Genomic DNA, 105,609 nt, shown 5'->3' with positions numbered 1-105,609 from the left:
CTCCTCATGTAGAGGTAAGGGTTCTCCCTTGAATGACCTAAATTCATAATGTTTTATGATTGATACCATATATATTTTCATATTTGTGCAAATGGCTGTGTTGTTTGACACTCATATTTAAAATTATTTCTAAACAAGAAAATTAAATGGCTGTCAATCAACAAAGAGGTTACCCCAGTAGCAAATATGTTAAAGAATTTACCCGCATTGGGTGCAGATGACTGAACTGCTAACTTATTTGTGTCTGTGTGTCTGCAGGTATACAGACAAGGAGGCACACAAAGTTATGTACAATTGTTATTGGTTTGTCTCATAATGTTATGCAGATCACAAGTGTCATCTCATTTAAATCTCTAAAATCTTATAGGACCCAGAGGCCCCTACATTATAAACAAGGTATGTGTATGAAAACCGTTGTCAAATGTGATGTTTTTTCATACATTTTTACCACAAAAACCAAGGTATTGAATAGAGTTCTATAATTGTTTGTATTTACAGACTTCACCCTCCTTATACCTCTGATGACTATAACAGGAAACCTATGTGATCACCATGCACTGCAAAATCATTCTGGCTATGGATAGCCTACAGAGGACATCAACATGCCAGAGGATAAATCCATTGTACTTGGGGCTTTGTTGGGAGTTTACCTCATATTTAGATTTTTGAATTCTGCTTTGCCACTAAAATCATAATAAACATTGAAAACTTAAAGATTGTGTTATTGCACCAAATGGAACCTTTAAACTGCCTGCACTCAAAGCTCATCTATACACTGAGTGTACCAAACATTAGGAACACCTTTCTAATATTGAGTTGCAACTCCCAGTTTGCCCTCAGAACAGTCTCAATTCGTCGGGGCATGGACTCTACAAGGTGTCGAAAGCGTTCCACAGGGATGCTGGCCCATGTTGACTTCAATGCTTCCCACAGTTGTGTCAAGTTGGCTCAATGTTCTTTGGGTGGTGGACACGGGAAACTGTTGAATGTGAAAAACCCAGCAGCGTTGCAGTTCTGGACAAACCGGTGCGCCTGGCACCTACTGCCATACCCCGTTCAAAGGCACTTAAATATTTTGTCTTGCACAATCACCCTCTGATTGGCACACGTACTCAATCCATGTCTTCTCTCCTACATCTACACTGATTGAAATGGATTTAACAAGTGACATCAATAAAGAGATCACAGCTTTCACCTGGTCAGTCTATGTCATGGAAAGAGCAGGTGTTCTTAATGTTTTGGACACTGTGTTTTTATGTACATGAAAGGTCTATTTTACAGGTAGGCTACTGGGGTAATTATCCGCCCCTAAGAACAATGTGTAATTTCTGACGAAAAAGAAACATTTGGAAAAACATTGGTATGTGAATGAAGGTCATGCTTAGACGAATAAACTCCAAAGGGAAATAATAGCTACAGTTTACAATTTTTTTGTTATTTAATGAAATGTTTTTAGAAAAGTGGTATTTTTTTAAAGAACCGGGGTAACTGCCCCCCTCCCCACGGTGTAACTGGCCACCGAGGGTGCCAAATTACCCCGGTAGAAGATTATGGCATAGGGTTTCACACAGGTGTGTTAAAATCAATTTAATCTGTTTTATTTAGAAATGATTTAGTAAGTAATACTTAAAAGCTATGTCAAGATGTCTTATTTTAATTATTTAAATAAAATATGGGGAGTAAATGCTATTGCACATGCCACCATTAATATCCCCAATATGAGGAGATTTGATGTAAAGCTCCTCTTTTTTATCTCACCTGCACATTCATTTTCTTTGTTCTTTCTTTCTTTGTTCCTTTTCCATGCAACCCATTATGTAATTGCGCTAAATATTATTTGAATAACGCAAGATTGTAAATCCCAGCAGCCTTTCAAATGACATTCAGGAGCAAACGGTTTTCAAAGTTGTTTTTAATTCATAAAAAAATGTATTCATTGGAATACAATATTGGAATGGAATATAACTAATAACATTAAATAACATTGGAATATAACATTTAATAACAATAACTTCACAATAACTTCAATAATTAATTAACTCTCTTATGCTCTGCTATTGCACAATTCTAATTTGTACATACATTGTAGGTCACAAATAAAGCTATCCCAAGTAATGAGCCCACTGCCTGAACTGCTCAAACCTAATCCAGTCCCCACATGTGACTGAAAATGGGGAGAGATGCCAATTGAAAAACTCTCTCTTAAAAATGTAGCTAGCTATCTAGCTATACAGCTCCAGAGTGGCGCAGCAGTCTAAGGCACTGCATCTCAGTGCTAGAGGTGTCACTACAGACACCCTGGTTCGAATCCAAGCTGTATCACAACAGGCCGTGATTGGCCCAGCGTCGTCCGGGTTTGGCCGGTGTAGGCCGTCATTGTAAATAAGCATTTGTCCTTAACTGACTTGCCTAGTTAAATACAGGTTAAATATTTAAAAAAAAATATATGACATAAAATGCTGTTTAAAATCACTAAAAGGCTATAAAGTCAAATTAACTGTAATGCTATCAGTCACTAGTGGAAACATTTACAACTGCAATTAAGTTATGTTATGTATTTTACCTCAGACGATCTCGTTGTAAGGTTGATAGCTAACCCTCCTATCTGTTTATGCTAACTAGCAAGCTGGCTAGCATTTACTATTAGTGAAGTTGCTAGATAGCAAGTTAGCATAAACCAGCGCTAACTGGGCTGGTCATTGTCTAAATGACAGGTAGAAAGACATTCATAACCATAAAACACTCATTCAACATAATATTACTTACTAAAAAATTATTGAAATGTTTCTCTCTAAACAAGTGGATTATTTATTGTAAGGCTTTCCTACTTGTATATTTAAAAAACAATTATAGATCTAACTTCATTGGAATATATATATACAATATGTCTAAAATTGCAAAAATAATTGATCAATTTACCATAAAGTCATTTTGTTGATATCGCCAAAAGTGATGACACACATTTTTGTTGAGTAACAGCAGTGGCAGACAGGGAAAGTGTTGGGGAAATAATTTGGTGACATCTTGTGGTCTTAATGTAAATTACAGGGGAGGGGGGCATTTACCCTACACATTTACATTTGTGACACCATTTTATTGTGTAGATTACCGGCAGTTTCTGTTTATTCACAGGGGCCAGTTTGATCAAGGCTTTTCACTGATGCTCTGATCATCAACTAATTTACAAGTACAGTAATTGTGTAATAACAGATTGGTTGGTGTGTAACCCGTTTCCATCCATAGTTTTTATGCGAGTAAAGTCATACCTTATATTTTTTAAATCCTGACAGCTGTGATGGAAACAGGAAGTTTCGGTACAATTTATAAATGCCGACAGATAATTTGTTGGTTCGACATGGTGGGATCTTTTGTGTAGGTAAAATGTATTATGCGAGATAGCGCGGTGGAAATGTCTTTAGCTCAAATATTGATATAACCATCACATCGAAATTTGGGAGTCACGCAATGACATGGTGTAAGGTCCTCCCACTACGACTCCGTAAACCATGCAGTTTATTAGGCTACAGATTAAATAAATTATGAACTTCACAAGGTTGTGAAAGTGCACGATTATGAGCTTGAGTCTCCTTTCCAATAAATATACAGGGTCTTATTCTGGTGACATGATGGTCAATGCTTGACATAGTATCATCATGTACACTAGCCTAACCGCCAGAGTATGTGAGCAGGGCGGAAGCGCAGAGCGAGATTCCCAAACGCTGGAGCAGCCTTCTTGCCCACCCCAATTCCGCTACAGTATTCAGGGTATGCCTGGCATATGTAAATCACAGTTTATATGCGGTATTTATAGACTAGAATTATTTAATACAACAACATTTTGTTTAAATGCCGAGGCTTTATGTCCCTACCAGCCTAGTGTCGCACTCGCAAATGCTTCACAATGTATTTATTTGTAGGCTATAGCCTTGAAATAATATAAATAATATAGCCTAAATAATACATTTGTATTCCTTATTAGGCTCTATGTCTGGCTCCTGACCTATTTCGAGTGTTTATATGTTGTTTAATAATGTAACCTATTTGAAATGATGAGCACTTCTTACATTCACCTTTTCATGTTTATTAAAATACTTTTCATTCAAATGAAAATGCTACCCGCATTGTATCTGCGAGTTGTTGGCTATAGAGAGCATGTGCCAAGGCCAGAGTAGGCCCATTTGCTAACTAATAATTTTAAATGCTTTTCATTCAACAATACCGACCGTTTTTGGGACAAAACTATTCAGCACATGAAAACTTAAGCGAAAAAGTACATTTTATTGTGCACTACCTCATCACGCACTGATTTTTATACTGCAACAAGTCAGTTTGGTGGAAACACCACTGGTGGGAAAATATTAATATTTTGCATGAAAATCTGGATTGTGGACTGCCCAGCCAGCGCCTTGCTCAGACCATAGGGCTCAGACCGGTCATCTAGACATGTAGTTGAGTAGGCCTAGCTCCATTTTATGGGCATATGCTGTTCACAGCACTTCAGGTAAACTTCTCAGAGACCTACGGGAATTTCTGTTTGCTCAAAAATCACAGAAAACTTCCTTAGGTTCCTTTATACTGGTAGCCCTTTATTATTTTACACGTTTATAAAACAGCACAAATGATTTCTAATAAAGAAACACATTCAGTTTTTTTCTCATTAAAATTGATAAATAAAACAGACAGTATATGAAGGTGAAACCAAGCTATACAAACGTATCATATTGTGTTTACCCATGCAGGTACCCATGCAGGTCGATACATTTCAAATGTTTTAAATATAATATTAAAAAGAATTGACATCATTCATTTCAAAACAAGTTCCACATCTGTCCTCACTGCTGGCTGACATCCAGAGCAGGCTATGATGGTCATCTGCTGGTGTTTACAAGGTACTGAGAAACTCTTTGACCTGGAAGAAAACCACATAACAAGCTGTTAGCACATAATGAATATGGATATTAGTGTCAGTGTAAATGGTTTGTCAGGTCAGTGCAAGTGTTTGATGTGGACCCAATGTGGAGCTAAGCTTGGACGTGCCAAAGGATGACAGTGCTTCAACTGGACAGGAAGCAATAGGTGTGTGTGTTTTACTAATTGGCTTTATGATATCAGGCAAAGCATTGGTGTTTACCTTCAACGTGAAACAGCTACATTAGTAGCTCTTCAGGCCTCATTTCCATAAGTGAAACATGCGTGTGTGTGTGTGTGTCTTTATCAACATCCCTCTACTAATAACCTGGACTGTACTCAGTGATAACAGGATGTTTTTCACTACTACCGGTGTCCTCCAAACAGTATGTTTTCATAAATCACCTTAACAAAATAACAGCTAAATATAGTCACATCTTTCTATTTCTGAAAGACACTGCTTCATTAAAAATAATAACCAATTTCCATTTAAAGACATTGTTTAAAACAAATGGGTTTGACACAACTTCTTACCTTTCCACCATGTCAGCACCCTTGACCTTGTCCCATTTAAAAATGTTGTTGATATCCAGCGTCAGAATGGGTGTGTCAATCAGATACTCCTATATCATGCTGTGGGTAAGGACCAGGAGGGAATAGAGACATACGGTTAGTGACTTCAACAACGCAAATGCACGCACACACATAATGCTTATGCAATAAACATATTTTCTCAGGTCAGGCTATTTACTGGTTGTTTCCTTGTTATTTCAAGTACATTTCCATCTCTGTAAGGAAATTCACAGCTCAAAATAGACCTGAGAAACAAGCCTGTTTCCTGTCTCATACATCTCTAAAACATGTTAGTAGTATAGAAATGTCAAAATGTAAGCTTTTTATTTAATGCTCCCACACACACGCACGTCCGTACCTCAACCTACTCCCTTCCTTAACACTCCCTTCCTCGTTCACAATCCCATCAACACTTCCTTCCTCCCTCTCTCGCCGCATGGTTTTGTGCTGCAGCAAGCTCTCGTGTTTGAAGTGGAGTTTCTCCAGGTACTCCAGAGGAATGCCCTGCTCCTCCTCTCTGCCTCTCAGATGTAGCCTCTCCATGCACCTCTACACACAAACACACGAGAAGTACCATTTTAAATGCAGTGTTACTACACAGGTATGAGTGCACATTAATGTAAAATGTACATTTTTCTTTTTTTCATAAGGTGTTATGGCAGTACTAGTAAAAAGCCAATAGGCTACATTATATAATCTACTACAATGCAACTGATATGTTTTGCTACGATAGGTTTCTAACGAACATGTATCAAGGTTAAGTTAGTTGCTGACCTCTGGTGCGGCTTGAAGGTAGATGATGCCGTCCAGCTCGATGCATTTCAAAAAAACTGTTTGTGGAGCCAGCCGTGCCAGTCCTGGTAGATAGACCACTCTGACTCGTTCAGACTCTCATTCTCATACAGGTTCGCTGCAAAGACGTATCTGGACACAGACAGAACAACAACATAGGACAAATGAGAGGGGTGTGCTTAGAGGCACTTGTGGAAGCTGTACAGATACTAACACATACTTACAGCAATTCTTTTGAAGGGGAGAATTCTTTTCATGGTTATAGAATTCTAAACCCTATCCTTCGTATCATATTAAAGAAGACATGACTCTCCTGGTGAAATGTCTGGTTCGTCCATACCTGTTGCTGTAGACGGACCTTTCGAAGAACTGCACAGGGTTCTCTATCTCTCTGAGCTTCCTATTGGTGGCTTTCATCTGGGTTCAGACCAGTTGCAGAACCTACACATGTCTTGGAGTATGGCAGCAAGGCAGAGGCAGATGACTGGCACCACCACTCAGCTGGAGGAACTTCCAGAGCAAGAGAGAGATGTGTGTGCAGAGCTCTTTAAGGCTGCCATGGAGAATGTGCCATTAAACTGCAGGCTGTGATGGAAAGGCACCAGAGACTAGCTCTCTTTATATATTCAATCCAATATGAGTGGAAGGGTCCAGGAAAGAGAGGAAGGACTATGTGCGCATCATCCCTGCTTTGAGTGAGGTTTCTGAAGAGGAGTGGCACAACTACATGTCAATAAACAAAACTGATGCCAGACAGGTGAGAGCAGTGGACTGGTGGGCAGGAGCTGAAAGACAGGCTACAAACAAGGGCCCGCATTGCTTCTCTTTATTTGTGGCTCCCCACCATATCTGTGGATGTTGAGAAACTCTTCTCACAGTCCATGAATCTGTTAAATCAGAACAGGAAAAGCTTATCTGAGAACGTTATGCTTTTTATTGTCAAGTTCAACGGCAGTGCTCAAGAATGAAGTCCCTCACACGGTCTCACTCCTCTCCCTGCCCTGCTCTAGACATTGGACAGCACACCTCTCTCTCCCTCTTTCTCTCTAAATTGCTGTAGGTCATACTTACATCATATGCTTAGAGTGTATTGTATAGTATCTTGCTCACCTGGGAGGTGTGCCTTCTGAAGAACCATGGGTCAATTCAACAGGTTGCAAAGTTATGGGATGTTATAGCCAGAAATGTAATGTGTTGAACAGGTATTTAGGAAATGATGTTAGTCTTGTTTACATTCCTGTCTACGCCTCTCTAGGTTTCGTTTCATTATCGGATTGACTCTTCAAACACAAGTGATTCAAATGCAGATGTGAGTGCTCAGGGTATTATAAATCAAATTGTATTGGTCACATACTGTACACATATTAAGCAGATGTCATTCCTGGTGTAGCGAATTGCTTCATGTTACTAGCTCCAACAATACAGTAGTATCTAACAATTCACAACAATACACACAAATCTAAAAGTAAAAGAATGGAATTAAGAAACATATACACTGCCGGTCTTTCCCCCTTCTGATGACCAGGTGGCGAATCGCATCTCTGCATGTCTGGCAGACATATCAGTGTGGATGACGGATCACCACCTCAAGCTGAACCTCGGCAAGACGGAGCTGCTCTTCCTCCCGGGGAAGGACTGCCCGTTCCATGATCTCGCCATCACGGTTGACAACTCCATTGTGTCCTCCTCCCAGAGCGCTAAGAACCTTGGCGTGATCCTGGACAACACCCTGTCGTTCTCAACTAACATCAAGGCGGTGGCCCGTTCCTGTAGGTTCATGCTCTACAACATCCGCAGAGTACGACCCTGCCTCACACAGGAAGCGGCGCAGGTCCTAATCCAGGCACTTGTCATCTCCCGTCTGGATTACTGCAACTCGCTGTTGGCTGGGCTCCCTGCCTGTGCCATTAAACCCCTACAACTCATCCAGAACGCCGCAGCCCGTCTGGTGTTCAACCTTCCCAAGTTCTCTCACGTCACCCCGCTCCTCCGCTCTCTCCACTGGCTTCCAGTTGAAGCTCGCATCCGCTACACGACCATGGTGCTTGCCTACGGAGCTGCGAGGGGAACGGCACCTCAGTACCTCCAGGCTCTGATCAGGCCCTACACCCAAACAAGGGCACTGCGTTCATCCACCTCTGGCCTGCTCGCCTCCCTACCACTGAGGAAGTACAGTTCCCGCTCAGCCCAGTCAAAACTGTTCGCTGCTCTGGCCCCCCAATGGTGGAACAAACTCCCTCACGACGCCAGGACAGCGGAGTCAATCACCACCTTCCGGAGACACCTGAAACCCCACCTCTTTAAGGAATACCTAGGATAGGATAAAGTAATCCTTCTCACCCCCCCCCCCCCTTAAAAGATTTAGATGCACTATTGTAAAGTGGCTATTCCACTGGATGTCTTAAGGTGAACGCACCAATTTGTAAGTCGCTCTGGATAAGAGCGTCTGCTAAATGACTTAAATGTAATGTTAAATGTTCAAAAGTTTGGGGTCATTAGAAATGTCCTTGTTTTTGAAAGAAAATTTAATTTTTTTTCCATTACAATAACATCAAATTGGTCAGAAATGCAGTGTATACATTGTTAATGTTGTAAATGACTATTGTAGCTGGAAACAGCTGATTTTTTATGGAATATCTACATAGGTGCCACACATAATCCCTCTCCAGCCTCTAGGTCATTATCCCGCACACCGGTCACCATCGTCTCGCACACCTGCGCCTCATGACATTCACCTGGACTCCATCACTTCCTTGATTATCTTCCCTATATTTGTCACTCCCCTTGGTTCTTTCCGCAGGTGTTATTGACTCGGTTTTCATGTCGGTGCGTTGTTTGTGCTTCGTGTTTATTGTTGCTTTTATTTATTGAAACACTCACTCTCTGAACTTCTTTCCCGATTCTCAGCACACTCGTTACAATAGGCGTACAGAGGCCCATTATCAGCAACCATCACTCCATTTGTAATTATGTTAGCACAGCTGAAAACTGTTCTGCTTATTAAAGAAGCAATAAAACTGGCCTTCTTTAGACTAGTTGAGTATCTGGAGCATCAGCATTTGTGGGTTTGATTACAGGGTAAAAATGGCCAGCCACAAAGAACTTTCTTCTGAAACTCGTCAGTCTATTCTTGTTCTGAGAAATGAAGGCTACTCCATGCGAGAAATTGCCAAGAAACTGATGATATCATACAACGCTGTGTACTACTCCCTTCACAGAACAGCACAAACTGGCTCTAACAAGAATAGAAAGAGGAGTGGGAGGCCCCGGTGCACAACTGAGCAAGACGACAAGTCCATTCAAGTGTCTAGTTTGAGAAACAGATACCTCACAAGTCCTCAACTCGCAGATTCATTAAATAGAAGCCGCAAAACACCAGTCTCAAAGTCAACAGTGAAGAGGCGACTCCGGTGGCCTGCTCTGCTGGCCTTCTGGGCAGAGTTCCTGTCTTTTTCTAGTTTTCCCGGTTTTGACCATTCTGCCTGCCCTGATCCTGAGCCTGTCTGCCGTTCTGTACCTTATGGACTCTGATCTGGATTACTGACCTCTGCCTGCCCTTGAATTGTCATTTTGCCTGCCCCCTGTTCTAGTAATAAACTTTTGTTACTTCGACACTGTCTGCATCTGGGTCTTCTCCTGAATGTGATATGAGTAAAGCAGTATGGAAATATTATGACTAGTGTTCCATTATTAAAGTGGCCAGTGATTCCATGTCTATGTATATAGGGCAGCAGCCTCTAAGGTGCAGGGTTGAGTAACCGGGTGGTAGCCGGCTAGAGATGGCTATTTAAAAGTCTTAACGGTCTTGAGATAGAAGCTGTTTTTCAGTGTCTCAGTCCCAGCTTTGATGCACTTGTACTGAACTCGCCTTCTTGATGATAACGGAGTGAACAGGCCGTGGCTCGGGTGGTTGATGATCTTTTTGGCCTTCCTGTGACGTCGGGTGCTGTAGGCTATTGTGTAACACTTATGTCAATTAAATTCTTGAACCCTAGTTCATACATCAAAAAATATAACATTCAAGTTTATTACGGTCTGAGTTGTATAGGCTACATCAATTCGTTGGTTTTTCTTTGAATTTGAAATATTTAGCCTCCAGGCAGAAAAGAGCTGACTCGTCCCACAGCATATTTCTCACTCTTTCAATATCTCTCTAACTAAAAAGTATTTATTCATGACACTCTTATATTTATTTATTTGATTTATTAACTTCATATCTGATTGTACAGAAAGTAAAGTTAAATGTTCCAAATCTCAAGTAAGTGGGTGTAATGTCGTTTTACATGCAACAGGTCACCTTTATTTGTATAAAATTGTGTCCCATTCATGATGTACATAAACAGTTAAAGTTGGATGTTTACATACACCTTAGCCAAATACATTTAAAGTCAGTTTTTCACAATTCCTGACATTTAATCCTTGTAAAAATTCTCTGTCTTCGGTCAGTTTGGACCTAGGATCACCACTTTATTTTAAGAATGTGAAATGTCAGAATAATAGTAGAGAATTCACTATGGTGAATCACTAAAACAATACAGAAATACACTACGGAAAAAGAAGGAACAGCATGTCAGAAATCAGCTCAATGTAATTGAAGAATCCATAGACTCTAACCACTTCTGGGAAAATTGGAAAACACTAAACAAACAACAACACGAAGAATTATCTATCCAAAATGGAGATGTATGGGTAAACCACTTCTCCAATCTTTTTGGTTCTATAACAAAGAATAAAGAGCAAAAACATATACATGATCAAATACAGATCTTAGAATCAACTATTAAAGACTACCAGAACCCACTGGATTCTCCAATTACATTGAATGAGTTACAGGACAAAATAAAAACCCTCCAACCCAAAAAGGCCTGTGGTGTCGATGGTATCCTCAATGAAATGATCAAATATACAGACAACAAATTCCAATTGGCTATACTAAAACTCTTTAACATCATACTTAGCTCTGGCATCTTCCCCAATATTTGGAACCAAGGACTGATCACCCCAATCCACAAAAGTGGAGACAAATTTGACCCCAATAACTACCGTGGAATATGTGTCAACAGTAACCTTGGGAAAATCCTCTGCATTATTATTAACAGCAGACTCGTACATTTCCTCAATGAAAACAATGTACTGAGCAAATGTCAAATTGGCTTTTTACCAAATTACTGTACAACAGACCATGTATTCACCCTGCACACCCTAATTGACAACCAAACAAACCAAAACAAAGGCAAAGTCTTCTCATGCTTTGTTGATTTCAAAAAAGCCTTCGACTCAATCTGGCATGAGGGTCTGCTATACAAACTGATGGAAAGTGGTGTTGGGGGTAAAACATATGACATTATAAAATCCATGTACACAAACAACAAGTGTGCGGTTAAAATTGGCAAAAAACAAACACATTTCTTCACACAGGGTCGTGGGGTTAGACAGGGATGCAGCTTAAGCCCCACCCTCTTCAACATATATATCAACGAATTGGCGCGGGCACTAGAAAAGTCTGCAGCACCCGGCCTCCCCCTGCTAGAATCCGAAGTCAAATGTCTGCTGTTTGCTGATGATCTGGTGCTTCTGTCACCAACCAAGGAGGGCCTACAGCAGCACCTAGATCTTATGCACAGATTCTGTCAGACCTGGGCGCTGACAGTAAATCTCAGTAAGACCAAAATAATGATGTTCCAAAAAAGGTCCAGTCACCAGGACCACAAATTCAAATTCCATCTAGACACTGTTGCCCTAGAGCACACAAAAAACTATACATACCTTGGCCTAAACATCAGTGCCACAGGTAACTTCCACAAAGCTGTGAACGATCTGAGAGACAAGGCAAGAAGGGCATTCTATGCCATCAAAAGAAACATAAATTTCAACATACCAATTAGGATTTGGCTACAAATACTTGAAATCAGTCATAGAGCCCATTGCCCTTTATGGTTGTGAGGTCTGGGGTCCGCTCACCAACCAAGACTTCACAAAATGGGACAAACACCAAATTGAGACTCTGCACGCAGAATTCTGCAAAAATATCCTCCGTGTACAACGTAAAACACCAAATAATGCATGCAGAGCAGAATTAGGCCGATACCCACTAATTATCAAAATCCAGAAAAGAGCCATTAAATTCTACAACCACCTAAAAGGAAGTGATTCACAAACCTTCCATAACAAAGCCATCACCTACAGAGAGATGAACCTGGAGAAGAGTCCCCCTAAGCAAGCTGGTCCTGGGGCTCTGTTCACAAACACAAACACACCCTACAGAGCCCCAGGACAACAGCACAATTAGACCCAACCAAATCATGAGAAAAAAAAAGATAATTACTTAACACATTGGAAAGAATTAACAAAAAAACAGAGCAAACTAGAATGCTATTTGGCCCTACACAGAGAGTACACAGCGGCAGAATACCTGACCACTGTGACTGACCCAAAATTAAGGAAAGCTTTGACTATGTACAGACTCAGTGAGCATAGCCTTGCTATTGAGAAAGGCCGCCGTAGGCAGACATGGCTCTCAAGAGAAGACAGGCTATGTGCTCACTGCCCACAAAATGAGGTGGAAACTGAGCTGCACTTCCTAACCTCCTGCCCAATGTATGACCATATTAGAGATACATATTTCCCCCAGATCCACAAAGAATTCGAAAACAAATCCAATTTTGAAAAACTCCCATATCTACTGGGTGAAATTCCACAGTGTGCCATCACAGCAGCAAGATTTGTGACCTGTTGCCACGAGAAAAGGGCAACCAGTGAAGAACAAACACCATTGTAAATACAACCCATATTTATGCTTATTTATTTGATCTTGTGTCCTTTAACTATTTGTACATTGTGTATATATATATATATATATATATATATATATAATATGACATTTGTAATGTCTTTACTGTTTTGAAACTTCTGTATGTGTAATGTTTACTGTTCATTTTTGTTGTTTTTCACCTTATATATTCACTTTGTATGTTGTCTACCTCACTTGCTTTGGCAATGTTAACACATGTTTCCCATGCCAATAAAGCCCTTGAATTGAATTGAATTGAATGATTTACTTCAGCTTTTATTTCTGTCATCACATTCCCAGTGGGTCAAAAGTTTACATACACTCAATTAATATTTGGTAGCGTCGCCTATAAATTGTTTAACTTGGGTCAAACCTTTCGGGTATCCTTCCACAAGCTTCCCACAATAAGTTGGATGAATTTTGGTCCATTCCTCCTGACAGAGCTGGTGTAACTGAGGAGGTTTGTAGGCCTCCTTCCTCGCGCACACTTTTTCATTTCTGCCTACAACATTTCTATAGGATTGAGGTCAGGGCTTTGTGATGGCCACTACCTTTACTTTGTTGTCCTTAAGCCATTTTGCCACAACTTTGGAAGTATGCTTGGGGTCATTGTCCATTTGGAAGACCCATTTGCAACCAAACTTTAACTTCCTGACTGATGTCTTGAGATGTTGCTTCAATACATCCACATCATTTTCAATTCCTCATGATGCCATCTATTTTGTGAAGTGCCCCAGTCCCTCCAGCAGGAAAGCACCCCCACAACATGATACTGCCACCCCCGTGCTTCACGGTTGGGATGGTGTTCTTCGGCTTGCAAGCCTCCCCCTTTTTCCTCCAAACATAACAATGTTCATTATGGCCAAACAGTTCTATTTTTGTTTCATCAGACCAGAGGACATTTCTCCAAAAAGTACGATCTTTGTCCCCATGTGCAGTAGTCTGGCTTTTTTATGGCGGTTTTGGAGCAGTGGCTTCTTCCTTGCTGAGCGGCCTTTCAGGTTATGTCGATATAGGACTCGTTTTACTGTGGATATAGATGCTTTTGTACCTGTTTCTTCCTACAGCATCTTCACAAGGTCCTTTGCTGTTGTTCTGGGATTGATTTGCACTTTTCGCACCAAAGTACAGTCATCACTAGGAGACCGAACGTTTCCTTCCTGAGCAGTATTGAAGGCAGCGTGGTCCCATGGTGTTTATACTTGCACACTATTCTTTGTACAGATGAATGTGGTACCTTCAGGCATTTGGAAATGGCTCCCAAGGATGAACCAGACTTGTGGAGCTCTACATTTTTTTTTATGAGGTCTTGTCTGATTTCTTTTGATTTTCCCATTATGTCAAGCAAAGAGGCACTGACTTTGAAGGTAGGCCTTGAAGTCCATCCACAGGCACACCTCCAGTTGACTCAAAGTATGTCAATTAGCCTATCAGAAGCTTCTAAACCCATGACATAATTTTCTGGAATTTTCCAAACTGTTTAAAGGCACAGTCAACTTAGTGTATGTAAACTTCTGACCCACTGGAATTGTGATTCAGTGAATTGTAAGTGAAATAATCTGTCTGTAAACAATTGTTGGAAAAATTACAAGTCCTACCCGACTTGCCAAAACTATAGTTTGTTAACATGAAATTTGTGGAGTTGTTGAAAAACTAGTTATGACTCCAACCGAAGTGTATGTAAACTTCCAACTTCAACTGTACACCAAAGAATTCTGCATATTTTCAGCAGAAAACCGTTTTCAAAATACCCCTCAAGTCATGTCAAACTGTGTTGAATTGTTTTCAAATGTCAAAAGAAATTCCAGGGGAGGACCCCCTTCTACTGTTCGTCCCCCACAATATCTACACCACAATTTTGCCCTTGGTGCATATGTAGTATCGGGCTGCAGGCTAATCAGTACTGAGTAAACTGAGAGTGAGAGTGGTGCCAGGCTCTAGATTGGCAGAGAGAGATGAGTGATGGGAGAATTAACAGCTTATGGAATGTGTTTCTGGTTTGGGACAATGCCAATAACTTCAAAGTTTGATACAAGCAGTCAGTGCACCCATAATTTATAATTCCAAACCTCTCTCCAATTCAGTCATACCTGGGTGCGTCATGCCCTCTTGTGGTCAGTGTAGAAATGGAGAAGCAATTTCTTAATGAAAACATCCCAAGGTACATGTAGAGCCTGTCTGATTCTAATGATGGTTGGAGAGTGTTGGAGATGGGCATAGTATTTATTCACCATTTGGTGCAACTGTAATGTCAGTACACATCTTGATTTGAGATAAAATACAGAGGAAAAAACTAGCTATTTAGATTAAGGAACTGAAAGACTGTGTAAGTGAGAGACAGAGAAGAAAAGAGAGACATGTTTGACATGATTGAACTAGAGATTGCACCGGGGTAATGTATGGTGGGTGGGCAGCCGAGGGTGTATTGGTGTTTAGTAGTGGTGCCCTGCCCTGTCTCCATACTCAGCTGTTCAGGGTGGGGCCATCTGTCTAACAGACACTGTCCAGTGCAGAGTGGGACAGATGGCAGCTGCTGTATTCTAAACACAGCATGTATAGGCACATACACTAACACTTGACACACCTTTTCCCTCTTGCTCTCATCCAACACTTCCCACACTGCCCCTACTCGGATGGTATCGCGCCGTCCCAATCTTCGCTCTCTCTCCCCCGCTACTCTCTCCTCTTCCATCCTATCATCTCTTCCCTCTGCTCAAACCTTCTCCAACCTATCTCCTGATTCTGCCTCCTCAACCCTCCTCTCCTCCCTTTCTGCATCCCTTGATTCTCTATGTCCCCTATCCTCCAGGCCGGCTCGGTCCTCCCCTCCTGCTCCGTGGCTCGACGACTCATTGCGAGCTCACAGAACAGGGCTCCGGGCAGCCGAGCGGAAATGGAGGAAAACTCGCCTCCCTGCGGACCTGGCATCCTTTCACTCCCTCCTCTCTACATTTTCCTCTTCTGTCTCTGCTGCTAAAGCCACTTTCTACCACTCTAAAGTCCAAGCATCTGCCTCTAACCCTAGGAAGCTCTTTGCCACCTTCTCCTCCCTCCTGAATCCTCCTCCCCCATCCCCCTCCTCCCTCTCTGCAGATGACTTCGTCAACCATTTTGAAAAGAAGGTCGACGACATCCGATCCTCGTTTGCTAAGTCAAACGACACCGCTGGTTCTGCTCACACTGCCCTACCCTGTGCTCTGACCTCTTTCTCCCCTCTCTCTCCAGATGAAATCTCGCGTCTTGTGACGGCCGGCCGCCCAACAACCTGCCCGCTTGACCCTATTCCCTCCTCTCTTCTCCAGACCATTTCCGGAGACCTTCTCCCTTACCTCACCTTGCTCATCAACTCATCCCTGACCGCTGGCTACGTCCCTTCTGTCTTCAAGAGAGCGAGAGTTGCACCCCTTCTGAAAAAACCTACACTCGATCCCTCCGATGTCAACAACTACAGACCAGTATCCCTTCTTTCTTTTCTCTCCAAAACTCTTGAACGTGCCGTCCTTGGCCAGCTCTCCCGCTATCTCTCTCAGAATGACCTTCTTGATCCAAATCAGTCAGGTTTCAAGACTAGTCATTCAACTGAGACTGCTCTTCTCTGTATCACGGAGGCCCTCCGCACTGCTAAAGCTAACTCTCTCTCCTCTGCTCTCATCCTTCTAGACCTATCGGCTGCCTTCGATACTGTGAACCATCAGATCCTCCTCTCCACCCTCTCCGAGTTGGGCATCTCCGGCGCGGCCCACGCTTGGATTGCGTCCTACCTGACAGGTCGCTCCTACCAGGTGGCGTGGCGAGAATCTGTCTCCTCACCACGCGCTCTCACCACTGGCGTCCCCAGGGCTCTGTTCTAGGCCCTCTCCTATTCTCGCTATACACCAAGTCACTTGGCTCTGTCATAACCTCACATGGTCTCTCCTATCATTGCTATGCAGACGACACACAATTAATCTTCTCCTTTCCCCTTCTGATGACCAGGTGGCGAATCGCATCTCTGCATGTCTGGCAGACATATCAGTGTGGATGACGGATCACCACCTCAAGCTGAACCTCGGCAAGACGGAGCTGCTCTTCCTCCCGGGAAGGACTGCCCATTCCATGATCTCGCCATCACGGTTGACAACTCCATTGTGTCCTCCTCCCAGAGCGCTAAGAACCTTGGCGTGATCCTGGACAACACCCTGTCGTTCTCAACTAACATCAAGGCGGTGGCCCGTTCTTGTAGGTTCATGCTCTACAACATCCGCAGAGTACGACCCTGCCTCACACAGGAAGCAGCGCAGGTCCTAATCCAGGCACTTGTCATCTCCCGTCTGGATTACTGCAACTCGCTGTTGGCTGGGCTCCTGCCTGTGCCATTAAACCCCTACAACTCATCCAGAACGCCGCAGCCCGTCTGGTGTTCAACCTTCCCAAGTTCTCTCACGTCACCCCGCTCCTCCGCTCTCTCCACTGGCTTCCAGTTGAAGCTCGCATCCGCTACAAGACCATGGTGCTTGCCTACGGAGCTGTGAGGGGAACGGCACCTCAGTACCTCCAGGCTCTGATCAGGCCCTACACCCAAACAAGGGCACTGCGTTCATCCACCTCTGGCCTGCTCGCCTCCCTACCACTGAGGAAGTACAGTTCCCGCGCAGCCCAGTCAAAACTGTTCGCTGCTCTGGCCCCCAATGGTGGAACAAACTCCTCACGACGCCAGGACAGCGGAGTCAATCACCACCTTCCGGAGACACCTGAAACCCCACCTCTTTCAGGAATACCTAGGATAGGATAAAGTAATCCTTCTCACCCCCCCTTAAAAGATTTAGATGCACTATTGTAAAGTGGCTGTTCCACTGGATGTCTTAAGGTGAACGCACCAATTTGTAAGTCGCTCTGGATAAGAGCGTCTGCTAAATGACTTAAATGTAAATGTAACACATATATACCAGTGTTTCCCCTATATTAATTTAGCAGCAGAGGGACACATTTGTATTATTCATTTTTATAGAAGAAGTTTTCATTGTAAAATAAATCCCCATGCAGTCTTTGTAATTTAAATCATCCTCACTGTATGTCTAATCAATCACTGTATGTGTTTATTTAATGAAAAGAACTCAAAATATATTTGTAATAATTATTTCCCTGAGCATCCTTTGGCCCTTGAAATGCTCAGTCGGATCATGAGGGGGTGTTAGAAAACAAATTTTAAGATATTTACATACACAGTCCAGAGCCCAGTTCCGCAATAGTGGAACTTAAGGAACTTAAGCTTACGAGTGTTTTAACGATGCATCTGTCCTACAATGGTCAAAGATGTAGCATGCGTTTCCCAAAACACCAGAGAGAACATTCTCCAAGTGCATCGTTGAGACATAGTGTCAATACTGACAACATCAAAATAAAGGCTGCCTGGTTTTCAGATCAGATTTCTCAATTTAAATCATACCGTAACGTTATAATTATTCCACAATACTGATGACATATCAGCTCGTAGAAAGATATCACCTACGGCTGCAAACATTGAGGCGGCTTACCGCACTAAATCAAGACTTGGCACATTGTTGTTACACATCATGAAATATATTGAGGCAAGAATTACAGACAGAACCATGAAATACAGCCCCAGACCATTATTCCTCCTCCACGAAACGTTTCAGTTGGCACTACGCATTCGGGCAGGTTGCTTTCTCCTGGCATCCGCCAAATCCAGATTCGTTCCATGGACTGCCAGATGGTGAAGTGTGATTCATCACCCCAGAGAACGTTTCCACTGCTTCAGAGTCCAATGTCGGCGAGCTTCACATCACTCCAGCTGTCGCCTGACATTTCGCATGGTGATCTTAGGCTTGTGTGTGGCTACTCGGCCATAGAAACCCATTTCATGAAGCTCCCGAGGAACAGTTCTTGTGCTGATGTTGTTTCCAGAGGCAGTTTGGAACTCAGTAGTGAGTGTTGCAACCGAGGACAGAAGGTTTTTACACACTACGCACTCAGCGATCCCATTCTGTGAGCTTGTGTGGCCGAAAACTTGGTGGCTGAGACATTGTTGTTCCTAGAAGTTTTCACTTCACAATAAAAGCACTTACGGGGTAGCTCTAGCAGGCCAGAAATTCGATGAACTGACTTGTTGGAAAGGTGGTATCCTATGATGGTGTCACGTTGAAAGTCATTGAGCTCTTCAGTAAGGCCATCACTACCGCCAAAGTTTGTCTATGGAGATTGCATGGCGGTGTGCTCAATTTTATACACCTGTCAGCAACGAGTGTGGCTGAAATAGCCGAATATACTAATTTGAAGGGGTGTTCACATACTTTTGTATATATAGTGTAACTAGAGTATTGCTTAAAATTGGAACAGTAGTAGGCCATGGAGCTATCTAATTGTGCATCACTATGTTGATGAACAGTAAACAATGCAATATACGGTAAGAAGCTTTTAGCAATTTGATTAATTGTGCAAAACTAGCCAACTAAGCTAAATAATATGAGTTTTCTTGCTAACCCCATCCAAGGTGGTGACAATTTTATATTGTATTTACCAATTTTGCCTTCGTTTGAAATAAATGTTATTCTCTTCTCCATACTGTCGTTTAGTAGTCTATGACATCCTCTTTCCGGGGCATGCGTGACAGAGATATTTGTTCTATTTTTATGGAAATCCAAGGTTTCGTTACAGTTGTAGGGAGTGTAATACAGTTCTAATTGAGCTCTCGCTTTTGTAACAGTTTTGCTTCCATCCCTCTCCTAGCACCAGGGACCCTCTGCACACACCAACAACTGAAACCCTCGAAGCATCGTTGCTCCACAAAAGCTGCAGCCCTTGCGGAGCAAGGGAAGCAACAACTTCAAGTCTCAGAGCGAGTGAGGAAACCGATTGAAACTCTATTAGCGCGCACCCCACTCGCTAGCTAGCCATTTCACACCAGTTACACTTTGTGATGTTTGAAATTTTGGCGACAACAGCTGTCAGTCACATACTGTAGCCTATCATGGGTAAACAGTCCCTGTGGGGAGATGCTATACCACAGATAGAACAATGAGACAGATATTTCACCGGACATATAAATATGAAACATCTGTTTGGCATTTCCACTCACTACCCAATACAGTAGATAGAGGAAGCCCATTGCCCAGCAGTGGGATAAGATGGAATGAGAAGGATTTTGACCGTCATTCTGATAATTTACTGGTAATGAAACATTTTTAGCTAAATACAGTTTCTGTTCCCAAAACTACAATCTGTTAAGAACAGAGTGAACAAAGTTTTGTAGACTTTACCCTTTGCCAAAGTTTCAAAAAAATTGCATTGTGTAGGAGTGCAAAGGCGAATTGAGTTATTGCACACGCACACTTCTGAGAATTCATAGGCGAGCGAGTAAACTTCCACTGCCATCCATTCTATTGGCCAAAGTGCAATATTGGAAAATAAAATCGATGACCTACGATCAAGACTTTCCTACCAACGGGACATTAAAAACTGTAATATCTTATGTTTCACCGAGTTGTGAATGAACGACGACACGGATAATATAGAGCTGGCGGGATTTTCCACGCACCGGCAGGACAGAGAAGCTACGTCTGGTAAGACTAGGGGTGGGGGTGAGAGTGTCAATAACAGTTGGTGTGCAATGTCAAATAATAAAGAAGTCTTGAGGTATAGCTCGTCTGAGGTAGAGTACCTTATGATAAGCTGTAGACCACACTATCTATATTATTCGTAGCCGTCTATTTACCACCACAAACCAATGCTAGCACTAAGACCGCACTCAACCAACTCTATAAGGTCATAAGCAAACAAGAAAATGCTAATTCAGAAGCAGCGCTCAAAGTGGTCGGGGTCTTTAATGCAGGCAAACTTAAATCCCTTTTTACCTCATTTCTACCAGCATGTCACATGTGCAACCAGAGGAAAACAAAAACTCTAGACCACCTTTACTCCACACACAGAGATGCATACAATGATCTCCCCTGCCCACCATTGGCAAATCTGACCATAATTCTATCCTCCTGATTCCTGCTTACACGCAAAAACTAAAGCAGGAAGTGCCAGTGACTCGCTCAATATGGAAGTGGTCAGATGATGTGGATGCTACGCTGCAGGACTGTTTTGCTAGCACAGACTGGAATATGTTCCGGGATTTATCCAATGGCATTGAGGATTATACCACCTCAGTCATCGTGCATTGACGACGTCGTCCTCACAGTGACCATACGTACATATCCCAACCAGAAGCCATGGATTACAGGCAACATCCTCATCGAGCTAAAGGCTAGAGCTGCCGCTTTCAAACGCTTATAAGAAATCCCGCTAAGCCCTCAGACGAACCATCAAACAAGCAAAGAGTCAATACAGGACTAAGATTGGATCCTACTACACCGGCTCTGATGCTCGTCAGATGTGGCAGGGCTTGAAAACTATTACGCACTGCAAAGGGAAACCTAGAACATTCACAAAGCCACGGGGCCAGACAGATTACCAGGACATGTACTCAAAGCATGCACGGACCAAGTGGCAAGTGTCTTCACTGACATTTTCAATCTCTCCCTGACCGAGTCTGTAATACCCTACATGTTTCAAGCAGACCAACCCAGTCCCTGCACCCAAGGAAGCGAAGGTAACCTGCCTAAATAATTACCGCTCCGCAGCATTCACGTCGGTAGCCATGAAGTGGTTTGAAAGGCTGGTCATGGCTCACGTCACCAGCATCCTCCCGGGTACCCTAGACCCACTCCGATTAGCATACCATACCGCCCCAACAGATGATGCCATCTCAATCGCTCTCCACACTGCCCTTTCCCACCTGGACAAGAGGAACACCTATTTGAGAATGCTGTTCATTGACTACAGCTCAGCGAAAATACCTCTCTCTGCAACTGGATCCTGGACTTCCTGATGGGCCGCCCCCAGGTGGTAAGGGTAGGCAAGAACACACCTGCCATACTGATCCTCAACACTGGGGCCCCTCAGGGGTGTGTACTTAGTCCCCTCCTGTACTCCCTGTTCACCCACGACTGCATGGACAAACACAACTCCAACACCATCATTAAGTTTGCTGATGACACAACAGTGGAAGGCCTGATCACCGACAATGATGAGACAGCCTATAGGGAGGTGATCAGAGACCTGGTAGTGTAGTGCCAGGACAACAACCTGTCCCTCAATGCGAGCAAGACAAAGGAGCTGATCATGAACTACAGGAAAAGGTGGCCTGAACAGGCCCCCATTAAAATTGACGGGGCTGTAGTGGAGCGGGTCGAGAGTTTCAAGTTCCTTGGTGTCCACATTACCAACAAACTATAATGGTCCAAACACACCAAGACAGTCATGAAGAGGGCACGACAACACCTTTTCTCCCTCACGGGGCTGAAAAGATTTGGCATAGGTCCCCAGATCCTCAAAAAGTTCTACAGCTGCACCATTGAGAGGTTCCTGACCAGTTGCATCACTGCCTGGTATGGAACTGCTCTGCATTTGACCGTAAGGTGCTACAGAGGGTAGTGCGCACGGCCCAGTACATCACTGGGGCCAAGCTTCCTGCCATCCAGGACATACAGTATACACTAGGTGTCAGAGAAAAGCCCCCAAAATTGTCAGAGACTCCAGTCACCCAAGTCATAGATTGTTTTCTCTGCTACCGCACAGCAAGTGGTACTGGAGCACCAAGTCTAGGACCAAAAGGCTCCTTAACAGCTTCTACCCCAAGCCATAAGACTGCTGAACAATTAATCAAATGGTCACCGGACTATTTACATTGATTATTTACATACCCCTTCTATTTGTTTTGTACATTATTATCTATGCATAGTCACTTCACCCCAACCTACCTGTACAAATTACCTCGACTAACCTGTACCCCCGTATATAGCCTCGTTATTGTTATTTTATTGTGTTACTTTTTATTATTTTTTACTTTACTTTATTTGGTAAATATTTTCTTAACTCTTTCTTGAACTGCACTGTTCAGAAATCAGAAATTAAGATTAACCTTGATGCCTCAATCCATTAGTTTAGTTTAGTTCATGATTTCTCTTCCACACAAGGAGTACTCTGCATGGACTTCAGATGAGCATCGGTGAATGAGCCCAGTAACCTGCCAGTGGATGCCAAGTAAGCATTTCATGGTAAGGTCTCACTTGTTGTATTCGGTGCATATGACATATAAAGTTTTATTTGATTTGAACTGATTGACCAAACTCCAGCACAGTAGGTGGCAGCAAGCACCTTAAACTGACCACCATTACACCATAGAAGAAGAATCGAGTGGCGTTGTACAGATTCAGTTTAGTCATTCAGAGATCCTAATGAGCTCTTCCCAGTTAGGTAGTTTATGGCTAAAAACTTGGAACATGGCGTGGGAGTATTCAGAATAATTCTGTTTTTATCTGAGTAATTGTTGGGGGGTATCTACAAAAAATGTAACGTTAGATTGTAATGCCGTAGTTGTACATTTTCGGTGAAAATCCCTATGTCTGATATTGGATACACTATCTAGCTACTTCCCTCTCCTTACTGCAGCAAGCTGGAGCGAAGGACACTGTCTGTTTGTGTTGTCGGCATGCAGCGCAAAAATCTCAAATCAAATGTTATTCGTCACATGCTTCGTAAACAACAATGCAGAAAGAAAACAAATAAATACGCTTTTTGTATTCGACATGTAGGCGCAAGTCAGACAATTTTTATCCCCATAATGCTACACACCTACTTGACAAGTTATTCGCTCGAAAGCACACTATAGCAGGAACAGGTTTTAATTGGCTGATCTCTCAGGCTATAACCATCTATCTAGCTCAAACCTTAGAACTTCCCTTCTACATTGTGAACTTCAAAGCTCAAGTTGCTACACTCAGAGACGCAACATTGCGAGACTTCCAGGAACGCTTAAAAGAAACAGCCCAAACAGACCAGTTCGGCGCGAGAGACCATTAGACGTGTTTCTACGCATGAGCATTGCTTGCCAAGGTCGCCATGACATAGCCTACAAGTGTTATCAGCGATTTTTATTGGAGAAGCAGTTTCAGCCTATCTCCATGCTGTACGGTCTTTGGTGCAAGCAGAGGAAGTGTTTCAAGGCCCCCACCCCAGTCCATTAGCCAGATAATAATTTCACCCCAAAACTTGACAGGTCTAATTGGCAAAAAAAAACAGACCAGCCCATTTGGCATTTGACCGAAATGCCAGCCCACCCATTTTCACATATATGTCAGAACTCCGAATCAATTGGTCTTCCCCAAAATAATATGGTTAATGTGATAGGTTATTTTTGCCATTTTAGCCACACATTGTGTCTTAATTTAAGGTTAGGCATAAGGTTAGCAGTGTGGGTAGTGTTCGGTTTAAAACAGAAATAGGCAGAGTTTATGATTTTGTATGTGTTAACTAGTGATGACCCTCTGCTGCCTCGATTTAGAGCCACACCTCATAGTTGTGTGATTAGCGCAGAATTCAAATTGATTAGCATGTCACTCAGTAAATCCACACACCCTAAAATTCTAAACAGTCCCACACTGTTACCACGCTCTATAACGATTCAAGTCTGGGGACAGGTTAAACTGCAAAGGGCGGAAAGGGCTTATCAGGACGACTGACTGAAACGAATCCATTTGTCCCCACACGAGACTCTCAGCTGCGCGACATACGTCAACCATTTGGGCACGAGGCCTGTCTTGTAGAGCCTCACCCATCTCGGGTGTGGGTGCGGGAGATACTGTAGATCCGCCTAGATTTTTCCAGTTTGTGTGTATATACTGGTTACAATGTCCCTATACAGCATCTTTTCAACACATATGATCTGATCACCACAAAATACATTATGCTAGAAGTCTACTTTATTTTCCACAAAAGTGAGACATACTAGGCAATCTGGTCAAACACCTTTATTTGCCTTATAAACAGCATTCAGTATATTACAGTTCAGTAACTTTCAACAGCCTAATCAAATTCATTATTTACAACTCATTTATCAAAAGATTATATATATTACAGTAAAGGGAATATACAGTGCCTTCAGAAAGTATTTACACCCCTTGACTTTTCCCACATTTTGTTGTGTTACAGTCTGAATTTTAAAATGATTCAATTTAGATTTTGTTTCACTGGCCTACACACAATGCCCCATAATGTCAAAGTGGAAATATGTTTTTCGAAAATTTTACAAATGAAAAGTTGAATACTTATTGTCTTGAGTCAATAAGTATTCAAAACCTTTGTTATGGCAAGCCTAAATACGTTCAGGAGTAAAAATGTGCCTAACAAATCACATAAATTGCATGGACTCAGTGTGTGCAATAAGTGTTTAACATGATTTTTGAATGACTACCTCTTCTCTGTACCACATGCATACAATTACCTGTAAGGTCCCTCAGTCAAGCAGTGAATTTCAAAGACAGATTCAACCACAAAGACCAGGGAGACTTTCCAATGCACCGCAAAGAAGGGCACCTATTGGTAGATGGCTATTAAAAAAAAAACTATATAAAAAAAAACATTGAACAGCCCTTTGAGCATGGTGAAGTTATTAATTACACTTTGGATGGTGTATCAATACACCCAGTCACTACAAAATACAGGCATTCTTCCTAACTCAGCTGCAAGAGATGTAGGAAACCACTCAGGGATTTCACCACGAGGCCAATGGTGACTTTAAAACAGAGAGTTTAATGGCTGAGATATGAAGAAAAAAAACTGAGGATGGAATAAGTCAATCACCACCTTCCGGAGACACCTGAAACCCCACCTCTTTAAGGAATACCTAGGATAGGATAAAGTAATCCCTCTCACCCCCTCCCCTGAAAAGATTTAGATGCACTACTGTTCCACTGGAGGTCATAAGGTGAATGCACCAATTTGTAAGTCGCTCTGGATAAGAGCGTCTGCTAAATGACTTAAATGTAAATGTAAATGTTAAATGAATAACAACACTGTACTTACTCCACAATACGAACCTAACTGACAGAGTGAAAGGGAAGCCTGTAAAGACAAATATTCCAAAACATGCATCCTGTTTACGAGGCACTAAAGTAAAGTAATACTGCAAAAAATGTTGCAAAGCAATTAAACTTTTTGTCCTGAATACAAAGTGTTATGTTTGGGGCAAATCCAATACAACACATTACATTACTGAGTACCACTCTCCATATTTTCAAGCATAGTGGTGGCTGCATCATGCTATGGGTATACTTGTAATCGTTAAGGACTGGGGAGTTTTTCAGGATAAAAAAACAAAAACAGAATGGAGCTAAGCACAGACAAAACCCTAGAGGCAAACCTGGTTCAGTCTGCTTTTGACCAGACACTGGGAGAGGGCTCCCGAGTGGCGCAGCAGTCTAACGCACTGCATCTCAGTGCTAGAGGCATCACTACAGACCCTGGTTCAATTCCAGGCTGTATCACAACTGGCCGTGATTGGGAGTCCCATAGGGCGGCACACAATTGGCCCAGCAAAGTTAGAGTTTGGGTAGGCCATCAATGTAAATAAGAATGGTGTTCTTAACTTGCCTAGTTAAATACAAAAATAATTCACCTTTCAGCAGGACAATAACCTAAAACACAAAGCCAAATCTACACTGGAGTTGCTTACCAAGATGACATTGAATGTTCCTAAGTGGCATCGTTAAATCTAAATGAAAAAAAATGTCAAGACCTGAAAGTGGTTGTCTATCAACAACCAATTTGACAGACCTTAAAGAATTTTAAAAATAATAAAAATGGGCAAATGTTGCACAATCCAGGTGTGGAAAGCACTTACCAGAAAGACTCACAGCTGTAATCATTACCAAATGTGCTTCTACAAAGTATTGCCTCTGGTGTGTGAATACTTATGTAAATGAGATATTTCATTTGCAAAAAAAATATTAATTATGGGGTATTGTGTGTAGATGGGTGAGAATTATTATTTATTTTTAATCCATTTTGAATTCAGGATGTAACACAACAAAACGTAGAATAAGTCAAGGGGTATGAATACTTTCTGAAGGAAGAGTATAGACGGGATCAAATTCTGCTGCAATGTTCCCAGAGAAGCATGGCTTTGTTGCTTTACCACCTTATGATCAACACAATCACATTAAATTGTAATTTTCTAAAGCTATAAATCTAAATTAACAAATTAAACGCAATGATATAAGGGATTATGACATGGTGGAAAGGGGAGAAGTAACAACCTCTAAAAGAGACCTAATAACATTCTAAATCCTTTAATAGACCTACAATGACCAGTCCATGCCGGCTACCAAAATATGATATCACAGCAAATTCCTGGCCTTATTGTTGTATTTACAGTGTAGATTTCTGAACAGAAGTTAGTTATATCTCCATATCAAATCTTCCTGAAAAGTTGTCAAGATAAAATGGCATTTTAACAAAGCATTCCATTGCTTTCATGTCTTACTGCATACTCTAGTAGATCTATATTGAAGTCATCCAAAAGCAACGTCTCAGTCCCAACAACTACCTTTTAAAGTAACACCACTAACTATGAATAACACACGTAAAGAAAAGCATTTGTTCCCATCTGTGTGAATGGAAACTAGTAATCATTGAAATTTTGAAGAGTGGCATGACTTATTGCATAGTAAACATTTTCATTTTGGATTCCATCCCTCAGCAGTCTGCAGCACAGCAATACATTACTCAGACCTTACAAAAGGCATAAGGAATCATCACACTATTGAAACAGAAGCATATAGCACTGAATGTGCTATTATATTTCATTTGATGGCTTATTAGCCCAAACATTCTATGGGGAGAACATGAGAAACCAGGCTATAAATATGGCACTCTTGATCTCAAAGACAATATTTTACTTGTATACTGTATGTGGCCCATCAAATAAAGCTTTGGCAATTTGCTGGATTACCAGTATTGTATTGAAAACATACTTTTACAAAATGACCATATGTTTTGAGGCAAATCACAATGTGACCAATATGCTCAAATACTTATGTAGTCCCTTGAACTTTTATACCCTCTTAAAAATGTGCAATCTGTAGTGGTGAACTTCAATACGAGCAGATGATAAATGTTAATATACAGTTCCAGTCAAAAGTTGACACCTACTCATTCCAGGGCTTTTCTTTATTTGTACTATTTTCTACATTGTAGAATAGCAGACATCAAAACTATGAAAAAACATATGGAAACATGTAGTAACCACAACAAAAAGTGTTAAACCAAAGTATATTTTATATTTGAGATTCTTCAAAGTAGCCACCCTTTGCCTTGATGACAGCTTTGCACACTCTTGGCATTTTCTCAACCAGCTTCATGAGGAACGATTTTCCAACAGTCTTGAAGGAGTTCCCACATATGCTGAGCACCTGTTGGCTGCTTTTCCTTCACTCTGCGGTTCAACTCATCCCAAACCATCTCAATTGGGTTGAGGTCGGGTGATTGTGGAGGCCAGGTCATCTGATGCAGCACTCCATCATTGTCCTGTTGAAAAACAAATGATCGTCCCACTACGCACAAACAAGATGAGATGGCCCGTCGCTGCAGAATGCTGCGGTAGCCATGCTGGTTAAGTGTGCCTTGAATTCTAAATAAATCAGTGTCGACAGAAAAGCACCCCCACACCATCACACGTCCTCCTCAATACTTCACAGCGGGAATCATACATGCGCAGATAATCTGTTCACCTACTCTTATTGGTGTCCTTTAGTAGTGGTGTCTTTGCAGCAATTCAACCAGTCTCCTCTGAATAGTTGATGTTGAGATGTGTCTGATACTTAAACTCTGAAGCATTTATTTGGGCTGCAATTTCTGAGGCTGGTAACTCTAATGAAATTAGCCTCTGCAGCAGAGATTACTCTGGGTCTTCCTTTCCTGTGGCGGTCCTCAATGGAGCCAGTTTCATCATAGCACTTGATGGTTTTTGCAACTGCAGTTGAAGAAACTTTCAACATTCTCAATTTTCCAGATTGACTGACCTTCATGTCTTAAAGTAATGATGGACTGTTGTTTCTCTTTGCTTATTTGAGCTGTTCTAGCCATAATATCGACATGGTCTTTTACCAAATAGGGCTATATTCTGTATACCACCCCTACCTTGTCACAACACAACTGATTGGCTCAAACGCAATAAGGAAAGAAATTCCACCAATTAACTTTTAACAAGGCATATCTGTGAATTGAAATGCATTCCAGGTGACTACCTCATGAAGTTGGTTGAGAGAATGCCAAGAGTGTGCAAAGCTGTCATCAAGGCAAAGGGTGACTATTTTGAAGAATCTCAAATTAAATATATTTTGATTTGTTTAACACTTTTTTGGTTACTACATGATTCCATGTGTTATTTCATAGTTGATGTCTGCACTATTATTATACAATGTAGAAAATAGTAAAAATAAAGAAAAACCCTTGAATGAGTAAGTGTGTCCAAACTTTTGGCTGGTACTGTAAATATACAACACACAGAGGATGTCAATACATAGTTATTTCAGTTTTAGGGATCCGTTCAAATTAAAACCACATAGTACATCCAACTATAGAGCACATACCGGCTCAGACAGTAGTATAGAACTCCCCCATAGTATTACCCTAGTGCCTATAACAGTGCAAGACTCTTCCTTACTTACCTGGCTTTCTAGAGAACATGTTCGCAAAGTAAGCGTATGCTGTATACATATAGGCCAGGGCAGGGCAGAAGGGGTATCTGTGCAAAAAGAATAGTAGACTATCACAGAGTTAAAATGATCAGTCAGCCTGGGTTTATCTGTCCTTGGTGGTCAGCTTCTCAATCAAATCCTGTAGTGGGACCAGCTCTTTCCTTTCAATCAAGTTAAACTCCTGAAAAAGACAAAAAGAGAATACTTGGGTTAAAGCAGGCAATTGCTACAGATTGGTGGTGGATAAGGTGAGTTACCCCTTACCATTGCAAAGCACTTTGAGCATCTGGAAAAGCGCTGTATAAACCCAATTCATCGTTATAAAGATAATATCTCAGTCCTACTCAAAGGGTCATGGCCTCCAGTTCTAGGTCGCATAATCTGAGGATAGCCTGGTTGCAACCTTGTTTGAGTCAACATCAAACGAGCTAACTAAAGCAGATATGCTAGACTGGGAACCAGGTTTTACATCTTTATCTTTTAGCGTAGCCTTGCCAGTACTATAGAATTACCCAGTCGTGTAAAGTACTTAAGTAGAAATATTTTAAAGTACTACTTAAGTCATTTTCTTGGGGTATCTGTACTTTACTATTCATATTTTTGATAACTTTTACTTCACTATATTCCTAAAGAAAATGTACTTTTTACTCCATGCATTTTCCCTGACACCCGAAAGTACTCGTTACATTTTGAATGCTTAGCAGGACAGGAATATGGTCTAATTCACACAGACGTATCAAGAGAAGATCTCTGGTCATCCCTAATGCCTCGGATCTGGTAGACTAACTAAACACATGCCTCGTCTGTAAATTATGTCTGAGAGTTCGAGCGTGCCCGTGGCTATCCATAAAAATACAAAATTAACTTTATATTAAGCTTTGCTTAATTTAAAGGAATTTGAAAATATTTACACTTGTCCTTTTGATACTTACATGAATTATAGCAATTACATTTACTTTTGATACTTAAGTATATTTAAAACCAAATACTTTTACTCCAGTAGTATTTTACTGGGTGACTTCCACTCGAGTCATTTTCTATTAAGGTATCTTTACTTTTACTCAAATATGACAATTGGGTACTTTTCCCACCACTTCAATTACCAAGAAATTATAGGCCTATTTATTCCTGTGACGTTCATAGAGGTCGGTTTCAGTACTGAAATAGACTTGGGAACCAGGCTACATTGATAGTGGGCTCCAGTCCAGTACCTGAACGAAGAAGATGAAGTGTTTGAAGGAGGTGTTTAGGTGGGCCTCCTCCTGCAGCTGCATCACAGAGTCAAAGTGCTGGTGGTAGATGTGGGCGTAGACCCTGAACAGGCGCTTCAGGATGGTCTTAGCCACCGACATGAAGTTCCGCTTGAACGGGACACCTTGAGGGCAAAGACAAGGGTACAAAGTGTACAGATTAAACAGAGATGGGGTATTCTGATAAATTATGGTGTCACTTTACTACAAATGCAATGTGAAAGACATGGTTATGGAAAAACATGACAGACATGAACACATACCTATCTTAGATGGGAAGAGTGTCTCGTCATCGAGCTGGTCCTGCACCCAGGTCATTAGGTAATCAATGTACTTGGGAGCTGAGCATTTGATCGGCTTTTTGATGTTGGTTCCATCTGCCCAATGATACTCATATCTACAGAAGAGAAGTTTCATGAATGGCAATTATTACATTTTACATTTACATTTAAGTAATTTAGCAGACGCTCTTATCCAGAGCGACTTACAAATTGGTGCGTTCACCTTAAGACATCCAGTGGAACAGCCACTTTACAATAGTGCATCTAAATCTTTTAAGGGGGGTGAGAAGGATTACTTTATCCTATCCTAGGTATTCCTGAAAGAGGTGGGGTTTCAGGTGTCTCCGGAAGGTGGTGATTGACTCCGCTGTCCTGGCGTCGTGAGGGAGTTTGTTCCATTGTTCCATCCATTGTTCATAATTATCATTATGACATGACAAAAAAGCAAGCAAGCACATGCACGTACCTACACAACCACACCCACACTTACTTGGGCCCAGCAGACATGACAGGACAGCGCTCTTCAGTGCAGAAGTCTGTTATGGTACCATAGAGCATGTTGATCTGGTTGAAGAAATCTACAGCTGTGGAAATAAAGAAATAACAAGGACATGTGGCATCATGAGGGACATGTTAGCTGAGCTTCAGAGACTTTTATATCCTACAGACAACATTCATATTGAAGAAAATCAAAGTGCTAGTGTGTGATCTCAGATCTAATTAGTGTGTAGGCAGACATAAGGGGCACAAAGGCATTCTCACATTCCTCCACCCCTCCAGAGTCACCTCTCCTTATACGCAGTGTACTGCAAATTAAATCTTGCTCAGGGTCCCCAAATAGCTAGACTCATGTATTCCTCTCAAACACACATGAAATCAAATACCGTCTCATCTAATACACACTGAAGTCAGTAAATGAGCAATGTTCTGAAAGTTCCACCTGTCAAACAATCCTCCCATTCTATATTGAAACATGAGGAACAACTCCTCAGAAATTATTTAGTCATAGATTGAACTCTGTCTTAATGATGTTAGCGTAGCCTGGTTCTCTATTTGCTAATCTCACAGCAGAAACCTAACTAGTCGGTCCACTGAGTGACAGAGGTCATCTGTTTGTGTGTGTAAGAGAGAATGTGTTTGTGTGTGCCAGAGGATGTGAGATATCCGCCGGACGAGTCATTGGTCTTGGTGGAAGACCAGAGACAAACAAAGCACCAACAGGAGTGGACGATGAGCTCGGTTTAACAGTCAACGTTGTTTTTTAGGCCTACTATGTTAGTGGTGTTTATTGAATAGAGAAGCAGACTTGTTCCTTACTGTTGACAGCCACCCACTCGTTCAAGTCTTCCCCATCAGGCAGCATGACAGCCATGCGTAAATTCCCACTGCCCAGTGTAGCCTCTGCATGTTTCAACAGCTCATACTGGTGAGATCCCTCTGGGATGTTCTTCTTGGGCTTGAAGGTCTTGGAAGACCGATTGCCACTGTGTGAGAAATTAGATGAGTTGGATCGTGTGTCTCTCATAAAGGGAAACAAGAGAAGTGAAGTAGGGAGTGATACAGTAGACTACTCATTTATTTGATTGAAATAAATTGTTATGGAACAGGAAAGAGTATATAATCTGATTTCAACAATAACAAAAGCAGACCTCACACAATCTTAATAAATAGTAACAACCAAAGTGCTCTCATTGATACAGTCAGCTAACTAGCAAATGAGCTAACAATTTAGCTAGCTTTCATTCCAGTGTTTGACAAAGTTATGTAAATGGAAAAGAGACACTTCGACTGTAAAACGACTCCTCGACTCCTCTTTTAGCAAGCTAATATGGCCAGCTAATAACTAAGGCCTATGTAATTGCATCTCGCTAGTTAAATTAATGGCACAAAATTGCTAATGCTTTAAATACCCAAATGTACTATTTCCCTCTGTTGTGTAAGTAGCTACCTAGTTAACTAGCTATATATAATATTTATAATAGCTAACCTTGGCTAGCTAGACTAACTAACGTTAGTTAATCTAGACATTGTAAATTAGCAATTTATACAAGGCAGCGTTCAGCTGACGTTATAGACCTAGCGCTAGTTAAATTACCAAACCAACCAACAGTTTAGCCAGTTACACTCACTGCAGACACTCAGCTAGCTAGCCTGGCTTTACATGTTGTTAGCCAGCTAGCTAGTTAACCTAAAATAGTTAACTGTGTGTTAGCTTAGCTAGCTAACGTTAACATATTCAACAACGGTGGAAATTGTAACATTAACTTGATAAGGCAGGCACATTGAACAAGCACATCAAAATAATAATAACGAATACTCACAAAAGAAAGCTCATGTTTATCTTCTTTAAAGTTATACAATAGGAGCCTTCGCTAGGCCGTTGTGGAAAGAGATGAAGTCAAAACAAATGATTCCAGTCCAGTCAGTATAAGCACAGTGCCAGTGCCGTGGCTTGTCAAACTAGTCCAAATGTCACAGACTGCTTAAAGCGGCCCCTGGCCTGACACAAAACTTCGCCCTGCCATTAAAATGTAGCTTTGCATCAGCGAGCTCTGCAACATCTAGCTACCTAGCCACGGTAATATACATTCGACCGCCCTAAACGTTTGCTTATCTTGGTTGATTGAGTAACATTACTGTGAGATCTGGCAAAGTGCACAGCACACTTATTTTACAGCTCTCTTCAACGAGCCCTACTTGGAAATGAAATCTCGCGATAGAATCACATTAACGTTTTCTTTAGTACTCTGCTCGGACCAGCAGAGAGCAGTGTTGAATCAAAGTGAATTTAAATATGGTTAAATCGTTTTTCATTGGTAAAACTGGTGCTCTCAATTTTATGTTAGAATCACCGACAGTATTTAGCACTAGAACAAGTGATTCAATTGAGATAGGCCTTTATTAATCCTACTTTTGAAGCACATCTCCGGGAGTAGTTTTGGTCCATTGCCATCATGGGTTATAGATTGAAAAATGAAGGCGTTTACATATTTCAATAGGGACTCCTATTGGTCATATTTTTGCAACCCATTTACCAATCACAGTAGCTATCCTAAATTAATAGTATGTTAAATAATACACATTGGCTAATAAGCCAATTCAATTTTGTGACTGTTACCTCCCGTTTTAGTTATTGTGATGATAATTATTAGGTGAGAGTAGCTACAGTATAGCCTAGTTTTTGGCTAAATTATCTAGCTAGCTGCTCTGAGCATGACTTGCTAGAAAGTTGGAAATAAGTTGAGGCAAAAGTAACTGAACAAGACATGTTTTATTATCAGTTGAAGCAATATGTTTCTCCTGTCTTCAATGAAAAGGTCATATTAATCTCCCCAAATAAATACGATCTCTGACGAGACACGACTCTCCTCTATCTTGCGTAACAAACACTACACCTGTCCAACCAGTAGCGGATGAGATGTTCATAATTAAAACCATACATTTTTTCTTCTTCTTTTTCAGCAAGGTTTAACGACGGTTGGCATCGAATATTTTGCATTACCGCCCCAACCAACTAAACTATAGTATATATACAGTATATATATATATATAAATATAGTATATATATAGTATATATATATATATATATATATATATATATGCATTTGGAAAGTATTCAGACCCATTGACTTTTTAAACATTTTGTTACGTTACAGACTTATTATAAAATATATTAAATTAAATGTTTTCCTCATCAATCTACACACAATACCCCATAATTACAAAGCAAAAACAGGTTTTTATAAATGCTATGAGACTCGAAATTGAGCTCCGATTAATCCTGTTTCCATTGATCATCTTTGAGATGTTTCTACAACTTCATTGGAGTCCACCTGTGGTAAATTTCATTGATGGGACATGATTCGGAAATGCACACAACAGTCTATAAGTTCCCACAGTTGACAGTGCATGTCAGAGTAAAAACAAAGCCATGAGGTTGAAGGAATTGTCCATAGAGCTCCAAGACAGCATTGTGTTGAGGAAGGGTACAAAATAAATTCTGCAGTATTGAAGGTCCCCAAGAACACAGTGGCCTCCATCATTCTTAAATGGAAGAAGTTTGGAACCACCAAGACTCTTCCTAGAACTGGCCGCCAAACTGAACAATCGGGTGAGAAGGACCTTGGTCAGGTGACCAAGAACCCGATGGTCACTCTGACAGACCTCCAGAGTTCCTCTGTGGAGATGGGAGAACATTCCAGAAGGACAACCATCTCTGCAGAACTCCATCAATCAGGCCTTCATGGTAGAGTGACCAGACGGAAGCCACACCTCGGTAAAAGGCACATGACAGCCCGACAGACCATTTCTCTGGTCTGATGAAACCAAGACTGAACTCTTTGGCCTGAATGCCAGAAGCATGGTAGTGGCAGCATCATGCTCTGGGGATGTTTTTCAGCGGCAGGGACTGGGAGACTAGTCAGGATCAAGGCAAAGATGAACGGAGCAAAGTACAGAGAGATCCTTGATGAAAACCTGCTCCAGAGCGCTCAGGACCTCAGACTGGGGGTCGAAGGTTCATCTTCCAATGGGACAATGACACTAAGCACTGTCATGATGTGGCCCTTTCTGGGTGTAGATCTACTTTTGAGAATGTAGGAATGGTCTGTGGATGCTTAAGGGGCAGTTATGATAAGTGTGTTTCATTTGGTGATCTCATGAAGGACAGGAAACACACATAACGGTTTCCCTTGAAGTGTACATTTACCAGCTGTCAGGTTTACATCTAAATATTGTGAAAAGTATGTTATTAAACTATTTGTGAAAGATGTAATGTGATATTAATCTTCTAAATGAGAGCATGGATTTTCATACAAAGATTGACTAGTCAGTGGCCACGCCCCGTGAGCCCAGATATCACATTAGGCATCATGGACTGCCCTTTTCTACTGAAACGTATAAAACCCACTCCTGATGAAATTCACACCAGACCACGCAAACCTCGATGTAAGCTAAGGTTGCAAATGGTTGAATTTCTAAGACCAAAACATGCCGGGTGATGCTGGTGTGTGAAGTGGATTAAACTACGACTCTACCAAAGGACAAGACTATACCTCGTGGAGCATTGACTACACGACTGGAAATGGTTCATCTCTGAGACTTATCAATTCACTACAGAATAAGTGAGAAATTCTAGATGACACGAATTACTAGTCTGCAGCTAGAAATTACGTAAATTTGGGACGAGAATACAGACAAACGCCGAAACATCTAATATATGAGAACATTTCCCGAATGGTACTCTGAAGTATCCATTCTAACAACCACAAAAGACTTTGATCTTCGGGGAAATGCAACCAGAGAGACTGATGAACTCTCCAGCAGGCGGACCAGATTCCAACAGAGCAACGACATACGGGCATAAAAATGAATTGCATTTTCTTTTCAAATGAGCAGTCATTCATGTTTTTTTATTTATACCTTTATTTAACTAGGCAAGTCAGTTAAGAACAAATTCTTATTTTCAATGACAGCCTAGGAACAGTGGGTTAACTGCCCGTTCAGGGGCAGAACGACAGACTTGTACCTTGTCAGCTCAGGGGTTTGAACTTGCAACCTTCCGGTAACTAGTCCAACGCTCTAACCACTAGGCTACCCTGCCGCCCCGTGAAGTATTAGCAATTCTGTGAGTGTAGTAATCCTCTATGAGTTTCCCACTCTTTATCGGTCCACAACCCCTATCTTTTGTCTACCAATCCATCATATCGGCTTTGCCCGCTAGGGACTTTTTCTTTGTATCATTGTTAGCAACCCAATGTATAATATCTACTGTGTGTTTTCATGTATTTCTGTGATTTGAGTTAGTAAATAAATAGTTAAGCCAATTCTTCTATCGCTGATCCATAATTTAAGTTAGGGTTCGTGTTAGGGTTCATGCAGATAACCAAGAATTTTACGACGTTCAGATGAGACTGATAGAAGGTAAATTATAATGAATAATTGACTGCTATTGATATGAAAGAATCATCAGATCTTTAAGAGTGGATTCGGGAGAAAGTCACTCTATATAAACTAATGCTTCCGTGGTGCCCCGGTTTCCTAATGAGTTAGTTATTGCCTGATTAATTTAATCAAATAATGAAACGTTAGGTAATCGATTTGATAAAATAGCATGTCATCACATTAAGGATACTAGAGAAAAAACAGCACACAGCCAAGACAACACAGGGTTAGCTTCGGGAGAAGTCTCTGAATGTCCTTGAGTGGCCAAGCCAGAGCCCGGATTTGAACCCGATCAAACATCTCTGGAGAGACCTTAAAATAGCTGTGCAACGACACTCCCCAACCTACGTGACAGAGCTTGAGAGGATCTGCAGAGAAGAATGGGAGAAGCTCCACAAATACAGGTGTGTCGAACTTGTAGCATCAAGAAGACCCGAGGCTGTAATCGCTGCCAAAGGTGCTTCAACAAAGTACTGAGTGAAGGGTCTGAATTCTTATGTAAAATGTGCTATTTAAGTTTTTTATTGTGTGTAGATTGATGAGGAAAAAATACATTGTAATCCATTTTAGAATAAGTCTGTAACGTAACAAAATGTGGAAAAAGTCAAGGGGTCTGAATACTTTCCAAATGCAATGTATATTTGAATTACCCTACCAAGTAACCCTATACTCATTAAAACCCATCACCTTGTTCCACTACTTTAACCCTATTTGATCCTTCCCCAGGCCAACGGCCTGAGAGGACGCGACACTACCACTACCACTCAACACACGCTGTAACTCTTCTGAAGTCAAATCTCGTACCCCTAAATCTCGTACCCCTAAGTACTTCTCATTTATTTTCTGTGATTTACGCTTCCTTTTCTGCGGTACAGTTAATAACCATTGCTGTGAATGCTAAGGAGCCAACCTTACTGAAGTACAGTATATAAACACAGCAAAAAAAGAAACGGCCCTTTTTAAGGGACCCTGTCTTAATGAATTAATGAACATGCACCTGTGGAACGGTCGTTAAGACACTAACAGCTTACAGACGGTAGGCAATTAAGGTCATAGTTATGAAAAGTTAGGACACTAAAGAAGCATTTCTACTGACTCTGAAAAACACAAAAAGAAAGATGCCTAGGGTCCCTGCTCATCTGTGTGAACGTGCCTTAGGCATGCTGCAAGGAGGCATGAGGACTGCAGATGTGACCAGGGCAATAAATTGCAACGTTCGTACTATGAGACGCCTAAGACAGCCCTACAGGGAGACAAGACGGACAGCTGATCGTCATCGCAGTGGCAGACCACGTGCTACAACACCTTCACAGGATCAGTACATCCGAACATCACACCTGCGGGACAGGTACAGGATGGCAACAACAACTGCCCGAGTTACACCAGGAACGCACAATCTCTTCATCAGTGCTCAGACTGTCCGCAATAGGCTGAGAGAGGCTGGACTGAGGGCTTGTAGGCCTGTTGTAAAGGCAGGTACTCACCAGACATCACCGGCAAAAACCAACTATCGCTGGACCAGACAGGACTGGCAAAAAGTGCTCTTCACTGACAAGTCGCGGTTTTGTCTCACCAGGGGTGATGGTCGGATTCACGTTTATCGTAGAAGGAATGAGCGTTACACCGAGGCCTGTACTCTGGAGCGGGATCGATTTGGAGGTGGAGGGTCCGTCATGGTCTGGGGCGGTGTGTCACACCATCATCGGACTGAGCTTGTCATTGCAGGCAATCTCAATGCTGTGCGTTACAGGGAAGACATCCTCCTTCCTCATGTGGTACCCTTCCTGCAGGCTCATCCTGACATGACCCTCTAGCATGACAATGCCACCAGCCATACTGCTCGTTCTGTGTGAGATTTCCTGCAAGACAGGAATGTCAGTGTTCTGCCATGGCCAGTGAAGAGCCCGGATCTCAATCCCATTGAGTACGTCTGGGACCTGTTGGATCGGAGGGTGAGGGCTAGGGCCAACCCCCCCAGGAATGTCCGGGAACTTGCAGGTGCCTTGGTGGAAGAGTGGGGTAACAACTCACAGCAAGAACTGGCAAATCTGGTGCAGTCCATGAGAAGGAGATGCACTGCAGTACTTAATGCAGCTGGTTGCCACACCAGATACTGACTGTTACTTTTGATTTTGAGCCCCCCTTTGTTCAAGGACACTTTATTCCATTTCTGTCATTCACGTGTCTATGGAACTTGTTCAGTTTATGTCTCAGTTGTTGAATCTTCTTATGTTCAGACAAATATTTACACATGTTAAGTTTGCTGAAAAAAAACGCAGTTGACAGTGAGAGGACGTTTCTTTTTTGCTGAGTTTATCACTCATTGGCCTATCTCTCTGTGCTGGCACAGATCTACTATTCACAGGGATCCTCTCAGAATCATTCACCCTTGACCCGTCCTCCTCTACTTTCTTGACTGCCTCACCTTCTCCACTACTCTGACTCTAGCCACCTTAACCTGCCTCTCTCCCACCAGACACTTCCTATCCCCAGCAACATGTGCACCCCTACACAACTTTATCCACCAAAAATGACACAATCCTCTATCCCACACCTTCCTGCACACTTCCCACATCTTGGAATCTCCCTCCTACAGACTGCTGTGACGTTACCATAAATGTTGCACCAGAAACGGATTAGCTACAAAAGCTCTAAAAGGATAACTGATGAATCGAACATTGCCTTGTCCCAAAACTCAGAAGGACTGACAGTGACTCCTCTGTTTCACCATACGCACCCCCGGATCTTCGTCGCACTAAACCGCGGGCATCACAAACACCAGGAATATTCAACTTCAATTGCTCCACCTTCACACTTAACGCTACCCCAGAAATCACTCTTCAATGGTGCCCTGTTTCTCAGACCAAAGCAAGAAACAGATCTTGACCCAAGTTGCGTGACATGGAGTGCATGCTCCCTCTGATCAGAACAAAACACAAACAAATATCACAAGTCCACTACAGGTTAACTTCACTGATTCAACTGCCGTTCCCCCGGCACTACCTGTTCTCGATGGTCTCGCCCTTGGAAGTAAGTTTGACGACATCTGATGATAGCCGGGTGACTTTCTCTTCCAGTGTCACCACTTTGTAAGTGGACACTCTTACTGACAAGTAAGGATTTGCGCCGCCTTCCAGACTATTCAGACGTGTGCCTTGTTCTGCCAAGTCTTCTTTAACGGAGTCGATCTTTGTGCGACCTCAGTGGCGAGAGTGGCTATTTGTGCAGATAGGTCAGTGGATAGTGACTCCACCTTAGCTAGCACCGTCTGTTCAAACTTAATGATAACCGCCATTATCTAGGTCGGGGGGATCAGAATCTGTGTCAGTGTCCGGTAACACCGGCCTTTAGTAGAGGCCTGCTCTTTCGTGACTTGTGGACGTTGTTTTGACATTTTAAGATGAAAAGGGTAAAAATGTCAGAAGAAATGGCCAAATTAGTGAATTGGGTTTGATTCCTAATGAATGTTACAAAATTAACACGGATCAGAAGGTGTTGGTCAAGTATTAATAGTAAATTGTTTGCCCTGGACAGCACAGAGAAAACACGTCTTCACGAGTTCCTGTTCACCAGCGCCCCCTGTTGTTGTATTTTTTTATTTAAAAAACACATACAAAAATGTATGTAATCTGATTTTTCAGCAGGAGCTGCAGCACCCAAACTTCAGGCGGCTTTGGCCCCAATTGAACCATTCTTGGTCAGAGTGAAAAAATCTGAGGAGCAATAGGACCTTGCAGACTTCACAGCACAGTTGGATCATAAATGCGCCATGAATCCACATGAGTAACGTTAGCTTGTTGCGAAAACGGAATGTTCCTGCGCTGACAGCCCCATGTCAATAAATTACAGACAGTAGCTTTTGAGAAAGAAATCCCACAATATATCGGGAAGGTGAAACTATAATATGTAAAAGTCACACCGCTTAGCTAATGGCTTCTCTTCAACCGTGAAAAAAGACAACGTTCATTTACAGCGTGTGTTGACAGTTTTGCATTCTCCCTTTCATCTCATTGCAGCAAACCAAGATGGAGTGCGAGTGGAAACCAGACGACCAAGGACTTCAGCAAATTCTACAGCTTTTGAAAGAGTCCCAGTCTCCCGATACGTCCACTCAAAGATCCGTCCAGCAAGTATCCTTCGCTCTCGGCTAAACATGAAAGTTTGGACCTCACTGGGCGGTGTATTCGAGGTGTTTCTGTGGTAGTTTGTGTGGTTAGCTTGGCTTGGCAAACATTACACGCGGTTAGGGAACGCGCTAGGCTTCTGTTCTGTACCGGACTAGCGGATAGTATACTGCATGTAGTTAGCTAGCTACAATGTTACAAATGTACTTTTCTATTGAATCAGCCACACACTATGATGGGAATATTATAAATGGGGTGGCATGCAGTAGCTATCAGTCATTAGTTAAGCAAGTAGTCTTAAACAAATGTTTTCCCAATGATAGTTTAGTTTTCGTATAGTCTCAAATCCTTTGATCTCCGTTTAATGTTTAGTGTTGTTGAAATAATGTAACGTTATCGGTCACAGGGTAGTTACTAGCGATTGCTGACCCGTTGGGCTTAAATGCAACAAAGAAACTGCAAGCCTGTGTTTAGAACGAGTCATCCCCCTGTCGGCCCCCAGTATGCTTTCGATTCTCTCCCGTCGTACAATGATGTCAAAAAGGGGAAAGAGAGCTGAAAACAACGTTGTCATTTTGGTTTAATCTTCTGTCTTGACATCTTGTTGAACCTGTGAGTTTTAGGAACGTGACTTTTCAGCCAGCCACTCGCTCGTGGCAGTGATCATGTATACGAGCCTCGTTGTCACATTGTCATCATACAATACAGGTGTTACAGTATCAAGGTGCATTCGAATCATGAACGTTGGTGTGTGCATTCAATAACGGGCAAGACGTTATGTTGTGTTATAACGCTTTTATAGGTTACCTACTTAGTGTATGTGATGCAATATTGTGCATGTATGCAATGCAGATTAGAGTTCTTACTGATTGATGGTGTTTGTTGAATTGCCAAGTGCTTCTATTTGACTCATGCTCAGACTGCACAGCACCAGCCTGTTGCGCATCCTATGATAACTGTGACTGATTTCTGATTTTGTTATTCATGGTGTCCATTGATGCCCTCAACCATTTAACACTAATTGCTATTTAATATCAACCTTTACAAACAGCCTGTTTTTGTGTCTACAGCACACACTGCATGTCTACTTCTATGGTTGTGCGCCCAATGTAGGCTCTGTCCTTTCCTTAACCATATTTTCTTAAGAGACTGGAACAGCTCAACCATTACCCAGACTTCAACAACTACTTGATATTTGTGCTCACAAAGTTGAAATCAGAAGGTAAGATATTTAACCTTCCACTCTCATTCTCTATCTCCTATTTGTTCTATTTTACTGCTTATTGGCACAAAATACAACTGTAGGCTACAGAATGGTCGCTGGCAGTCACACAGGCTTATCTCGTCCACCAACCAGCTCTCTCTGCTAGCAAATTAACCTGGGGACGAGGTTACAGACAGGCTGATGTTCTGACCACCTAGTCTAGTGACGGGGGCTGCATGTCAGTCTGTTCTAGGAGTGGCAAACCCTGGAAGAGAACCCCACGGCTGGTGTCTGATGTCTTTATGACCTGCCACTGTCATTAAACAAAGCACGTGTGGCCATGTATACGGATGATTCAACAATATACAGTGGGGGAAAAAAGTATTTAGTCAGCCACCAATTGTGCAAGTTCTCCCACTTAAAAAGATGAGGCCTGTAATTTTCATCATAGGTACACTTCAACTATGACAGACAAAATGAGAAAAAAAATCCAGAAAATCACATTGTAGGATTTTTAATGAATTTATTTGCAAATTATGGTGGAAAATAAGTATTTGATCACCTACAAACAAGCAATATTTCTGGCTCTCACAGACCTGTAACTTCTTCTTTAAGAGGCTCTTCTGTCCTCCACTCGTTACCTGTATTAATGGCACCTGTTTGAACTTGTTATCAGTATAAAAGACCTGTCCACAACCTCAAACAGTCACACTCCAAACTCCACTATGGCCAAGACCAAAGAGCTGTCAAAGGACACCAGAAACAAAATTGTAGACCTGCACCAGGCTGGGAAGACTGAATCTGCAATAGGTAAGCAGCTTGGTTTGAAGAAATCCAGGCCCGTCTGAAGTTTGCTAGAGAGCATTTGGATGATCCATAAGAAGATTGGGAGAATGTCATATGGTCAGATAAAAGCAAAATATAACTTTTTGGTAAAAACTCAACTCGTCGTGTTTGGAGGACAAAGAATGCTGAGTTGCATCCAAAGAACACCATACCTACTGTGAAGCATGGGGGTGAAAACATCATGCTTTGGGGCTGTTTTTCTGCAAAGGGACCAGGACGATCCGTGTAAAGGAAAGAATGAATGGGGCCATGTATCGTGAGATTTTGAGTGAAAAACTCCTTCCATCAGCAAGGGCATTGAAGATGAAACGTTGCTGGGTCTTTCAGCATGACAATGATCCCAAACACACCGCCCGGGCAACGAAGGAGTGGCTTCGTAAGAAGCATTTCAAGGTCCTGGAGTGGCCTAGCCGGTCTCCAGATCTCAACCCCATAGAAAATCTTTGGAGGGAGTTGAAAGTCTGTGTTGCCCAGCAACAGCCCCAAAACATCACTGCTCTAGAGGAGATCTGCATGGAGGAATGGGCCAAAATACCAGCAACAGTGTGTGAAAACCTTGTGAAGACTTACAGAAAACGTTTGACCTCTGTCATTGCCAACAAAGGGTATATAACAAAGTATTGATATAAACTTTTGTTATTGACCAAATACTTATTTTCCACCATAATTTGCAAATATATTCATTAAAAATCCTACAATGTGATTGTCTGGATTTTCTTCTTATTTTGTCTGTCATAGTTGAAGTGTACCTATGATGAAAATTACAGGTCTCTCTCATCATTTTAAGTGGGAGAACATGCACAATTGGTGGCTGACTAAGTACTTTTTTGCCCCACTGTATTTAACTAGGCAAGTCAGTTAAGAACAAATTCTTATTTACAATGACGGCCTACCAAAAGGCCTCTTGTGGGGATGGAGACTGGGATTTAAAAAAATAATAGAAATAGAAATATAGGACAAAACGCACATCACAACAAGAGACAACACTACATAAAGAGAGACCTAAGACGACAACATAGCAAGGCAGCAACACATGACAACACAGCATGGTAGCAACACAACATGGTAACAACACAAAACAGGGTACAAACATTATTGGGCACAGACAACAACAGCACAAAGGGCAAGAAGGTAGAGACAACAATACATCACGTAAAGCAGCCACAACTATCAGTAAGAGTGTCCATGATTTCGTATTTGGATGAAGAGATTGAGATAAAACTGTCCAGTTTGAGTGTTTGCTGCAGCTCGTTCCAGTCGCTAGCTGCCGCGAACTGAAAGAGCAGCGACACAGGGATGTGTGCTTTAGGGACCTTTAACAGAATGTGACTGGCAGAACGGGTGTTGTATGTGGAGGGTGAGGGCTGCAGTAGATATCTCAGATAGGGGGAGTGAGGCCTGAGAGGGTTTTATAAATAAGTATCAACCAGTGGGTTTTGCGATGGATATACAGAGATGACCAAAACTAAGAGCATTGTAATTTGGTACAAATCATTCCCTATGTTCTTTACCTCAGCTGAATCTGGTAATGAATGGTGTGGCTGTTGAACAAGTTGAGGAGACTAAATTACTTTGTGTTACCTTAGATTGTGAACTGTCATGGTAAAAACATAAAGATTCAATGGTTGTAAAGACGGGTAGAGGTCTGTCTGTAATAGATGCTCTGCTTTTTTGACAACACACTCCAAAAAGCAAGTCCTGCAGGCTCTAGTTTTATCTTGATTAGTGTCCAGTCATATGGTCAAGTATTGCAAAGAAAAACTGACTTACGCTGCAGCTGGCCCAGAACGGAGCAGCACGTCTTGCTCTTAATTGTAATCAGAGGGTTAATATTAATACTATGCATGCAAGTCACTCTTAGCGAAAACTGTGACTGCGTCACTTTTTTTGTCATACTTTTTACCCCAATTTCGTGATATCAATTTGGTAGTTACAGTCTTGTTCCATTGCTGCAACTCCCATACTGACTCGGGAGGTGCGAAGGTCGAGAGCCATGCGTCCTCCGAAACACGACCCTTCCAAGCCGCATTGCTTCTTGACACACTGCTCGCTTAACCCGGAAGCCAGCCGCACCAACGTGTCGGCAGAAACACTGTACAACTGGTGACATGAGTCAGCGTGCATAAGTCCAGCCCACCTCAAGGAGTTGCTAGAGAGCGATGGGACAAGGACATCCCGGATGGCCAAACCCTCCCCACTGCGGTGCAGGGACTTAGACCGCTGCGCCACTCGGGAGGCGCGTCACTTGTTTTTGTAAGAAACGTGTTGGAAATTCCAAATTGTTAGCATTGTCAACTTACACACATACACTTACCCCACCAGACATGGCACCAGGGGTCTTTCCCCAGGTCCAGTACAGTATTATACAGTCATGAGTACATGGAACTCCCTTCCATCTTATATAGTGCAAATGGAACAGCAAAAAGTGAACAGCAAAAAAACAAAGTAACACCTCAATGCACAACGCCTCTTCCCCCATGTGACCTACTTGTGTGTATGTACTGACATGTATACCGAACAAAAATATAAACATAACATGCAGCAATTTCAAAGATTTTTAAAAATTGGTTACAGGAAATGAGTCAATTGACATAAATAAATAATGCCCTAATCTATGGATTTCACATGACAAGGCAGGGGCACAGACATGGGTGTGCCTGGGAGAGCATAGGCCCACCCACTTAGGAGCCAGGTCCAGCCAATCAGAAGAGTTTTCTTTTTCCCCACAAAAGGGCTTTATTTTAGACAAAAATACTCCTCCGCCCCCACCCTTTCCGCTGACGATCCCCGCAGGTAAATAAGCCGGATGTGGAGGTCCTGGGCTGGCGTGGTTACATGTGGTCTGGTTGAGGCTGGTTGGATTTACTGCCAAATTCTCTAAAATTACATGGTTGTGAAATGAACAAAATTTGAGAGAAATAAGATTTTTATGCGACTGGAACATTTCTGTGATATTTTATTTCAGCTCGTGGACAATGGGACCAAATACATGTTGCATTTTTATATTTTTGTTCAGTATATGTGTAACTCACACATGTTAATTATTTTAAATATATGTAAATTGAAAAGTATTTTGTCTGTAATGTTGTGTCAGACCCTTGTAAGACTAGCAGTTGCCATTGGCGTTGGCTAATGGGGATCTTAAAAAATCAAATGTCTTGTCACTGATGTGGCACCACACCACTAGAATATGATTCATTCAAATTTGAAAAAGAATCCCCGGCCGGGCACAACTCAACTCCTGACCTGCTGACAACCTGTTTTTTGTACAGTAGAATAGATGACCCAATGGTTTAGGCTGATGAGCCATTGCCTTTTGAGGATGGCATTTATTATACTGCTCTGGGTTGAGAGAGATGCAGCGGTAATCAAATTTGAGTGTACTTTTAATCAGAACAGAGGTAGACATTGGATCGAACAGCCATGAAGGAGAATTATCAGACAGTGAAATACCAATGGGTAATGCCCATTCAGTAGTATTAAGGGAAACTTGTTCCTTGCTGAAAATACCTTTGATAAAACAGAAATCATGACCGAGGCTATGACTTTGATTGTAGGCCTACTGTAGTTATGCTACACCAAGCTGAGCATCACAGTGTTAGGGGAATGAGTGAAAGAAAATTAACTTTTGAATCAGAGAAGCCAGTGAAAGCAGTGATTTGCCATTGGCTGATTTGCTGTTTGTATCCAGCTTTTCTAATGCCTTCTCAGCCTTTTGCTGAGGTCACGCTTTTTGGTTTTCTTCAGCATCAACAGGAATCTGGCTACAGGCTTCCCTTATTTTGGTTTAGCTAGTTGAGTGCCCCATGTACTGAGTAGAGGGGGTATGACATGTTTTTGTATGTTTGGGTTTTCTAGTAGTGTTGCAATATGAGACATGGCTATACAGCAACCCCATGCTCACTAATTGTTTAGCCTTTGTCTGTAGTGTACTTAATAGTGTATTCAAACTCCCTTCTACTATGAACAAATATAAAACGTAATATGCAATACTTTCAAAGATTTGACTGAGTTACAGTTCATATAAGGAAATATATCCATTAGACCCTAATCTCTGGATTTCACATGATTTGAGAATATAGATATGCATCTGTTGGTCACAGATACCTGAAAGGTAGGGGCCACAATTTTCCTTATGAAGCGCAACACATCTCAGTGGGTGATATGTCTGGTGAGTATGCAGGCCATGGAAGAACTGGGACATTTTCAGCTTCCAGGAATTATGTATAGATCCTTGTGACATGAGGCCATGCATCATGCTGAAACATGAGGTGATGGTGGCGGATGAATGGCACAACAGTGGGCCTCAGGATCTCGTCACGGTATCTGTGCCTTCAAATTGCCATCAATAAAATGCAATTGTGTTCATTAACCGTAGCTTATGTCTGCCCATACCATAACCCCACCGCCACAATGGGGCACTGTTTACAACATTGATATCAGCAAACCGCTCGGCCATGACGCCATACTGCCATCTGCCTGAAACAGTTGAAAACGGGATTAATCTATGAGGAGCACACATCTCCAGCATGCCAGTGGCCATCGACAGTGAGCATTTGCCTACTGAAGTCTGTTACATTGCCAAGCTCCGGTCAGGTCAAGACCCTGGTGAGGACGACGAGCACGCAGACAAGCTTCCCTGAGATGGTTTCGGACACTGCAGAAATGATTTTGTTGTGCAAACCCACAGTTTCATCAGCTGCCTGGGTGGCTGGTCTCATGATCCCACAGGTGAAGAAGCCAGATGTGTAGGTCCTGGGCTGGCATGGTTACATGTGGTCTGCGGTTGTGAGGCCATTTGGACGTACTGCCAAATTTTCTCAAACGACTTTGGAGGCCGCTTATGGTGGAGAAATTAACATTCAATTATTTGGCAACCGCTCTGATGGACAATTCTGCAGTCAGCATTCCAATTGCACTGTCCCTCAACTTGAGACATCTGTGGCATTTTGTTGTGACAAAACTGTACATTTTATTGTCACCAGCACAAGGTGCACCTCTGTAATGATCATGCTGTTTAATCGGCTTCTTGATATGCTACACCTGTCAGGTGGATGGATTATCTTGGCAAAGGAGAAATGCTCACTTACAGGGATGTAAACACATTTTAGAGAAATAAGCTTTCTGTGCATATGGAATATTTCTTGAATGTTTTTATTTCAGCTCATGAAACATGGGATCTATTTAGACGCCAATCAAATGCATCTTGTAAGTTAGGACAAGTTGTGTTAATTCTATTAAAACAACATTTTGGAGATAAATTAGAATAGTGTTAATTGGGAAAAATCTTAATTGAATGTTTAGTCCTAATTCAATTTATGCATTTCGGCTCATAGACTAATCGTATATTGACTTAAAAGAAAATGGAATTGACCCCTAAATCGATTGCCCCCACTCCCCCTTCTCTCCAGATGAGCCAACCCGGTCTCTGAGTGGTCTGATCCTGAAGAACAATGTGAAGGCCCACTACCAGAACTTCCCCAATGGAGTGTCTGACTTCATCAAGAGCGAGTGTCTGCAGAACATCGGAGACTCCTCACCCCTCATACGGGCCACTGTGGGTAAGTGTCATAGCCTGCATTTGTAAAAGAGAATGTTGTCCTCATTGAATTCTAGTGCTCTCCTCTAAGTGGTCACGTCCATGCTGGACAATTTGATCACTATAATCAAATACACTGTAAGCAGTGTAATAAAGGTTGATTAAGACAGAGCAGGGATCATCAATTAGAATCAGTCGAGGGCTGATTATTATAATTGTTTTCTTGAGTACATGGTCGGTGGGGAGGAACATAATTACAAATAATTTGTATACTGCAAATTGAAAGCAAGATGCTCAAACTGATATATTTGACTAAATCATAATGTCAAACCTTGCTTAAATTTGTATAAGATCACGTGTCTTTCTGTTATGCGTGGGAATACTTGAACAGATTTCCAAAATTAAAATCACTTGGAACTGATTTCCTGGCATTTTTACAGTCTCATGTCCAACAATAAATAAAACAAAAATGATATACAGTTGAAGTCGGAAGTTTACATACACCTCAGCCAAATACATGTAAACTCATTTTTTCACAATTCCTGACATTTAATCCTAGTAAATATTCCCTGATTTAGGTCAGTTAGGATGACCAATTTATTTTAAGAATGTGAAATGTCAGAATAATAGTAGTGATTTATTTCAGCTTTTATTTCTTTCATCACATTCCCAGTGGGTCAGAAGTTTATATACACTCAATTAGTATTTGGTAGTATAGCCTTTAAATTGTTTAACTTGGGTCAAACGTTTCGGGTAGCCTTCCACAAGCTTCCCACAATAAGTTGGATGAGTTTTCGCCCATTCCTCCTGACGGAGCTGGTGTAACTGAGTAGGTTTGTAGGCCTCCTTGCTCACACACGCTTTTTCATTTCTGCCCACAAATGTTCTATAGGCTTGAGGTCAGGGCTTTGTGATGGCCACTCCAATACCTTGACTTTGTTGCCCTCAAGCCATTTTTCCACAACTTGAAAGTATGCTTGGGGTCATTGTCCATTTGGAAGACCCATTTGTGACCAAGCTTTAACTTCCTGACTGATGTCTTGAGATGTTGCCTCAATATATCCACATCATTTTCCATCCTCATCTATTTTGTGAAGTGCAGCAGTCCCTCCTGCAGCAAAGCACCCCCACAACATGATCCTGCCACCCCCGTGCTTCACGATTGGGATGGTGTTCTTCGGCTTGCAAGCCTCCCCCTTTGTCCTCCTAACATAACGATGGTCATTATGGCCAAACGGTTCGATTTTTGTTTCATCAGACCAGAGGACATTTCTCCAAAAAGTACGATCTTTGTCCCCATGTGCAGTTGCAAACTGTAGTCTGGCTTTTTTTATGGTGGTTTTGGAGCAGTGGCTTCTTCCTTGCTGAGCGGCCTTTCAGGTTATGTTGATATAGGACTCGTTTTACTGTGGATATAGATACTTTTGGACCCGTTTCTTCCAGCATCTTCACAAGGTCCTTTGCTGCTGTTCTGGGATTGATTTGCACTTTTCACACCAAAGTACGTTCATCTCTAGGAGACAGAACGTGTCTTCTTCCTGAGCGGTATGAGGGCAGCGTGGTCCCCTGTTTATACTTGCATACTATTGTTTGTACAGATGAACGTGGTACCTTCAGGTGTTTGGAAATTGGTCCAAAGGATCAACCAGACTTGTGGAGGGCTACAATTGTTTTTCTGCGGTCTTGTCTGATTTCTTTTGATTTTCCCATGATGTCAAGCAAAGAGGCACTGAGTTTGAAGCTAGGCCTTGAAATACATCCACAGGTACACCTCCAATTGACTCAAATATGACAATTAGCCTATCAGAAGCTTCTAAAGCCATGACACCATTTTCTGGAATTTTCCAAGCTGTTTAAAGACAGTCATCTTAGATTATGTAAACTTCTAACCCATTGGTATTGTGATACAGTGGAATAATCTGTCTGTAAACAATTGTTGGAAAAATTACTAGTAGATGTCTTAACTAGAGGTCGACCGATTAATCGGAATGGCCGATTAATTAGGGCCGATTTCAAGTTTTCATAACAATCGGAAATCGGTATTTTGGGATACCGATTTGGCCAATTAAAAAAAAAATATATAATAATAAAATAAAACTTTTGATTTTTTTTTTACACATTTTTATTTCATCTTTATTTAACTAGGCAAGTCAGTTAAGAACACATTCTTATTTTCAATGACTGCCTAGGAACGGTGGGTTAACTGCCTCGTTCAGGGGCAGAACGACAGATTTTTACATTGAATCCCCCGAGCTGACAATCTTGCAACCTTATAGTTAACTAGTCCAACGCTCTAACCAACTGATTACATTGCACTCCATGAGGAGACTGCCTGTTACGTGAATGTAGTAAGCCAAGGTAAGTTGCTAGCTAGCAAACTTATCTTATAAAAAAACAATCAATCAATCATGATCACTAGTTAACTACACATGGTTGATGATATTACTAGTTTATCTAGCCTATCCTGCGTTGCATATAATCGATGCGGTGCGTATCGTTGCTCCAATGTGTACCTAACCATAAACATCAATGCCTTTCTTAAAATCAACACAGAAGTATATATTTTTAAACCTGCATATTTAGCTAAAAGAAATCCAGGTTAGCAGGCAATATTAATTCAATTGTGTCACTTCTCTTGTGTTCATTGCACACAGAGACAGTGTATATGCAACAGTTTGGGCTGCCTAATTTGCCAGAATTTTACGTAATTATGACATAACATTGAAGGTTGTGCAATGTAACAGGAATATTTAGACTTATGGATGCCACCTGTTAGATAAAATACGGAACGGTTCCGTATTTCACTGAAAGAATAAACGTCTTGTTTTCGAGATGATGGTTTCCGGATTCGACCATATTAATGCCCTAAGGCTCGTATTGCTGTGTGTTATTATGTTATAATTAAGTCTGATTTGATAGAGCATGATTTGATAGAGCAGTCTGACGGAGCGATGGTAGGCAGCAGCAGGCTCGTAAGCATTCATTCAAACAGCACTTTTGAGCGTTTGCCAGCAGCTGTTTATGACTTCAAGCCTATCAACTTCCAAGATTAGGCTGGTGTAACCAATGTGAAATGGCTAGCTAGTTAGCGGGTTGCGCGCTAATAGCGTTTCAAACGTCACTCGCTCTGAGACTTGGAGTAGTTATTCCCTTTGCTCTGCATGGGTAACGCTGCTTTGAGGGTGGCTGTTGTCATTGTGTTCCTGGTTCGAGCCCAGGTAGAGGAGACGGACGAAAGCCATACTGTTACACTGGCGATACTGAAGTGCCTATAAGAACATCCAATAGTCAAAGGTTAATGAAATCCAAATGGTATAGAGAGAGATAGTCCTATGATTCCTATAATAACTACAACCTAAAACTCTTTACCTGGGAATATTGAAGACTCATGTTAAAAGGAACCACCAGCTTTCATATGTTCTCATGTTCTGAGCAAGGAACTTAAACGTTGGCTTTCTTACATGGCACATATTGCACTTTTACGTTCTTCTCCAACACTTTGTTTTTGCATTATTTAAACGAAATTGAACATGTCTCATTATTTATTTGAGGCTAAATTGATTTTATTGATGTATTATATTAAGTTAAAATAAGTGTTCATTCAGTATTGTTGTAATTGTCATTATTACAAATGCATGTTTAAAAAAATCGGCCGATTAATCGGTATATGCTTTTTTTGGTCCTCCAATAATCTGCATCGGCGTTAAAAATCATAATCAGCCTCTAGTCCTAACCAACTTACCAAAACTATAGTTTGTTAACAAGAAAGTTGTGGAGTGGTTTGAAAACTAGTTTTAATGACTCCACCCTAAGTGTATGTAAACTTCTGACTTCAACTGTATGCTGAGCACTTGTTGGCTGCCTTTCTTTCACTCTGTGGTCCAACTCATCCCAAACCATTTCAATTGGATCAGGTGATTGTGGAGGCCAGGTCAACTGATACAGCACACCATCACTCTCCTTGGTCAAATAGCCCTTACACAGCCTGTAGGTGTGTTGGGTCATTGTCCTGTTGAAAAACAAATGGTAGTCCCACTAAGCGCAAACCAGATGGGATGGCGAATCGTTGCAGAATGCTGTAGTATCCATGCTGGTTAAGTGTGCCTTGAATTCTAAATATATTACGGACAGTGTCACCAGCAGAGTACCATCACACCACCACCTCCATGCTTCATGGTGAGAACCACATATGCAGAGATCATCCGTTCATCTACTCTGCGTCTCACAAAGACACAGCGATTGGAACCAAAAATCTCAATTTTGGGCTCGTCAGACCAAAGGACATATTTCCATCGGTCTAATGTCCATTGCTCATGTTTTTTGGCCCAAGCAAGTTTATTCTTCTTATTGGTGTACTTTAATAGTGCTTTCTTTGCAGCAATTCGACCATGAAGGCCTGATTCATGCAGTCTCCTCTGAACAGTTGATTTTGATGTGTCTGTTACTTGAACTCTGTGAAGCATCAATTTGGGCTGCAATTTCTGAGGCTGGTAAATCTGATGAACTTGTCCTCTGCAGCAGTGATAACTCTGGGTCTTCCTTTCCTGTGGCGATACTCATGAGAGCCAGTTTCATCATAGTGCTTGATGGTTTTCCTGTATTGACTGACCTTGTCTTGTCTTAAAGTAATGGACTGTCGTTTCTCTTTGCTTTTGTGAGCTGCTCTTGCCATAATATGGACTGGTCTTTTACCTATCTTCTGTATACCACCCCTACCTTGTCACAACACAACTGATTGGCTCAAACGCATTAAGACGCAAAGAAATTCCACATATTAACTTTAACAAGGCACACCAGTTAATTGAAATGCATTGCAGGTGACTACGTCATGAAGCTGGTTGAGAGAATGCAAAGAGTGCAACGCTGCCATCAAGGCAAAAGGTGGCTACTTTGAAGATTCTAAAATGTATTTTGATTGGTTAAACACTTTTTTGGGAGTTTCTACATCATTCCATGTGTTATTTCATAGTTTTGATGTCTTCACTATTATTCTATTATTCAATGTAGAAAATAGTACAATTTTAAAGAAACCCTTGAGTGAGTAGATATGTCCAAACTTTTCACTGGTACTGTGTGTCTGTTTTATTTATTTATAAACACACACACTGAGTGTACCAAATATTAGGAATACCTTCCTAAAATTGGGTTTCACGCCCCACCCCGCTTTACCCTCAGAACAGCCTCAATTCGTTGTGTTATGGACTCTATATGTTTTCAAAGCATTCCACAGGGATGCTGGCCCGTGTTGACTACAATGCTTCCCACAGTTGTCAAGTTTGCTGGATGACCTTTGGCTGGTGCAAAATTCTTGATACACACGAAACTGTTGCGCTTGACAACCCCAGTAGCTTTGCGGTTTTTGACACAAACCGGTGCACATGGCACCTACTACTATACCCTGTTCAAAGGCACTTAAATATTTTCTTGCCCATTCAACCTTTTGAATGGCACACATACACAATTTATGTCCCTTAATCAACGCTGATTTGAAATGGATTTAACAAGTGACCTCAAGGTATCATAGCTTTCATCTTGGATTCACCTGGCCAGTCTGTCATGGAAAGAGCAGGTGTTCTTAATGTTTTGTACACTCTGTGACTGTCAATACCATTGTACCCATAGTGCAGAAAAATGACTTAAGGATGGACAGCTCCAGATCTGAATGGCAGTGGTGTCTAAGCTTTTGTTCCAGCCCAGCTCATACCTGATTACAAAACCCTTCACACACCTTCTCTTCAATGACTCAAACAGATCAAAGCAGGAGAATGGTGTTCCAGGCAATGTTCCCTCTAATATTTATAGGCATTGAGCATTTTTTTTGGTCTGCTGATCGCTAACTTGAACCTTGTGAAATTTCTGTGTAACTTCCGGCGTGCGTTTTCTGTGAACCCTCAAGGCTGTACCCGCTTTAATATATTTAATATACCAAATAGGCTACTGTGGCTATTTGATCATAATGTAGGCCTACCAGAGTGCCCTACCATCAAAAACAATGGAGAAAATGCATACCGTAACAGCTATTTCCATGTTAAAATGATATCATTCAGCCTACAGTAGCAGCCAATGTAGGCCTGCATTCCATGAGACTTTTGGGAAAAAAACACACAAAAAAACAACAACATGCAGGGCTTGACATGAACTTGTTTAGCAACTTGTCCTTCAGACAAGGAGGCGACTGAACATTTTGTTGTGATGCTTTACAAAATAAAATTGATAATTATTCCAATGCCATTTATTACAGAGAATCAGACAGATTGTGCTACCCGTTGCCTATTGGCTACTTGGCTTATTCAAGCCTTTTTTAAGACATAAAAAAAAATGCTTTTCAAAGATGGCTAGAAATTTTGAAGTTTTGTGCTCCCACATTGCTGACTACAAATGAGCTATAACTGGGCTAATAACTCACTAACTAGCTAAGAATGTGAACAAATGTGGGCACGTGTCTATATGCAGCTCTCAAAACAAGCGCATAATAATTGCGACCGCTCATGCTGAAAAACAGTCCAGTTCAAATTAAATGACACATCTATATATGGCAATGTTCTAATTGCATGTAGGTCTACTGCAGCTTTGATTTGTTATGGCGCACCAGTCTCTAGAGTACAGGCTTGAGTCGTCGTGCCTGTCAATGCAATAGAATCCTAGTCCGATTGCACTTTGCCTTGCGCTTTGCCTTCCGATTGCGCTTTGTTGCATTGATAGTGGCTAATATTGCGCTGATTCCATCAGAATTCCAACAGTAAAGGGAAACGTTGATAGTGTTAACTTGCTAGAGTTTTCCCTGTTAGTTCAGTTCAGTCTTGTGATTTTCTCAAAGGTGGATTTTATTATTATTCTGATAATTATTTAAAAATAAATGCTCGTCAGTCCCTGGCCAGCTGTGCACCCACTCGCAGCTTAGAGGAAACATTTGGAATCGCTTACCTAGTTTTTGAAGGTGATAAGACTTAGACACACCCATTGGTGTGAATTAACCTGAATCTTTGAGTCATTGAGGGGGATTTGATTATCTGGCCCGGGTTACCTTTGTGGGAGAAGTTTGCCTTGCGGGCGTGAGCCAGGTGCCCCGTTCAAAGCCAGTGGTGGATAAAGTAGCCAACTGTCATACTTGAGTACAAGTAAAGAAAACGACTCAAGTAAAAGTCACCCAGTAAAAATCTAAAAGTGTTTGGTTTTGAATATACCAAAAGTAAAAGTGTAAATAATTTCAAATTCCTTTATATTAAGCAAACCAGATGGCACATTTTTTTTTAACTGATTTTTTTAACGGAAAGCAAGGGGCACACACTCCAACATTGACGACATTTACAAACAAAGCATGTGAGTTCAGAGGCAGTATGGATGACCAGGGATCAGAGGCAGTAGGGATTTTCTGTTGATAAGTGTGTGAATTGGACAATTTTATCGTCCTGTTACATTTTGAATGCTTAGCAAGTACTTTTGGGTGTCAAAGAAAATGTATGGAGTACATTTATTTCCTTTAGGAATGTAGTAAAGTTAAAGTTATCAAAAATACCCCCAAAAAACAACTTTAGTAGTACATTTTGAAGTATTTTTACTTAAGTACTTTACACCACAAAGCCCACTGCAAAATCGTCTCAAAACAAAAGTGACGTAGCATAGGCTAGATTATGCACGTGAAGTAATGAGTAGGATTCTCTGTTTCCAATGCAGAAGTGATTGCTTAAAAAAAATGCTTTATTTGCCTTCCCAATTTTAAAACTACTTTGAAAATTCTAACATATTTTATGGAAAATATGTTTAATGTTTCTGGACGATGTACCATGCTGCCTTATAGGCGACATGACCAAGCGCCACAGATCATTGTTTGATTTGAGAAAGGCGCCCCTCCCTCACTGTTTTTGCCTGTTCACGTCACATGCCATAGACTGGTACACCGCGTCTCAGGGTAATATAACTCCGTTCGTCTCACTGGTGTCTGGCTGCATGGATATTTCTGAAGGTTTGATTAGCCAGCTGGCTTGTTGAGATAGCCCAATGGTGTTTGCATGGTGCCTCCTTATCAGAGTCAGCAGGCAAGCAACAGACTGTGCCAGGGCTCTGTTGCCATGGTTACCTAACATCTGACAGAAATGAACAAACAGGAGTGTGTAAATCACCTATTATAAACCGACTAAAAGTGCAGGATATTGGCTCTGCCAATCCTGATGGTGATCATGATGATTAAGCAAGGAGGTGATTGTTATAAGGGAGGGTTTTGGAGTTGCTTCGAGGAGACCTGTCTCATCTCTTTCTGTCTCTTTCTGTGTCTCGCTCTCTCTGTCTTTGTCTCTCTGTGTGTGTCTTTGTCTGTCTCTCCTGTCTTTCTCTCTCGACCCAGGTATCCTCATCACTACCATCGCCTCCAAAGGGGAGCTGCAGAACTGGCCTGAGCTGCTGCCCAAACTCTGCCTTCTGCTGGACTCTGAGGACTACAACACCTGTGAGGTGAGGGATGAGACTAGACTAGGACAGGGTCTGGGCTGCCAGGTCTGTGAGCTGAGCTATATGTTTATCACTTCTGTGAGGTGACGACCTAGGTTAACACAGGACTGGGCTGCCAAGGTTTTCTGAACTGTCATATGCTAAATATTGTGAGGAGAAGACTAGATAAGGATACACCTGGACTACACTGCTACGTCTGGGAGCTCAGGTTTACAAATGTACTACTAATACTGTCTCATGATGGCTACTGGGGTGAGTTTGGTTTAGGATAGAGGTTGGTTTGAGAGTCGTTGTCTCGTCGCTGTAATCTGTGGATTTATCAGAGATTATCTGTGTTTGAATGAGTGACCTTGACGTTTTGAATGAGTGATCTGGTTTTCTTGTCCTTTTTCACATTCAATACCAGACACAAGCAAAAAAGATATAGGTGCCTGTTTGTTAGTGTTCCTGTGCACTTCTCTGGGGAGGGGTGGTCAAATAAAGCAGCATCTGGATGGAGTCCTGCTGACCGACTCAGTTGAAGGGAAATACTCACAGCTGGATAGGAACTAACCCAAAACTGCAGCTTATTCAACATGAAATCACTTATACCAGTGAATATAATCTGACCTCATTTCTTGACTGGCTCTCGCCATGACCAAGAATACAATCTTTGGTTATGAGGTAAGAGCGAGCCAACAACATCAAATGTGATTAAGTAGCACTTAATATTTGGTGTCAATGTTGGGTGGCTGCCCTAGTATTAGTGTTACTAACACAACTATTAGAATGACTTATTATTGCAGAAGTGTTAGTAAGGTTAAAGGGATGGATACAATGCTACTGTACTTTTAGACTTCCAGTCATTGTGCTAAAGCTAGTTAGCATTCGCTCCTGAAACTAACACTAACTTCCTTCATAATAAAAAATAAAATAAAAGCTGTATCCATTTTTATGTCGGAATCTCACAGTATCCCTCATAGTTGACACAGCAGATCTGTGGATAGTCAATCGATCAGTCAGATTTGTGATCTTCATTCATTTAATCTGTCATCATGCCATGTTTGGGGGACATTTAAGACTAAAGCCCTATACTATGTATGTGATTTGAGAAGGTAGCGAGGTAATGTAACTTTGGTCAACTCTGAGTTCAACTCTGAATAACTGGTACCATGAAAGTGGCTCACCTATTAGCCAGGTAAATGTATATGGCAACAAATCCTCCAGAACTAACCTACTCCCGGGCAGGCTAACTCCATTTATCCTGAATGTAGTGCAGGGCTCAACAATAACTTGTTTACTTGTCCGGGACAAGTAAAATAACATTTAAAAAAATCACAATATCAAGCAATTACTCCGATATGAATTGGATCAGTGAGGCCAACATTGGAATAATATTCTGATCGAATGTTCATATACAGTGCATTTATTTGGACCCTTGTTTCAAACTTTTTCCATTTAAGGATGGAGGCCACTGTGTTCTTGGGGACCTTCAATGCTTCAAAAAGTGTTTTGGTATCCTTCCCCAGATCTGTGCCTCGACACAATCCTGTCTTAGAGCTCTACGGACAATTCCTTCTACCTCATGGCTTGGTTTTTGCTCTGACATGCACCATCAACTGTGGGACCTTATATTGACAGGTGTGCCTTTCCAAATCATGTTCAATCAATTGAATCTACAATCAAGTTGTAGAAACATCTCAAGGATGATCAATGGAAACAGGATGCACCTGAGCTCAATTTCGAGTCGTATAGCAAAGGGTCTGAATACTTATGTAAATGAGGTATTTCATAAAAATAAAACATTTGCTAAATTGCTAAACCTGTTTTCACTTTGTTATTATGGGGTATTGTGTGTAGATTGAGGAACAAACTGTATTTAATCCATTTTAGAATAATTCTGTAACAAAATGTGGAAAAAGTCTAGGTCAGAATACTTTCCAAATGCAGTGTACATAAATAAAAAAGCCTACATGTCAGTGTAGGTGGTATTGGCTACAGCCTCTTGTCCAAGCTGATGCAGTAAGGCCCGAGAAGGTGTGGTATATGGCCAGTATGCCACGGCTAATGGCTGTTCTTACGTACGACGCAACGCGGGCTGCCTATACACAGCCCTTAGCCGTGGTATCTTGGCCATATATCACAAGCGCCCGAGGTGCCTTATTGCTATTATAAACTGGTTACCAACATAATTACAGCAGTACAAATACATGTTTTGTCATACCCGTGGTATACGGTCTGATATACTCTGGCTGTTAGCCAATCAGCATTCAGGGTTTAAACCACCCAGTTTGTAATGATTGATAATTAACGTCAAAAGGCTTGATTCTGTCGACATACTTGAGGCATGGTTCGTTGGTTCGTCGAGCTTATAATATGAAAAAATAAAACGATCAGCATTTTAAGATAAGTCTTTTGCATCAACCATTGCTTTTGTAGTCTGTTTTGAACAGTATCAATATATTTAATTTTGAGGCCTGGAGGGAATTATTTAAAAAAGAAATAAGTAAACTGAACAAAAATATAGTGTTAAGTGTTGGTCCCATGTTTCATGAGCTGAAATAAAACATCCCAGGAATTTTCCATACGCACATAAAGCTTATTTCTCTCAAATATTGTGCATACATTTGTTTACATCCCTTATTAGGGATAGTGAGCATTTCTCCTTTGCCAAGATAATCCCTCCACCTGACAGGGGTGGCATATCAAGAAGCTGATTAAACAGCATGATCATTACACAGGTGCACCTTGTGCTGGGGACAAAAGGCCACTTGAACGTGCAGTTTTGTCACACAACACAATGTAACAGATGTCAAGTTTTGAGCGAGTGTGCAATTGGCATGCTGACTGCAGGAATGTTCACCAAAGCTGTTACTAGAGAATTTAATGTTAATTTCTCTACCATAAGCCACCTCCAACAATTTTTGAGAATTTGGCCTCACAACCACAGCCAATGTGTAACCACGCCTGCCCAGGACCTCCACATCAGGTTTCTTTACCTGCGGGATCGTCTGAGACCAGCCACCCGGACAGCTGATGAATATTTCTGTCTGTATTAAAATATTATAATATTTCTGTCTGTAATAAAGTCCTTTTTTGGTGTAAAAACTCATTCTGATCGGCTGGGACTAGCTCCCAGGTGGGTGGACCCATGCCCTCCCAGGCCACCTATGGCTGCGGCCTTGCCCAGTCGTGAAATCCATAGATTAGGGTTTAAGGAATTTATTTCAATTGACTGATTTCCTTTTTACATGAACTGTAACTTGGGCTCCCGAGTGGCGCATGGCGCAGCAGCCTAAGCCACTGCATCTCAGTGCTTGAGGCTTCACTACAGACACCCTGGTTCGAATCCAGGCTGTATCACAACCAGCCATGATTGGGAGTCCCGTAGGGCAGCGCACAATTGGCCCAGCGTCGTCCGGGTTTAGCTGGTGTAGGCCATCATTGTAAATACGAATTTGTTAACTGACTTGCCTAGTTAAATTTTATTTTTTTGTTCAGTATATTTGGTTGTAATTGTAATGTTGCAGTATTTTATAGGCTAGCAAGGGTGGCCAACCTCCAGGAGAGCCTTAAAGGGGCGGTGTTGTATTTTGAGACCAGCTTGAATCTGCAAAGAAGCCAATTGGCAGGGTGTTTTTCTGCATTTTCTTCCGATTCTCGATGGTAAACAAATATGGTAATGTAGGTTATTTTGTAATGTGGTTCCTTGCATCATACAATGATGAAACTTATTTGTCTTAAAAAAAAATTAAATTGTTAGGTGTGCAAAATAAGGTGCTTGTGCACGGATTTTCATTTTTTTAAATGTAACCTTTGTTTAAACAAATTCTTATTTTCAATGACTGCCCAGTGGGTTAAATGCCTTGTTCATGGGCAGAACGACAGATTTTTACCTTGTCAGCTCAGGGATTTGGTCGAGCAACCTTTCAACCAACGCTCTAACCACTAGGCTACCTGCCAAAGACTGCATTAATGATAAGTAATAAAATTAAGACGGTACTTCAAGCTTATTTCACACGATAGCCTGCTGAATTTGCAAGGTTACTTTTCTTTCCTTTTTACTTCGGCACATGAAAATGTGGCACTGACTCGCCCATGGATTGATGTTTCTGCATTATCAGTGAAGAGTTTGGCGTTTTTACTAGCCGTGTGACCCGCATCCGCAGTTACAAGCCTGCTACAGCCGGGCGAGAAATCTCCACCGTCGTAGTACGGATGAAGCCTGAGCTGGACTCTGAAGCTACAAAACCCTGAAGATCTTGCTTCAATTGTAGTATACCCCTCAGGTGTTACTCCATTTGCTGTTGGTCAGCCAGTCCCCTCTCACAGCTTTCCTCTCTGACACGCCTTTAGTTATGGGTGTGTCCAGAGTTATAGCCTTCTCTCTGCTATGCTGTGCTCATAGATATTCAAGTCAGGGAGAGGGTTAGAAAAATCTACTAAATGCATTTGATGATCAAACTACGAAGGAATGAATGGAGTGTGTTTGCATGGAGGCTAGCGTATTTTAAATACCAATTTGATTGGGGCGTCATACTTTGCATCAAGCCCGGTGCTGCTGATGCAGAGTTGCATCGTGGGGAAACACTCCCTTGCAACAGCCCCAAAAATAGCCTGGCTGTCCCAGGATTCTTTGCGGTGGCCCCTGGCGGCTTGCCAGCAGCAGTAAATATAAAGCCACACACTCGCGCCTCACAAATGAGCTGATTTGAGGGTGCCACACACATACACACACACACACACACACATACAGAGTTCTTCATATACACTAGTGATGGGGAGAGGGGGTAATCGACGCAGTTAAATGTCATTATATTATATGGATGCTTTGACACTATCGATTTGTAAAAAAAAATGTGTGTGTGTGTATATATATATATATATACACACCTCTCGAAATGTTTTCGCAAGCACTAGTCTGCTGTACCTGTCCCAACTCATATAGCTTGTTCTCCATCCTTTAAAAACAAATAGTGAGTCAACATGTTTTCAGCACTTGTTTTCTCATGCCCTCTTGTCTCTGTGTCAGACATCGTGAGCCATATATTTGGAACATCAAATTGCAATAAATACGCAATATCAACTCGCAATACATATAGAAAACCATGAGAATCCAATATATCGTATCGGCACCTAAGCAACGTGATATCACCCCTGGACAGTAGCCTCCATACAGATGTGTGGCTGGGGATCACTGTGTTCTGAAGGACACACACAGAGAGACGCAGACATGACACACACACACACACAGGTGAGCTCACACACCTACGTGCATTCACTTACAGTAAAGCCCAGACATACCCTCTCATTTTCTTCTTACTCACTTGTGTGTAGTGTTGATTGGACACAGACCGCACATGACCTTTGTACTTCAGAATGACCTAATCTTGGCTTGATGACAGATTAGTGTCTCCACTTCCTTTTAACATCTCTTTGAATCTGTGTGTGTGAATGGCTCATTCAGATCTACACAATCTACATGCCATTGATAATTTACCATGGAAGCATGGATCACTCTCTTATAGTCTAACACTTAAATATGCCCCAGTGTTATCTTCAACGGGACACAATCTGGACTCCTCAAAGGGAATCCAAGTAAAGCCGACGGGAGATCGAGTTGACCCTTACGCCTGGGCCTGGCAGACATCCCAAAGGAAAGCCTGTACAATAGTTCTCACTATTGCCACAGGGTGTTCCTCCCAACACAGAGCTGGTTCAGAAGCAGAGATTTTGCTCCGTTATTTTCTGCGGTGGAGCTGGAGTGAGCTGTGATTTTGTTTTGGTAGTACTCTTCAGGCAGACGGGCGGGTACTCCTAGGGTTTGTTGTACTCGGCTAGAGGAACCTCGTCAAGTCGGTTTAGAAGTGTCGCCTTGAGATCTGCGTAGCCTAGTTCTGCTGTTTTTAATTTGCTGAAAGAGTAGTTGCATTCATCAGAGAATACAAATAGTATGCATGTAGCGTATTAGGCCTGCTGTTAATATGTCAGTGATTGATGTGAGTTATTCAGAGCATATGGATGAGCCTCAGCCGGGTCATGTTACAGACAGCCGTTGGACTTATACATTCTAGCTGACTGGTACATTTGTGTGTGTGTGTGTGTGTGTGTGTGTGTGTGTGTGTGTGTGTGTGTAAAAAGGCATTCCACTGACTGAGCTCTTTGGCAGTGGTCCTAAAAGCTTTGCGTGGTACAGGGCTCTGGGTAGCATATTATGTGAGTTGACGACCTCGAAGTCTACTGGGCCTCAAAGGCAGTACTATTGGCACTGGGTGGCGTGGCTCTGATTTTGGCTATGAGCAGTGTGTCTTTTATGTGTTTATACATAAAGATGATCCTTCAGCGGCTGGCCTATTACTAGATTATCCACATCACACACTGTTTTGAGCTGTGTATGTTAAAATCCTTATTGCAGACTATATTTGTGTTGAAATCTGCAGTGCTCTCAGACACAATCTTGAGTTTCTGTGCTGCATTCTCATTGTCTGCGTTTTGCCCTCTCCTGCTCTCCCAAGTATTAGATTAATCTCAGTCCCTCTGTCTGCACTGAGATCCCTGTGAGCTGAGTAGATTCTACCGCAGTGTGGAATGGAAATGCTAACTAGGTTTGGCAATTTTACGATTGAATTGTCTACCATCGTCGATGGTGACAACATCGTGATGTCACATGATTGTTTTAGCTTATTTGACTGTAGTCTGGCAGTGAGCACACAGCAGGGCAACATGCCAAATTGTATTTTCCTAAATGCCATAGCCTTCATTTTCTTTCTTTAACCTTTTGTTTTATTAGAGAGTCATACTGAGACCAAGGTCTCTTTTACAGATGAGCCCAGAATTACAGAAAATGCACACATCCAAATTTAAATACAAAACGAAAGCAGAAAGGAAAAACACTGTCATAAACACATTCATTAGTAATAAGGTCTTCAATCAGCTTTCTGAATTGGCCTAGAGGCACCAAAACATCAAATTTAAGAACATTTTGAAGATTGTTCCAAAAATAAGGTCTAAGAAAATTTAAAGCTGATTTACCGAACTCCGTAGAGACCAAAGGAATTTTCAGAGTTAGCCATCCCTGAGACTTGGTGTGGTAACTTGTTTAAAGTTTAGTAATGATGTTGGGTACAGAGGGACTTTTTGTAGACTATACAATCGTATATCAACAATGTTAGGATGGGAAGATGTGTCATTCCAGACGTCACCCAACCCTAATGCTAACTCCACACAGGTGTCTGTCTCTCTGGCCGTCAGCACAGCAGTCACTACGACCGCAGACCGCGTCCGAACCGGTTCTGTCTCTTGTCACAGCAATACCCCTCTCTCTACCCCTCTCTCCCCGTTTCCCCTTCCTGTTCCCGTTCTCCTCTGTCACCCCTTTCCCTCTCTTCCCCTCTTCCCTCTGCGGCCCTCGCTCTATAAAAAGGCCAGAGCAGGTATGTGTGTGGGATGTCACCTCATGCTTATAGAATATTGGCTGATTGCTTAATTTAGGTTTTGCTGGAGATCCGTTTTTACTGTGGTGATTAACGGGCGGTTGGAAGGTGCTGGTCGACTGACCGAACAACCAAGTGCTTTCTCATTCAGACACTGTACATTGTACTGTATACTCTACCATTGTTGTCTGGACATAGCTTTCTAACAGAGGATAAATGAGTAATAACATTTCTTTTTATATATATAATCCCTTTCTCTCTCCTCTCAACCGCCTCCGATTTCTTTTGAATAGTTGTAATTCTTGCATGTTTCCACAGCAAGGCTCAGTCTTACCAGGACTGTCCAGGTTCATTGGAATATGCTCTTAGTCTGACTGCCCTCCCGCTTTCTCTGCTGGTTACACACACACACACACCTGTCCCAGTCATCAGAAGCCGCAAAAATGTTTGTGCAAAAATAAATGAATGAATGCTAGCTATGTTTTTCCTGGTTGGACCTTTTCCTGGTTGGACGTCATCTTGGTAACCTTTTTGAATGTTAGGACTAGGGATATACATTTTGTCTTAACGTTTTAAAGTGCCATTTAAAAAAACAACATAAATACAAAAGGTTAAGTGACGAGTTCAGATGCGGTTCTACGTATGACCGCTAGGGGGCAATGCAGTTCAATCTACCACGGTCCTGGCTTCTATCTACCTGTCGTTGCCACAGTAACAAAATCATAGAGCCTGTGTTTTTTATTTATTTAGTAGGAAAGTCCGTTAACAAATTCTCATTTACAATGACGGCCAAACCCGGATGACACTGGGCCAATTGTGCGCCTCTTGTCCCGAGGACTGCAGGGTGGAGCTCAGGCTTGTTCTTTTGAACTGTGCCAACCATGGTATCTTCCTCTTCAGGAGCTGCTGGCTGAGTTCATAAGAGGTAAAGAAATTGTTACATGGGACATTGTGCCACCTCAGTCCATCTGTCACATCAAGCACAACCCGCACCCCCTGGTTCTTCTCCAGGCCTCCACTGGTCGGCTTCCCTGTGTAGACTTGCATCTTCCAAGTGTAGCTGGATTGTGCGTCACAGGCCACCCATATCTTGATGCCATACTTTGCAGGGCATATACTGCCGGAAAGGACGGCAACCTATTGACAAAAGAGATTACTATCAGTAATTTAGTATCAGTGTCACAGAAAACAATAACATAAATCAAGGATATTACAGCAAACATAATAAAATGAACAGTGAAAATCACTTGCATTACAGATATGAAAATAAAAATGTACCTCTGAATGGAACCAGTTTCTTATCCACTGTTACTGCAGGCCCAGGGTTGTAGAGGATTGGCAGACGCTCAATCCACTTCTCCCAGACATCTCTTATGGTCTTTCGTTTGTCTCTCACACGTCTTGCAGGTCTTGACTCATGGCTATCAAACCGTAGCATTCTTGAGAACGTGTGAAAGACTCAGTGGCATTGTGGCACGGAAAATCGCCCTTCCACTCTCAGAATCCCAGAGACCACATGTAGCCTCTCCTCGGGACCTATACACACCCGCTAAGATTAGCACGCATGTCAATCTCATCCATCCTTTTCCAGTTGTCTCCATATTTACAGAAACCCTCCAAATTTGTCATCTCCAAGATTATTTTTTTCGATGGCTGGTGTGATGACATGTAGAATGTTGAGGCACTGTCCTGGACATGGGCAACTGCATGTCTTGTGGGCCCTGGGGTCATCCTTATGACATGTTGTGCTGCCATCCTGCCCTGGTTGTCATATGGTGACAAGGACCATTATTTTGCTGTTCTTTTACAGAACTGTCTCTCTTTCAGCTTGGGGTATTTCTTCATCTGAAGATGATGCATCATGCTCAGGTTGTATTCTCCCCATCTTCTTCTTCAGATACTTCCTCCTCTTCTAAATCATGGTTTCCTTATTCCTCCTGGACATCTTAATAAATCAGGTCTACGACCTGTTGGGCACTGAAACGTGCACTCATGGCTTCAGCAAAGAGAGAACTGGGGGGACTGTCATCTGCAGCACCTTTATAGCCTCTGGCTGCATCCCCCATTAGTAAACAATGATTTCAAGAAATGTTTATTTTGCCTGAAATGTTGTTTATTTAGTTTATTTAGTCAAAAAAAAAAAAAAAATTCTGTGAACTTGAGTCGTGCGGGGTCGCTGAGGGGAAATGCTGCACATGCACAAGAGTTTTGTCTGAGTTCAATCAGTAGCACACAATCTAAATTTCTCATTGTTTTTGTGGTGTGTAAATGATTTTATAACTCCATTCTGTTGGCGCATGCAAAACGCTGCTGGCACCCAGCCATCCAATGATGGGCCCTGGGGTCATCCTTATGACATGTTGTGCTGCCATCCTGCCCTGGTTGTCATATGGTGACAAGGACCATTATTTTGCTGTTCTTTTACAGAACTGTCTCTCTTTCAGCTTGGGGTATTTCTTCATCTGAAGATGATGCATCATGCTCAGTGTTGTATTCTTCCCCATCTTCTTCTTCAGATACTTCCTCCTCTTCTAAATCATGGTTTCCTTATTCTCCTGGACATCTTAATAAATGTGATCTTTCTCGCTCATTTTTCAGAAGTAAAGCCTGAAACTATGTCTAAAGACTGTTCACACCATGTGGAAGCCATAGGAAAAGGAATCTGGTTGATATCCCTTTAAATGGAGGGAAGGCATGCAATGGAAAAGAGAGCTTTCAGGAAAAACAGCACTTCCTGGTTGGATTTTCCTCAGATTTTCGCCTGCAATATCAGTTCTGTTATACTCAGACAATATTTTGACAGTTTTGGAAACTTTAGAGTTTTCTATCCTAATCTGACAATTATATGCATATTCTGGTCCTGAGAAATAGGCAATTTCAGTTGGGTACGTTTTCATCCAAACATCAAAATACTGCCCCCTACACTCAAAAGGTTAATGCCGTTGTAGGTTCTCTGTTGTGTGCCTCTACTCCATGTTCTGTTGCCAGTACCTACTTCATGTTCCACTTCTCATCAATGTGATTGCTCGTTGCAGTGATGTATGACAGCATATTCATAGACATCTAACATTTATTTTTTTAAACATTTTATTTAACTAGGCAAGTCTGTTAACAAATTCTTATTTACAATGACGGCCTACCTCGGCCAAACCCTAACCCGGACGACGTTGGGCCAATTGTGCGCCGTGCTATGGGACTCCCAATCACCCGGTTGTGATACAGCCTGGAATTGAATCGGGGTCTCTAGTGACACCTCTAGCACTGAGATGCAGTGCCTTAGACCGCTGCACCACTCGTGAGCCCTGTCTTAATGTTTAGCAAGGCTAGTTTTTAGATATGCCATTAGGGTATTAAAGCCAACATCCTCACATTGGCTGCATATCTCGGCATTACTGCAATCATTTATTTAATCGGAGCTGGGATTTTTCTCACTCCTTTCCTTATCGCACTTCTGGCAGAAACGGGTTGTCATCCCTTTCAGCATTGCACCTGTACTGCCTCTGTAGCTCAATTCCACTTCGCAAAGTTTGCATTTCATCACCCTCTCATCTAACTTCTCAAAGTAGCGTATTGCCATACAGGACTTTCTCACTCTGCCATTTTTCTTACAGATAATGACGATGACGTGCGGTGCGCTTTTTATCCGTGGCATATCAATTAAAAGATGCATATCTCCTACTAATGTTACAGCATTTATTTTTCCCTTGATGATGATGATGATCGGGGCCTGTTAGTGGTAGTTTTGTGATAACTGCACTGTGATTTTATGTTAATGATCCCGTTTAAACATTTACACCCCTAGTTAGGGCAGCATATTGTATCAGTATGAAGAAACTGCTTCTTCAATAGAAATCTCCGATTACATTTGTAGACGATGTCATGGCGACGTTGGCTAGGGGAAACGCCTTCACACTGCTTGCTTAGCGAGTACCACTTCCTCTCATTTCAGCCTATTCCTGTCGCAAACTCGGGTCCTCCGCTTCACAAACACACGTGGCCACCCTCCTCAAGCGTCTTAGCCGATCGTGCCACCTCAAAAGCTTGATAATGAGGCGACGCAAGCACGACATTTTAAGGCTGAGGAGTACATGTCACAAATCCCCATGTGCTACACTTGCTAAGCTCATGTTCAGAAGCACGTCATCAGGTCTAAAGGTTTAGAAACTGGCCAAATTTGTATTTTTAGCAATCCCATGAGTGTTTGCAAGTTCAGACAGATCATATCAGACAGATCAGCAGTATCTGATTTGAGAAAGTGCTGTCCCGTGTATCTACAGTAAATATAATGTCCGTTCTAGAATGTCCTTCTAGCCAATCAGAAATGAATTTGAACAATTAACCAATAAGGCCTGAGGTGTGGTATATGGCAAATATACCACAGCTAAGGGCTGTTCTTATGGACAACGCAATGTGGAGTGCCTGGATATAGCCCTTAACCTTTGCCTACACAGTCTCCATCCTAATAAGCTGCATCCACTTCCTTGTAAGCTATATCATTGCTGACCTTGGTTTAACCTTGGTTGGACCGGCTGTCTCTCATACAGACAGAAACCTTATTTTCTTTAACCACATCGTCTCGGTCTCAGTCTCTAAGCTGTGGTTGGAAGGAAAGAGCGCCCGCCCTGGAAATGGTTACCTAGGAAACGGCCCTCAGACAGCACCGCTGCCACGGCCGCCGTGGTCTTTGTTGCATTCCTCTCCTTGTGTGTAATGTATGACTGACGGCATATTGAATTTGTCTGCCACTGCCGTCAATCCCAGAATATATATTTCCCTGGGCTGCATTATCATTATTTACAGACAGAACTGCAAATCATCAGCTGCATTCAAACATGATGCAGGCTTACATCGTCAATGTCCTCATTAGATTTAGACAATGGAGCTTTTCAAGGGGCTTGTGCTTATTTGTGTGTACATTGCCTTCAGAAAGTATTCATAACCCTTGACGTATTCCATGTTTTGTTGTTCTAGCCTGAATTCAAAATGTATTTAAAAAATAAATAAATAAATCTCACCCATCGACACACATTGCCCTACAATGACCGTGAAAGCATGTTTTTAGAAATGTATTGAAAATAAAAACCCGAAAGATCTAATTTACATAAGTATTCACACCCCTAAATCAATACTTTGTAGAAGCACCTTTGGCAGAGATTACAGCTGTGAGTCTTTCAGGATAAGTCTCTAAGAGCTTTGCACACCAGGATTGTGCAATATGTGCATATTCTTTTTTTGAATCGTCAAACTCTGTCAAATTGGTTGTTGATCATTGCTAGACAACCATTTTCAGGTCTTGCCATGGATTTTCAAGTAGATTTAAGTCAAAACTGTAACTCGGCCACTCAGGAACATTCACAGTTTTGTTGGTAAGCATCTCCAGTGTAGATTTGGCCTTGGTGTTTTAAGTTATGCTGAAAGGTGAAGTCATATCCCAGTGTCTGGTGGAAAGCAGACACAGATTTTCCTCTAGGGTTTTGTCCCGTCCCGTTAGCTCCATTCCGTTTTCTTTTTTATCCTGAAAAACTCCCCAGTCCTTAACGATTACAAGTTTACCCATAGCATGATGCAGCCACCACTATGTTTGAAAATATCAAGAGTGGTACTCAGTAATGTGTTGTATCGGATTTGCCCCAAACATAACACTTTGTATTCAGGACAAAAAGTGAATTGCTTTGCCACATTTTTTACAGTATTACTTTAGTGCCCTGTTGCAAACAGGATGCATGTTTTGGAATAGTTGTATTTCATACAGGCTTCCTTTTCACTCTGTTAGGTTCGTATTGTGGAGTAACTACAATGTTGTTGATCCATCCTCAGGAGAAAACTATCACGGCAATTAAACTCCCTAACTGTTTTAAAGTCCCCATTGGCATCATGGTGAAGTCATTGAGTGGTTTCCTTCCTCACAGGCAACTAACTGAGTTAGGAAGGAAACCTGTATCTTTGTAGTGATTGGGTGTATTGATACACCATCCTAAGTGTAATTTAATAACTTCACCATGCTCAAAGGGATTTTCAATATCTGCTTTTTTTTATACCCATCTACCAATAGGTGCCCTTCTTTGAGAGGCATTGGAAAACCTCCATGTGGTTAAATCTGTTTTGAAATTCACTGCTCGACTGAGGGACCTTAGAGATAATCGTATGTGTGGACTACAGAGATAAGGTAGTCATTCAAAATATAATGACACTTATTGCATGCAGCTTATAATGTGATTTAAGAAAATGTGTACTCCTGAAAGTGTTTAGGCTTGCCATAACAAAGGGTTTGAATATTTACATTTCAGCTTTACATTTTTTTAATTAATTTGTAAACATTTTGGAAACCACAATTCCGCTTTGACATTATGGTGTATTGTGTGTGGGCCAGTGTCAACTCTAAATGTAATCCATTTTAAATTAAGGCTGTAACACAACAAAATGTGGAAAAAGTCTAGGGGTGTGAATAGGCACTGTATATAATGTACAGCTGTGATGTTTGCTAGTTTTGGGCTCAAGGTCATTGAGTGACCGAGGTTGGGAGAAAATAATACATATTTTAAGTGTGGAAAATAAGACACTCCTGTAGAGTAGTCAAGCGTAGTGCATAGACACATGTGGCTCTCATTGATACACTATGTATACTGAATGTGGACACCCCTTCAAATGATTGGATTTGGCTATTTCAGACACACCCGTTGCTGACAGGTGTATAAAATTGAGCACCCAGCCATGCAATCTCCATAGACAAACATTGGCAGTAGAATGGCCTTACTGAAGAGCTCGGTGACTTTCTACGTGGCACCGTCATAGGATGCCACCTATCCAACAAGTCAGTTTTTCAAATTTCTGTCCTGCTAGAGCTGCCCCGGTCAACTAAGTGCGAAGTGGAAACGTTTAGGAGCAACAACGGCTCAGCCGCAAAGTGGTAGGCCACACAAGCTCACAGACGGGACCGCGGAGTGCTGAAATTGTCTGTCCTCGGTTGCAACACGCACGACAGAGTTCCAAGCTGCCTCTGGAAGCAATGTCAACAGAGAACTGTTCGTCGGGAGTTTCTTGCAATGGGTTTTTGCAAGAAGCGCCCGACGAACAGTTCTCTGTTGCCAGAGGCAGTTTGGAACTCTGTAGTGCGTGTTGCAACCGAGGACAGACAATTTCAGCACTCGGCGGTCCCGTCTGTGGAGGACCCAACTCCATTTTAATGCCCATGATTTTGGAATGAGATGTTCGACATGCAGGTGTCCACATACTTTTGGTTGTGTATATCTAGCTGCTCTGCCAAGTGGACACCTGCTGGACTCATGTTTAGAGTGTGTGTGTGCTCACTGTGAGTGTGTACCAAACTGTATATCACGGAAGCGCTGTTGACCTTTATGGTAAAAACGTTCTTTACTTTAGTCGTTATAAAGCGACTACAGTACACACTGACTGCCTCTCCCTTGACTAGGCCTATAGAGTGTAGCTGTTTTTATGTTTAACCGTCAAATTCATCCTGCTGTTCATTTCCTAATTGGCCAGCCGGGTCTGGTTTATGTGTTTATCCTTGTGCTGACGTTAGATATAGTACTTGTCCTTTTTTATAGGTTGACTCAGGATTGATGGAGTGTGACATGTTTCCTGTCCATATGGTCTCTGCTCCATCTTCTGTCTTTGAGGCGACTGTCTGGCCCTGAAACATGTTGGTTAACCCTTCACCTCCTCCATTTTCATCTCGCTATCCCTTCCTCCTCTCTCTTGCTATTTTTCAATCTCTCCCTCTCTCTCACTCTTTTTCTCTCTCCACCCCCCCTATCTTTTAGGGGGCGTTTGGAGCTCTTCAGAAAATCTGTGAAGACTCCGCAGAGGTCTTGGACAGTGACATGTTGGACCGTCCGCTCAATGTCATGATCCCAAAGTTCCTGCAGTTCTTCAAGCACAGCAGCCCCAAGATCAGGTACTGGCTATCTCTCCCGCTCCCCCTGCTCACTGCCTTGTCTCTCCCTCAGTCCTCACTCCTTGGCCAATGAGGTTCCTTAACAGCCCTTACCGCCTGATCAGGCACTCGAATTAGACCAAATATATTTATAAAGCCTTTTTTTACAGCAGTTGTCACAATGTATAGGGTGCACTAATATGAAAAGTGTAAATGAAAATGTGAAAATACTACATGTCATATCCAGCTTAATATTGTTTTATGTCCTCTGGATTTATGAAGAAAGATGACTAGTTCAACGGTGAGCCTTTCAGTTAGCCTCAGTTCGTGTACAGCATCCAGCCTAGCTGACTTATATTTTTTGTTGTCTTTTTTTGGCCTCCATTGATTTAGTTGCCCTAATTTTGGCCATCAGAAAAGGGTAAAAACTCCAATAACCTTTGAACGGATTATGATAAAGACATTAGGTTTGGACCATTGGTTTTCTTTAGAGGAGTATCTGTCCAATTAACATATCTTACCCATTGGTCAAAAGCTGCATTTTTGTTTGGACACACTATAAAGTGACTTATAATAACCTGGCCTAGACCACAGACAGCAAGCTGAAGCACAGTGGTAAGCAAAAGTCCCTAGAAGGAATGACTGTACTCTAGTATGAGTGTACTGTACCTCCCTCTCTCTCACAGCCTTGCCTTTTCCCCCCACTCCTCACTCCCGGGGGAGCCAACACCTTGCACCTCCTCTAATCGGTCCCAAAACAACCCATAGCCAAGTATTTATATATATTCTTTTAGAGAAATTCACAGGCGCTTTGACCCAAAATGTCCCCTCACAACCCTCTTTCCTCAGGCTTATAGATTAAACTTTCTCTCTGATTTGTATCCATCCTTTGGTGTTATCAAGGTCTGAGATCCCAGATAGGAGACTGGAGAAAAGGGAAGTGGGGGGAGGAACAGAGACCGAGGCAGCGTTGATGAGGGGATCATGTGAATTTGTCTTGTGTGAAGTTAAGGTTTTAAAGGGCATGTTGTGTTGCAGGTCTCATGCCATCGCCTGCGTCAACCAGTTCATCATAAGTAGGACCCAGGCCCTCATGCTGCACATCGATGGCTTCATTGAGGCAAGTCTGACCCCGCAGTGACCTCTGACCTATACACTCTGACCTCTCATAACCCCCAGACAGCCCTGTAACTCTCTAATATGCCCACAGTCAGACACGTGGTATGGTATGAGGCTTATGTGACCCCTAAGTTATGCAAGCAAGTCATATACCACACATACAAACACACAACTAGCACATATTCCCCTTGACACACACAACACCTCTGCTGACCATCACACATAGCCATTAGATTATCACACACACACCCACCCCAGCCCTAAGACCCAGAAGGCGTCATCCAGGCAGGCAGGTATATGGCCTTAGTGCAGTGTGTTAGTGGGTTAGCTCTGAGCCTTTAGGCAGCACAACACTGTTCTACCCTAGCTTCAGTTCAGTACACAAACCCCAATTCCTCCGATTGGATCAGAGCTGGTAAGCCGTTGGAAGTAGATCAGGTTAACCACTGATGAGCTTAAATTCCAGCCAGCTGGGCCCTGGATGAGGACAGATGCACCCAGGACGGTGACGTTGACAATACATGACAGGCAGAAGAATATTGCAGGCGGATAAGGGATAAAGAAAAGGCTGCTGTTGAAAGTCCCTCTGTCTTTAGGTGTAGGGGTGAGAGAGCGGGCACTCGGCGTAGAAGAGGGACAGGTCACATGGAATCTGATTTGCATACTCTAAATTGGTGTATTTCTGTAGGGTGTTTTTATAAAGCTATTTTCACTGGAGTTCTTTATGTGATAACAGGCTGAAGGCCAGAGTTGATAGCAGGTTTTGAGTAAAAGGAGATGGCTGTGGTCAGTAGAGGCTCAGGTGGTTGGTAGATGGCTAGAGGCTCAGTTGGAAGTGGTACAGGTCAGACCTCAGGACGCACATTAAGACATTAATGTCTGAACTCAAGTAACCTTTCCTTGGCTCTGTCTCAATTGCCCTAAAATGTGTCCTTATCTCGTCTCCTTCCCTTTGTCTTTAAGATTGGAAATGCGATTCAATAGTAATGGGATTATTATTATTATTATTATTCTTTTACAAATAATGTAAAGTGAGGAATGACAGTCCCTTTGAGACTAGTGTGGGTACATAGGTGTACAATGTTTGACCCCCTTCCCTCCCTGTAGAACCTATTTGCCTTGGCGACTGATGAAGAACCGGAGGTGAGGAAGAACGTGTGCAGAGCTCTGGTCATGTTGCTGGAGGTCCGCATGGACCGTCTCCTACCACACATGCACAACATTATAGAGGTGAGACTAGGACTGGGGCCGGTTGGCGTAGGACTGGGGCCGGTTGGCGTAGGACTGGGGCCGGTTGGCGTAGGACTGGGGCCGGTTGGCGTCGGACTGGGGCCGGTTGGCGTCGGACTGGGGCCGGTTGGCGTCGGACTGGGGGAGGGATATAGGCGGTTGAGATGGAGGGAGAGGGCGTGGGGAGGGATATAGAGATGAAGGAAGGGAGAAAAACAAACCAAGAGACTAGAATGGGTTCAGCTAAGTCTTTCATCACATGAGCTCAAGATGCCACCTAGTGGCAAAAGCTATATTTCCCAACTTGATCCATAATCAGGTGATTGTGGCTGCCCAGCTTGTGGCCTTGGAATGGATCCTGAATATTGATGGAGGAAGTGCACTACAAGTATAATGCAAAAGGACACATTTTCCCCTGGTACTCTCCTTCTCAGTACATGCTGCAGAGGACTCAGGACCAGGATGAGAATGTGGCTCTGGAGGCCTGTGAGTTCTGGCTGACCCTGGCTGAACAGCCTGTATGTAAGGACGTTCTGTGTAACCACCTCTCCAAGTGAGTAACACAATTTACACACACACACACACACACACACACACACACACACACACACAGAGAGAGAACATCTCACAGATGATACTACAAGAATGTTAGATATGGCATATGGGAAAACAAAGATGGTCATAGCAGCACAAACGCTTTGTGACACATGCACAGTACAACACCAGCCTCCATATCAAAGCTTTAGCTATAACATTTGCTCCAATCCCACACTAAGTCGTTCTAGACCTCACCCCTGGGTGTACTGTCCTCATCCTGTCACCCCGGCCATTGCTCAAGAGACATAGCTGTTAGAGCTCATCTGTTACACGGTGGTGACAATGCCGATGTATAAATGTGGCCTGTCCTTGCCCCCTCTCCCCTACCCTCCATCCCCTGTCTATTTTCAGGCTGACTCCGGTGCTCGTCAACGGGATGAAGTACTCGGAGATCGACATCATTCTGCTCAAGGTCAGTCTGCTCCGAGTGTGAGCCAGGAAATGGATCTATGGGCTGCTAGACTGCTGCTGGACTGGAGACTGTGATTAAGATGTACTAGACACATCACACCTCAACCCTGGAGGAGGGAGAGGGTGGAGGGTATTGCAAGGCATATCAATCTTGTTGCTGTGCATGACTCAACCTTGGGTATGTGTTGGTCCTGAGGTTTGAGTATAACCCATCACTGACCTGTCACTATGGTTACAATTATATACATTTTTAAAGATTCATAAATATGTATGGGTCTCTGTCTGCTTGTAAGATTATAGTCTGATAGGTTAACTGACAGCTACCCAGCTACAGCCTAAAGGCAGCTCAATGTCTTAAAGTAGTATAAATAATTTGAATTGCATATGTGTGTGTGTGTCTGTGTACACTTGCGAGTGTCTAACTTTGTGTTTTTGTGAGACTTGTGTGTTTAATTGTGTGCGTGTGTGTCAGGGTGACGTGGAGGAGGATGATGAGGCCATCCCTGACAACGAGCAGGACATCAGGCCCAGGTTCCACCGCTCCCGTACGGTTGCCCAGCAATACGAGGGTGACCGGGACGGCATTGAGGAAGATGACGATGAAGACGATGACCTGGAAGATGATGACACCATCTCTGACTGGAACCTCCGTGAGTGGACCTCTATCTGTTTTTCAAATCAAATCGTATTAGTCACATGCGCCGAATACAACTGTTGTAGACCTTACAGTGAAATGCTTACTTACGAGCCCCTAACCAACAATGCAGTTAAAAAAATATATGGATAAGAATAAGAAATAAAAGTAACAACTAATTAAAGAGCAGCAGTAAATTAACAATAGCGAGACTATATACAGGGGGGTACTGATACAGAGTCAATGTGCAGGGGCACTGGTAATTTGAGGTAATATGTACATGAAGGTAGAGTTATTAAAGTGACTATGCCAAGATGATAACAACCGAGAGTAGCAGCGGTGTAAAAGAGGGGGGGTGGCAGCAATGCAAATAGTCTGGGTAGCCATTTGATTAGGTGTTCAGGAGTCTTATGGCTTGGGGGTTGAAGCTGTTTAGAAGCCTCTTGGACCTAGACTTGACGCTCCGGTACCGCTTGCTGTTCGGTAGCAGAGAGAACATTCTATGACTGGAGTCTTTGACAATTTTTAGGGCCTTCCTCTGACACCTCTTGGTACAGAGTGATCAAATCAAATGGATTTATATAGCCCTTCGTACATCAGCTGATATCTCAAAGTGCTGTACAGAAACACAGCCTAAAACCCCAAACAGCAAGCAATGCAAGCAAGCACGGCGGCTAGGAAAAACTCCCTAGAAAGGCCATGTACTGGGCCCTTCGCACTACCCTCTGTAGTGCCTTGTGGTCGGAGGCCAAGGAGTTGCCATAACAGGCAGTGACGCAACCAGCCAGGCTGCTCTCTGGTGCAGCTGCAGAACCTTTTGAAGATCTGAGGATCCAGGCCAAATCTTTTCAGTCTCTTGAGGGGGAATAGGTTTTGTCGTGCCCTCTTCACGACTGTCTTCGTGTGCTTGGACCATGTTAGTTTGTTGTTGATGTGGACACCAAGGAACATGAAGCTTTCAACTTTCTCTACTGTAGCCCCATTTTTACCTTTTTATTTATTTTTTATTTTTTAATTTTATTTTTTTACTAGGCAAGTCCGTTAAGAACAAATTCTTATTTTCAATGACTGCCTAGGAACAGTGGGTTAACTGCCTGTTCAGGGGCAGAACGACAGATTTGTACCTTGTCAGTCCTCTTTTTTCCCTGTAGTCCACAATCATCTCCTTTTGTCTTGATCACGTTGAGGGAGAGGTTGTTGTCCTGGCACCACACGGCCAGGTCTCTGACCTCCCTATAGGCTGTCTCGTCGTTGTTGTGTCATCGGCAAACTTAATGATGGTGTTGGAGTCCTGCCTGGCTGTGCAGTCATGAGTGAACAGGGAGTACAGGAGGGGCCCCTTTGTTGAGGATCAGCATGGTGGATGTGTTGTTACCTACCCTTACCACCTGGGGGTGGCCCGTCAGGAAGTCCAGGATCCACTTGCAGAGGGAGGTGTTTAGTCCCAGGGTTCTTAGCTTAGTGATGAGCTTTGTGGGCACTATGGTGTTGAACGCTGATCTGTAGTCAATGAATAGCATTCTCACATAGGTGTTCCTTTTGTCCAGGTGGGAAAGGGCAGTGTGGAATGCAATAGAGATTGCATCATCTGTGGATATGTTGGGGCGGTATGCAAATTGGAGTGGGTCTAGGGTTTCTGGGATAATGTTGTTGATGTGAGCCATGACCAGCCTTTCAAAGCACTTCATTGCTACAGATGTGAGTGCTACGGGTCGGTAGTCATTTAGACAGGTTACCTTAGTGTTCTTGGGCACAGGCGCTATTGTAGTCTGCTTGAAATGTGTTAGTGTTACAGACTAGGACAGGGAGAGGTTGAAAATGTCAGTGAAGTCACTTGCCAGTTGGTCAGCGCATTCTCTCAGTACATGTCCTGGTAATCCGTCTGGCCCTGCGGCCTTGTGAATGTTGGCCTGTTTAAAGGTCTTGCTCACATCGCCTGCAGAGAGCGTGATCACACAGTCTTCCGGAACAACTGGTGCTCTCATACATGTTTCAGTGTTCTTTCCCTCGAAGCGAGCATAGAAGTAATTTAGCTCGTCTGGTAGGCTCGTGTCACTGGGTAGCTCTCAGCTGTGCTACCCTTTGTAGTCTGTAATGGATTTGCAAGCCCTTCCACATCCGACGAGCGTCAGAGCTGGTGTCCTGATCTTAGTACTGTATTGACACTTTGCCTGTTTGATGGTTCGTCGGAGGCCATAGCGGGATTTCTTGTAAGCTTCTAGGTTAGAGTCCCGCTCCTTGAAAGCGGCAGCTCTAGCCTTTAGCTCCGTGTGGATGTTGCCTGGTTGGGGTATGTACGTACGGTCACTGTGTGGACGACGTCATTGATGCACTTATTGATGAAGCCAATGGCTGATGTGGTGTACTCTTCAATACCATCGGAGGAATCCCGGAACATATTCCAGTCTGTGCTGGCAAAACAGTCCTAGTCCTTAGCATCTGCTTCATCTGACCACTTTATTGATCTAGTCACTGGTGCTTCCTGCTTTTAATTTTTTCTTGTAAGCAGGAGGATAGAATTATGGTCAGATTTGCCAAATGGAAGGTGAGATGCGTCTGTGTGTGTGGAGTAAAGGTGGTCCAGAATTTGGTCTCACATTTAACATGCTGATATACATTTGGTAAAACGGATTTACGTTTCCCTGCGTTTAAGTCCCCGGCTAATAGGAACGCAGCCTCTGGGTGAGCGTTTTCTTGTTTGCTAATGGCGGAATACAGCTCTTTCAATGCTATCTTAGTGCCAGCCTCTGACTGTTGTGGTATGTAAACACTTACTCGGTTTTCTTTCCACATTCACAATTTCTCTAGCTCTCTCTCCCTCCTCCCAATCTCCATCCACTTAAGTCCAATGCTTTTGTCTTTATCTTGGCGTCTCTCTTCCAGCCTTACCCCACATATGTACAATATACCATCGATATTGTTGACCTTTTTTTGTGGGCAAGGGTGCTTTTCTGTGTACCCCTCTATACTTACATGTCCTTCTCTCTCTCTGTTTTCAGGTAAGTGTTCAGCAGCGGCGTTGGATGTGTTGGCTAACGTGTTCAGAGACGACCTGCTCCTCCCTATCTTGCCTCTCCTCAAAGAGCTCCTCTTCCACCCAGAGTGGGTCATCAAGGAGTCTGGAATACTTGTTCTGGGGGCCATCGCTGAGGGTAAGGCCCTGTTATAGTACCCTAACCCCTAAGGTAGGGGGGCGACTACTAGAAACCCGAGGGAAGAGAAAGGGAAGGAAGTGTTATGCCGAAAGAGATGGGAGAAAGAGACTTTGGAGGGAGGATGAGAATCACCTGGAAGTGCTACAATATCGTCTATATGTAAACTTTGAAACCAGCAGACATCATTGGCATACATGGTAATTATAGTAATAACACCCACCTTTGTCCTCCCAGGTTGTATGCAGGGTATGATTGCCTACCTGCCAGAGCTCATCCCCCACCTGGTGCAGTGTCTGAGTGATAAGAAGGCCCTGGTGCGCTCCATCACCTGCTGGACCCTGAGTCGGTATGCCCACTGGGTGGTCAGTCAGCCACCTGACACCTACCTGAAGCCCCTGATGACTGAGCTGCTCAAACGCATCCTGGACTCCAACAAGAGGGTGCAGGAGGCCGCCTGCAGGTGAGAGGGAGGTTGACTGTGGTTCAGTTGCGGTCAGTGTGTGGTTTGCTGTGGTTACTTTTGTCCAGATGTGTCCTTTTTTTCTTCTTTTTTTGTAAATGATCGATAGATAACCAGTAATAAGTGGCTTTTTTTGTTTTCCCACTCAAGCTAGTGATGACTGTCCTTGGGAGTGGAAGTAAAGATGATGATTGATGTTTGGTTGACCCAATCAAATGTTTTTGAACAGCTTGATTGCAAAGTTACGTTCCAAACTACCCTTTATTTTTCTCTCACCCCTTTCTCTCTCTCCTCTTCTCTCCCCTCTCAGTGCCTTTGCCACTCTGGAAGAGGAGGCGTGTACAGAGTTGGTTCCCTACCTGGCCTATATTCTGGACACTCTGGTGTTTGCCTTCAGCAAGTACCAACACAAGAACCTGCTCATACTGTATGACGCTATAGGGACGCTCGCTGACTCTGTGGGACACCACCTCAACAAGCCGGTACACACAGAAGCGCACACAAATACTAGGGATGTGATAAATGGAACATTTTGCTTTAAGTTTAAGCTAGAGAGATTAGTTTTTTTTGTTGCATGGGCTGTTTCTCAATCGACCGCATCTGGCAATGTCGGCCTTCCGCATTTGCGGTGACAGCAGTGTTTGTCAGACCATGAGACATCCCACAACTAAATTACTGTACCTTCATACTTCCATTTATTTGTATGGGTTACCTTCAGACAGTCCCGTGACACTTGTGGGGGTTGTAGAGCAAAACGGAGAACGTGTTCGTGAGAGTCCCCTTTCCACAGAGGCCAAACCTTTTGGACGCTAACAGACGTTTTTGTGAGAAGACCGATTTTTTTTTTTTAGGATGACTCATGGGCTGACGAACACTGCTGTAGCTCGGCCACCTTCCACTGCAGATGCGGAAGGCCGAAATAGGAGGATTCGGTGGATTGAGACAGAGCCCGTGCAAAAAATATCTCCAGCTTAAACTGAAAGATTTTGATGGGAATTTTTAAAAATGATTTATTTAGATTGATGCGCTGGTGTGTCACACTCTTAAGAATTAAAACAATAACATATTTTAGTTTAGTAGGCCCCGCCCTCGCACAATTCCACATCAATTCACAATGCAGAATAATAGTCATATTAGGCATGTATGCTACAGTAGGGCCAGGCAATGAAGTTGTATTTTCCCGCAGTCATATACCCATGAAAGTGCCTCGGCTACGGCCCGTTTGTTTGTAAGGGTACACTACGGCTTTTTAAATGCCGACACGGAACCTTCTCTGGAGACTAAATCATCTTGAGGATATTCTACATGTGACAGACCGAAGAACTAAAACACTTGCATCATTAAATAAGTGAAAGAGCCGGCGAGGTAGATACACTGTGACCTCAAAGTGTGTGTGTGGGGGGGGAATGTTCCTTTAGGAATTCTCATCTTTAGACACACACACACACATACATTCCGCCAATGTCTCCCACACACACCACAATGACTTGAGCAATACAGAATCTGCACTTGCATTTGATTTCCCCTTTCAGGTGCCTGTCGGATTGTGATTGCTAATGTGTGTACTACTGTATGTGTTTAGGAGTACATTCAGATGCTGATGCCCCCACTGATAGCAAAGTGGAACCAGTTGAAGGATGAAGACAAGGATCTGTTCCCTTTACTAGAGGTGAGCCTCACCATTAGGGTTGCATAGCTACAGGTAGTTTACCAAAGTTACCAGAATCTTAAGTAATTACGGTAATTAACCGAAAATCTATGTCGATCTATTGTAAATCTGGAAATGTATTCTTGATTAACTTTAAAAAAAATTTTTTATTCATATAGTCTTCATTTTTATTTTTTATTTGTGTCCGTATTGTCCATGAGTTTCTATTAGATAGATAGACCATATGGTTCAAGAATAAGTATCCTACATAATGAAAAAAAGCATCTAATCAACAATGGCATTATTTTCAATTTTTCAAATGCAACTCTTCCAACTATTGACTTTTTTCCACAACTGCCACCAGTTTGACACCAAAACATTGACAAAAAATACATGTGACCGACCAGCAGGATTCGGCCTTATGTAGCAAAACAACAGGTTGCATGACATCAATGGTTTGGTTAGTTTCTAGCTTGTTAGGCAGTTCAAATAATGACCATATACAGTTGATGTCGGAAGCTTACCTTAGCCAAATACTTTTAAAGTCAGTTTTTCACAATTCCTGACATTGAATCCTAGTAAAAATTCCCTTTCGTAGGTCAGTTAGGATCACTACTTTATTTTAAGAATGTGAAATGTCAAAATAATAGTAGAGGAAATGATTTCAGCTTTTATTTCTTTCATCACATTCCCAGTGGGTTCAGAAGTTTACATACACTCAATTAGTATTTGGTTGCATTGCCTTAAACAATTTAAACTTTGGTCAAAGTTTCGGGTAGCCATCCACAAGCTTCCCACAATAAGTTGTGTGAATTTTGGCCCATTCCTCCTGACAGAGCTGGTGTAACTGAGTAGGTTTGTAGGCCTCCTTGCTCGCACATGCTTTTTCAGTTCTGCCCACACATTTTCTATAGGATTGAGGTCAGAGGGCTTTGTGATGGCCACTCCAATACCTTGACTTTGTAGTTCGTAAGCCATTTTGCCACAACTTGGAAGTATGCTTGGGGTCATTGTCCATTTGGAAGACCATTTGCTACCAAGCATTAACTTCCTGACTGATGTCTTGAGATGTTGCTTCAATATATCCACATAATTTTCCATCCTCATGATGCCATCTATTTTGTGAAGTGCAGCAGTCCCTCCTGCAGCAAAGCACCCCCACAACATGATGCTGCCACCCCCATGCTTCACGGTTTGGATGGTGTTCTTCGGCTTGCAAACCTCCCCCTTTTTCCTCCAAACATAACGATGGCCAATATTGCCAAACAGTTATATTTTTGTTTCATCAGACCAGAGGATATTTCTCCAAAAAGTACAATCTTTGTCCCCATGTGCAGTTGCAAACCGTAGTCTGGCTTTTTTGGAGCAGTGGCTTCTTCCTTGCTGAGCGGCCTTTCAGGTTATGTCGATATAGGACTCGTTTTACTGTGGATATAGATACTTTTGTACCCGTTTCTTCCAGCATCTTCACAAGGTCCTTTGCTGCTGTTCTGGGATTGATTTGCACTTTTCACACAAGTACGTTCATCTTTAGGAGACAGAACGCGTCTCCTTCCTGAGCGGTATGGCGGCTGTGTGGTCCCATGGTGTTTATACTTGCGTACTATTGTTTGTACAGATGAATGTGGTACCTTCAGGCATTTGGAATTTGCTCCCAAGAATGAACCAGACTTGTGGAGGTCTTGGCTGATTTCTTTTGATTTTCCCATGATGTCAAGCAAAGAGGCAGTGAGTTGGAAGGTAGGCCTTGAAGTACATCCACAGGTACACCTCCAATTGACTCAAATTATGTCAATTAGCCTATCAGAAGCTTCTAAAGCCATGACATCATTTTCTGGAATTTTCCAAGTTGTTTAAAGGCACAGTCAACTTCTGACCCACTGGAATTGTGATTAAGTGAAATAATTAAGTGAAATAATCTGTCTGTGAACAATTGTTGTAAAAATGACCTGTGGAGTGGTTGAAAAACGAGTTTTAATGTGTATGTAAACTTCCGACTTCAACTGGAGCTGACAACGTCTTAAATTGAGCTGATTTGTATTTTAATATTACAGGAAAATAAACTGACATCAAGATAATTTTTTACAAGTTAATGGTGAGCTCATTACAGAAAATAGCTTACGGTCGTGAGTTTTGACGAAGTAAAAGCAGGGCATTCTACCGGAGAATTTTAGAACTTGGACACTGTCTCTTTGGCCTAACGTTTTATCCTAATATGACATTGGTGCAGGTCATGTTCTTCACATTACCGTCGCTGGTAAACACACTCTATATCAAATAAAATCCATGTTTATCACATGCACAGGATACAGAAGATGTAAACGGTACAGTGAAATGGTTACTTGCATTTGTTTAGACATGTGCAGTAGCTAGCTAGCTAGCTAAACAATGGACAATAATCCCAACTCATAACATTTACTACCCTGCATGAATCTGCTGGTAGCTAAAGCTAACAAACTAGCTAGGTTCAATGTTAGCTAGCTAGCTAACATTAGGCTATAACTAGCAATGAAAATGGATCTGAGATATGAATAATATTACTACATTAGATCATACACGTAACGTTAGCTAGCTTGCTAACAGTACACTTGAACTAGAAATCAAAATTACTTTCTGACAATTAGAAATGTATAATATCTGAATGTAGCTAGCTAGGCTCTCTTAGCCGTATACATAGATGAACGCTTCCCCCTCTGTCATGGATGCCACGGTTGCCCTTAGTTTGAAGATGTAATCCGGAGACAATTGTTTTATACAACAGCCTTCTGTGTGTTGTCTTTTCGACTTCTCCATCTCTTTAGCTGTCATACTCTGCTTTCACCGGGCATTCCACTGATTTCAAAACTCTGTTCTCCAGAAAGTGGAGAGCATTAGAAATTCTTATGCAATTCTTTGTGATATCTTTCAAAAAATCTGCGTTAAAAGGATAAACCTATACATATTGAGCAGCTCATGTTATACACCGAAGCATGCTACATGGCAGACCAATCCGAATTCATCACTCGGCATCTCCAGCCCATCCATTATCTCAGCCGATCATGGCTAGCGGGAAGGTTCCTGACTTTTTCTGTGGCTAAACCAACTTGGCTTGTAATGTAACCATTTGATTTGTATTTATAGATGGCATAGTTTGTTATTAAGGCACAAGAAAGTTACAGAAGGCATTTCTGCAAATGCTGCAAATGCATTTTGATTAAAAAAACATGTTCAAATGCCTCTCCTGTAAAGTAGTGATGCGCGACATATGCCTAGTTTCCTAAAACGAGTCACATATTGACATGGTAAAAAAAAGTGTGTAAGAAAATATAAAGGATATTTCACATTGAAATCCCAATGGTATTCATTTAGGGTTTATATTTGGGATGTTTTACAGCTTTGTCATTATATTTTAATTTTAAAATCATCTTATTGAATTATTTCATATACTTTACATGTGATCATGCCACACATAGGGCCATAGATAATGACCGACACCTGTGATAATCTCATGTACCCAAAAGGGCCGGTAGATTAAATCAAATCCTTGAATGATACCAATTCTGGTAGTTTACTGTTAAACTTTGAAAGTTTCCAGTAATATACCCTCCTTTTGCAGCCCTACTCACTGTCCTCTAATCAGACCAATCCACTAGCCTCAAGGGGAGTTTCTCACTCTTTACCGACAACAAATGCTTACCCTGTAAAACGATGAATTACTTCCTGTAACTGAGGTTATCAAGTATAATATTCTTTCTTCCTCTTATGTCCTCTCTCGTCCCATCCCCTTTCTCTCAATCCCCCCCAACTCTCTTCCCCCTCCCGCATTTGTCCTTCTTTCTCGCTCTCTCATCATCCCTCTCTCAGTGCCTTTCGTCAGTAGCCACGGCTCTCCAGAGTGGTTTCCTGCCCTACTGTGAACCTGTGTACCAACGCTGTGTTAACCTGGTGCAGAAGACCCTCGCTCAGACTATGGTGAGACACACGGGCACGCACGCACACAGTGCACATACAGTGCATTCGGAAAGTATTCAGACCCCTTGACTTTTTCCACATTTTGTTACTTTACAGCCTTATTCTAAAATGGATAATATTTATTTTTAAAGGTCCACACCCTACCAAGTGTCTGTCTAGTGAATGATGTAAATGTTTGGCCTGGATTCTGGCTCCCTAAATCCGTCTGTTGTATGAGTAACTTTGTTTGTGTAGCGCAATGCTTGTTTTCTTGCCTGTAAGCAATATATTGTTTGTGCCAACTGGCTGCGTGAGTTGGCACTGAACACACCATTGGCACAGATTGTGTGTGAGAATGTTCGGAAGACTTTCTGCTTGCAGTAGGGTGTCATGCCTGGGGAATGTGGCATCTAATTGTAATCCACACTCTCACTTCCCCTACCACTTGTCGTCCCCCCCCCCATCATCCAGCTCCACCAGTCCCAGCCAGACCAGTACGAGGCCCCTGATAAGGACTTTATGATTGTGGCCCTGGACCTGCTCAGTGGATTGGCTGAAGGGTTGGGCGACAACATCGAGCAGCTGGTCGCGCGTAGCAACATCCTCACGCTCATGTACCAGTGCATGCAGGTAACCTGTGCCCTCATCTAGAGCTGTGACGATAAACCGAAAATTACCGCCATTGCCTTCCTCTTACTGGTGCATTTAGTTTACATCGGTCATTTTTAGTGATTTTTTTTTTTTGCTACACAAAGTTGCTGTAGATTGTTCTAAAACCATTATTTGGTCAACAGGAATAGCCTATGGATTATGTTGATTCCTGCTATGAAGGTACTGTATCTGCCTGACCCCGTTTCGCTGTCGGCTGCTGTGTGAGCGAGCCATTCTCAATCTCTCCCCACTCTGCTCAAGGAGGGAGAGATGCATTCTGAGAAGCACAAGCATATGACCGTTGCTAAAAATACAGTTTTCAAAGCAACTACTGTTGTTCTAGTTACATAGAGGAGAGTCACGGCTTTCCGTGATTTTTATCATGTATTTCTCACCTCCTTAATATTGAGTTCATGGCACCACTACATCCGGAGAAGGCTGTAGTTAGTATGGTTTTGATGCGCCCAAAGAGCGCAGTGCACCATTTGCAGTGAATAGTAGCCTAGCCCTAGCACTGGAAAGTTTGTGTAGGGCATCAAGCTACATTTACAGAATGATTAATCAATTAGCCTACATGGCTATCTAGCAACAATATCATATTTAGAGTTAGCAATCTCACTAAGTGTTTTGAGTTCCCACTTCCTCAGGTGGTGAATAATATAGCCTATAGTGTAGGCCAACATGGACGAAGATGTCAGAAAATTCTCTGAAGCACCAAAAATAAATCGGAAAAGTCTGGATCCAACATCGAAGGTTGCACATCAAAATATCAATCATGCATTTCCTGGATATGTTAGATGAAATGGCTTATTTTTTAAATCATAGGCTACCATCACAGTTGTCTGTCTTGACACTGCCGCTAATGTAAAGTTACTATACATTAAATGTTACTTTTAGAAAAAATTGTATTTGTTGTTATCGACAAATTCTCTCTTAATCTCTTTACTGTTTCCTCTCCCAACTATTTTCCTCTCTCTCTCCTTCGCCTTCTCTTTCTCTCTCTTCCTTTGTCTTCCCCTTTCTCTTCATCTCCCCCTCTTTCGCTCTCTCTCTCTCGCTCTTCCTTTTTCTTTTCTCTCTTCCTCCCACTCAGGACAAAATGCCTGAGGTGCGTCAGAGCTCCTTTGCTTTGCTGGGTGACCTGACTAAGGCTTGTTTCCTGCACGTAAAGCCGTGCATTGGTAAGTACTCTTTCTCTTAATCCACATTGGCAGTAACACACCACTTCGTAGTCCAAACGTCAGGTTATCAATTACTGATGATATAAGCCTCTCTCTCCTGTGCAGCTGATTTCATGCCTATATTAGGCTCTAATCTGAACCCAGAATTGATATCGGTGTGCAATAATGCAACATGGGCAATCGGAGAGATATCTATACAAATGGGTAAGTGTTCGCAAAATGTCACAAAACAGTCACACACACACACCAGCTTACATGCATTCTAATGAACACACGCACTTGCACTCACACACACAGCCTCCTTCACGGACCTTTTCCCTCCTTTCCCCAGGTGCTGAGATGCAACCATACGTGGCCATGGTGCTGCACCAGCTGGTTGAGATCATCAACAGGCCCAACACCCCAAAGACCCTGCTGGAGAACACAGGTACCACAAGGTGGCACTTTGCTGAGCCCGCCAGCCACAGTGCAGGGAGGTGTCGCACAGTCCATCAGGCCTGCTCCCAATCGTTCCTCCCTTCTCCAAAAGTGTGCACTTGTTCACTTCCCTTCATGGATTTGACAGGAAATGACCGGTATATGAAAACTCCCCCTTGCCAAGACTAATCCAAAGCGTTTACATTTTTGGGGAGTGGTGAACAAGTGCACACTTCAGGATGAAGGAGAGATTATTGGGATGCACCCTCTGACTGGAGAGAGGCCATTCATCTCTATTATCTGAAAGCCTCCCCAAGCCCTATGCCTTACAGGTTTCGCCGGTTTCGCCCAAATATTCCAACTATTCCTACCAATCGATTTATGGCTTAGAGGCTCTGTTTATGGGCTGTTGGGTCCCAGCTGAAGTAAATGAAATGTTGCTCAGGTGGAAAAACTGAGTGAACCAGGTTTCCACCCATCCATTTATTTATTTTTTTACCCCTTTTTTCTCCCCAATTTCATTATGACGATCTTGTCTCATTGCTGCAACTCGCCAACGGGCTTGGGAGAGGCGAAGGTCGAGTCGTGCGTCCTCCGAAAACATGAACTGCCAAATCGCGCTTCTTAACTGACAACCGAAGTCAGCCTGTAGGTGCCCGGCCTGCGTGAAGGAGTTGCTAGAGCCAATTATTTTTTTTTTTTAAATAGACCGCTCACTCGGGAGGCCTCCTGAAATCCTTTTATGCAGGTAAAGTACATGTCGGATAAAAAATGTCATGACAGGCCTGATGGGAATGGCACATTTTGTCTAAACGTTCCAAATGTTGACTAAACAAAATACGCTAGACAAGGTGAACTTTTTGTCGGTAAAATTAGTTGTGCGAGAAATGGCATTGGAAACTAGACTGGTGACCCACACTAAAATCTTCCGCTGCTCTTTCATTCGCTACATACTTTAGTCTGCAATCATTGGAAGTAATTTGTGGTGACGATGGGCATTGTACAAAAGTCATCATCGATTGTATATCCTCTCCAACCAATCAGATTATCAAACCCAATGACGAATGTTCAATCTGCCGCTTTACCCACGTGTGTTCAATCAGATGGCCCTGAATATGTTCACATTCGGTGATGCGTCAGGGAGGTACTCGGATCCAGACTCATTTCAGAGAAGAAACTAATGTCCATGGGCGTGGTGTACCGTTTGGCCGAGGCAAGGCGTCTGGGTAGCCAGGCACAGTTGAAACCCCTTTATACACAAATAAATATAATAACAATTGATATAATAACCATCATATCGAAGTAAACTTGGAGTAACGCAATATGTTGTGTAGTCCTCCCACTACGACTTCGGGAAAGCATGCAGTTTATTAGGCTACAGATGAAATAAATGATGATCAAATAAATTTACTTAAATGTAAATGATCAACTTCACAGGGTGGTGAAAGAGCACGGTGATGAGCTTGATGCTCCTTTCCAATAAATATTGAGGGTCTTATTCTGGTGACATGAGGATTGACGCTTGATGGCTGTTTGACAAGGGGGGGAAAAAATGAATGCTCTTAGCATGTATGTATCCTACCTGCACTGTACCTGCAAGCTGCTGGTTAGAGCACACAAATGCGAAGACCAGAGTAGGCACATTCGCTATATATAATGGAACATTTGTTGTGACAAAACCAACAGTAGGGTTGAATATGCGATAGAAACCAATTTAACTTGTATTTCTTTATTCGTTACATGGGAATTTAACTGCAAACGTTATTTTATATGCACCACGTCATCGCACACAGCCTTTTATCTGCAACGTTATTTTATATCCACCACGTCATCACGCACAGCCTTTTATCCGCAACGTTGTTTTATATCCACCACGTCATCACGCACAGCCTTTTATCCGCAACGTTGTTTTATATGCACCACGTCATCACGCACAGCCTTTTACATTACATTTAAGTCATTTAGCAGACGCTCTTATCCAGAGCGCAACGTTGTTTTAAATGCACCACGTCATCACGCACAGCCTTTTATCCGCAACGTTATTTTATATGCACCACGTCATCACGCACAGCCTTTTATCCGCAACAAGTCAATTTGATGGAAACGCATCGCTGGTGTGAAAATGCGCGTTTTTATGCAGATTTTATAATATTAGCACGAGAATCTGTCGCCAATTGGATGGAAACCTAGCTATAGACTAAGAATCTTGGAAAGTTTTTTTTTTTTTAAACCGAGCGAACCCTGTAAGTGTACAGTCTTGGCGTGATTAACTGACATGAATTGATTCTATTGTACCTGTGGTTGTCAGCTTTTTCTAGCTGTATTTCCATTGAAGTGAAGTTGAAGTGTTGAGCAGCATCAGTAGCTGACAGTGAGGCCTTAACTGAGACAGATGAGTGTCTCCCAACCTCACTTATAGTTAAACGCTTAAAGAGTTCATACGGTTAATTGAATGTTTACCAAACACTCGGATAATAGTAATGAATAATAATAACTAGTCTTCTTTGCTGATTGAGGAAAGAGCTAATCCCACCCTAAACATTTTTGTGGTGTTATAGCACCTACACTTAGCAAACAAACCTTCGGTTACACTCTGCTCTTATTTAGACGCTCTATTGGAATTGTAATGGCCAGCTGACATAAACTAGAACTACTGAGCCAAAATGAGGGTGAAGTGTAACCTGCTTAACTAACCCTACCAGGAAAACTAGGGAATTTGTAGATGTTCTGTTTGTCAGTTTATTTGTTTTTAGTTACTGTTTTTTTATGTGAATGCATATCTGCCAATAGATGTTGAATGTTGTTTAGTGAAAGGATGGCAAATGTTTGATGCAGGATACGTGATGGATTGATGGAGCCCTAGCACTATGATGTTGAGCTCTGACCACTGCCATTCTATATTAGTTTGATAAATTGAAACATAAACCTCTTTGTTTCCATTTGGTTTCCCAATCTCAATTTTTCCCCTAACCAATCAAAACATTCAGAAATATATTAATGTTGATTATCTTATACCTCACCAATGTGATCATTCAGAGCACAGTTAATGTCACATCAACGTGAAAATTGAGGTGGATTGGGTTTGAGGCCATATATAGCTATATAACTCCTCCCCTCCACCCTCATTTGAAACTAATCAGCCTATCCTGCACTGAACTCTATTTCTAATGAGTCTATCATCTGCTTTCTGCATGTCTCATTGGACTGTTCATAAATGCCTGTTTTCTTAATGAGAATGTTGCATAGTTTTGTGTCTCTTAAACTTAGGTCCTCTCTGCCTCTTCATAAGAACCTGCTGTGCTGGATACTAGTCTCCTTCCATGTAGTTGGCTTGGAGTAATGTAATTTCTTTACAACCAAAATAAAAAGTTTCTGTTTCTTAAGGAAAGATTAACCTTTTTGTGAGTTTAAGGGAGAACCCTATGAAAGCTCAATTCCCAGCTACCAACGTTGAGAGGAATAATAACCTTGTAAACATTCCATGCTGGCAGTTAACTAATGACTTCACATTTACACATATTTTTTTAGTTAGACGAAGATCATTAACATTTTGGAGAGAGGAGTTTGTTGCAAGTGAACAGAGGCCATATTTCTGACGTCATATTTCTGACGTCCGAGCAGGCATGTTGCCGTTTGATTGATATTGTGTCGTCAAAGTGTTCTCCCTTAAATTATTTTTTTGTTTTTACTATCTTAAATTCCTCCCCAGTAGTGAGTGGGGTTGTAATAATCAACACTAGTGAATTCTTCTGTTTATTATCATGCACAGATTCTGTTGATTTATGTTTCTGAGTTTTCTTTTTTTTCTTTTCTTTTTCTCCTCATTGCTCATGTCTTGGTTGGCGTTTGGTGGTGTGTAACCGTGATTGCGTTACCTTAGCAATAACAATTGGTCGTCTTGGTTACGTTTGTCCTCAAGAGGTGGCACCGATGCTACAGCAGTTTATAAGACCCTGGTGTGTATTTTTCAATATTTTATTTTATTCATTTTCTCTGGGTCTGTCGCTCCCTGTCCTGTCATTCTCGCTTTCCTTCCCTGTCACTGTCTTTCTCTCTCTCTCTTTCTCTCTTTCTCTCCATCCCTCTTTCTTTCTAAAATAAGTATTTTCTGTTTCTCCTGAATCAGTCTGTAAGCATTGCCAACCATGTGACTAATCCTGTCCTCTTTTAGGTCCCCTCAGTCTGTGATTTATTTTGCCTCAGTAGCACCTTCATGTATTTGATACATTATTGGTTTATTTATTTTACTTTTTTTGTTGTCGTTGTTAAATGTCGGTAACTACTAATTAGTGCATGGGATCAGATTGTCACATGCCTGCTGGTTCAGAAAGGGAAAACAAACGGATTCCCAAAAATTCCAGACGCATTCCAAAAAAAATCCCAAAAGCATTCCCAGATCCAGATCATTCCCAAATCCCCTCTCTCGTCCAATAGTCCTCCAGCTGCACGTGCTTATCCCAGAATTCCTCAACTTCCTTTAAGAAAAAAATTATAGTAAAGGCTTCCCTGAATGCCATATCGGCCAAAGTGAAGTTATAAAGCAGTTTCAGTGACTCACGTGTAAGTGAATAGAGTTAAGTGCCTTCACACAGTCTCAGAATGACAGGTTTGTTTGATCTGCATGCACAATTCTGATACTGTTTTATATAACTTGAGAGAAATAAGAAGAATGTGTTGTACCGAACTAAGTAATCTTTGTAAAAGTACTTTCAGTAGTATCAAATCTTTGAAAGATCTAAAAGGTTGTAGATTGAATTCACATGTATAGAGTAAAAATGGCAAGTTGACATTTAATGTACTGTAGGTTATATTTATAAAAATGTTTACAGTAACATATAATCAACAAAACCCTTTGAGGCAATATGTAGTATTTTTATATTTTAGAAGGTATTTTACTTATACATGACATTTCATACGGAATTTGTTTTTGAATTGTGTTAGAATGTATTAATGGAAGGTTATTGAATGCAGTCAATGGTAACTTCAGAGTGCTATAAGGGTATTGAATTGTAATTCTATGCAGTACTTAAAGGCAGCCCTTCTGGCCTGGTGTAAAACGTGGCTGTTCCTGTTGGCAGGTGTACCTCTTTACGTAACATAAGAGACAATGAGGAGAAAGACTCGGCGTTCCGAGGCATCTGCACTATGATCAGTGTCAACCCAGGAGGAGTTGTGCAGGTGAGGCTGCCTAGGCAACGCTGCCCTCTTAAGGATAACGTATAAACTGCACTTTTCATGGCCCCATCAGTTGAGGACTAAGAAAAATAAAGGAACTGCATTACTGTTTCGATGGCCCCATTTCGTGAAGGATGTTAGTTGTAAAACTTGTCTCAAGCCAGACTTTTTCTCATTTCCTCCAGGATTTTATATTTTTTTGTGATGCAGTGGCCTCATGGGTAAATCCAAAGGATGATCTGCGAGACATGTTTGGCAAGGTAAGAACTGATCGTGACTTTGGCCTTTTTCATTTGGGTAAAATTCCGTCCACTCTCTTCCGTGACCCGGAAACTTGTAAGTGGTTGAGGAGAGTGTCAATTTCTTAGTAGGGTGATAGCCTTGATAGCCAGTCCTTTTATGGAAGAGTTTTGACATCTGCCACACCCCCTTTGAAGCAGTTGTTTTCTCGAAGGAGAAAGTATGCAAACGTTTAAAAATTATATCCTACTTATACTTGAATCTTTAACATTTCTTGCACAACTAGCTACATTAGTTTTATGACTTTACACATTCATTTTGGGATTCCACCCCTATAAACGTAATTTATGACGCGCGAGTGGAGTTATTTCATACAAGCGCATTTTCGTCCACGTTCCTTCACATCGCCAACTCCCCTCGATTACCTTTGACCTTTTTCATAAGGAGGCGAGCGTGGAAGGAGGAAAGAGGACGCAGGAGTTAGACCTTTTCTCAATTGGAGTTGCTCATGTGCCATGGGCCAAGACTGAGTACCTTTGTGTGAGAAAGGAGAAGATGAGATTATCCTGATGCACAATGTGTGTGTGTGTATGCATGTGCGTACATTGTAATTATGTGTTGATATTTTCAGATCCTCCATGGGTTCAAGAACCAGGTGGGCGAGGAGAACTGGGGGCGTTTCTCAGACCAGTTCCCTCTGCCTCTGAAGGAACGACTGGCAGCCTTCTACGGGGTGTAACGCTTTCCATAGGAACAGGCCTGTTCAAAGGGGGTACGTCGCGCATTCATGTTTAAACATGGTTGAAAATCTCATTAGAGCTGAGATATCGGATCTAAGGCATTTTCGTGTCTCAGTTTGTCATCCACCTTATTGGAGCAAAACGATAAAGCTAGCAAAATGATGTTGATATTAGAGGTCGACCGATTATGATTTTTCAACGCCGATACCGATTATTGGAGGACAAAAAAATCCGAAGCCGATTAATCGGTCGATTAAAAAAATATATATATATTATTATTTTTTGTAATAATGACAATTACAACAATACTGAATGAACACTTATTTTAACTTAATATAATACATCAATAAAATCAATTTAGCCTCAAATAAATAATGAGACATGTTCAATTTCGTTTAAATAATGCAAAAACAAAGTGTTGGAGAAGAAAGTAAAAGTGCAATATGTGCCATGTAAGAAAGCCAACGTTTAAGTTCCTTGCTCAGAACATGAAAACACATGAAAGCTGGTGGTTCCTTTTAACCTGAGTCTTCAATATTCCCAGGTAAGGAGTTTTAGGTTGTAGTTATTATAGGAATTATAGGACTATTTCTCTCTATACCATTTGTATTTCATATACCTTTGACTATTGGATGTTCTTATAGGCACTTCAGTATCGCCAGTGTAACAGTATAGCTTCCGTCTCTCTCCTCGCTCCTCTGGGCTCGAACCTGGAACACAACGACAACAGCCACCCTCGAAGCAGCGTTACCCATGCAGAGCAAGGGGAACAACTACACCAAGTCTCAGAGCGAGTGACGTTTGAAACGCTATTAGTGCGCACCCCGCTAACTAGCTAGCCATTTCACATCACATCGTTACACCAGCCTAATCTCAGGAGTTGATAGGCTTGAAGTCTAACTGCAGAGCTGCTGCCAAAATGCACAAAAGTGCTGTTTGAATTTATGCTTATGAGCCTGCTGGTGCCTACCATCGCTCAGTCAGACTGCCCTATCAAATCATAGACTTAATTATAACATAATAACACACAGAAATGCGTGCCGTAGGTCAATTATATGGTCGAATCCGGAAACCATCATCTCGAAAACAAGACGTTTATTCTTTCAGTGAAATACAGAACTGTTCCGTATTTTATCTAACGGGTGGCATCCATCAGTCTAAATATTCCTGTTACATTGCACAACCTTCAATGTTATATCATAATTACGTAAAATTCTGGCAAATTAGTTCGCAATGAGACAGGCGGCCGAAACTGTTGCATATACCCTGACTCTGCGTGCAATGAACGCAAGAGAAGTGACACAATTTCACCTGGTTAATATTGCCTGCTAACCTGGATTTCTTTTAGCTAAATATGCAGGTTTAAAAATATATACTTCTGTATATTGATTTTAAGAAAGGCATTGGTGTTTATGGTTAGGTACACGTTGGCGCAACAACAGTCCTTTTTTGCGAATGCGTACTGCATCGATTATATGCAACGCAGGACACTCTAGATAAACTAGTAATATCATCAACCATGTGTAGTTCTAACTAGTGATTATGATTAAGTTTAATGCTAGCTATCAACTTACCTTGGCTTCTTACTGCATTCGTGTAACAGGCGGGCTCCTCGTGAGGCAGGTGGTTAGAGCATTGGACTAGTTAACCGTAAGGTTGCAAGATTGAATCCCTGAGCTGACAAGGTAAAAATCTGTTGTTCTGCCCCTGAACAAGGCAGTTAGCCCACCGTTCCTAGGCCGTCATTTAAAATAAGAATGTGTTCTTAACTGACTTGCCTAGTTAAATAAAGATTCATTTTAATCGGCGTCCAAAGTGACCGATTTCCGATTGTTATGAAAACTTGAAATCGGCCCTAATTAATTGTCCATTCCGATTTAAGCGGTCGACCTCTAGTTGATATACAGTGCCTTCAGAAAGTATTCACACCCCTTGACTTTTTCCACGTTATGTTGTGTTACAGCCGGAATTTAAAATGGATTAAATTTAGATTTTCTTTTGTCACTGGCCTAAACACAATACCTCATAATGTCAAAGTGGAATTATGTTTTTTATTAATTTAAAATTAAATGTCTTAAGTCAGTAAATTCATGTAAGTAAATGTCTTAAATCAGCTTAAATTCATGGTTAAAAATGTGCTAAACAAGTCACATAATAAGTTGCATTGGACTCACACTGAAATAATAGTTTTTTAATAGTGATTAGTGATTTTTGAATGACTACCTCAACTCTGTACCCCACACATACAATTATCTGTAAGGTCCTTCAGGCGAGCAGTGAATTTCAAACACAAAGAACAGGGAAGCCTGTACAGAATAACAATACACAGATATAGACAGTTGAATTTGGAAGTTTACATACACTTAGATTGGAGTCATTTGTGTTCTTCAAACACGCCACAAATTTCTTATTACAAACTATAGTTTTGGCAAGTCGGTTAGGACATCTGCTTTGAGCATGACACAAGTCATTATTTCACTGTATCTCAATTCCAGTGGGTCAGAAGTTTACAATACACTAAGTTGACTGTGCCTTTAAACAGCTTGGGAAATTCCAGAAAATTATGTCATGGCTTTAGAAGCTTCTGATAGGCTAATTGACATTATTTGAGTCAATTGGTGGTGTACCTGTGGATGTATTTCAAGGCCTACCTTCAAACTCAGTGCCTCTTTGACACCATGGGAAAATCAAAAGAAATCAGCCAAGACCTCAGAAAAGAAATTGTAGACCTCCACAAGTCTGGTTGATCCTTGGGAGCAATTTCCAAATGCCTGTAGTTACCACGTGTACTTTTGTTTGTACAGATGAACAAGTATAAACACCATGGGACCACGCAGCCGTCATACCGCTCAGGAAGGAGATGCGTCTCCTAGAGATGAATGGACTTTGGTGCGAAAAGTGCAAATCAATCCCAGAACAACAGCAAAAGACCTTGTGGAAATTCTGGAGGAAACTGGTACACAAGTATCAATATCCACAGTAAAATGAGGCCTATATCGACATAACCTGAAAGGCCGCTCAGCAAGGAAGAAGCCACTGCTCCAAAACCGCCATAAAAAAGCCAGACTACGGTTTGCAACTGCCCATGGGGACAAAGATCGTACATTTTGGAGAAATATCCTCTGGTCTGATGAAACAAAAATAGAACTGTTTGGCCATAATGACCATCGTTATGTTTGGAGGAAAAAAGGGGCAGGCTTGCAAGCCAAAGAACACCATCCCAACCGTGAAGCACGGGGGTGGCAGCACCATGTTGTGGGGGTACTTTGCTGCAGGAGGGACTGGTGCACTTCACAAAATAGATGGCATCATGAGGCAGGGAAATTATGTGAATATATTGAAGCAACATAATAATTACCTGGGGTTGTTTCTCATGGTTCGTTCTAGACCCCGTAGATCCAGTGAAGGGAAATATGAACGCTACGGCATACAATGACATTCTAGATGATTCTGTGCTTCCAAATTTGTTGCAACAGTTTGGGGAAGGTCCTTTCCTGTTTCTGATTTGACAATGTCCTCGTGCACAAAGCGAGGTCCATACAGAAATAGAGATTGGTGTGGAAGAACTTGACTGGTCTGCACGGAGTCCTGACCTCAACCCCTTCAAACACTTTTGGGATGAATTGGAACGATGACTGCAAGCCAGGCCTAATCGCCCAACATCAATGCCTGACCTCTCTAATGCTCTTGTGGCTGAATGCAAGTCCCTGCAGCAATGTTCCAACATCTAGTGGAAAGCCTTCCCAGAAGAGTGGAGGGTGTTATAGCAGGAAAAGGGGGACCATTTCCATATTAATCCAATTCGATTTAGGAATGAAATGTTCGAAGGATCTGTATGTGTGGGGGATGGGATTAAAGCATATTTTTCGATTAATATTGGACTCCCTCTGTCTCTCTCCTACCAGGTCATTCACTATGGGAGACGACGGATTGGAACCTCTTATACCCAGGGAACATGTTACCCTTTACTGGGGGTAGGGTCTGCCAGCTGGGGAGGGAAGGGGGTGCAGATCGTGAACCCTCCTCAACCTTCTGGATGGGCGGGGTGGGAGGGAGGTGTTAGCCAGCCGAGGCACTCACCGCCCCCCCACGCAACAGGCGAGGGGGACATGGGGACTGGCGGGCCAAATTTATCAAGGGATGAAAAATGTATTTAATCATTTCAACATCACAATCAGTAATGAAAAGATGTCAGCTTAGCTTTTTGTTTCGTCTCTTTTTAAACATGTTCTTTCATCCATGCTCTCCAGCGACGTTAAACAAAACAAAAAATACGGGGAAAACTTTTGTTGTTTAGTTGTGGTAAAATCATGGTTTTATATTTACAGAGGGGTAGTGCTGATTTTGAGGGTAAGCGGTCAGTGAAGAAGAGCTTTTTAATCAATACGTATCGGCCGGAAAGTGTCACTCAGAGGTAGGGGGAGGGAGGGTCTTGGTGTAGAACTAGACTGGAGGATACCAACCATAAAATATATGTAGGGGTGCTTAAAAAAAATCAGGAAGTTGCATGGAAATGTTGTTAATGGTCTCAAAGACAACATAGTATCCTCAACAGCCAGGACAACAGCAGCGGAGGGTATTCGAGTAAAGTAAATGCTGATACTATCATTAATTTCAAAAATAGAACCAGCAAGTTTTTCTTTTTTCTTTGGGAAACTGCCTCTACATATCTTAGAATAAGAATAGCATGTATTTTCTTGTAGTCATCAAAGTAATTACATTGAGTTAATAAAACATCTTGTCAGTGCATATTTAGAGTAATATCAGAGTTTAAATCTTTATAGGCAGGTCAGAAGTTGTGTTGCCTAAACCAGTCGGTCAAACGCACATCACAGACAGAAGTGCATATGATTTTTATTTGTTGTGGTTGAAAAGTGACTTGTCTTAAAAACAGGAAATAACTAAGTAGCATGCTTGCGTCAAAGTTGGAAGTGAGGACAGTGGGTGTACAACGTTAGAGTGACGTCAGTGTGTGGCGTCATCGGATAGTTGTGGTATTTCTTGTGTAGCCCTGTGATGAAGTTTCTTAAACAACCATGTAGTTTCTCGTTTTTCAGGTTTTTATCCCTCCACCACCCCTTTGTTTACCAGAGGCTTTCCCGTCAGTGTCTAGCATGAACCAGGTTTAGAAAACATACAAGTCTGGGAACTACCTTTTTTATATTCTCATCTAGTTGAATCCATCTAGCAGGGTTTTGGTTGTGATTCTAAAAAGAGACCGTGAACACTGCTTCATACATGTCATAACTTTAAGGTCAACTTTCTCAGGCAGCCTCTGTTCTGTGCTGTGGAAGTGGCGTGTTCTCTGCATGCATGGACGTTTTACTAGCGGCCATAATATCAGACTCTTAGATGCTTACCTGACTCATATTGTTTAAAATCTCAATTTCCATCTTTCTCACCTTTCCCGAAAACAAAACTTTGAATCGTGGAGACGTATTTCTAACCTTGTCAGAGGAGGGAGGTAGGGAGCGGGGTAGAGAAAAGGCATACAGGGCTTTGGCTGAACGTGTTCCTCCTTTGTTCCTTGAGTATTACTACTGGGACTATGGCACTGTCTTGATAGCGTGTCTGTCTCTGACCTTGGTTGGTTGTCGATCCAAAACTCAACAGCAAGCAAATCGTTGTTTTAAATGATTTTTTTTTTTTTCCTTGTACTGTTTTTTTTCCTTTCTGTTATTGTGGCTTTGCTTTTTGCTTTAAAAGCACGACCTTTGAGGATGATTGTAATGACCGTTTTGAATGCAGCGTACTCTAATGCTTGATCCCTTGCGTGTTGGTGGCCCTTTACTTCCCAAACCATTTAGTTGACGTACAATATTGGACCTTGTATCTCATACATACCTGCAGGAGCATTTTTTTCCCCCCCTTAACCTTTTACCCGTAGCCCACATCCAAATGTATTATCTTGTTAAATACTGTGACACTTGACCTACTTTTGGTTCCTTTTTGTTTTGGAGTGTTATTGTTTTTGACAGAAGTCTTGAAGTCGTTGATTGCCTGATTTTTATCCCATGGTTGTCAGAGATTGGGTAGGGGAGAAAGCATCTTTATGCCCAACCAACTAATCATATTCACTCTGTAGGTGAGTGTAATCATTTTTGTAGTATTTTGTCCCCCCCTCACAAAGAACATTGGAAGCACTTGTTCAAACAGACTACACATACACATACTTTTAGTAGACCCACACATTTACGTACTCATAAAGTATTCATTTACAGGAGACTTATAACACTAAACACGTCATGTATTACTTCACTGGGTATTCGAAATGGTATAGTCACTTCTAAATATATATATTTTTAAACTTGTGGGTGTATTTGACCTGTTTTTAAATATAAGATTCTCAATATCAGAAATGCTCTAAAAGATAAATGGTGTAAACTAAGCCTGGATATGAAGTACTGCAGATATAGCCACAAACCCTTTCCAAAGCCAACAAACTAATAAGGTTATTATTATTATACATTTTGTATTATTGTTATTTTTGTAACTGTATTGATGGGAGGTTTTACTCATTGGTAACATGTAGTTAATGGGACATTTTAACACTAGTAAAAAAAACAAAATGATGGGGTATGTCAAGTTAGCCTGGATCCAAACTGGATTGTTCCTTTTGACTTCACCAGGCTAATAAGCCATCATGGGATATATGGAGGCACTTGTTTCTGTAGTTGTTTTTGTGCCATGTCTGTTGTGTCCTGAAGTTGAAATTAATTTAGTTTTTGTCACATTCCAGGTGTTTGGCATGTAAAAAAAATTGGATGAGGCATGGCTTGATTGGTTTCGTCCTACCACTACTTGTCACACTGAATTAAAAAAAAAAAAATACAAACTGAGGGCCGGTTTCCGAGATACAGGTTAAACCTAGTGGTGGACTAAAAAGCTTGGTGAATGGAGAATATCCACTGAAGTATTTGTTTAGTACAGGACTTAGCTTTATCTGTGTCCCCCGCAGAAGCGGTGTGCTGTTTTACCGATATGATGTAGTTTCTTTACTTGAATATTTGTTTGTAGTAACCTCAGGAGGTTATGTTTACCGTTATTTTTCTTGTTGTTATTTTCCAAATGTATGCCTTTTTTCCATCTCCCTTTACCGATAAGAGATTAGTAAGCCTCTCCTGCTTTAACCCTTGAATACAGAGCATATACCTGTCCATGGGTGTTTAGTTCACTGTGTTTTGATATGTGTGCTAGCTCACCATTAAGACACTGAGACTTACACACACCCAGAGTCAGTGTCAAAGAATAATTGTTAGCTAGATATACACAGACATTCAAATTGACTTGCAACTTTGAGGAATATGAAATTAGGAAGAGAACTTGCACATAATTAATGCAACTGTGGCAAAGTGATTGTAAGACATTTTTAGGTGGTATTAAAATGTAATATGTACATGATGCCTTGATAACAACTGGATGATTTTGATGGTGATTTGTAATGATGGTGATTCATAATGTTTTCCAATAATGGAAGAAAGACCTTGGACATTAAGCGAAAAACAAATAGGCTCATGGCTATGTTTGCAAATTGAGGTCTTTCATTTTGAAGAAGCGAGAGGCAAAAATAGCTTTATTGAAAAATCTTATTCTCTTTTTATAGCATCAACCAACCGCAGTAGAATGTCTCATTTAAAAAACACCTCTAACAATAGCTTAATACCTTCATTTAGCCATGAGAAGAAAAAAACTTGACTAGAATTTCTCCCAAGTCTGCCTTCACCCTTTTTGCTGAATAATGTAAGAAACTAGTTATTTTATTTAGATACAGTACCAGTCAAAAGTTTGGAAACACCTACTCGTTAAAGGATTTTTATTTATTTGGACTATTTTCATTCATTGTAGAATAATAGTGAAGACCTCAAAACTATGAAATGGCACGTGGTCATGTAGTAACCAAAAAAGTGTTAATCAAAACATTTCAAATTCTTTAAAGTAGCCACCCTTTGCCTTGATGACAGCTTGACACACTCTTGGCATTCTCTCAACCAGCTTCATGTGAGGTCGTCACCTGGAATGCTTTTCCAACAGTCTTGAAGGAGTTACCACATATGCTGAGCACTTGTTGGCTGCTTTTCCTTCACTCTGCCATCCAACGCATCCCAAACCATCTCAATTGGGTTGAGGTAGGGTGATTGTGGAGGCCAGGTCATCTGATGCAGCACTCCATCACTCTCCTTGGTCAAATAGCCCTTAACACAGTCTGGAGGTGTGTTGGGTCATTGTCCTGTTGAAAACAAATGAACGCCCACTAAGCACAAACCAGATGGGATGGCGTATAGTTGCAGAATGCTGTGGTAGCCATGCTGGTTTAGTGTGCCTTGAATTCTAAATAAATCACAGACAGTGTCTCCAGCAAAGCACCATAACTCCACCACCTCCATGCTTCACGATGGGAACCACACATGCAGAGATCATCCGTTCACCTACTCCGCGTCTCACGCGGCGGTTGGAACCAAAAATCTTATATTTGGACTCATTAAAAGGACATATTTCCACTGGTCTGATGTCCATCACTCGTGTTTCTTGGCCCAATCAAGTCTGTCCTCCTTATTGGTGTCCTTTAGTAGTGGTTTCTTTGCAGCAATTTGACCATGAAGGCCTGATTCATGCAGTCTCTGAACAGTTAATGTTGTCTATTACTTGAACTCTGAAGCATTTATTTGGGCTGCAATCTGTGGTGCAGTTAATTGCAGATTTGAGGCTGTTAACTCTAATGAACTTATCCTCTGCAGCAGCGGTAACTCTGGGTCTTCCTTTTCTATGGCGGTCCTCAATGGAGCCAGTTTCATCAATGCGCTTGATTGTTTTTGCGACTGCACTTGAAGACTTGTAAGTTCTTTAAATTTTCTGTATTGACTGACCATGTCTTAAAGTAATGATGGACCATCGTTTCTTTTTGCTTATTTGAGATGTTCTTGCCATAAGATGGACTTGGTCTCTTACCAAATAGGGCTATCTTCTGTACACCACCCCTACCTTGTCACAACACAACTGATTTGGCTCAAACGCATTAAGAAGGAAACAAATTCCACAAATCAACTTAACAAGGCATACCTGTTAATTGAAATGCATTCCAGGTGACTACCTCATGAAGCTGATTGAGAGAATGCCAAGAGTGTGCAAATCTGTCATCAAGTCAAAGGGTGGCTACTTTGAAGAATCTCGAATTTAAAATATTTATTTAACACTTTTTTTCTGTAACTACATGATTCCATATGTGTTATTTCACAGTTTAAGTCTTCACTATTATTCTACAATGTAAAAATGAAGACAAACCTTTGAATGAGTAGGTGTGTCCAAACTTTTGACTGGTTTCTGTAAATGCTGATGAAATTTTAAAGGCCCAGTGCAGTCAAACTTTATTTAACTGTTTTATATACACTATGAGACTGGAATAATACTGTGAAAATTATAATGCGCTTTTAGTGCGAGTGGTTTTTGAAAAGGCCACCTGAAATTTCAGCCTGTTTTGGTGGGATGGAGTTTTGACCTTCCATGGTGACATCACCATGAGGTAAATTAGCTAATAGACCAATAAGAAAGAGGGTTATAAACCTTTCTGCCAATAACAGCTAATTTTCAGTTTTCCCCTCCCCACTCCCAAACAGTCCAAGCAACATTTTTGCTTGAGAAATAGATCTTTGCTAAGAAGCTATTTTTGTTTATTTTGGACCATTTTAATTGAAAGCGTTGGACCAGTAACTGAAAGGTCACTGTTTTGAATCCCGAGCCGACTAGGTGAAAGATGTCTGTGCCCTTGAGCATGGCATTTAACCCTAATTGCTCCTGTAAGTCGCTCCGGATAAGCGCGTCCACTAAATGACTAAAATGTACTTATTGTTTCCCAGAAATGATTTGATAGTGAGATAAAAACAGCTTGCATTGGACCTTTTTTTAAAGGTAAAATAATTTTCGGGGCCACCAAATATTTTGGATCATGCAAAGAATCTATATTGTACTGTAGTAATTTTGTAATGACATTTGTATGATGTGATGGATGTTAACGGTAATCACTGCTTGGATCTGTACATAGTTGAGAATAAATTGTTTACATAAGTCTGGGACTGCTCTTTTCTGTTACTTTAGTGTTAGTTTTTAAATGCACTTTAAATGCACTTTAATTTGATCTAATGGTTTTGAACCTGGTCAACATCAGGTCGGATAGACCAGATATCGATTACCCCCTTTGACCCCATACTTTCATCCACCATAGACAATTAGAGGCGAGGTGATTGTGTCGATGACGGCAGTGTAATGTCCCTATGGAGGAGCCCGTTGCAGCCTAGTGTATCTAGATAAGTGTGTTAATGGGAACTACATAGCTACGGCAAGACCTACCACTCTTACATAGCATCACCGGTCTTAAGACTTTCTCTTAGAGCAGTGTTTCTCTATCTCCCATTCATGCGATAATGACTGATGGCTGACCAATAGTTAGTAGTTGACAGGCACCAAGAGGTCCACCAAAGAGAATAGCCCACATGACACAAACAGATTGTACTAACTGCCCTGAAGGAGGTAATATGAGATACCCAGTGGTTCTAATGTTATAAAACATTTTTGCATAGCCTGGTGTCCTTGCCCACAGGCTGATAGTCATCACAGCAATATAGAACATTAAAATACACTGAAAATAAATATAAGTGCAACAAGTAAAGGGTTTGTCCACTGTTTCATGAGCTGAAATAAAATATCCCAGAAATGTTCAATATGCACAAAAAGCAAATTTCTCTCAAATGTGCAGAAATGTTTTTATATCCCTGTTAGTGAGCATTTCTCCTTTGCCAAGATAATCCATCCACCTGACCGGTGTGGCATATCAAGAAGCTGATTAAACAGCATGGTCCGTACACAGGTGCACCTTGTGCTGGTGACAATAAAAAGCCAGTCTAAATGTGCAGTTTTGTCACACAACACAATGCCACAAGTGTCTGAAGTTTTGAGGGTCAGTGCAATTGGCATGCTGGCTGCAGGAATGCCCACCAGAGCTGTTGCCAGAGAATTGAATGTTAATTTCTCTACCATAAGACGCCTCCAACGTAATTTTAGAGAATTTGGCAGTATGTCCAACCGGTCTCACAACCGCAGACCATGTGTTTGGCATTGTGTGGGTGAGTCGTTTGCTGATGTCAGTGTTGTGAACAGAGTGGTCCATGTTTCGTTGTCCGTGCTCTACGGACAACGAACACAATTGGATTTTTATCAATGGCAATTTTGAATGAACAGAGATACCTTTTCAAGATCCTGAGGCCCATTGTCGTGCCATTCATCTGCCACCATCACCTCATGTTTCAGCATGATAATGGCCATCTCGCAAGGATCTGTATACATTTCCTGGAAGCTGAAAATGTCCAAGTTCTTCCATGGCCAGCATACTCACCAGACATGTCACCCATTGAGCATGTTTGGGATGTTCCAGTTCCCGCCAGTATCCAGC

General features: G+C 41.9%; 2 protein-coding genes and 1 pseudogene across 3 annotated transcripts; 1 reads left to right on the top strand and 2 right to left on the bottom strand.

Moving 5' to 3' along the window:
* Window positions 1-4,560: 4,560 nt before the first annotated feature.
* LOC115146898 (deoxycytidine kinase-like) lies at window positions 4,561-7,411 on the bottom strand (annotated as a pseudogene).
* Window positions 7,412-24,900: 17,489 nt separating this feature from the next.
* LOC115147002 (MOB kinase activator 1B-like) lies at window positions 24,901-33,838 on the bottom strand. The gene is made up of 6 exons (XM_029688991.2): window positions 33,496-33,838; window positions 32,492-32,658; window positions 31,665-31,758; window positions 31,157-31,290; window positions 30,855-31,018; window positions 24,901-29,824 (listed from the first exon to the last, which is right to left on the bottom strand). Exons 1-6 carry the CDS (start codon window positions 33,507-33,509, stop codon window positions 29,747-29,749), a joined length of 651 nt encoding a protein of 216 aa, XP_029544851.1. The 5' UTR covers window positions 33,510-33,838; the 3' UTR covers window positions 24,901-29,746.
* Window positions 33,839-40,746: 6,908 nt separating this feature from the next.
* tnpo1 (transportin 1) lies at window positions 40,747-104,228 on the top strand. 2 transcript variants are annotated; one of them, XM_065004751.1, is made up of 24 exons: window positions 40,747-41,008; window positions 41,134-41,247; window positions 42,388-42,463; window positions 48,703-48,852; window positions 57,172-57,278; window positions 72,469-72,602; window positions 73,620-73,701; window positions 74,808-74,930; window positions 75,365-75,483; window positions 75,879-75,939; window positions 76,411-76,588; window positions 79,572-79,724; window positions 79,962-80,187; window positions 80,498-80,669; window positions 81,770-81,856; window positions 85,679-85,786; window positions 86,237-86,395; window positions 87,510-87,597; window positions 87,703-87,801; window positions 87,929-88,024; window positions 91,895-91,970; window positions 93,093-93,192; window positions 93,375-93,449; window positions 94,061-104,228. In XM_065004751.1, exons 2-24 carry the CDS (start codon window positions 41,143-41,145, stop codon window positions 94,166-94,168), a joined length of 2,682 nt encoding a protein of 893 aa, XP_064860823.1. In that variant the 5' UTR covers window positions 40,747-41,008; window positions 41,134-41,142; the 3' UTR covers window positions 94,169-104,228. The 2 variants fall into 2 exon arrangements, with proteins under 2 accessions (XP_064860823.1, XP_064860824.1); XM_065004752.1 differs by lacking the exons at window positions 91,895-91,970; window positions 93,375-93,449; window positions 94,061-104,228 and having other exon boundaries at window positions 40,747-41,247; window positions 93,093-93,187.
* The last annotated feature ends 1,381 nt before the right edge of the window (window positions 104,229-105,609 follow it).

Source organism: Oncorhynchus nerka, linkage group LG19, assembly GCF_034236695.1.
Source record: "Oncorhynchus nerka isolate Pitt River linkage group LG19, Oner_Uvic_2.0, whole genome shotgun sequence".
NCBI lineage: Eukaryota > Metazoa > Chordata > Actinopteri > Salmoniformes > Salmonidae > Oncorhynchus > Oncorhynchus nerka.
The sequence above is the reverse complement of the archived record's forward strand: the minus strand, read 5'-3'. Positions and strand labels throughout refer to the sequence as shown.

What these genes read in the sequence shown, in the direction of transcription:
- LOC115147002 (XM_029688991.2), bottom strand. An exon ending in GTCATGTCTGCTGGGCCCAA is followed by an intron (nt 31,291 to 31,664) that starts GTAAGTGTGGGT and finishes TCTCTTCTGTAG; the next exon opens with ATATGAGTATCATTGGGCAG. An exon ending in ACTTCATCTTCTTCGTTCAG is followed by an intron (nt 29,825 to 30,854) that starts GTACTGGACTGG and finishes TGTCTTTTTCAG; the next exon opens with GAGTTTAACTTGATTGAAAG.
- tnpo1 (XM_065004751.1), top strand. Translation starts at nt 41,143, where the DNA reads ATGGAGTGCGAGTGGAAACCAGACGACCAAGGACTTCAGCAAATTCTA. An exon ending in CCTCATACGGGCCACTGTGG is followed by an intron (nt 48,853 to 57,171) that starts GTAAGTGTCATA and finishes CTCTCGACCCAG; the next exon opens with GTATCCTCATCACTACCATC. An exon ending in CTGTGTAACCACCTCTCCAA is followed by an intron (nt 75,484 to 75,878) that starts GTGAGTAACACA and finishes GTCTATTTTCAG; the next exon opens with GCTGACTCCGGTGCTCGTCA.